The sequence below is a fragment of the Anomaloglossus baeobatrachus genome, chromosome 4 (assembly GCF_048569485.1).
Source record: "Anomaloglossus baeobatrachus isolate aAnoBae1 chromosome 4, aAnoBae1.hap1, whole genome shotgun sequence".
In the NCBI taxonomy this organism is placed as follows: domain Eukaryota; kingdom Metazoa; phylum Chordata; class Amphibia; order Anura; family Aromobatidae; genus Anomaloglossus; species Anomaloglossus baeobatrachus.
This window is the reverse complement of record NC_134356.1, coordinates 654,031,993-654,176,171: the sequence shown is the minus strand read 5'-3', so window position 1 is coordinate 654,176,171 and position 144,179 is coordinate 654,031,993. Positions and strand designations below refer to the sequence as shown.

Sequence of the window (144,179 nt, the reverse complement as noted above, 5' to 3'; positions counted from 1 at the left end):
GACTGCGCTATTCTCCATAGTGACGGAATGCGCTGAACGCAAGTGTGAAACTAGCCTTATTGGTATATTAATTTGAATGTTGAGGAGAGAATGTAACCTTTGACCTATGATGTAATTTCAGTTTTCTTTGCCTTCTCAATAACCTTTAGCCTATGATGTCATTTCAACTTCTTGTTCCTGCCATTTTTTCGTCTGTTAACTGCTTATTTGGTTGTAGACTGGCGCGAGGAAGGCATCAGACAGATCCTGAAAGGCGTTTCCCTGTGCACACTTTTTATGTCCTAATAAAAGTGTTTGACGATATTGTGGACTCCTGCCTTTTTTAACTATGTTATTATTTTCCCATTATTATTTTTTTATTTTGGAATTTCGTACAATGGAGGTGCATAGGCCTATCCGGATTAATAGGATATAGCAGCAGCTGATATTCTATTCACAGCCTTTAAAAAAAAAAGTAGTGCTTGACTGTAGCACATCCCTATAGGTGAGCGTCCTGCCTTGAAACCCTGTCACTGACTGTTCCCCACTTTCTAACACGATTCTACTCCATAGAACACCCTGTATTTTTTTCCTTTTTTTGTATTTACAGTGCCTTGTTAAGTATTTGTATCGCCCCTGAAGTCATCAGGGGGCTACAAGGTTCTGCATCCTCACCAGGATGTAGTGCCGACCCCGTAGGGACATGGAAACCCACTGCTGGTAACACACAAACACTACACAATCCCAGTTTTCCCCAACAATCCCCCATATAGTGGTACCCAGCTAGGATAGCTGCCTAGAGGTGGAGCCAGTCCACTTCACTAGTTGATCAGGTGGGAGAGGCGGACTGTGGACAGAAAATAGACAGGAGTAAGACGGTGTGTGAGCTTGACTGTGAAAGTGTGGAGACGGACTGTCTTGTAGTGAGCAGTAACCTGGTGCTCAGGAGGGTAGTTGCCGGTGGAGCACGGTGGAGTACTTCCGGAACTACGCACCGACGGGGTACAGGACCCTAGGACAAGCAGAAGCTCCAGGCAGGCTTGTTAACACCTGCACAGCAAGGGGACCATCAAGGACCTTGCTGACCCTAAGAATCCAAAGACTCAGTAGCAACGGGAGAACCAGGGACAGGACCAGAGACTCCAACCTCACAGAATTCACGCTACCATCAGGCGGACAGCAGTGGAACAACACCACCAGACGGGGACCCCCAGTTGCTCTACATCACGGGAACCCACTAACCAGAGACAGGTGCAGGGGAAGAAGGCACCAGATTATTAACTGGCACTGGGTACAAGGGAACCTGTAGGTGAAACCAGCCGGCCTCGGGTAACCAGTTACCACCAGCAAACAGTGAGTAAAAACCAGTTGCACTGAACTCTTGTGTGGACTACCTTCTTCCGAAACTTGTCACATCACCTACCCTCTGGGGCCCGGCCCTGCTTGCGGAGGGCCTAACATCCAGGCTGCCATTAACATCAGCCCCAGTAGTGGACATTGGGCAGCGGTGGCTCCATCCCCATAGCCGCAACACCGCAAGTGGCGTCACGAGTGAACATTATTCTAATCCCCTATAAATATCCCCCTTTACAAAAAAGGGCCCAGGGCACGGAACCGGGCAACGGCCAACAGAGTGACATTTCCCAGATTTACATTGCCCGGGACCAAGTACTCCATAACCCGGGGCGACACATGTTCACCCTTTTTAGCATTTTTTGTGTTTTGATTCTGCACAACCTGGAATTTCACAGGTTTTTTTTGAGGGTTTGCATCAGTTTATGTAAAGAACAAGCCTACACCTGTGAACTACCCAGGTCAATAAGCGCTTCCATTCTCCTTTAACTGAATAATTTACAGTGCTTTGAAAAAGTATTCATACCTTGTGAACTTTTCCATATTTTTCAAGTTACACCTACAAACTTAAATGTATTCTTCTGGGATTTTACATGACATACCGACACAAAGTAACAAGTAATTGTGAAGTGCAAAGGAAATAATAGTTTTCTAAGTGTTTAACATAAATCTGAAAACTGTGACATATGTTTGTATTCAGTCCCATGATTTGATCTAAAGCATCCTTTTTACCTCTGGCAGGATGTTTAGGTTCATTGTCCTGCTGGAAGGTGAACCTACGCCCCAGTCTCGTCTTTTGCAGCTTCTAACAGGTTTTCCTTCAGGATAGCCCTGTATTTAGCTCCATTCATCTTCACATCAACTCTGACCAGCTTCCCTGCCCCTGCTGAAGAAAAGCCTCCCCACAGCAGGATGCTGCCACCACCATATGTGACAGTGGGGATGGTGTTTTCAGGGTGATGTGCAGTGCTATTATTCCGCCACACATGGTATGTTCATTTAACCCAAAAAGGTCTACTTTGGTCTCATCTGACCAGAGCTCCCTTTTCCATATGCCATGTAGGGATACAAAGCTAGAATGAGATTTGGCACTGGTTCCACGACCAAATCAATGTAATGCCGAGTTGTAAGTGTATTGGGAATGAAGACTAGAGGGGTCAAGCTACATGGTATTCTACCACACATCATAATCCTTTAAATGCCTGAACTGTTTCCTCTTCATCTTCCCTCAGATCACTGGTTTCTGTTGATAGCGGGGAAATCACTTCCGCTTTCCTCTCTAGTGTTCAAATACCTGCGGATGGGGTGAGAACAGGCCACAGGAGTCAACAGCTGCTGAGAAGGCCATCAGTCTCAATTTCATAAGTGATGAACATTCTTGGGCTCTTACACATCCTCAGAAGGGTGAAGATTATAGAACAACAACTTTTCTTATTTTTATATACATAGGTTCTGGACAGGAAGCTGTTAATTTATCTACACACCAAGAAGGATTTACAATGGTGGTTAGCCCTCAACAGATTTGGTAAGTCTCTTAAAAGTAGTCTTGACCAACCCCACCCTGGCCTTCCATCTAACCAAATTTGTCAACGAGCTTACAATCTTCAATGAGGTGGGGGGGACAAGGTTCAGGTGCTTATTTACAACGACGGTCCAGCCATTTCAAAGAAATGGGGGATAGATAAAGGCTGCCTCAGCTGGTCACCAGCCAATCTTTGAGATGCTTTTGGGTGCAGTGGAGTTTGACGGAGAGTTATGTTCTGAGAAGTGGTGGAGAGACTATGTGAATTGAATTCGATTTTGGAATGTGATAGGCCAACCTAAAAAGATGTGTTTTTCGGGATAGTCTGAAGTTGAGTAAGTTGTGGTTCATCCTAGTTTCTTGGGGTAGAGCATTCCAGAGAATTAGTGCAGCTCGGAAGAAGTCTTGAAGTCAGGAGTGGGAGGTTCGGACTGGTGTGGATGTTAGTCACACTGGTGGTGAGTTATCAACGTGAGAGATTGAGCAGAGGTGGATGAAGACCAGGTCAAAGGTGTTACCACCTCAGAGTGTCTCAGAGGATGAGAGCTGTGAGATGCTAAGGGAGGTGGTTAAAAATATGTTTTTTTGAAGGGGAAAAAGTGGGACATTTCCTCTCATTAATAACATCTGCCAATAGAGACTCCTGTCACAAATATATGTTAAAAACAAGTGCAGGTGTTGTGGTGAGCCCTAGAGAGTAAATTCTGAAGGTTTTATTATCCTTCCATGAAACACTATATTCCTCGCATGTGTGACCGCAGAATGTAATATTTTGGACTTTCTAAACTTGACAAATTTACCCTCGCTTACTGAGGAAGACAACACCTACCAGGTAGGCCCTTAGCTCTGGAAGAGCTAGAAGAGGTTCTTTCATTAAAGATGAGTGCTCCAGTGGAAATTTGGTCCGGAGGGATCAGCTGAACTTTACATTAGGTTTAGATTGGGACCTGACCCCAATGGAAGTCACTAGAGATGAGCGAACCCCAGGTTCAGTATTTGGACTTTTATAAAAAAAAAAGTTTGGGTTCGGAGTTCGGGTGCTTTACGTATAAACTTCACTTGCGCGAGTATCGCTGTGCTCAGGTACGCTCGGTGCTCAGCCCAGTGAGAGTGGCTTGCAGTGTTTGAACGGCTCACACTGGGGGTAACAACAGCATGATCAGATGTAGTGTGTACAAAAAAAAATCCTTGCCCACCCGTCCCCCGGAAGTGATCTGTTTATAGCTGGCTGCATGTGGGTGGAGACCGAAATTGCCCAATTAGTGACTTCCAGTTAAAATTTGGCTGAACCCACCAAACCAAATTTCCACGAGTTTGCTCATCTCTGGAAGACAGTAATTGGGCAGTTCGAGTCTCTGCCCACATGCAGTCAGCCATAAACAGATCACATCCGGTGATGCGTGGTTTGTTTACTTTTTTGGTGCACACTACATCCGATCCTATTGTTGTTACCCTCAGTGTAAGCTGATCAAATACTGCAAATGGCTCACACTGGGTTGTGAACTGAGCGTTCCTGAGCACAGCTATGCTTGCACGAGCTCCGAAACTCCAAACCTGAGCTCTGTTTTTATATTAAAGAATGTCTTAATGTCTTGTGTCATGATCCAGGCCGGCTTTTCCCTGCTGCTGGTTACACCCAGCTCTGGCCTGGTCATGTCAGGGGTTAACTTCCCTTGCCTCGTTCTGGATCCCAGGACGCTATATCTTGCCTCTCTACCTATAGTTCAGTGCCAGTGATATTTCGGCCTTGCAGCTTGTATTTTGGCTCTGGTGAGTGATCCCGATCTGTCCTGCCTCCCTGCTACTGTGTCCTGACTTGTACCCTCCCCCGTTCATCTGCCTGTCCCGATCCCTGACTTCCCGCTCCTGTCTGTTGTTTGTGTTTCCCTCGCTTACCTGATCTCCCGACTTCCGACTCGGTTCTGTTTTCTGACTTTGATATTGATCCTCCCTTTGCAGTGACTTGACTTTCCTGGCTAGACCCTGACTGTTTGACTACTCTATTGCCCCCTGGTGCTTCGCCTATTAACTGCCTGCTGAAGTTAATCTGCTGTACTTCCGCTGCCTTTCCGTTACAGTGTTTCTTTGTCTCTCCTTCACTACTCTGCTGCCACCTAGTGGGGATTACGCTGTACTACGTCTTACTAGCCTTTGTACAGCGTGACACTGTGCCTTTATTACACAATATTATTCATATATCCAAAGAATATAATACTCTTGATGAGACACTATGTATGTTTATAGAGGTATGGATGGGTGGCTGGGAAGGGTGAGGTTGTGAAATTTTCATGTTTCCAATATATGTCTTTAAAAGTGTAAGTTCATAATGTTAAAAGCTCAATAAAAATCATTTGATTTAAAAATTTGTCAATGATTGCAGCTCAATAACAGTGTGCCATCCATCATGACGTAAATTAGACTCGCCTTGCTTTAATTTCAGCTTCTCTTTCGGAACAAGTTTATTGGCTTAGTTAAGGCATGATTTCAACTAACCTTTATATCAACAAACACGGAGAAATGTGACGCCCTGGCCGGGCCCGGTAGTCACAGATAGGGGACTGGTGTAGTGCGGGGCCCTAACAAGGTGACAGCAGCCAAACACTTAAAAAACCTAGTCACCAACCTCAGTGCTTAATGGACACATCAGGGGGCGGAGCCAGGCAGTTGACACGCCCACCGAGGAGCTCGGAGGGCCTGGGACGGGAAAAGTCAGGCAGTTCTGTTAGGAGTCTGTTAGTGGAGGTGAAGTAAAGTGGAGGCAGGCCTGTGTGTCAGGTTTGCAACTAACTGACAGGTGCCAGGGAAGGAGCCCGGGCATCTCTGGCTAGGAGGCATACGGAGGCCTCTGTCTGCAGGAGCCGGGAAGACGGGTCGGTGGAACCGTGGTGGACTGGGACAGGGTAGTGGCCCGCCGGTACCGACCCGGGGAACCGACTCGAAAACCGGAGTACTCAGACCCTGAAGCTAGGTCCAGAAGCTACTGGGGGCTAGCTAATTAACTGATTGCGGCCAGGAATATAGGTGCTGTCCCACCCAAAGTCCTGACTGAAAACAACAGCCCAACGAGGGGTATAGAAAGCCACCGCCACGGCAGAGAGATCCCACGGGCCAGCGTCTGCGGGCAAATGGCTCTTCCGGCAACCACAAGCCTGGGAGCGGACTCCTGAAGTTGCAAGCGCAGGTAGTCCACCATCACACAAAAGGTGCAGGAGAAAGACAGAGACCACCAACCGGGTGGGGGACCAGACTGCAGCCGGCTGCGGTCACCGACCACCATCACCTTGGTTTACCAGAGACTCGTGTGTTTACTAATAGTGAGTACATCAGTGCCTTCCGGCCGCCCATCTCCCTGCATCGCCCAACTACTCCCCCACGGGTCCCGGGGCCACCATCTCTATCCAAGGAGGGATTAACAACTTGCTGCGCCACATCTCCCCCGGGTGCCCCGTAACTGCAGCGGTGGTGTCCACCTTCACCACATCCCGTGGGTGGCGTCACGAACTTAAACACGGCTCTGGCCGTACACCTACGTCCCCAAAACACCAACCCATTTTTGATCAGAGTGACCACAGGACCCCCGGGTCCGGAGACCCTCGAGCCACCCACTGAAGGTCCGGACCCGAGTGGCTCGGCTACCACCGAGCACGGGGCAGCACAGAAACAGTCAGCCATTTAGAGAATATACATACGGTATATGAGGCTTTGGGCAGGGAAATATGTTGCGGGCATCTGAGCAGTCAATCAGATAAGATTGGTTGACTCATTCGAAATTTCCTAAGTTCAGCGTATGAAGTCTCAATCTAGATTTGATGACTTAACGAGAGAACTTCAACATGAACAGATTTTTCTTTGTCTGCTTGGTTTTCGATCTGAAAAAGATAAATTATCTGTTTTTCTGTTGGTGCAACGAGATGGTTTATGAGTTTTTCCCCATTTTCTTTGTCCTTTAAAAAAATTGATGAAGAGAACGCAGAGACAATAGCAGTTGTTTTCTTAAAGCTTTGAAGACCTGATTTCCTCTTCTGTTAGAGCATTTGAAAGATACATGACGCACCCTAGGGATTTGGGGTACTCAGTCCCGGGCAGTATATTTACTGGGACAGTTCACTGGGTGGCCATTGCCCGGTTCCGTGACCCTAAGGTCCAATTGAAAGGGGTTATGTACAGGGGAGTAATAATATAGGTATTGTCGTGACGCCACTTGCGGCTATGTAGATGGAGCCGCCGCTGCACAGTCTTTCACCGCTGGGGCAGAGGTTAATGGCAGCCTGGATGTTGGGCCCTCAACAGGTAGGGCTAGGCCCCAGGGAGTAGGTGATGGAGTTAGGCACAGAAAGAAGGTAGGCCACACAAGGGATTGCAGTGTAAATGGTTCCTTTACTCACAACGTTGGAATGGCTTGCTACCCGAAGAAGGCTGGTCCTTACCACTGGTCCCCTTAGTCCCAGTGCCGGTGTGGTAACCTGGTGGCTTCTTTCCCCTGCACCTGTCTCTAGTTGATGGGTTCCCGTGGCTTTGAGCGTCTGGGGGTCCCCTCCCAGTAGTCTTTCAGTCTTTAGTCCGTACAGCGGGAAGTTTGAACCCTGTAGGGTCGGTGCTCTGTTACGGTCCCTGGTTCTCCCGTCACTGCTGGTGCCCCGGACTTTACAGTCGTGAGGGCCTGAATGGTCCCCACACCATGCAGATTTTATCAGGTCTGCCTGGAGCATTTTCCTGACCTAGGGCTCTGCACCCCGTCGGAGCTATGGTTCCGAGAGTACTCCACCGTACTCCTTCGGCAACCACACACCTGTGTGACGCCCCTGGACTATCAGGTCATCACAGGGTACTGCACGCTCTTTCTCTTTAGTGCAGTATTCAAATCCCTCATGGTTCTGGGTCCCCATCTTATAGTGCTGCCTCCAACAGCAAATCAAATCCTAGAAACACCCTGCACCACACCCTCCAGTGGGCGGCTTAAGCGGAATAGGGTCGCACACCTAGGGGTCAGGAAAAGGGGAGGTGAAGAGTGTAGAGGAGTAAGCGAGAGGAGTCATGTAAAGGAGCACAGTGGAGGAGGCAGGGAGTAGTGGCTCCCAGGAGAAGCTGGTTGCAGATGGTCGTCTGGACCTAGAGGATTCGGACCCCCGGTGGCAGGGGATTAAGGCAAGGTGCCTGGACCTGTTAAAGAGAACAGTCAGCAGCCTTCTCCTATCACCGGTCCGGGACCGAAGGCACGGCGGGGTATACAGACCCTAGGTCAGGGAGAAGCTTCAGGCAACCAGGCAATAAACCTGCGGAGAGTGGAGCCTTTATGGTCTGTTCCCACTAGCTCCAGAATCGGGGCACTAGTGCAACGAAGGGGATAGGGCCTTCCATACAAGCAGTCCACTGAAATCCCAAGCGTGAGCCCTGAGAGCAGGCTTCCACACTTAGCCACAGTGAGGAGCGGGGCCCAGCAAGTTCCAGACTACTGGGCCACTACGGCGAATTTAAATTTTGTGCCAGGATGCAGGTCACGGATCACCAGGCAGCACTGCAAGGGACGACACCCAGACGAGCTCCCCTTGAGAGGCAGCAGCACCCAGAGACTTGGTTTACCCTGTTGTCAGCGTCTGCTTATTCACTGAGTGAGTACCTGAGTGATTTCCCCTTCACGGCACCTAATAACATTATCCAGAGTCCTGGGGCCTACCCCTACCTGTGGAGGGCAACGACACCTTGCTGCCCCACTCCATCACCCCGGGTACTCCCAACGGCAGCGGAGGTACTCCCAATTACCGCACACCACTTGTGGCATCATGAACTATAACTCCCCTGTAAATATCCCCCTTTTACTTTAGAGTGTGGCCCTTAAGCCCCCGGGTACAGAGACCCTCGAACCACGAACGGACACTACCCCCGGATCCGAGCGGTTCGATCCGCTGCTGGGGCGGCACACCTGCGCCTGACAGATCACTATTACACACTCCCGTCAGTACGGTTACGTCCGTCTCCTTTCACTTTCCCTCGCTGACTGTCTGACCCCTCCTCCCTGGTTGTCGTCTAGTGGACTGGATTGGTTCCACCCCTAGGTGGACATCCATTGGGTCCAACCCTAGCCTGTCACCAGTCCTTGGGGAAGGGAAAAATAGGGATTATATATGTGTTTTGATGTTACCAGCACTGGTCTTCTGGGTCCCTGGGGGTATGCCCTGCATCTTTGACTGGATGCAGTACCTTGTAGCTCCTGATGGCTTGAGCGGCACTACATATATGTCGGAAGCTCCAAACCAACCAGACCTAAGTGCTTAGAAAGCTCTGTTGCATTCATATACATCAAGATTTCAACTCACGGACCTGGAGATTGACAGGTTCAACCTAAACCCTGAAGGCCTCCTGAGCAAGGTTGTGCATTGAGCTTTCTCTTCCTGGTGGCCATTACCAAACCAAGCATGGTGGACCAGTAAACTTCATCCACTTTCATCCTAGAAATGTTACGTCAATGTTGTCCTCAAATGATTTCTTACTTTATTACTTAACAAGTCCTCCTAGCTTCGGAAAGCATCTCAATTTGTAGCACACAGCCGAACCATACACTGAAGTTAGGCTTGTTGGCCTATTTAAAAAGACACTGTCCCTCAATACACTGCTTCACGTTCATTTTCCACTCTGTGAATTAGTACTGTCTTCATTCTGGCCTCGACCTTGTTCCTGACCTCTTTTCCTGGTTTATCTGGTACTTGTACTTCTACTTGTAGCTTTGGATTATCACTTTTGGAGTGATCTCACAGTGACGACCCTGGACTTTATTCCTAAACATGCCTTTGCTATAACAGCAATACCATTGTAAGGCTAGGTTCGCACACTGCGTCTTTTTGACGCTGCGTTTTTGTGCGTTTTTGGCCGCTAAAAATGCACAAAAACGCACCTGCGCCGAAAAAACGCATCAAAAAACGCATGCGTTTTTGCCGCGATTTGGTGCGTTTTTGGCTGCGTTTTGCTGCGTTTTTGATCTCTGCGTTTTGCTGCGTTTTTCAAATGCATTGCATGGGCGGAAAACGCAGAAAAACGCACTGTGCGCACATAGCCTTAACCTGTGACTATTCTTGAGGTCGTCTTCTCGCAATCCATCTTCAGCAAAGTCTACACCTCCTTACTGAAGTATAGTGTGTAGAATAAAGGATTCATTAAACTCTGTAACTCCACTTTAGCACACATCACTTGGTTTCACCTTACAGAAACACCTTTTTTTTATATATATAATATTTTAAAAAAATATCATTACCTATTTTTCTAATCTTCCTACATAAAGAGGCCTATCATAGGAAAAAAAGATGAATAAGGTTTTACCAGCATTGAAAGCTACACTTAGGGGTACTTTGCACGCTGCGACATCGCAGGCCGATGCTGCGATGCCGAGCGCGATAGTCCCCGCCCCCGCCGCAGCTGCGATATCCTTGTGATAACTGCCGTAGCGAACATTATCGCTACGGCAGCTTCACATGGACTCACCCGTCCTGCGACCGTCGCTCTGGCCGGCGACCCGCCTCCTTATTAAGGGGGCGGGTCGTATGGCGTCACTGCGACGTCACACGGCAGGCGGCCAATAGGAGCGGAGGGGCGGAGATGAGCGGGATGTAAACATCCCGCCCACCTCCTTCCTTCCGCATATCCTACGGAAGCCGCAGTGACGCCGGTAGGAGATGTTCCTCGCTCCTGCGGCTTCACACACAGCGATGTGTGCTGCCGAGGAGCGAGGAACAACATCGGACCGTCGCGTCAGCGTAATTATGGATTACGCCGACGCTGCACCGATGATACGATTACGACACTTTTGCGCTCGTTAATCGTATCATCGAGCCTTTACACACTACGATGTCGCATGCGATGCCGGATGTGCGTCACTTTCAATTTGACCCCACCGACATCGCACCTGCGATGTCGTAGTGTGCAAAGCCCGCCTAAGTGAAAATGTTGTATTGCTTTGTCTGGGATTCCTACATATAGTGCATTACAGTAGTCCAGCCGGGAGGTGATGAGGGTATGTGTGACGCCCCTGGACTATCAGGTCGTCACAGGGTACTGCACGCTCTTTCTCTTCAGTGCAGTATTCAAGTCCCTCATGGTTCTGGGTCCCTATCATGCAGTGTTGTCTCCAACAGAAAATCAAATCCTAGATACACCCTGCACCACACCCACCAGACACACTAGTGGGCGGCTTAAGCGGAATAGGGTCGCCCACCTAGGGAGTCAGGATGGGAGGGTCAGAAGAGTGTGGAGTGAAGGAGAGTGACGTGGAGGAAGCAGGGAGCGGTGGCTCCCTGAGTAGCTGTCTAGGTTGCAGACAGTGATCTGGACCTAGAGGAGTCGGACCCCCGATCGCAGGGGATTGAGGTTAGGTGTCCGGACCTGTCAAAGAGAACAGTCAGCAGCCTGGTCCTATCACCGGTCCGGGACGAAGGCACGGCGGGGTACACGGACCCTAGGTCGGGGAAAATCTTCAGGCAACCCGGCAATTAACCTACGGAGAAAGGAGCCTTTATGGACTGTTCCCACTAGCTCCAGAAACGGGGCACTAGCGCAACGAAGGGGATACGGCCTTCCATATATGCAGCCCACTAAAATCCCAAGTGTGAGCCCTAAGAGCAGGCTCCCAAACTTAGCCACAGTGGGGAGCGGGGCCCGGCAAGTTCCAGACTACCGGGCCACTAAACTGAATCTAAACTTTGTGCCAGGAGGCAGGTCATGGATCACCAGGCAGCACTGCAGGGGACGGGACCCGGACGAGCTCCCCTTGAGAGGCAGCGGCATCCAGAGACTTAGTTTACCCTGTTGTCAATGTCTGCTTATTGGCTGAGTGAGTACATGAGTGATCTCCCCGCCACGGCACCCAGTATCATCATCCAGAGTCCCGGGGCCTTCCCCTACCCGTGGAGGGTAATGACACCTTGCTGCCCCATTCCATCACCCTGGGTACGCCCAACAACGGCATCGGCTGCACTCCCAGTTACCGCACACCACGGGTGGCGTCACGAACTATCATCTCCCTGTAAATATCCCCTTTTACTTTAGAGTGTAGCCCCAAGCCCCCGTGTCCGGAGACCCTCAAGCCATGAATGTACACTAGCCCCAGATCTAAGCGGTTCGATCCGCTGCTGGGACGGCACATATGTATCGGTGATGAAAAGTCTTCAGGTGGAACAAGACGTTTATTTTTGGAAATGTTCCTCAGATGAAAAATGAAGGCTTAAAGGGGTGGTTCACCCATTTTTTTTATTTTCTGTATGAGCTCTACTTACCTTTCTAGGCATTTTCTCCTTTGGCTTCTGTTTCCATTTCTGGCACTGAGCGGCGCTATCCTGCACGCTCAGTGCCGGTCACATGACCCCCTGGAGCTGTGGCGCCGGCATCCTCTGACGTCCCGGCATTTCCGGGCTCTCAAACAAGACGGGTATGTCACAGGATGCCGGCGCCACTCAGATTGAGTGACAGGGCTGTGGGCGGTGACTACCGCACGTCACAGCTCAGCATCGAGGGGAGGATCCGGAGGACGTTTGTGTGGAGCCGGCGTCCTACAGATGGTGACGGCACGGGGCGCCAGTGTGCAGTACAGGGGGGGGGGGGGGTTCTTCAGCTGACACTGTCCACCCGCCCGCTCTGCTGCGATGTCAGGAGAGCGGCCGGTGTCGGGCAGTGTGATCGTGTGCTCCTCCCAGCAGCAAGACACTGACAGGCATGTCACCGCTGTGCTCTGCCATCTGTCCTGCTGCATGGGACCAACTGTCTGCACTCTGTCACCTGCACCACAAGTCACAGAGTGGAGACAGTTGGTGACAGAGCACCTCTGCCCCCCCCCGTTCTTTCCCTACTCTCTTCTCTCCCCCCACTCTTCTCCCCCTCCCCTCTTCCCCCTCTTCTCTGCCCCCCTCTTATCCCTCTCTCCTCTCCCCTCTCTTTTCCCTCGCTCTCTTCCCCCCTCGCTCTCTTTTCCTCCCCCCCTCGCTCTCTTTTCCTCCCCCCACGCTCTCTTTTCCTCCCCCTGCGCTCTCTTTTCCTCCCCCCTGCGCTCTCTTTTCCTCCCCCCGCGCTCTCTTTTCCTCCCCCCGCGCTCTCTTTTCCTCCCCCCGCGCTCTCTTTTCCTCCCACCGCGCTCTCTTTTCCTCCCCCCTGCGCTTTCTTTTCCTCCCCCCTGCGCTTTCTTTTCCTCCCCCCTGCGCTTTCTTTTCCTCCCCCCTCGCTCTCTTTTCCTCCCCCTTCGCTCTCTTTTCCTCCCCCCTCGCTCTCTTTTCCTCCCCCCCTCGCTTTCTTTTCCTCCCCCCCCCTCGCTCTCTCTCTTTTCCCTCGTTCTCTTTTCCTCCCCCCCTCGCTCTCTTTTCCTCCCCCCCTCGCTCTCTTTTCCTCCCCCCCTCGCTCTCTTTTCCTCCCCCCCTCGCTCTCTCTCTTTTCCCTCGCTCTCTCCTGGCATGGTCAGTACAGAAATCTCTCCATCGTGGAGGGGTGAGAGGGAGTAATAAACATGGAGTCCCTACTGTGTCTGTGTATTTATTTCTAACAAAGTATTTTTCTCTGTGTGGTCTTTTTTTTAAAACCCTTTATTGGAGATTCTTAATGGCCAGGTCAAACTTGGACTGACATTAAGAATCTCGGGCTTTATACCAGTGGGTAAAACATAGCTGGTATTAACCCCTTATTACCCAGCGTGCCACCTGCCACCAGGGCCACTGGAAGAGTTGGATACAGCGCCAGAAGATGGCGCTTCTATGAAAGCGCCATTTTCTGGGGCGGCTGTGGACTGCAATGCCCAGAAAGTTTGGGCACCCTTCACTGCGGATTCCAATCCCCAGCTGCCTAGTTGTACCTGGCTGGACTCAAAAATTCGGCGAAGCCCATGTCATTTTTTTTTTTAATTATTTCATGAAATTCATGAAATAAAAAAAAAAAAGGGCTTCTCTATATTTTTGGTTCCCAGCCGGGTACAACTAAGCAGCTGGGGGTTGGGGGCAGCCCGTAGCTGCCTGCTGTACCTGGCTAGCATACAAAAATATGGCGAAGCCCACGTCATTTTCTTAAAAACGTTTTCAGGGAAAAACCTTTATAAAAAAAAAAATGCTTCCCTGCATTTCTATTGCCAGTGAAAGTAACACCAAGCAGCGGGGGTTAGCAGCCAGTAGCTGCTTTGGTTACCTTTAGCAATAGAAAATGCAGCGGGAGCCCACAAACAATGTGATTTTTTTGTTTTTTTATTTTTAATGAATTTTTTTTAAAAAAAATCGGCATGGGCTTCGCCCATCGAGCACCAGAGCATTTTACTGCTCAATTCATCCCAAGTAATCAGATGACTCCAGTGTCGGCCGATTACTTGTTCTGTGTCCCCCTGCATCCATCGCAGCGTGTACGGGCTGTGAGGTCAGCGGAGTGGAGACAGTGACATGCTCTGCTCTGACACATAGTGTGCTGCATGTCACTATCTTTCTCCACTCTGACACTTGTTGTGCAGGTGACCGGATGCTACATGTCACTAACTGTCTCCACTATGGGACTTGTTGTGCAGGTGAGAGTGTATACAGTTGGTACTATGAGAAACCAAGGAAAAAAAAAAAATTGTGAAAACATACCCTGCTGTAACTAAATAAAAGCATAGTGCATATAAACATAGGGTACTTAGTAAACACTGTTTTTGATCAAAAAAAGCATAAAGCTATCCCACCAAACGTCAAGGTGTACCCAGTTGGGATAGTACCTACACTCTCTAATATTAAAACCTTACCATGGGTCTAAAATAGGCCTCAATGTGGCTAAGGGCTGAGAGCGACCGGGTCCCAACAGGACACACACAGTCAGGGGGATTCACAGAATGAAATGTCACTGTTGTGCAGGTGACCGGATGCTACATGTCACTAACTGTCTCCACTATGGGACTTGTTGTGCAGGTGAGAGTGTATACAGTTGGTACTATGCAGCAGAAATCACAGAGTGGGGCAGTTAGTGACATGTATCATCCGGTCACCTGCACAACAAGTCCCAGAATGGAGACAGTGACATGTTCTGCTCTGACACATAGTGTGCTGCATGTCACTATCTTTCACCACTCTGGGACTTGTTGTGCAGGTGACCGGATGCTACATGTCACTAACAGCCCCACTCTGAGACTTGTTCAGGTGAGAGTGTATACAGTTGGAACAATGCAGCAGAAGTCACAGAGTGGAGCAAGTTAGTGACATGTATCATCCGGTCACCTGCACAACAAGTCCCAGAGTGGATACAGTGACATGCAGCACACTATGTGTCAGAGCAGAGCATGTCACCAACTTGCTCTGCTCTGTCACCTGCGGTGCTGCATGTCACGTTTTTGCCGCGATTTGGTGCCTTTTTTGCTGCGTTTTTGCTCACTGCGTTTTTAATCAGTGCACAATGCCATTAAAGATTGTTGATGAAAAAAATAAAAAAGGTCTGATCTCATTTCCTTATTCAAAATGTTCATTGTATGCAGGAGAGCAGACAGCAGCTGCAGAACTACAAGGCTCAGCATCCTCCATCCAGGACTGTATGCAGTTTTTTACCCAAAAAGAAAAAAAAAATGACGTGGGCTTCGCCATATTTTTGTATGCTAGCCGGGTACAGCAGGCAGGTACGGGCTGCCCCCAACCCCCAGCTGCCTATTTGTACCCGGCTGGGAACCAAAAATATAGAGAAGCACTTTTTTTTTTAAATTATTTCATGAATTTCATGAAATAATTTAAAAAAAAAATGACGTAAGCTTCGCCTAATTTTAGTGTCCAGCCAGGTACAACTAGGCAGCTGGGGATTGGAATCCACAGTGAAGGTTGCCCAAGCTTTCTGGGCACCCCCACTGCGAATTGCAGTCCGCAGCCACCCCGGAAAATGGCGCTTTCATAGAAGCGCCATCTTCTGGCGCTGTAACCAACTCTTCCAGCTGCCCTGATGCTGGGTGGCTAGCTAGGTAATAATGGAGTTAGGGCTAGCTGTATATTATCAGCTAGCCCTAAGCCCGAAATTCATGGTGTCACGCCAATATTAGACATGGCCACCATGAATTTCTAGTAATGATAAAAAAAAACACACAACACACAGAAAAATATTTTTATTAGAAATAAAACACAACACAATTAGTGACTCCATCTTTATTGAAATAAACCCCCCTCCGCAGTAATCCTGGGTCAGGGTCCCGCGCCGTCCAATCAGGATCCAATATCATCTGATCGGTTTGCTGGAAGGCAGAGCGATCAGATGATGTGTCAGGTTAAACTACGTGAATCACATGACACATCAGCTGATTGTATAAAAGCCGATTATACAATCAGCTGAAGCATCAGTGCAAAAAAAATAAATAAAATACTCACGTCTGTGCTGATTTCCTGCAGCGGAGTCTGATCCTGGCCCATCACTGCAGGAGCGGCCGGTAATCAGCTGATGAAGTCCCCTGACGGCAGGATCAGCTGATAGCCGGCCGGGCGCGAAAAAGCCGGCGACACCACGAGAATCGATCAGCTGATGCGTCAGGTGACTGCATCAGGTGATCCACCGCCAGGTCCTGCAAGCTTCGTGCGTGCCCCGGGGAGACTGCACACAGCCGAAGCGGCGGGACCGAGACAGGGGCTGGAAGCAGGCATGGCACCGGGACCCTGCAGACAGGTGAGTATGACATACACACACACACATACACACTCACACACACACACACACATACACACACACACATACACACTGTATATACACACACACACTGTATATACGCACACACACTGTATATACACACACACATACACTGTATATACGCGCACACACACTTTCTTCCCCTGGCTGTGTAGAGCTGCTGCTGTCTCTGTATGATTGATCTCAGTGCATCCACTGGGAAGAGGCAGGGAGGAGGGTTTGGGTGGGAGCAGAGTGGGTGTATTAGACACAATGGGTGTGTTAGATAAGCCAGACACCGCCCTAGAGCCACAAAGAATTCTGGGACTTGTAGGAACTGAACAAAGGAAGTCAGAGGAGAGATTAACCCCATCAGAGCTGGAGCCAGCAATGACCGTGTGCTGCTAGTGCACAATAAAAGGTAATTTTGCTGAAAAAACATAATAGATGTGTTGAGGGGCACATATTAGCAAGATTTATCAGAAAAAAAAAAATCAGTTTTGGTAACTGGACAACTTCTTTAATAAAGGCCTATATTTGACTTCTGAGTGACATTTCCTCATCAATAATTACATCCACTTTGTGTACGTGGTTTGAGTTTTGAAGGGTTGTGTTCCCCCTAAATTAGAGTTGTTTGGGCTGTGGTTGCAATTTTGCTATTAGGCACTAACCTCCGACCAAAAAAACTCAGTTTTATCTAGGTTTATCTGCCCTGCTCAGGGCAGATCAAAGTGCGCCTGCGCAGGACCTCAATGCTGGTGAGTGTGTATGACGTAGGATGCCTCACGCACCACGGCTTCAGAAGAAGGAGGACAAAGATGGCCAAAAGAGGAGGCGCCGGTCCCGGAGAACAGAGACACCCATCCGACCAGTCTGCACCGCCCCTTAGGTGAGTATTATAAAGTGATTTTTTATGTTCTACACAGCGGCCTGGACTCTTATGCACAGCATGTTAGAATGTGGTATATAAAAGCCCGGTGGTGGTGGCCGCAGCTTATAGGCCCCAAATCTGGTGACAGGTTCCCTTTAAGTAATGGAAAAAAAATTGGAAATTAGTAAGAAAAAAAATGTTGCTTTTGTCGCCATTTCCTGAGACCGGTAGCGTTCTCATTTTTGGTGATCTGGGGCTCAGTGACGGCTTATTTTTTATGTCTTGAGTAGAGTTGAGCGCGGATCGTGGTTCGTGGTTCTCCAGTTCTAGGCTCGAGTGATTTTGGGGCATGTTCTAGATCGAACTAGAACTCGAGCTTTTTGCAAAAGCTCGATAGTTCTAGAAACGTTCGACAACGGTTCTAGCAGCAAAAAAACAGCTAAATCATAGCTTGGTTTCTGCTGTAATAGTGTAAGTCACTCTGTGAATCACACTATTATGACATTTCAGTGTATAGTGTGCGTGAACAGCGCCTTCAGATCACTGCTGTTTCTATAATGGCGATCGCCATTTTTTTTTTTTTTTCTTGTCTTCCTTCCCTAAGCGCGCGCGTCTTGTGGGGCGGGCCAGCATGTCAGCCAATCACAGACACACACACAGCTAAGTGGACTTTGAGCCAGAGAAGCAACGGCATGTGTGATAGGATGTCCATGTCACATGTCCCTGCATTATAAAACCGGACATTTTCTTCCAGGACGCCATTATCTGCCTTCTGCGTCTTTGGTGTCAGACATCACTGTCGCAGCTCCGTCCTCCTGAGTCCTATAGCCGATACAGCTGTATGCGCTGCATACACAGCGTTAGACAGCATAGGGAGAGCACTTTATAGCAGTCCTTTTAAGGGCTCAAACCGGCAGGGTCAGAGTTAAGGTGACAGGTCCTGAAAACAGCGCCAGCGTCTGTGTAGCAAAGGTCAGGGATTTCCTCCCTGCATTTCACCATTAGGAGGGAATAGAAAGGCAGGCTTCCATTCCTCTACCCAGAGCCCCACAATCCTGCCACTGTACCCTCCTGTCCTCTGCACACTCCAACTAATTATAACTAAGCCATTATACTAGCAAACACTCAGTGTACCTAGTGGCATCCTATACGTGGCTATTGGACTTTGCTATAGTCCCACTAGTGCCAAGACATTTGCAGAGCGCATCTGCCTGCGTTGCACACTCCAACTCATTATAACTAAGCCATTATACTAGCAAACACTCAGTGTACCTAGTGGCATCCTATACGTGGCTATTGGACTTTGCTATAGTCCCACTAGTGCCAAGACATTTGCAGAGCGCATCTGCCTGCGTTGCACACTCCAACTCATTATAACTAAGCCATTATACTAGCAAACACTCAGTGTACCTAGTGGCATCCTATACGTGGCTATTGGACTTTGCTATAGTCCCACTAGTGCCAAGACATTTGCAGAGCGCATCTGCCTGCGTTGCACACTCCAACTCATTATAACTAAGCCATTATACTAGCAAACACTCAGTGTACCTAGTGGCATCCTATACGTGGCTATTGGACTTTGCTATAGTCCCACTAGTGCCAAGACATTTGCAGAGCGCATCTGCCTGCGTTGCACACTCCAACTAATTATAACTAAGCCATTATACTAGCAAACACTCAGTGTACCTAGTGGCATCCTATACGTGGCTATTGGACTTTGCTATAGTCCCACTAGTGCCAAGACATTTGCAGAGCGCATCTGCCTGCGTTGCACACTCCAACTAATTATAACTAAGCCATTATACTAGCAAACACTCAGTGTACCTAGTGGCATCCTATACGTGGCTATTGGACTTTGCTATAGTCCCACTAGTGCCAAGACATTTGCAGAGCGCATCTGCCTGCGTTGCACACTCCAACTCATTATAACTAAGCCATTATACTAGCAAACACTCAGTGTACCTAGTGGCATCCTATACGTGGCTATTGGACTTTGCTATAGTCCCACTAGTGCCAAGACATTTGCAGAGCGCATCTGCCTGCGTTGCACACTCCAACTAATTATAACTAAGCCATTATACTAGCAAACACTCAGTGTACCTAGTGGCATCCTATACGTGGCTATTGGACTTTGCTATAGTCCCACTAGTGCCAAGACATTTGCAGAGCGCATCTGCCTGCGTTGCACACTCCAACTAATTATAACTAAGCCATTATACTAGTATCAAAGTTTACTAGCTCTAGGCCCTGGGGATTCCTATAGTCTATTTGTACAACCAATAATCCCCACTTTTGTGAAAAATATCTTAATTTTTATTCAATATAGAAAAATAACACATCACACCATTTGTGCATTATTACATAGATAATAAAGAACAATTGTCTTATGCCACCAGTTGGCAACCCCTGATCTTGAATATCAAGACCAGGGTTTACAATACAGTATTAAAGACAAATTGATACAATTTAAAAACATGTATCCAATAACTGGTTCACAGACGGACACAAATTCTACCCAGTGACTAGTTCACACAAGGACACAGATTGCAAGGTCCAAACTTAACTTGGTGACTCCCCAGATGGCTGTATTGGCACTTTCGTGCTGACACTGCGGTCATAATCATGTATGTTCATCCAGGGGCATCCACACAGGGTATAAATAGGTCCTTTAATCAGAGTCGTGAACCATCAGATATTTCCTATCAATAAGACGTCTCCACCTCGACGCGTTTCCCCACACAGGACGTGTGGTTCATCAGGAGGCTGTAAGGTAAGTATAGTCTTATCAGCTTCTCATAAAGCATATACTACCAACACACATAACAATACAATAGGTGCGCAAAATTCATCAAACAATAACATAACACACAGATAACTCACTTGTCAGATAGAAAAGTTAGGGGATATGCAGGTCCATGGCGCCACACGAACAGATCAGCAGCACTCCAGTCAATACTGTTTAGATATCATGCTCCCGTCCTCCAGGCGTCATGGAGCTGCATAATCCCCACTGCCCTAAATAGCCCATGCTTGATGAGACAGCTGGGGAGAAACCACTTCCTCCCCCAGACAGCGTCATCTTGATTGCTACTGCGCATGCGCCGCCGATTGCGATCAGTACGCATGCCCAATCTACATAATGCGGAGGGAAACCCTTCATCGTACTAGGTAACGCCCTCCTTGTTGTGAACTAGAGTCACATGAACAAGGATGGGCGTGTATATGAGAATACATATGCGTCATCACAGGAGCTACTGCGCACGCTCCGCCAGATACAATCAATGCGCATGCCCCATCTACGTAATGCAAGGGAGAAACCTTCCACAGTGCTAGGTAACGCCCTCCTTGTTGTGAGCTCACAAAGTCACATGAACAAGGATGGGCGTATATATGAAGATAGAAACTACAGATATAACCGCACTGTTAAAACCGGAGATACCCGCAGCATGTAGATTAGGACAAACCCACTGTAATGCGGCCATATTCAAAACTTAGATAATCCGCAGCCTTTAAAATAATGCACGGGCCTTCAAAAGGCATATAAACCCCAATATTAGAAACAGGAGATCTCAGCTGCATAGATGCTTGTGCAGTCATACCAGAGTTATAACGTTCATAATGACATAAGGACTATGCATAAACCCTATATACCATAGATGAGAGCAGCATAGATATAAAGCTGCTACATACACATATAAAGGTGGTCATCCCAGATATAACCCATATATACCACCCCCATATATAGCATGAATACACAGCAAATAAGCATCTAGAGATCACATGCATACACATATACGATTTTTCACATATATACAAGAGATCCCCTGTACACTATAAATCGATGGTCACTAGACCTGATACGAATACTTCACATACAATAAACAGCACAAGCAAAATCATCATATCTCAAAACCAACATCGTTTTTCGATCTCTCCATCAATTCATTGACCCAGAAGGTTCATTTCCATAATTTCCTCCGACAAGCGAGCATGATATTTCAAATAGCCCCCCATAATAAGGGTAATCCCCCCTTTTTTCCCGGGGATCAGGTCTCCCTGACATGAAAGTTCCCAACACCTTATGGACCTATCCAACACTAAGTGGGAAGGAAGCAATTATAGGAGAGCTGCTCATTGAGCCCCCCCGGGGCCAGTGACCCCATCCTAAATATCCAGCATGATTCTCTTTGTAGCAGAACCCTGTCAAAATCGCCACCTCTCGGACTACGTCTGACAAGCTCCAGTGCTGAAAAACGTATGAAACTAGGGTTCCCTTGATGCATCTCATTCATATGTCGGGCTATGGGGGTGTCGCGCTTATTCCGAATATCCGACAGGTGTTCACCCACGCGTCTCCGCAACTCACGCAGGGTTTTACCCACGTAGTCACGGGGACACGTGCATGTCGCCCTGTATACCACCCCCATTGACTTACAGTTAAAAAAGTCCCGCAAGAAAAATTTGTTCCCGTTCGCTGAACCAATAACCATTTTACATTGGTCCATTGACTCACAAAAGCTGCAGCTTAGGGGCTTGAGGATAAATCTGCTCCCATCCCCAAGAACATCATCAGAACAGTTCCTCGGCCTCTGGCGGAAGGAATCTATTGCTTCCTCCTTGAGGCTGATGAACTTATTATTAGAGGAGGAGAAAAAACTTTTTTCAGAGTCTACGGTGGTCCTGAATTCAGGCATAGATAAGATTTTGAGGTTGAAAGGAGATCCGGATTTCTCCAGACGTGAGAATTTGCTTCAAACGTCTATTGAGCGCTTTCAAAGTAATCTGAAGGAAAGGAAGCACTCACAATTTATACGAGATCTTGCAGAATTCAAAGAGGACAAGGCCTTTCCATCTCAACCCACGGGTAGACAGCGACCTGTGGTGTCGTCCTCGGATATTGACACCTCTGACTCAGAAAGGCCCGCGACGTCCGGGAGTACTCCTACTGAGGCGGCTGGGCGAGGACCATCTACATGGATCCCCCCAAAAAAACAGCGAAAGAGGAGAGGGGGGCATTTTGGCTATCATGGATCCCCACATTTTTCATCTTCGGGGCCCTCTGGGTCTTTTTTGGAACAGAGACAGACAGGGGGGTTCTATCCACATACAAGGGCACATCAGGCCAGGGGCGGATATTAAATTTATCTGACTACCCACTTACGAATCTTGACTATGCAGTTCTGTCCAAAGGACTTAATTTTATACCTTCGAATCAATTTGATTGTTTTGGTTGGATCAGAGACTTGGAAATGTTTGGGAGAAGGCTAAGATGGAAGTTGTTTTTTGAACATAATAACCAGGAACAACGTAAGGCCTTGGGTATTGCAGAGGAGGACTACGAGTGTTTCCAGACCCTTACGGATTTGTTGAAGGATGGTACCAAAAAGAGAGGGGAGGGACCCTTTACTACTCTAAAGAGACCAAGTAAAAGATCACCCCCAGTACAGAATTGTACGAGTGTGGATATCTTTTTGAAATTAGTACAGGAAGATCTTATGAAGATTCCACGGGAGCATAGAGGTCATGATGAGTATAATCATAATTTAACCAGGGGAGAATTGAAAGCTCTTGACTCCCTGTCAAAAAATGATAATTTGGTAATCAAGAAATCCGATAAGGGTGGGAACCTCGTGGTCATGAATCATTCCCGATATTTGAATATGTGTCAGTCTCTTTTGGGGGATCATAACACCTATGAAAGGATACCCTCTGATCCAACCAAGATTTTTACTGAGATTTTATTGTCTATTCTGGATTGTGCCAAGCAAAATAATCTAATATCATCTAATGAATATGAATTTTTGACTCCCCATTTTCCTGTGGTACCTGTATTTTATGCCTTGCCAAAGGTTCATAAGGGCCTAGACCCTTTAAAGGGCAGGCCAATTGTGGCAGGGATCGATTCACTGTCCCAGAATGTCGGGATTTATTTAGATAGGGTACTTAGACCATTTGTAACATCTTTACCCTCATATGTACGGGATACCCCACATCTTCTTCAGATCCTGGAAGACATCAATGTAGGCCCGGATACTATCCTGGCCTCCATTGATGTTGAGGCACTTTATAGTTCAATCCCCCATGATCTAGGGATTCAGGCAGTTAATTTTTTCTTGAAAACAAGAGCCATTGAGTGTATGAGGCATAATGCTCTTATCATGGAGCTTTTGTCTTTTACCCTCCATCATAATTATTTTTTGTTTAACACCAAGTACTTCCACCAGCTCAGGGGTACTGCAATGGGGAGCCCTTGTGCCCCCAGTTATGCAAATTTATTCCTGGGCTGGTGGGAGGAAACGGTGGTTTTTGGAGGGGAGGATGGGGAATCTCATCAATGTATCGGACTTTGGGTCCGATACATTGATGACATCCTCATCCTCTGGAATGGTTCTATATATGATTTTGAATTGTTTGTGGGATCTCTCAATAACAATACCTTGGGATTGAGATTCACCCATGTGTGTGATCAGAAAAGTATTACCTTCCTCGATCTGACTATATCAAAGGATGAAAATGGCAAAATACAGACGGCAACTTACAGGAAGCCTACGGCAACAAATTCCCTGTTAAAATGGGAGAGTCATCATCCCCTTCCCCTTAGGAAAGGGATTCCTAAAGGGCAATTTCTACGAATACGTAGGAATTGCTCAAGGGAATCAGACTTTAAGGTCCAGGCGTCAGATATGTTTGGGAGATTTCTGGATAGAGGTTATCCTAAGCATGTCCTGCAGCAATCCTATGCTTTTGCGAGGGATACCAATAGACACTCTCTGATGACGTCAAAAAAGAGGAAGGATGATGAAAATGTTTTGCGGATTATTGGCACCTTCGACCTTCAGTCCGAACGTGTGTTTGGTATAATTAAAAAACACTGGAATATTCTAAGGGCGGACCCGGGTCTGGCCAAGTTTATCTCGAAAGCCCCATGTATTACATACAGGAGGGGTCGGTCTATAGGGGATAAACTTGTACACAGCATGTACCAGGGACCACGTCCAGAGGGTACATGGCTGGACAGAAAAGTAGTGGGTATGTTTCGGTGCGGCAGCTGCAGCTTTTGTGAGTCAATGGACCAATGTAAAATGGTTATTGGTTCAGCGAACGGGAACAAATTTTTCTTGCGGGACTTTTTTAACTGTAAGTCAATGGGGGTGGTATACAGGGCGACATGCACGTGTCCCCGTGACTACGTGGGTAAAACCCTGCGTGAGTTGCGGAGACGCGTGGGTGAACACCTGTCGGATATTCGGAATAAGCGCGACACCCCCATAGCCCGACATATGAATGAGATGCATCAAGGGAACCCTAGTTTCATACGTTTTTCAGCACTGGAGCTTGTCAGACGTAGTCCGAGAGGTGGCGATTTTGACAGGGTTCTGCTACAAAGAGAATCATGCTGGATATTTAGGATGGGGTCACTGGCCCCGGGGGGGCTCAATGAGCAGCTCTCCTATAATTGCTTCCTTCCCACTTAGTGTTGGATAGGTCCATAAGGTGTTGGGAACTTTCATGTCAGGGAGACCTGATCCCCGGGAAAAAAGGGGGGATTACCCATATTATGGGGGGCTATTTGAAATATCATGCTCGCTTGTCGGAGGAAATTATGGAAATGAACCTTCTGGGTCAATGAATTGATGGAGAGATCGAAAAACGATGTTGGTTTTGAGATATGATGATTTTGCTTGTGCTGTTTATTGTATGTGAAGTATTCGTATCAGGTCTAGTGACCATCGATTTATAGTGTACAGGGGATCTCTTGTATATATGTGAAAAATCGTATATGTGTATGCATGTGATCTCTAGATGCTTATTTGCTGTGTATTCATGCTATATATGGGGGTGGTATATATGGGTTATATCTGGGATGACCACCTTTATATGTGTATGTAGCAGCTTTATATCTATGCTGCTCTCATCTATGGTATATAGGGTTTATGCATAGTCCTTATGTCATTATGAACGTTATAACTCTGGTATGACTGCACAAGCATCTATGCAGCTGAGATCTCCTGTTTCTAATATTGGGGTTTATATGCCTTTTGAAGGCCCGTGCATTATTTTAAAGGCTGCGGATTATCTAAGTTTTGAATATGGCCGCATTACAGTGGGTTTGTCCTAATCTACATGCTGCGGGTATCTCCGGTTTTAACAGTGCGGTTATATCTGTAGTTTCTATCTTCATATATACGCCCATCCTTGTTCATGTGACTTTGTGAGCTCACAACAAGGAGGGCGTTACCTAGCACTGTGGAAGGTTTCTCCCTTGCATTACGTAGATGGGGCATGCGCATTGATTGTATCTGGCGGAGCGTGCGCAGTAGCTCCTGTGATGACGCATATGTATTCTCATATACACGCCCATCCTTGTTCATGTGACTCTAGTTCACAACAAGGAGGGCGTTACCTAGTACGATGAAGGGTTTCCCTCCGCATTATGTAGATTGGGCATGCGTACTGATCGCAATCGGCGGCGCATGCGCAGTAGCAATCAAGATGACGCTGTCTGGGGGAGGAAGTGGTTTCTCCCCAGCTGTCTCATCAAGCATGGGCTATTTAGGGCAGTGGGGATTATGCAGCTCCATGACGCCTGGAGGACGGGAGCATGATATCTAAACAGTATTGACTGGAGTGCTGCTGATCTGTTCGTGTGGCGCCATGGACCTGCATATCCCCTAACTTTTCTATCTGACAAGTGAGTTATCTGTGTGTTATGTTATTGTTTGATGAATTTTGCGCACCTATTGTATTGTTATGTGTGTTGGTAGTATATGCTTTATGAGAAGCTGATAAGACTATACTTACCTTACAGCCTCCTGATGAACCACACGTCCTGTGTGGGGAAACGCGTCGAGGTGGAGACGTCTTATTGATAGGAAATATCTGATGGTTCACGACTCTGATTAAAGGACCTATTTATACCCTGTGTGGATGCCCCTGGATGAACATACATGATTATGACCGCAGTGTCAGCACGAAAGTGCCAATACAGCCATCTGGGGAGTCACCAAGTTAAGTTTGGACCTTGCAATCTGTGTCCTTGTGTGAACTAGTCACTGGGTAGAATTTGTGTCCGTCTGTGAACCAGTTATTGGATACATGTTTTTAAATTGTATCAATTTGTCTTTAATACTGTATTGTAAACCCTGGTCTTGATATTCAAGATCAGGGGTTGCCAACTGGTGGCATAAGACAATTGTTCTTTATTATCTATGTAATAATGCACAAATGGTGTGATGTGTTATTTTTCTATATTGAATAAAAATTAAGATATTTTTCACAAAAGTGGGGATTATTGGTTGTACAAATAAGCCATTATACTAGCAAACACTCAGTGTACCTAGTGGCATCCTATACGTGGCTATTGGACTTTGCTATAGTCCCACTAGTGCCAAGACATTTGCAGAGCGCATCTGCCTGCGTTGCACACTCCAACTCATTATAACTAAGCCATTATACTAGCAAACACTCAGTGTACCTAGTGGCATCCTATACGTGGCTATTGGACTTTGCTATAGTCCCACTAGTGCCAAGACATTTGCAGAGCGCATCTGCCTGCGTTGCACACTCCAACTAATTATAACTAAGCCATTATACTAGCAAACACTCAGTGTACCTAGTGGCATCCTATACGTGGCTATTGGACTTTGCTATAGTCCCACTAGTGCCAAGACATTTGCAGAGCGCATCTGCCTGCGTTGCACACTCCAACTCATTATAACTAAGCCATTATACTAGCAAACACTGCTGCCAGTTTAAGGGCCGTAGTTGCATTGTCAGGGATATTTATTCTTTATTATTCTGCTGTTAATAAAGCTAGACCACCACTGCAATCTTCACCACCTCTCAATTTTTACTACCACATTTTCAGTCCACAATCTTGTCGCAATCAACATGAGTGGCAAAATGACAGATGCTGGTGGAAAGGGGAAGAGGCGTGGTGGAAAAGGCAAAAAAGGTTTTGTCCGTGGGGAAGGTGGCAAAGCTCCATTATCATCTGCTGAAGATAGACCATCTACCAGCAAAAGTAAGATGTCTACTACTTACCGTGGACAATCCGATGTGCTCCCTTTTTTACGGACACGAACAACAGGAAGAAAGGTAGATGATGGGCAAAAAAGGAAAATGCTTGAATGGATCTCAAGTGGTCCAACAAGTGCCCTCTCAGCCACTTCAAGTACCGCATCCAAAAAACACCAGTCCTCTGAGTTGTCATCCCAATCACACTTGATTTCTCCCAGCTCTGAAGTCTCCATCAGCCCTGCACAGTATGGTGGAACTGAGATGGCTGAGTCTGCAGAGCTGTTCAGTCACACTATAGCCTGGGAATCAGAGGTCTGCTCCCAAGCTACAGTGAGTACAGAACAGGAAATGGTCTGCAGTGATGCCCAGAACCTTTGTGACTCTGATTCAGGCCGTGAGGACCAAGTTTCTGAGCATAATGTTGACCCTTTGTCACAAACTGTAACACCTGTGGTTATAGACAATGAGGAACATACTGATGACGATGAGACGCAGATACCAGATTGGGATGACAACTTAAATATTCGGTCAGGGCAAGAAGAGGCTCGGTCTGAGGGGGAGGGGAGTGCAAACACAACAATTGATGATGACGTTCTAGATCCCACCTACTGTCAACCCCCAGTCAGGCACTCGAGGAGGTCAACAGAGGCGGTGGAGGAGGATGCAACCGACGACGAAGTTACCTTGCGCCTTCCTGGACAGAGTCGGAGCACTGGTAGCATGTCTACAACTGCATCCTCAGCCACCACTCTGCCTATGAGCATTATTCGGGGTGGATCAACAGGTCGCATGGCCTCTAAGCCTTGCCTAGCCTGGTCCTTTTTTGACATAGAAAAAGATCGCCCAAATCATGTGATATGTAACATTTGTCATGATTCTCTTAGTAGAGGTCAAAACCTCAGCAGTTTGACAACTTCTTCCATGAATCGTCACATGAATAAATATCATAGGTCCCGGTGGGAAGCTCACCGTGCTGCAATGCGGCCTAGCGGAGCGAACCATCCACCGCCCGCCCCTTCCAGTGCATCCGCGCGCTCTTCATCTTCTAGGACTGTGGGGACAGCTGTCACACCTGTTTTTCCACGCAAAACTTCCACCACTGTAACCGCAACAGGCAGTTTGCTTGTAAGGTCGTCAGTTGGTTTGGAAGGGGAAACAAGTGAGTGTGTACAGCTCTCTCAGACATCGATAGCACCAACGTTGGATGAAGGCAACATCATGTCTCCGCCTGCACTTTCCTCACAAACCTGCATTTTTCCAGGGACACCCTACTCAACACCGTCTACACACAGCAGCCAGATCTCTGTCCCTCAGATGTGGTCAAATAAAAGGCCACTTCCTCCGACCCATGACAAAGCTAAGAGGTTGACTCTATCCCTCTGTAAGCTGTTGGCTACCGAAATGCTGCCTTTCCGCCTAGTGGACACACAGGATTTTAGAGACCTTATGTCTGTCGCTGTGCCCCAGTACCAGATGCCTAGTCGCCACTACTTCTCTAAGAAAGGTGTGCCCGCGCTACACCAGCATGTCGCACACAACATCACCGCTTCCTTGAGAAACTCTGTGTGTGAACGGGTGCATTTCACCACCGATACTTGGACCAGTAAGCATGGACAGGGACGTTACATGTCGCTGACTGGGCACTGGGTAACTATGGTGATAGATGGTGAAGGGTCTGCTGCACAAGTCTTGCCGTCCCTACGACTTGTGTGTCAATCCTCTGTCTGTCCAAGTTCCGCCACAGCTTCTGCATCCTCCACCTCATCTGGGTCCTCCACCTCCGCCCCAAGCCTGCCTGGTCAGGCCACCAGCGTTCTCACTGCGCAGAAGGAATCACGCACCCCTCATTACTATGCTGGCAGCAGAGCGCAACGGCATCAGGCGGTCTTTAGCTTGACATGTCTTGGGAATAAGAGTCACACAGCTGAGGAGTTGTGGTCAGCTCTGCGGTCCGAGTTTAATAAATGGTTGTCTCCACTCAACCTGCAGCCTGGTATGGCCGTGTGCGACAATGCTGCAAACCTGGGTGCGGCCCTTCGCCTGGGCAAGGTGACACACGTACCTTGTATGGCTCACATGTTGAACCTTGTCGTCCAGCAATTTTTAACACACTATCCCGGCCTAGATGGCCTTCTGAACAGGGCACGAAAACTGTCAGCTCACTTCCGCCGTTCAAGCGCCGCAGCAGAGCGACTTGCATCGCTCCAGAAGTCTTTCGGCCTGCCGGTTCATCGCCTGAAATGCGATGTGGCGACACGCTGGAATTCAACTCTCCACATGTTACAGCGACTGTGGCAGCACCGCAGAGCCCTGGTGCAATACGTCATGACGTATAGCCTGGGCCAACGAGATGCAGAGGTGGGGCAGATCACCCTGATGGAGTGGTCTCAGATCAAGGACCTATGCACCCTTCTGCACAGTTTCGACATGGCGACGAATATGTTTAGCGCTGACAATGCCATTATCAGCATGACGATTCCAGTCATTTACATGCTGGAGCACACGCTAAACACTATTCGGAGTCAGGGGGTGGGACAACATGAAGGGGAGGAACTACAGGAGGATTCATATGCGCAAGGGACAACAACATCACCAAGGTTCAGACGTTCATCATCACCAACGCAGCAGGCATGGGACCATGGGGGACAGGGATCGACAAGGGCGCATAGTAGCAGGAGAAATGTTGAGCAAGGTGCAGGAGAACATGAAGAAATGGAGGACGAACTGTCCATGGACATGGAAGACTCAGCGGATGAGGGAGACCTTGGTCAAATTTCAGTTGAAAGAGGTTGGGGGGAGATGTCAGAGGAAGAAAGAACGGTTAGCACCTCTATGCCACAAACACAGCGTGGACTTGGTCCGCATGGCTGCGCAAGACACATGAGTGCCTTCTTGTTGCACTACCTCCAACATGACCCTCGTATTGTCAAAATTAGAAGTGATGATGACTACTGGCTTGCCACACTATTAGATCCCCGGTACAAGTCCAAATTTTGTGACATAATTCCAGCCATAGAAAGGGACGCACGTATGCAGGAGTATCAGCAGAAGCTGTTACTCGATCTTAGCTCGGCTTTTCCACCAAACAACCGTGCAGGTGCAGGGAGTGAATCTCCCAGGAGTATCTCCAAATGAACATCGATGCCATGACTGTGCAACTGGAGCCTTGCTCCTTTTGGGCTTCAAACCTAGAAAAATGGCCAGAGCTCTCCACTTACGCCTTGGAGATTTTGTCGTGTCCAGCTGCCAGCGTTGTCTCTGAACGTGTATTCAGTGCTGCTGGGTGTGTGCTGACAGATAAGCGCACGCGTCTGTCCAGTGACAATGTGGACAGACTGACGTTCATCAAAATGAACAAGTCATGGATCCAGAAGGAATTTACTACCCCTGTGTCATCCTGGGGAGAGTAAATGCTTGTGGATTTGGAATGTGCTTGATGCAAATCAAAACATCCTGTTTGCAACTAGGGCCCAAGTCCTGCCACTGATGGGGTGGGTGTCTGTGTGGCCCAATTTTTGGAAAAAAGGGAGGCTCCGCTTGGAGTAACCCTTGCTTGCTGTGTTTTTAAAAGAAGCCAAGATGAACAGAGCTGTGATCAGGAAAGACTTTGCTACCTACCCCGGTGTCATCCTGGGGACGGATAAGAATGGCGTATTTTGGAATGTGCTTGATGCAAATCTAGCTGTGAAGTGTACAACTGGGGCACAACTGCTGCCACTGAATGGGTGGGTGTGTGTGGGGCCCAATTTTTGGAAAAAAGGGAGACTCCGCTTGGAGTAACCCTTGCTTACATTGTTTTTAAAAGAAGCCAAGATGAACAAGTCATGGGTCAGGAAAGACTTTATCTACCTACCCCGGTGTCATCCTGGGGACGGTTAATTATGGCGTATTTTTGAATGTGCTTGATGCAAATCTAGCAGTGAAGTGTACAACTAGGGCCCAACTGCTGCCACTGAAGGGGTGGGTGTGTGTGTGGCCCAATTTTTGGAAAAAAGGGAGGCTCCGCTTGGAGTAACCCTTGCTTGCTGTGTTTTTAAAAGAAGCCAAGATGAACAGAGCTGGGATCAGGAAAGACTTTGCTACCTACCCCGGTGTCATCCTGGGGACGGATAAGAATGGCGTATTTTTGAATGTGCTTGATGCAAATCAAAACATCCTGTTTGCAACTAGGGCACAACTGCTGCCACTGAATGGGTGGGTGTGTGTGGGGCCCAATTTTTGGAAAAAAAGGGAGACTACGCTTGGAGTCACCTTGCGGTGTTTTACATGATTTTAGAAGGGCGTGCCATGCCTATATCTGTGTGTCCTCCTCTTTTTCCTTGTCCAGCTGTTTTGTTTTCGCATGAGTATATGTCCTTGTCACTTTCCCATGTGTTTGAGTTGTTTGTCACCTTTTGGACACCTTTGAGGGTGTTTTCTAGGTGTTTTACTGTGTTTGTGATTGCCTGCCATTGTTTCCTATTGGCTCGAGTTTGGCTCGTCGAACGTTCGACGAGCCGAACTCGAACGGGACCTCCGTTCGGCGAACCGACCTCGAGCCGAACCGGGACCGGTTCGCTCATCTCTAGTCTTGAGCTGTCGGTTTTCATTATACCATTGTTGCGTAGATGTGATGTTTTGATCGCCTGTTATTACATTTTAATGCAATGTTGAGGCAACCAAAAACCTTAATTTTGGGGTTTGGATTGTTTTTCTCTCCACGACATGCACTGATCAGATTGATTGATTGTATACTTTGATAGATCGGGAATTTCTGAGCGCGGCCATACCAAATAAGTGTATTTTTATTTAATATTTTTTTTATAATATATAAATACGTATATATATTTATTTTTAGTTTTAATGTTGCATAAGGGGGTGATTTGAACTTTTTCATGTTTTTTTTTACATTTTTTCTTATTTTTTTATCACTGTATTGAATAATGACCTTCTTGTCCGATCGCTTGAGCATTGAACCCTGAAAAAAACCTTTTAATTAGACTTTAGCTAACTGAGGTATAAAAACTCCATTATCATCAAGCTGGATGGTAACAGCACCTTTTCTAGACAGAGGAGTAAATAAAATAACGCAGAGGATATAAAAGCGCAGTGAGCACAGAGCCCGATAATCCGCGCCTCCCTCCCGCCTCCGACCTCTAGTGTGCTCTCAGCCGCGCCAGAATCCAGCACCATGGCAACCCCGCCCTCCGTGACGTCATCGCAGCGCCCTTCTGAGCCAGCCAACCAGTTGTCGGCAACTAATCCAGCACTGCGCACGCGCACTCTTCCCGCCACGTTGACCTTTAAACCTTGACGTCACGGCCGGGTTTCGCGCGTAAACACAAAGCGCGGGAGAGACAGAGTGTGTGCGCGCCAAAAGGAGGCGGAGTCACGTGATCCCGGGGCCATTTGAAAAGCTGAAGAGCTCGCGTGCTGCCGGGTGTCTCTTGTGTTCCGGTGGTCGGTCCGTGCCCGGTAGAAAGTGTCGGTGGGCCGCAGCGCTGCTCCTGCCCTTATACGTCTTGCACGGCTCCTGTGTTGGCGGGAAAGGCGGCTTTTCCCGCGTTATTTTTTACCCGCAGCTGTATTTTGGCTCCTTCTCTCCGCGTTTTGCCCGTGTGCGCCCCGGATGATGCCAGCCCAGGCCTGTCCTCCCGCCGCGCTGCCTGCTGACGTCAGGGAGCGGTAAGTGGCGCAGACGTCACCCGGCCGTGTATGACGTCACCGGGGGCTTATTAAAGAGGGGCGAGCCTTCTGCGAGTACTACAAGGCTCAGCGTGTCCCTGCATCTCTGGGAGCCTTGTAAAGATACTACTTTTAGCTTGTAGCCTGCTGGGAGTTGTAGTAGTCTCACTCCTTCCATAGCTGGGCATGGCTGGTGCACTACAACTACCTGCATGTGCTGTGCATACAGCTAACCGCATCCCTGACTACAAGCCCCAGCATGTGTCCTGACAGCCTGTAATGTGGGGAACTACATGCCCCAGCAGGTGTCCTGACAACCTGTAATGTGGGGAACTACAAGCCCCAGCAGGTGTTCTGACAGCCTGTAATGTGGGGAACTACAAGCCCCAGCATGTGTTCTGACAGCCTGTAATGTGGGGAACTACAAGCCCCAGCATGTGTTCTGACAACCTGTAATGTGGGGAACTACAAGCCCCAGCATGTGTTCTGACAACCTGTAATGTGGGGAACTACAAGCCCCAGCATGTGTTCTGACAACCTGTAATGTGGGGAACTACAAGCCCCAGCATGTGTTCTGACAACCTGTAATGTGGGGAACTACAAGCCCCAGCATGTGTTCTGACAACCTGTAATGTGGGGAACTACAAGCCCCAGCATGTGTTCTGACAACCTGTAATGTGGGGAACTACAAGCCCCAGCATGTGTTCTGACAACCTGTAATGTGGGGAACTACAAGCCCCAGCATGTGTTCTGACAACCTGTAATGTGGGGAACTACAAGCCCCAGCATGTGTTCTGACAACCTGTAATGTGGGGAACTACAAGCCCCAGCATGTGTTCTGACAACCTGTAATGTGGGGAACTACAAGCCCCAGCATGTGTTCTGACAACCTGTAATGTGGGGAACTACAAGCCCCAGCATGTGTTCTGACAACCTGTAATGTGGGGAACTACAAGCCCCAGCATGTGTTCTGACAACCTGTAATGTGGGGAACTACAAGCCCCAGCATGTGTTCTGACAACCTGTAATGTGGGGAACTACAAGCCCCAGCATGTGTTCTGACAACCTGTAATGTGGGGAACTACAAGCCCCAGCATGTGTTCTGACAACCTGTAATGTGGGGAACTACAAGCCCCAGCATGTGTTCTGACAACCTGTAATGTGGGGAACTACAAGCCCCAGCATGTGTTCTGACAACCTGTAATGTGGGGAACTACAAGCCCCAGCATGTGTTCTGACAACCTGTAATGTGGGGAACTACAAGCCCCAGCATGTGTTCTGACAACCTGTAATGTGGGGAACTACAAGCCCCAGCATGTGTTCTGACAACCTGTAATGTGGGGAACTACAAGCCCCAGCATGTGTTCTGACAACCTGTAATGTGGGGAACTACAAGCCCCAGCATGTGTTCTGACAACCTGTAATGTGGGGAACTACAAGCCCCAGCATGTGTTCTGACAACCTGTAATGTGGGGAACTACAAGCCCCAGCATGTGTTCTGACAACCTGTAATGTGGGGAACTACAAGCCCCAGCATGTGTTCTGACAACCTGTAATGTGGGGAACTACAAGCCCCAGCATGTGTTCTGACAACCTGTAATGTGGGGAACTACAAGCCCCAGCATGTGTTCTGACAACCTGTAATGTGGGGAACTACAAGCCCCAGCATGTGTTCTGACAACCTGTAATGTGGGGAACTACAAGCCCCAGCATGTGTTCTGACAACCTGTAATGTGGGGAACTACAAGCCCCAGCATGTGTTCTGACAACCTGTAATGTGGGGAACTACAAGCCCCAGCATGTGTTCTGACAACCTGTAATGTGGGGAACTACAAGCCCCAGCATGTGTTCTGACAACCTGTAATGTGGGGAACTACAAGCCCCAGCATGTGTTCTGACAACCTGTAATGTGGGGAACTACAAGCCCCAGCATGTGTTCTGACAACCTGTAATGTGGGGAACTACAAGCCCCAGCATGTGTTCTGACAACCTGTAATGTGGGGAACTACAAGCCCCAGCATGTGTTCTGACAACCTGTAATGTGGGGAACTACAAGCCCCAGCATGTGTTCTGACAACCTGTAATGTGGGGAACTACAAGCCCCAGCATGTGTTCTGACAACCTGTAATGTGGGGAACTACAAGCCCCAGCATGTGTTCTGACAACCTGTAATGTGGGGAACTACAAGCCCCAGCATGTGTTCTGACAACCTGTAATGTGGGGAACTACAAGCCCCAGCATGTGTTCTGACAACCTGTAATGTGGGGAACTACAAGCCCCAGCATGTGTTCTGACAACCTGTAATGTGGGGAACTACAAGCCCCAGCATGTGTTCTGACAACCTGTAATGTGGGGAACTACAAGCCCCAGCATGTGTTCTGACAACCTGTAATGTGGGGAACTACAAGCCCCAGCATGTGTTCTGACAACCTGTAATGTGGGGAACTACAAGCCCCAGCATGTGTTCTGACAACCTGTAATGTGGGGAACTACAAGCCCCAGCATGTGTTCTGACAACCTGTAATGTGGGGAACTACAAGCCCCAGCATGTGTTCTGACAACCTGTAATGTGGGGAACTACAAGCCCCAGCATGTGTTCTGACAACCTGTAATGTGGGGAACTACAAGCCCCAGCATGTGTTCTGACAACCTGTAATGTGGGGAACTACAAGCCCCAGCATGTGTTCTGACAACCTGTAATGTGGGGAACTACAAGCCCCAGCATGTGTTCTGACAACCTGTAATGTGGGGAACTACAAGCCCCAGCATGTGTTCTGACAACCTGTAATGTGGGGAACTACAAGCCCCAGCATGTGTTCTGACAACCTGTAATGTGGGGAACTACAAGCCCCAGCATGTGTTCTGACAACCTGTAATGTGGGGAACTACAAGCCCCAGCATGTGTTCTGACAACCTGTAATGTGGGGAACTACAAGCCCCAGCATGTGTTCTGACAACCTGTAATGTGGGGAACTACAAGCCCCAGCATGTGTTCTGACAACCTGTAATGTGGGGAACTACAAGCCCCAGCATGTGTTCTGACAACCTGTAATGTGGGGAACTACAAGCCCCAGCATGTGTTCTGACAACCTGTAATGTGGGGAACTACAAGCCCCAGCATGTGTTCTGACAACCTGTAATGTGGGGAACTACAAGCCCCAGCATGTGTTCTGACAACCTGTAATGTGGGGAACTACAAGCCCCAGCATGTGTTCTGACAACCTGTAATGTGGGGAACTACAAGCCCCAGCATGTGTTCTGACAACCTGTAATGTGGGGAACTACAAGCCCCAGCATGTGTTCTGACAACCTGTAATGTGGGGAACTACAAGCCCCAGCATGTGTTCTGACAACCTGTAATGTGGGGAACTACAAGCCCCAGCATGTGTTCTGACAACCTGTAATGTGGGGAACTACAAGCCCCAGCATGTGTTCTGACAACCTGTAATGTGGGGAACTACAAGCCCCAGCATGTGTTCTGACAACCTGTAATGTGGGGAACTACAAGCCCCAGCATGTGTTCTGACAACCTGTAATGTGGGGAACTACAAGCCCCAGCATGTGTTCTGACAACCTGTAATGTGGGGAACTACAAGCCCCAGCATGTGTTCTGACAACCTGTAATGTGGGGAACTACAAGCCCCAGCATGTGTTCTGACAACCTGTAATGTGGGGAACTACAAGCCCCAGCATGTGTTCTGACAACCTGTAATGTGGGGAACTACAAGCCCCAGCATGTGTTCTGACAACCTGTAATGTGGGGAACTACAAGCCCCAGCATGTGTTCTGACAACCTGTAATGTGGGGAACTACAAGCCCCAGCATGTGTTCTGACAACCTGTAATGTGGGGAACTACAAGCCCCAGCATGTGTTCTGACAACCTGTAATGTGGGGAACTACAAGCCCCAGCATGTGTTCTGACAACCTGTAATGTGGGGAACTACAAGCCCCAGCATGTGTTCTGACAACCTGTAATGTGGGGAACTACAAGCCCCAGCATGTGTTCTGACAACCTGTAATGTGGGGAACTACAAGCCCCAGCATGTGTTCTGACAACCTGTAATGTGGGGAACTACAAGCCCCAGCATGTGTTCTGACAACCTGTAATGTGGGGAACTACAAGCCCCAGCATGTGTTCTGACAACCTGTAATGTGGGGAACTACAAGCCCCAGCATGTGTTCTGACAACCTGTAATGTGGGGAACTACAAGCCCCAGCATGTGTTCTGACAACCTGTAATGTGGGGAACTACAAGCCCCAGCATGTGTTCTGACAACCTGTAATGTGGGGAACTACAAGCCCCAGCATGTGTTCTGACAACCTGTAATGTGGGGAACTACAAGCCCCAGCATGTGTTCTGACAACCTGTAATGTGGGGAACTACAAGCCCCAGCATGTGTTCTGACAACCTGTAATGTGGGGAACTACAAGCCCCAGCATGTGTTCTGACAACCTGTAATGTGGGGAACTACAAGCCCCAGCATGTGTTCTGACAACCTGTAATGTGGGGAACTACAAGCCCCAGCATGTGTTCTGACAACCTGTAATGTGGGGAACTACAAGCCCCAGCATGTGTTCTGACAACCTGTAATGTGGGGAACTACAAGCCCCAGCATGTGTTCTGACAACCTGTAATGTGGGGAACTACAAGCCCCAGCATGTGTTCTGACAACCTGTAATGTGGGGAACTACAAGCCCCAGCATGTGTTCTGACAACCTGTAATGTGGGGAACTACAAGCCCCAGCATGTGTTCTGACAACCTGTAATGTGGGGAACTACAAGCCCCAGCATGTGTTCTGACAACCTGTAATGTGGGGAACTACAAGCCCCAGCATGTGTTCTGACAACCTGTAATGTGGGGAACTACAAGCCCCAGCATGTGTTCTGACAACCTGTAATGTGGGGAACTACAAGCCCCAGCATGTGTTCTGACAACCTGTAATGTGGGGAACTACAAGCCCCAGCATGTGTTCTGACAACCTGTAATGTGGGGAACTACAAGCCCCAGCATGTGTTCTGACAACCTGTAATGTGGGGAACTACAAGCCCCAGCATGTGTTCTGACAACCTGTAATGTGGGGAACTACAAGCCCCAGCATGTGTTCTGACAACCTGTAATGTGGGGAACTACAAGCCCCAGCATGTGTTCTGACAACCTGTAATGTGGGGAACTACAAGCCCCAGCATGTGTTCTGACAACCTGTAATGTGGGGAACTACAAGCCCCAGCATGTGTTCTGACAACCTGTAATGTGGGGAACTACAAGCCCCAGCATGTGTTCTGACAACCTGTAATGTGGGGAACTACAAGCCCCAGCATGTGTTCTGACAACCTGTAATGTGGGGAACTACAAGCCCCAGCATGTGTTCTGACAACCTGTAATGTGGGGAACTACAAGCCCCAGCAGGTGTTCTGACAACCTGTAATGTGGGGAACTACAAGCCCCAGCAGGTGTTCTGACAACCTGTAATGTGGGGAACTACAAGCCCCAGCAGGTGTTCTGACAACCTGTAATGTGGGGAACTACAAGCCCCAGCAGGTGTTCTGACAACCTGTAATGTGGGGAACTACAAGCCCCAGCAGGTGTTCTGACAACCTGTAATGTGGGGAACTACAAGCCCCAGCAGGTGTTCTGACAACCTGTAATGTGGGGAACTACAAGCCCCAGCAGGTGTTCTGACAACCTGTAATGTGGGGAACTACAAGCCCCAGCAGGTGTTCTGACAACCTGTAATGTGGGGAACTACAAGCCCCAGCAGGTGTTCTGACAACCTGTAATGTGGGGAACTACAAGCCCCAGCAGGTGTTCTGACAACCTGTAATGTGGGGAACTACAAGCCCCAGCAGGTGTTCTGACAACCTGTAATGTGGGGAACTACAAGCCCCAGCAGGTGTTCTGACAACCTGTAATGTGGGGAACTACAAGCCCCAGCAGGTGTTCTGACAACCTGTAATGTGGGGAACTACAAGCCCCAGCAGGTGTTCTGACAACCTGTAATGTGGGGAACTACAAGCCCCAGCAGGTGTTCTGACAACCTGTAATGTGGGGAACTACAAGCCCCAGCAGGTGTTCTGACAACCTGTAATGTGGGGAACTACAAGCCCCAGCAGGTGTTCTGACAACCTGTAATGTGGGGAACTACAAGCCCCAGCAGGTGTTCTGACAACCTGTAATGTGGGGAACTACAAGCCCCAGCAGGTGTTCTGACAACCTGTAATGTGGGGAACTACAAGCCCCAGCAGGTGTTCTGACAACCTGTAATGTGGGGAACTACAAGCCCCAGCAGGTGTTCTGACAACCTGTAATGTGGGGAACTACAAGCCCCAGCAGGTGTTCTGACAACCTGTAATGTGGGGAACTACAAGCCCCAGCAGGTGTTCTGACAACCTGTAATGTGGGGAACTACAAGCCCCAGCAGGTGTTCTGACAACCTGTAATGTGGGGAACTACAAGCCCCAGCAGGTGTTCTGACAACCTGTAATGTGGGGAACTACAAGCCCCAGCAGGTGTTCTGACAACCTGTAATGTGGGGAACTACAAGCCCCAGCAGGTGTTCTGACAACCTGTAATGTGGGGAACTACAAGCCCCAGCAGGTGTTCTGACAACCTGTAATGTGGGGAACTACAAGCCCCAGCAGGTGTTCTGACAACCTGTAATGTGGGGAACTACAAGCCCCAGCAGGTGTTCTGACAACCTGTAATGTGGGGAACTACAAGCCCCAGCAGGTGTTCTGACAACCTGTAATGTGGGGAACTACAAGCCCCAGCAGGTGTTCTGACAACCTGTAATGTGGGGAACTACAAGCCCCAGCAGGTGTTCTGACAACCTGTAATGTGGGGAACTACAAGCCCCAGCAGGTGTTCTGACAACCTGTAATGTGGGGAACTACAAGCCCCAGCAGGTGTTCTGACAACCTGTAATGTGGGGAACTACAAGCCCCAGCAGGTGTTCTGACAACCTGTAATGTGGGGAACTACAAGCCCCAGCAGGTGTTCTGACAACCTGTAATGTGGGGAACTACAAGCCCCAGCAGGTGTTCTGACAACCTGTAATGTGGGGAACTACAAGCCCCAGCAGGTGTTCTGACAACCTGTAATGTGGGGAACTACAAGCCCCAGCAGGTGTTCTGACAACCTGTAATGTGGGGAACTACAAGCCCCAGCAGGTGTTCTGACAACCTGTAATGTGGGGAACTACAAGCCCCAGCAGGTGTTCTGACAACCTGTAATGTGGGGAACTACAAGCCCCAGCAGGTGTTCTGACAACCTGTAATGTGGGGAACTACAAGCCCCAGCAGGTGTTCTGACAACCTGTAATGTGGGGAACTACAAGCCCCAGCAGGTGTTCTGACAACCTGTAATGTGGGGAACTACAAGCCCCAGCAGGTGTTCTGACAACCTGTAATGTGGGGAACTACAAGCCCCAGCAGGTGTTCTGACAACCTGTAATGTGGGGAACTACAAGCCCCAGCAGGTGTTCTGACAACCTGTAATGTGGGGAACTACAAGCCCCAGCAGGTGTTCTGACAACCTGTAATGTGGGGAACTACAAGCCCCAGCAGGTGTTCTGACAACCTGTAATGTGGGGAACTACAAGCCCCAGCAGGTGTTCTGACAACCTGTAATGTGGGGAACTACAAGCCCCAGCAGGTGTTCTGACAACCTGTAATGTGGGGAACTACAAGCCCCAGCAGGTGTTCTGACAACCTGTAATGTGGGGAACTACAAGCCCCAGCAGGTGTTCTGACAACCTGTAATGTGGGGAACTACAAGCCCCAGCAGGTGTTCTGACAACCTGTAATGTGGGGAACTACAAGCCCCAGCAGGTGTTCTGACAACCTGTAATGTGGGGAACTACAAGCCCCAGCAGGTGTTCTGACAACCTGTAATGTGGGGAACTACAAGCCCCAGCAGGTGTTCTGACAACCTGTAATGTGGGGAACTACAAGCCCCAGCAGGTGTTCTGACAACCTGTAATGTGGGGAACTACAAGCCCCAGCAGGTGTTCTGACAACCTGTAATGTGGGGAACTACAAGCCCCAGCAGGTGTTCTGACAACCTGTAATGTGGGGAACTACAAGCCCCAGCAGGTGTTCTGACAACCTGTAATGTGGGGAACTACAAGCCCCAGCAGGTGTTCTGACAACCTGTAATGTGGGGAACTACAAGCCCCAGCAGGTGTTCTGACAACCTGTAATGTGGGGAACTACAAGCCCCAGCAGGTGTTCTGACAACCTGTAATGTGGGGAACTACAAGCCCCAGCAGGTGTTCTGACAACCTGTAATGTGGGGAACTACAAGCCCCAGCAGGTGTTCTGACAACCTGTAATGTGGGGAACTACAAGCCCCAGCAGGTGTTCTGACAACCTGTAATGTGGGGAACTACAAGCCCCAGCAGGTGTTCTGACAACCTGTAATGTGGGGAACTACAAGCCCCAGCAGGTGTTCTGACAACCTGTAATGTGGGGAACTACAAGCCCCAGCAGGTGTTCTGACAACCTGTAATGTGGGGAACTACAAGCCCCAGCAGGTGTTCTGACAACCTGTAATGTGGGGAACTACAAGCCCCAGCAGGTGTTCTGACAACCTGTAATGTGGGGAACTACAAGCCCCAGCAGGTGTTCTGACAACCTGTAATGTGGGGAACTACAAGCCCCAGCAGGTGTTCTGACAACCTGTAATGTGGGGAACTACAAGCCCCAGCAGGTGTTCTGACAACCTGTAATGTGGGGAACTACAAGCCCCAGCAGGTGTTCTGACAACCTGTAATGTGGGGAACTACAAGCCCCAGCAGGTGTTCTGACAACCTGTAATGTGGGGAACTACAAGCCCCAGCAGGTGTTCTGACAACCTGTAATGTGGGGAACTACAAGCCCCAGCAGGTGTTCTGACAACCTGTAATGTGGGGAACTACAAGCCCCAGCAGGTGTTCTGACAACCTGTAATGTGGGGAACTACAAGCCCCAGCAGGTGTTCTGACAACCTGTAATGTGGGGAACTACAAGCCCCAGCAGGTGTTCTGACAACCTGTAATGTGGGGAACTACAAGCCCCAGCAGGTGTTCTGACAACCTGTAATGTGGGGAACTACAAGCCCCAGCAGGTGTTCTGACAACCTGTAATGTGGGGAACTACAAGCCCCAGCAGGTGTTCTGACAACCTGTAATGTGGGGAACTACAAGCCCCAGCAGGTGTTCTGACAACCTGTAATGTGGGGAACTACAAGCCCCAGCAGGTGTTCTGACAACCTGTAATGTGGGGAACTACAAGCCCCAGCAGGTGTTCTGACAACCTGTAATGTGGGGAACTACAAGCCCCAGCAGGTGTTCTGACAACCTGTAATGTGGGGAACTACAAGCCCCAGCAGGTGTTCTGACAACCTGTAATGTGGGGAACTACAAGCCCCAGCAGGTGTTCTGACAACCTGTAATGTGGGGAACTACAAGCCCCAGCAGGTGTTCTGACAACCTGTAATGTGGGGAACTACAAGCCCCAGCAGGTGTCCTGACAACCTGTAATGTGGGGAACTACAAGCCCCAGCAGGTGTTCCTGACAACCTGTAATGTGGGGAACTACAAGCCCCAGCAGGTGTCCTGACAACCTGTAATGTGGGGAACTACAAGCCCCAGCAGGTGTCCTGACAACCTGTAATGTGGGGAACTACAAGCCCCAGCAGGTGTCCTGACAACCTGTAATGTGGGGAACTACAAGCCCCAGCAGGTGTCCTGACAACCTGTAATGTGGGGAACTACAAGCCCCAGCAGGTGTCCTGACAACCTGTAATGTGGGGAACTACAAGCCCCAGCAGGTGTCCTGACAACCTGTAATGTGGGGAACTACAAGCCCCAGCAGGTGTCCTGACAACCTGTAATGTGGGGAACTACAAGCCCCAGCAGGTGTCCTGACAACCTGTAATGTGGGGAACTACAAGCCCCAGCAGGTGTCCTGACAACCTGTAATGTGGGGAACTACAAGCCCCAGCAGGTGTCCTGACAACCTGTAATGTGGGGAACTACAAGCCCCAGCAGGTGTCCTGACAACCTGTAATGTGGGGAACTACAAGCCCCAGCAGGTGTCCTGACAACCTGTAATGTGGGGAACTACAAGCCCCAGCAGGTGTCCTGACAACCTGTAATGTGGGGAACTACAAGCCCCAGCAGGTGTCCTGACAACCTGTAATGTGGGGAACTACAAGCCCCAGCAGGTGTCCTGACAACCTGTAATGTGGGGAACTACAAGCCCCAGCAGGTGTCCTGACAACCTGTAATGTGGGGAACTACAAGCCCCAGCAGGTGTCCTGACAACCTGTAATGTGGGGAACTACAAGCCCCAGCAGGTGTCCTGACAACCTGTAATGTGGGGAACTACAAGCCCCAGCAGGTGTCCTGACAACCTGTAATGTGGGGAACTACAAGCCCCAGCAGGTGTCCTGACAACCTGTAATGTGGGGAACTACAAGCCCCAGCAGGTGTCCTGACAACCTGTAATGTGGGGAACTACAAGCCCCAGCAGGTGTCCTGACAACCTGTAATGTGGGGAACTACAAGCCCCAGCAGGTGTCCTGACAACCTGTAATGTGGGGAACTACAAGCCCCAGCAGGTGTCCTGACAACCTGTAATGTGGGGAACTACAAGCCCCAGCAGGTGTCCTGACAACCTGTAATGTGGGGAACTACAAGCCCCAGCAGGTGTCCTGACAACCTGTAATGTGGGGAACTACAAGCCCCAGCAGGTGTCCTGACAACCTGTAATGTGGGGAACTACAAGCCCCAGCAGGTGTCCTGACAACCTGTAATGTGGGGAACTACAAGCCCCAGCAGGTGTCCTGACAACCTGTAATGTGGGGAACTACAAGCCCCAGCAGGTGTCCTGACAACCTGTAATGTGGGGAACTACAAGCCCCAGCAGGTGTCCTGACAACCTGTAATGTGGGGAACTACAAGCCCCAGCAGGTGTCCTGACAACCTGTAATGTGGGGAACTACAAGCCCCAGCAGGTGTCCTGACAACCTGTAATGTGGGGAACTACAAGCCCCAGCAGGTGTCCTGACAACCTGTAATGTGGGGAACTACAAGCCCCAGCAGGTGTCCTGACAACCTGTAATGTGGGGAACTACAAGCCCCAGCAGGTGTCCTGACAACCTGTAATGTGGGGAACTACAAGCCCCAGCAGGTGTCCTGACAACCTGTAATGTGGGGAACTACAAGCCCCAGCAGGTGTCCTGACAACCTGTAATGTGGGGAACTACAAGCCCCAGCAGGTGTCCTGACAACCTGTAATGTGGGGAACTACAAGCCCCAGCAGGTGTCCTGACAACCTGTAATGTGGGGAACTACAAGCCCCAGCAGGTGTCCTGACAACCTGTAATGTGGGGAACTACAAGCCCCAGCAGGTGTCCTGACAACCTGTAATGTGGGGAACTACAAGCCCCAGCAGGTGTCCTGACAACCTGTAATGTGGGGAACTACAAGCCCCAGCAGGTGTCCTGACAACCTGTAATGTGGGGAACTACAAGCCCCAGCAGGTGTCCTGACAACCTGTAATGTGGGGAACTACAAGCCCCAGCAGGTGTCCTGACAACCTGTAATGTGGGGAACTACAAGCCCCAGCAGGTGTCCTGACAACCTGTAATGTGGGGAACTACAAGCCCCAGCAGGTGTCCTGACAACCTGTAATGTGGGGAACTACAAGCCCCAGCAGGTGTCCTGACAACCTGTAATGTGGGGAACTACAAGCCCCAGCAGGTGTCCTGACAACCTGTAATGTGGGGAACTACAAGCCCCAGCAGGTGTCCTGACAACCTGTAATGTGGGGAACTACAAGCCCCAGCAGGTGTCCTGACAACCTGTAATGTGGGGAACTACAAGCCCCAGCAGGTGTCCTGACAACCTGTAATGTGGGGAACTACAAGCCCCAGCAGGTGTCCTGACAACCTGTAATGTGGGGAACTACAAGCCCCAGCAGGTGTCCTGACAACCTGTAATGTGGGGAACTACAAGCCCCAGCAGGTGTCCTGACAACCTGTAATGTGGGGAACTACAAGCCCCAGCAGGTGTCCTGACAACCTGTAATGTGGGGAACTACAAGCCCCAGCAGGTGTCCTGACAACCTGTAATGTGGGGAACTACAAGCCCCAGCAGGTGTCCTGACAACCTGTAATGTGGGGAACTACAAGCCCCAGCAGGTGTCCTGACAACCTGTAATGTGGGGAACTACAAGCCCCAGCAGGTGTCCTGACAACCTGTAATGTGGGGAACTACAAGCCCCAGCAGGTGTCCTGACAACCTGTAATGTGGGGAACTACAAGCCCCAGCAGGTGTCCTGACAACCTGTAATGTGGGGAACTACAAGCCCCAGCAGGTGTCCTGACAACCTGTAATGTGGGGAACTACAAGCCCCAGCAGGTGTCCTGACAACCTGTAATGTGGGGAACTACAAGCCCCAGCAGGTGTCCTGACAACCTGTAATGTGGGGAACTACAAGCCCCAGCAGGTGTCCTGACAACCTGTAATGTGGGGAACTACAAGCCCCAGCAGGTGTCCTGACAACCTGTAATGTGGGGAACTACAAGCCCCAGCAGGTGTCCTGACAACCTGTAATGTGGGGAACTACAAGCCCCAGCAGGTGTCCTGACAACCTGTAATGTGGGGAACTACAAGCCCCAGCAGGTGTCCTGACAACCTGTAATGTGGGGAACTACAAGCCCCAGCAGGTGTCCTGACAACCTGTAATGTGGGGAACTACAAGCCCCAGCAGGTGTCCTGACAACCTGTAATGTGGGGAACTACAAGCCCCAGCAGGTGTCCTGACAACCTGTAATGTGGGGAACTACAAGCCCCAGCAGGTGTCCTGACAACCTGTAATGTGGGGAACTACAAGCCCCAGCAGGTGTCCTGACAACCTGTAATGTGGGGAACTACAAGCCCCAGCAGGTGTCCTGACAACCTGTAATGTGGGGAACTACAAGCCCCAGCAGGTGTCCTGACAACCTGTAATGTGGGGAACTACAAGCCCCAGCAGGTGTCCTGACAACCTGTAATGTGGGGAACTACAAGCCCCAGCAGGTGTCCTGACAACCTGTAATGTGGGGAACTACAAGCCCCAGCAGGTGTCCTGACAACCTGTAATGTGGGGAACTACAAGCCCCAGCAGGTGTCCTGACAACCTGTAATGTGGGGAACTACAAGCCCCAGCAGGTGTCCTGACAACCTGTAATGTGGGGAACTACAAGCCCCAGCAGGTGTCCTGACAACCTGTAATGTGGGGAACTACAAGCCCCAGCAGGTGTCCTGACAACCTGTAATGTGGGGAACTACAAGCCCCAGCAGGTGTCCTGACAACCTGTAATGTGGGGAACTACAAGCCCCAGCAGGTGTCCTGACAACCTGTAATGTGGGGAACTACAAGCCCCAGCAGGTGTCCTGACAACCTGTAATGTGGGGAACTACAAGCCCCAGCAGGTGTCCTGACAACCTGTAATGTGGGGAACTACAAGCCCCAGCAGGTGTCCTGACAACCTGTAATGTGGGGAACTACAAGCCCCAGCAGGTGTCCTGACAACCTGTAATGTGGGGAACTACAAGCCCCAGCAGGTGTCCTGACAACCTGTAATGTGGGGAACTACAAGCCCCAGCAGGTGTCCTGACAACCTGTAATGTGGGGAACTACAAGCCCCAGCAGGTGTCCTGACAACCTGTAATGTGGGGAACTACAAGCCCCAGCAGGTGTCCTGACAACCTGTAATGTGGGGAACTACAAGCCCCAGCAGGTGTCCTGACAACCTGTAATGTGGGGAACTACAAGCCCCAGCAGGTGTCCTGACAACCTGTAATGTGGGGAACTACAAGCCCCAGCAGGTGTCCTGACAACCTGTAATGTGGGGAACTACAAGCCCCAGCAGGTGTCCTGACAACCTGTAATGTGGGGAACTACAAGCCCCAGCAGGTGTCCTGACAACCTGTAATGTGGGGAACTACAAGCCCCAGCAGGTGTCCTGACAACCTGTAATGTGGGGAACTACAAGCCCCAGCAGGTGTCCTGACAACCTGTAATGTGGGGAACTACAAGCCCCAGCAGGTGTCCTGACAACCTGTAATGTGGGGAACTACAAGCCCCAGCAGGTGTCCTGACAACCTGTAATGTGGGGAACTACAAGCCCCAGCAGGTGTCCTGACAACCTGTAATGTGGGGAACTACAAGCCCCAGCAGGTGTCCTGACAACCTGTAATGTGGGGAACTACAAGCCCCAGCAGGTGTACTGATCAACTGTACTGTGTACTACAAGCCCCAGTGTGTACTGATCAACTGTACTGTTTGTGTGTGTCCTGACAACCTGTAGTGTGTGTGTGTGTGTGTGTGTGTGTGTGTATGGAACTACAAGCCCCAGCATGTGTCCTGTCAGCCTGTACTGTGTGTGGACTACAAGCCCCAGTGTGTGTCCTGATCACCTGTACTGTGTGTGTGTGTGTGTGTGTGTGTGTGGACTACAAGCCCCAGCAGGTGTCCTGAAAACCTGCAATGTGTGTGTGTGTGCGCAGTGTCCCCCCCCCCCCATGTCCTGCAGGTGGTGCAGTGATCAGCTGCAGTGTTCCCCCCCCCCCCCATGTCCTGCAGGTGGTGCAGTGATCAGCTGCAGTGTTCCCCCCCCCCCCCATGTCCTGCAGGTGGTGCAGTGATCAGCTGCAGTGTTCCTCCCCCCCCCCCCCAATGTCCTGCAGGTGGTGCAGTGATCAGCTGCAGTGTTCCCCCCCCCCCTCCCAATGTCCTGCAGGTGGTGCAGTGATCAGCTGCAGTGTCCCCCCCCCCAATGTCCTGCAGGTGGTGCAGTGATCAGCTGCAGTGTTCCCCCCCCCCCAATGTCCTGCAGGTGGTGCAGTGATCAGCTGCAGTGTTCCCCCCCCCCAATGTCCTGCAGGTGGTGCAGTGATCAGCTGCAGTGTTCCCCCCCCCATGTCCTGCGGGTGGTGCCTTGTCCCCTGTTGTCAGTGATCAGATGGGGGGTGGGGGGCTCTGGGCACTTTGGTTTCTAATTTTGGTGTCTGTTTACACAGAGCAGCACAATTGGCCGCTGACAGTCGCTCCATGTTCTGTTCCCATGGACAGGGCAAAGTAGATGATGCGATGGGTAATAGCTCCATGCACCGGCTGCCGTATTTCTTGGCAGCACGAGTCATGTGTATGCTGCGCAAAAAACTTCACCTGGTGGTGCCTGTGCTCTCATTTTGTGGTTGGCCCCTGCTTACTCCGGGCCGTCCCCGGCTGCCATTCTCTCTTCCTGTCTCAGTAAAAGCAGTTCCTTCTCTTCCGCTCTGCTCGGTCGCTGGGATGTGACTGCTGACGTGTTGATTGACAGCTGGCTCTCTGCTGAGTAAAAGGGACTGTCAGCACAGGATGACTGCTCAAACAAAGCACAGGCACTCGGGGTGGGGCTAATCACATATGCACCTTCCCACCTGCTTCTTTTCACTGTTCTTTGACAGCTTTGACTTCATAGAACCAGAAAACAAAAATAAGGGAAAACAGGTGGGAAGGTGTACTTAAATGATTAGCCCCGCCCTGATGCACTGAGTGCCTGTGCTTGGTTTGAGCAGTCATCCTGTGCTTGGTTTGAGCAGTCATCCTGTGCTGAGTGCCTTTACACTGCAGAATGATGGTTTCATGGTTCTGTGTCAGAGGCAATCAGGTGAAACGGGCATAAGTGTCATTCTGGTCAGTGCCTGTAGTGTGCTGCTGGTGGAAACGGGCCATTAAGCAGCTACTGGTCAGTAACGTTTACTGATCGGCCGGGGTATGTGCTGCACCTGAACGGACCTTAACTTTAACAGTTGGGCAGCCGGCTGTCAATCAACAGCGGAAGAGAAGAAACTGCGGCAGATTGTGGTATGTCCGGGCATTGGAGTCGTGATCGGGAGTGAGGGGAACTGAACGTGATGGACTGGGAGCCGGCATCTGACAGCTGCAGACGCTGGTAACCAAGGTAAAAATCGGTAACTTGCTTGGGTACCCGATATTTACCTTGGTTACGAGCATCCGCAGCTGCTAGGAGCCGGGCTGCCTGCTCCCTGCACACGTAAACATCGGGTAACTAAGAGAAGCGCTTTGCTTGGTTACCCGATATTTATCTTGGTTACGAGTGTCAGCAGCTCTCAGCAGCTCTCAGGAGGGACCACACAATACATTTTTGATCTATCCTACCTAAGGGGCAGTTGGGTCCGATTTGCGCTGCTGGTCTCGGTCCAGCACCTTCTCTGCTCTCTGTGGATGATGCGTCCTACTTTGACAAAGAGCTGCCCGAGGAACAGTATGTGAACATACAATGGAAAAGGCCAAATAATACTTTGTGTGTGTGTTGCATAAACTACAGCAAAGCCTGTAACTGACTTTCACTAGAAGCTTTGGCTTATCATGAGGGTTTGTGTCGAACCATCTAATCAGCCTCATCAGGAACCTTTATATCCCCCACAAGCAGCAGCCCGGACAGAACACGGTGACACGGCATGGATCAAAGTAGAGCGAGGCGTCAGACAAGGCGGCGTCCTGCAACATTTCTCCCCAATTTATATACAGAAGCTATTACCAGGGAGGCTGGACTTGCCAAAAAAGAAGTAATCAAAATTGCTGGAAAAATCATCAACAATCTTAAATACGCAGAAGATACAACATTGATGGCAACAAGTGTAGATGGAATGAAGGAGCTATTGAGTGTCAAGATGGAAAGCTCAAACATGGGGCTCCTACTCAATACGACAGATATTTCCTTCTGCCAGGTATGACAAGGACACATTTGAGATGGATGGCGACAAGCAAAGTTGTAGAGGACTTCAGCCTACTTGGATCAATGACAGATGCAGCGTCGACACCGGAAGTCATTGATGATTTGCCCATCGCTAGTCTATTGAAGTCACTGTATAAGGTCCGGTGACTAAGACACGGCTCGTACATAGTCTGGTCTGTTGTGTAGTCACTTATGGATGCGAAACCTGGCCGCTAAAAACGGGAGAATCAACGCCTTTTACTTGTGGTGCTGGAGGTTATCAACACCATTGATGGAAAGAACAAATCAAGCCAGACATGTCACTCAAAGTAAAGATCACCAAGATACGACTTTCCTACTTTGGACACCTCATACAAAGAGCAATCACTGGAGAAGAACATCGTGGCCAGAAGCAAGAGGGTGGAGAGGAAGACTGATGGCTTGATACTATCAAGAAAACGGCAAAGACCCTGGTGGACCTATCCACACTTTTACAAGATTGAACTTCTCCTGACATCCTCAGCGCCCCCCCCTTCCCGTACCTTCAATGTTCCCTATAATCTGTACAAATCCACTGAGACACACACTGAAATATTTTATAACTTAAGGGAATCTGTCACCAGATTTTTGCCACCTAATCGGAGAGCAACATAATGTAGGGGCAGAGACCTGGATTCCAGTAATGTCACTTACTGGGCTGCTTGGTGTAGTTTTGATGCTCTACAGCTGATTAAAGTGATTTATCATTACAGGACTACTTGGTGTACTGCAGGGTAGTCCAGTATATTCATGGGCTATGTAGAACTGCTAGATCTGCAGCAGAGAAAACAGTGATTTTATCAAAATGACAGCAAACAGGTCAGTAAGTGACACATTGCAGGAATCGGGGTCTGTCTCTACACTTTGCTGCTCTCAGATGGAGTGAGGAGAAAAACCTGGTGACAGATTCCCTTTGTTGTAGTTGCATAAGTGAGAACACCCAATCGCATTTACTTGTAATGTTGTAGTCGGTGCACGACTGCCATAATTTACAGGAATTCTGAGTTGACCCCCATATAAAGTTTCGCAGTTTTATGGGAAAAGCCATGGTCCATAAACAGCTGACGACACAGCAAAGGGATCTCATTGTTGAAATTGATTAGTCAGAAAGGTACAACAAAAATGTCCAAGGTATTAGATATCATTGTACACTGAACTGTCATCAAGAAGTGGCTTACATTTGGCACATGTGACATGACTGAGAACTAAATGTGCCTCAAATTGATGGACAAGAAAAAAAATTGTCTGAATAGGCTGCCAAGAGGTCTACAGCTACATTAAAGGAGCTGCAGGAATTTTTATCACACACAGTACTTGCAAATTCCCTGTATTCATATGTCTGGCCTTTGGGATAGGGTGGTAAGATAGGAGCCTCTTATAAAGTTCCAAGCCCAGCTATCTTTTGACAACCTTAAGCCTGCTTAGTTTTCAAAAATTGCAAGTGACAACTGTGCCTAGAAGTGATCGTAGATCCCATTATGCATATATGATCGTTCCCCTGAGGGCATAAAGGACATGAGCAGGGTCACTGTCGGCTGTCTGCATATCTCTGACAATGTGCAATAATCTGGATTTATCGGCTCCCAGGAGGGGGGCAGCACTTTATGCCATCTTGATACATGGCTCCTGACACTCTCTGTAGTGTCTGCACTTGCTGATTTGTCCTTTTACCATATTACTTTATTTTCTTTTCTCTTCTAGGTTGAAAGCTTTGGAGAAGGACCATGATGGACTATCTGAGAAGGTATGAGTATTGCACTGTTATGTCTGATATGGGTGGCTTTTAGTATTGGCCATGGATTTGCATCTAGGCCCAACTCGCTGTCTGCAGAATACAGATCTGTTTCTGTACAGTCGCTGACCACCATGGTTGAGGCGCTCAATGGAAGGTGCAGCACTGGAGCCTTATCTCTACCATCCTCCACCATTACACTCAGACTGAAGCGGGTAGATCCCAGCCTAGGCTGTGCTACTCCGCACTGGCCTAACTGCTTCAGGTGGTACCCAGCACCCCCCACAACCCCCCCTAATTTTCCAGTCTCCTAAAATAGTAAATGGTGACTACATGGTCCTTGCATCATGGGTACATCCCCCCCCCCCCCCCTTCCCTCAGAAATGGTGCAACTCCTCCTGTGCCAGGGATGTAATATCGGCTACAGCTTGTGCACTAGAGGGGCGATGTTCTCGAATACTAACTGTGTTTTTCCTCTTATAAGGTGCACCCCAAAGTTAGATGGGGAGGGGGGTTGAAAATAAATAGGGTCTCTTTTATACTCCAGTGGTGTCTTAGTGTTGGCCTGCAGCGGCCGTGTTGGCCTGCAGCGGCCGTGTTGGCCTGCAGCGGCCGTGTTGGCCTGCAGCGGAAGGACAGTGCAGCGGAGGTCCCAGATACTGTCAGTGGTATGAGCTTCAAGCAAATGGTGCCTGGAGTTGGCACATGTGCAGATTGAGCTATTGGCACAGTGATAAGCCGAGATCTTTTATGCACACGCATCATTTTCCTTAGGTCCACTGTTTGCAGATCATTGGCCTGGAGGTGGTGCGTGCACAAATAATGCTCTTGGCTCAAGATCTCATCTGCACACGCGCCATTATTTGAAGCCCTCACTGCTGATAGCTTCTGGGACACCGGCCACAGTGCCTGTAGCAAGCACAGCACCCATTAACCACCCCCTGGTAAGCTACAGTCAGATAAGACGCACCCCTTATTTTCCTCCTAAATTTTTGGGAGAAAAAGTGCGTCTTACACATAAAATACAGTATTTGACACCAGGAAATAGTCATGGCATAGTATGTCCATACAGGTGTCTAACACTTTATTGTATCCTGGTCTCATATGAAGTGGGATTTTTGTTCTAATTTTTCAAAACTGTCCACAAAGCCCATAGAACAAACTCTAAAAGGTGAAAGTCCCCAGACCTGTTTATTTACCTCCTGGTCCCCTCTGTAGGAATGTGTGGAGCAGAAGCTGAGTCTGGTGCTGGAGTACCTGGAGGTGGATGTGAAGGAGAAGCTGACCGACCTGGAAACCAAGCTGAACAGCGAGGAGCTCTCTGAGGTACGGCCGTCCGTGTGGAGTATTGATGGTCCATTAGTGGCCAGGACCACATCGCAGTTCTTCTGTATGCGGCCTCCGTCTTTCAGAGGCTTACTCTATGCTGTGGCTTTGTATTTGTGCCATTTCCGATGCTTTCCTTCTTGGAGAATGTCTTGGTAAATAGTGGGTGAAGTAAATATTTTAGATTGTCATTTCTCATGTACTACCCAACCTAATTTTTGGACATGTATGGTTTGATTTCTTTGCCAAATTGGATTGGTTATCAACAGCTGGTGAGAATTTCATGTCAACCTCTTCAGAAATAGTTAAAAAATTGGTGACTGGTTCAATACTTAGTTCAGTCATTTTAAAGACGTGCTTGCGTGTGTAACTTAGGAAATGTGGTGGGGGAAGCCTCCTGATAAAGTGCAATCTTCAGCTCCACCGTTGTACTAAAGTGTCCAATATGGGGGGAAAAATCCTTTAACTTGTATGATATATCCTCAGTTATATGGACAGGTTTGTCACCTTGGGGCTCCTTTCTTCCATGTAATTGGGGTGGAATCGCTTTTGTAATAGTTCCATTAAATGCTGTACAATTTGCATTTTGGATATACTTGATTTCCATGCACATTTTTAGCTTTGATGTGCTCCTAAATTGACTAAGAGGATCTCGAAACTGTCCAAACAGGATGAGCTGTATGACACTGTTTATTCCTAGCTTTCTGTATTGATGGCTAATCTGTGTAGAGCAGTAGGACCGCCCACTGGACTATAGACATAAGCACCAGGGGTTTCTTTGTCGCTCCATTGGGAGACCCAGACAATTGGGTGTATAGCTTCTGCCTCCGGAGGCCACACAAAGTATTACACTTTAAAAAGTGTAACCCCTCCCCTCTGCTATACACCCTCCCGTGCATCACGGGCTCATCAGTTTTATGCTTTGTGTTGAAGGAGGCACACATGCACACAATGCTCCACATTTTAGTCAGCAGCAGCTGCTGATTATATCGGATGGAAGAAAAGAGGGCCCCTAACAGGGCTCCCGGCATGCTCCCTTCTCACCCCACTGAGTCGGCGTTGTTAAGGTTGAGGTACCCATTGCGGGTACACAGGCAGGAGCCACATGCCGTTTTCCTTCCCCATCCCTTAGGGGCTCTGGGGAAGTGGGATCCTAACCGGTCATCCAGCCACTGGGACCGGCCTCCCTCCGCAGCCCCTGGGGGAATCTGCCGGACAGGAGACGGAGTATCGTCAGGGACATGGCCCTGCATCTACAGGTACTCTGTGTCCCAGTTGGGACGGTGCATGAAGCACCTTGGCCTCAGACGCAGCTGCGACTGCGGTGTGGATTTTTTGTCTGGGACTACCGTGCCTGTTTGCCGGCCGCGGTTTTTACTTTAGTCCCCGGCTTTTGCGGCCTAGTGTGTTAAACTCCCGCCCCTGAGCCTGCCAGTCAGGGAGAAAGGCGGGAAGGTCGGTATGATGCCAACAGTGAGGGCTGGAGCACACTTCGCTGTCCTCCGCCCCCCTCACTGATCACTATGGGCCACCAGGTTCCCGCACTTTTGCGGTTCCGCCCACGGCTCTCTCCTCCCCTCGGAACGCCGGCAGCCATTGTTATAATTCTGCCGGTGGAGGATCTCAGAATCTGCTCCACTGCACTGGGAGAGGGGGATCCTAACCGGTCGCCATGCCTGGGACCGGGCTCCATCCGCAGCCCCTGGGGGATTCTGACGGACAGGAGACTGGACATCATCAGGGACAGAGCCCTGCATCATAAGGTACTCTGTGTCCCCTGAGGGACGGTGCATGCAGCATCTGTTACAAATGCCGCAGCGGTTGCTGAGTGGTTTGTGAGACTGGGACTACCGCGCCGACCGCGCCATGTTTGCCGGCTGCGTTTTTAAATGTAGTCCCCGGCTCTTGCGGCCTAGTTCCATATACTCCCGTTCTCGGGCCTGCCAGTCAGGGGTAACGACGGGACGGCCGACTGGACGTCGGCAGGGAGGGCTGGAGCATACGTTGGTATCCTCCTTCACCCTCACTGAGCACTGTGGGGCACCAGTTTTCAGGTGCTGACCCCCCTTGGTGCCGCAGTGTGTGTGTATATGTATATGTATATGTATATGGTATATGATCTCATTGTTCGGCAGCATTATTTGCTTTTGGCTGTATACCCTCACTGATTACTCTGCGGACGACATGCTATTGTCTGCTCTTAAAGAGTAAGGGTGCCAAGGCACTGGCTTATTTTACAACCTGTACCTCTTGTGCGGCTATATTACAGGCAGGTTCCACATACCCTCATTGTGTACAATGCTGGCCCCGAGGGCACTCACTCAGCCGCAGCATCCGGCACTGGTGGGACCCTTGGCCAGGTGGTACCGCCGGTTTCCACTGCACAGATGACAGGGACAGAGTTTGCATGTTGGAATCAGCAAATCTGAGTAGCTTTCACATTCCAGGACTCAGTCTATGGACAGAGGGTCTGCTAAGATACTGGAAGCCTTGCAGTCCAGACCGATAACACAGGGCCAGGGAGCTGTGAGTTCATCGCTCCCGGGTCCCTCTGGGTCGGTACAACAAGGGTCTCCTGGGGTAACACCCAGATCCCACGGTGAGAACTCCGTCACGGACCGCGGCCTCTGATAGGCTAAGCGGGCCCGCGGGGAACCTTCCCCGACTTCATCAGGAGTGCGTGTTTCGATCACTCTAACTCCAGAGGGGCCGTCCAGAAGCACAGAACTTTACGGACAAGCGCTTACTAAGCGCCTTATTGACACACGTTACCCTTTTCCCCCCTGACGTTGTTAAGGGTTGGGCTCAGTGTCACAGGGTGGATCCTCCAGTCTCTAGGCTGGCGGCTAGATCCGTAGTATTAGTGGCAGATGTCCATCTCTCACGAATGCCACTGACAGGCAAATAAAGCTTATGATGAAATCCATCTATGAAGCCATAGTCGCATCTTTTGCTCCAGCCTTCGCAGCCGTGAGGGCACTCCAAGCTATCTCAGCTTCTCTGGCTGAGATTATTGCGGTTGCACATACCTCTGCCCCGCAGGTTGTGGCCTTCTCTTCTCAGGCGTAGCTTTTTTTCGTTCTACGCCATGAACGCCATTCCTGGACTCTGCGAGCCGTACAGCGGTAGCATCCACCAATTCGGTGGCAGTCTGCAGGGCCATGTGGCTACGTGAATGGAAGGCAGGCTCTGCTTCCAAGAAGTTCTTAACCGGTTTGCCATTTTCTGGCGACCGTTTGTTTGGCAAGCAATTGGATGAAGTTTACTAGACAGTCCAAGGGAAAGGTCTCGTCCTTGCCCCAGTCCAAAGGTTTCGGTCATTTCTGTCCTCAGCAAAGTTCCGTTCCTCCACGTCCAACAGGTCAGAGGAGGGCTACAGGAACTCTTCTGCAGGGCGGGCTAAGTCACAAGGCGGCTTCCTCATGACTTCGGCCTCACCAAGACCGCGTCCTCGGTCGGTGGCAGGCTCTCCCGCTTTTGCGACGCCTGGTCGCCACATGTCCAAGACCGATGGGTGAGACATTCTGTCTCACGGTTACAGGATAGAGCTCTGCTCTCGTCCTCCGACTCGTTTCTTCAAAACATCTCCGCCCCCCGAGCGAGCCGATGCACTTTTTCAGGCGGTGAACACTCTGAAGCCTCGATGTCACAAGGAGGCTTCCTAGCATCAATTGACATCAAGGATGCTTATCTCCATGTGCCGATCGCACCCGAGCTTCAACGCTTTATGCATTTCGCCATCAGGGACGAACACCTTCAGTTCGTGGCACTGCCATTCGGCCTGGCGACAGCCCCACGGGTCTTCGCCGGGGTCGTGGTGGCGGTCCTGCACTCAGGGCCGCTCGGTGGTCGCTTGCCTGGACGATCTTCTGGTCAAGACACTCTCCTGGGTGGCATGTCAACACAAAAACAACCTCCACTCAAAAATATTATGTATTGCAAAGTGTGCACAGTACCAACATTCCAAGCTGTACTATTGAAAAAATGAGATTTTTGGCAAAAAATTGCAATTTCTTTGTCGCTCCTAATTGGGAGACCCAGACAATTGGGTGTATAGCTACTGCCTCCGGAGGCCACACAAAGTATTACACTTAAAAGTGTAAGGCCCCTCCCCTTCTGGCTATACACCCCCCCCCCCCCCCCGTGGGATCACGGGCTCCCCAGTTTTATGCTTTGTGCGAAGGAGGTCAGACATCCACGCATAGCTCCACTGTTTAGTCAGCAGCAGCCCCCAGCATGCTCCCTTCTCACCCCACTTGCGGTCGGCGGTGTTTGTTAAGGTTGAGGTACCCATTGCGGGTACGGAGGCTGGAGCCCACATGCTGATTCCTTCCCCATCCCCATTAGGGCTCTGGGTGAAGTGGGACTTTACCGGTCTCCGGGCACTGAGACCGTGCTCCATCCACAGCCCCTGGAGGACCTGCTGGATACAGAGCGGAGTTTCCTCAGGGACAGGACCCTGCTTCATTAAGGTACTCCGTGTCCCCGTGCTTACCGCACGCACACTGCAGCATTGCTGGGTGTGTTAGTGCGCCGGGGTAAACAGCGCTGCTGCGCTTGTGCCGTTACTCACTACAGCTCTGCTGAGTGAGGAGACTTAGTACGATCGGCCGATCCGGCCGCTGGGGTCAGTGTTTACTGCGTCGCGGCTGGGATTTGTGGTGCGCCGGGGACTTCCGCGCTGGCCGTGCATATATGACGGCCGCGCTAGATTACTACAGTCCCCGGCTTTTGCGGCCTAGTTCGTATCGTTCCCGCCCCCAGACCTGCCAGTCAGGGGGAGGGCGGGACGCTGTACAGACCAGCAGCGCTAAGAGCTGGAGTCTGTTTTACATACTCCAGCCCTTACACTAGGCACAGTGGGACGCAGTTTCCCGCACTTTTGTTTGTGGCACGCCCACGGTCCGCCCCTCTTCACAGGACGCCGGCAGCCATGCCTGCCTGCACGCTGAGCTGCAGAGGGGAGGCTGGGAGACCCAGACAAGGGATTCTACGACCTCACACCCGCTTTTCAGCGGGCGGTAAGCAGCCCTCAAGGGCTCTCTCCCACACTTGTGCCATAGTGTACTTTGTATTTTGTGCTGGCAATACTTTACACTGTACGGTCGCTGGTGATTTCTGATATATACCCTCCTTAGATTTCTCAAGGAGACAACAGCATGTCGTCCGCAAAAAGCAAAAGTGCCAAGGCACGGACTTTATATGCTGCCTGTACCGCATGTGGGGCTGCTCTACCGGCAGGTTCCACTGACCCCCATTGTGTGCAGTGCTCGGCCCCTGTGGCAATTGCTCAGCCGGGGCCTCTGCTAGAGGTGACCCAGGGAGAACCACCATGAGACAGGCTAGGAAGCCATCCTCCGCCAAGATCTACCACAGGACGTGGAGGATATTCCTATCTTGGTGCTCTGCTCAGGGAGTTTCTCCCTGGCCTTTTGCATTGCCTACTTTTCTTTCCTTCCTGCAGTCTGGGTTGGAAAAAGGTTTGTCGCTTGGCTCCCTTAAAGGTCAAGTCTCCGCGCTATCCGTAGTTTTTCAGAAACGCCTGGCGCGACTTCCTCAGGTACGCACGTTCCTGCAAGGGGTTTGTCATATCGTCCCCCCTTACAAGCGGCCGTTGGAGTCCTGGGACCTGAACAAGGTTCTAATTGCTCTCCAGAAGCCGCCTTTCGAGCCTATGAAGGAGGTTTCCCTTTCTCGTCTTTCACAGAAAGTGGCCTTTCTTCGGCGCTCCATTGGGAGACCCAGACGATTGGGTGTATAGCTACTGCCTCCGGAGGCCACACAAATCACTACACCAAAAAGTGTAAGGCCCCTCCCCTTCTGGCTATACACCCCCAGTGGGATCACTGGCTCACCAGTTTTCTGCTTTGTGCGAAGGAGGTCAGACATCCACGCATAGCTCCACTGTTTAGTCAGCAGTAGCTGCTGACTATGTCGGATGGAAGAAAAGAGGGCCCATATGGGGCCCCCAGCATGCTCCCTTCTTACCCCACTTGTGGTTTGTAAGGTTGAGGTACCCATTGCGGGTACAGAGGCTGGAGCCCACATGCTGTTTTCCTTCCCCATCCCCCTGAGGGGCTCTGAGGAAGTGGGATCTTACCGGCCCCCAAGCCCTGAGGCCGGGCTCCATCCACAGACCCAGTGAACCTGCTGGATACGGAGCTGGGTACCGTTCAGGGACAAGGCCCTGCAACTTTCAGGTACTCTGTGTCCCCGTACAGACAGGCACGCACACGCCAGACTTGCTGGGTGTGTTAGTGCGCCGGGGACAGTAACGCTGCACGCTGGGGTTTGAGTCACAGCAGCTTAGCTGTGTGACCATGTGCTGGGAACTACCGCGCCGGCCACTCTCGGAGCGGCGGCGCGGCTGGGACTTGTAGTGCGCCGGGGACTTAGCGCCGACCGCGCTTTTACGGCGGCGGCGCTTATAAATTTAGTCCCCGGCTTTTGCGGCCTAGCTCCGCTTCGTTCCCGCCCCCTCCCTGTCAATCGTCAGCGCCGAGGGCTGGAGCCTTATTTACATGCTCCAGCCCTCTCACTAGGCACAGTGGGACGCAGGTTTCCCGCTTTTGGTCTGAGCACGCCCAGGGCCCGCCCCCCCCTCCACAGGACGCCGGCAGCCATTCCTGCATGCAGTCTGGCTGGAGGACGGACACAGGCTCTGGGAGACCCAGACTAGGGATTTCTGGCGACCACACACCCGCGTTTACTGGGCGGTAAGCAGCACATTAGTGCTGGCCCCACTAGTGCCACAGTGTTGTATTGGTGTACTTTTTCCTGTACCAGATATATAATATATATTGCACTGTACGGTCGCTTCTTGGCTGTATACCCTATATTGCTCTGAGGAGACAACAACATGTCATCCACAAAACGCAAGGGTGCCAAAGCACGGGCTGTATACACTGCTTGTACAGCATGTGGGGCTAATCTACCAGCAGGCTCCAACGACTCTCATTGTGTGCAATGTTCAGTCCCAGTGGCACTTCGTCAGCCAGAGCCTATTGTGGTGGTAGCCCAGGCAGAGACGCCTGTGAACCCTGCCCCGGTGACGGGGACAGAATTTGCAGTCTTTGCTGATAAAATGTCTGTGACTATGACAAAAATCCTGGAGACCTTGCAGTCCAGGCCAGTTGCTCAGACCATGGACACTGCTGTGTCTATGTTCCCCGGTCCCCCTCAGTTGGAACTAATCCGTACTTCAAGGGGGTCCCAGGCATCACAGGCTGAGGGCTCTGACTCCGATGACAGTCCCAGGCCGCCTAAGCGAGCTCGCTGGGAGAGACCCTCCACGTCATCACGCGGGTCAGGGTCTCAGCGAGAAGAGTCTCTATATGATGAGACAGAGGTGGGTGATCAGGAGTCTAGTCCTGACACCGCACTCAATTTGGATACGCCAGATGGTGACGCCATGGTAAATGACCTTATAGCGGCCATCAATAGGCTGTTGGATATTTCTCCCCCAGCCCCTTCAGCAGAGGAGGCAGCTGCCCAGCAGGAGAAATTCCATTTCCTGTATCCCAAGCGTAAATTGAGTACTTTTCTGGACCACTCTGACTTCAGAGAATCAATCCAGAAACACCATGCTTATCCGGACAAGCGTTTTTCCAAACGTCTTAAGGATACACGTTATCCCTTTCCCCCTGACGTGGTCAAACGCTGGACCCAGTGTCCAAAAGTGGACCCTCCAATATCCAGGCTTGCAGCTAGATCCATAGTTGCAGTGGAGGATGGGGCTTCACTTAAAGATGCCAATGACAGACAGATGGACCTTTGGTTGAAATCTGTCTATGAAGCTATTGGCGCGTCGTTTGCTCCAGCATTCGCGGCCGTGTGGGCGCTCCAAGCTATTTCAGCTGGTATGGCACAGGTGGACTCTCTCATACGTCCAGCAGTGCCGCAAGTGGCGTCCTTAACTACGCAAATGACTGCGTTTGCGACCTACGCTATCAATGCGGTACTGGACTCTACGAGCCGTACCTCAATGGCATCCGCCAACTCTGTAGTTTTGCGCAGAGCCTTGTGGTTAAAAGAATGGAAAGCAGATTCTGCTTCTAAAAAATGTTTAACCAGCTTGCCATTATCTGGAGACAGACTGTTTGGTGAGCAATTGGCGGAAATCATTAAACAGTCCAAAGGTAAGGACTCCTCCTTACCCCAGCCCAGATCAAGCAAACCTCAACAGAGGAAGTGGCAGTCGAGGTTTCGGTCCTTTCGAGGCTCGGGCAAGCCCCAATTCTCCTCGTCCAAAGGGACTCAGAAAGAGCAAAGGAGCTCTGATTCCTGGCGGGCTCACTCACGCCCCAAGAAAGCAACCGGAGGTACCGCTTCCAAGGTGGCTGCCTCATGACTTTCGGTGGCAGGCTCTCCCGCTTTTGCGACATTTGGCTGCCACAGGTCAAAGACCGGTGGGTAACAGACATTTTGTCTCACGGGTACAGGATAGAGTTCAGTTCTCGTCCTCCGCCTCGGTTCTTCAGAACTTCCCCACATCCCGACCGAGCAGATGCCCTTCTGCAGGCGGTGAATTCTCTAAGAGCAGAAGGAGTGGTGGTCCCTGTTCCTCTTCGGGAACAAGGACAAGGTTTTTACTCCAATCTCTTTGTGGTGCCAAAAAAGGACGGCTCATTCCGTCCTGTTCTGGACCTAAAACTGCTCAACAAGCATGTGAACGCCAGGCGGTTCCGGATGGAATCCCTCCGCTCAGTCATTGCCTCAATGTCTCAAGGAGATTTCCTAGCATCAATAGACATCAAGGATGCTTATCTCCACGTGCCGATTGCTACAGAGCACCAACGCTTTCTACGCTTCGTGATAGGAGACGACCATCTTCAGTTCGTAGCTCTGCCATTTGGTCTGGCGACAGCCCCACGGGTGTTCACCAAGATCATGGCGGCAGTGGTAGCAGTCTTGCACTCTCAGGGACACTCTGTGATCCCTTACTTGGACGATCTACTGGTCAAGGCACCCTCTCAAGAGGCATGCCAACTCAGCTTGACTGTTGCACTGGAGACTCTCCAGACGTTCGGGTGGATCATCAACTTCTCAAAGTCAAACCTGTCACCGACCCAATCACTAACGTATCTTGGCATGGAGTTTCATACTCTCTCAGCGATAGTGAAGCTTCCGCTGGACAAGCAGCGGTCTCTACAGACTGGGGTGCAGGCTCTCCTTCAAAGTCAGTCGCACTCCTTAAGACGCCTCATGCACTTCCTCAGGAAGATGGTGGCGGCAATGGAGGCGGTTCCGTTTGCGCAGATTCATCTGCGCCCACTTCAATGGGACATTCTCCGCCAATGGGACGGGAAGTCAACATCCCTGGACAGGGAAGTCTCCCTTTCCCAGACGGCCAAGGACTCTCTGCAGTGGTGGCTTCTTCCCTCCTCATTATCACAGGGAAGATCCTTCCTACCACCGTCTTGGGCGGTGGTCACGACAGACGCGAGCCTGTCAGGGTGGGGAGCAGTTTTTCTCCACCACAGGGCTCAGGGTACGTGGACTCAGCAGGAGTCCACCCTTCAGATCAATGTTCTGGAAATCAGAGCAGTGTATCTTGCCCTACTAGCCTTCCAGCAGTGGCTGGAAGGAAGGCAGATCCGAATTCAGTCGGACAACTCCACAGCGGTGGCATACATCAACCACCAAGGGGGGACACGCAGTCGGCAAGCCTTCCAGGAAGTCCGGCGGATTCTGATGTGGGTGGAAGCCACGGCCTCCACCATATCCGCAGTTCACATCCCCGGCGTAGAAAACTGGGAAGCAGACTTCCTCAGTCGCCAGGGCATGGACGCAGGGGAATGGTCCCTTCACCCAGACGTGTTTCAGGAAATCTGTCGCCGATGGGGAAGGCCGGACGTCGACCTCATGGCGTCCCGGCACAACAACAAGGTCCCAACCTTCATGGCACGGTCTCGCGATCAAAGAGCGCTGGCGGCAGACGCCCTAGTGCAAGATTGGTCGCAGTTCCGGCTCCCTTATGTGTTTCCACCTCTAGCACTCTTGCCCAGGGTGCTACGCAAGATCAGATCCGATTGCAGCCGCGTCATACTCGTCGCCCCAGACTGGCCGAGGAGGGCGTGGTATCCGGATCTGTGGCATCTCACGGTCGGCCAACCGTGGGCACTACCAGACCGACCAGACTTACTGTCCCAAGGGCCGTTTTTCCATCGGAATTCTGCGGCCCTGAACCTGACTGTGTGGCCATTGAGTCCTGGATCCTAGCGTCTTCAGGATTATCCCAAGGGGTCGTGGCCACCATGAGACAGGCTAGGAAGCCCACGTCCGCTAAGATCTACCACAGAACGTGGAGGATATTCTTATCCTGGTGCTCTGCTCAGGGAGTGTCTCCCTGGCCATTTGCATTGCCTACCTTTCTTTCTTTCCTGCAATCTGGGTTAGAAAAAGGTTTGTCGCTCGGCTCCCTTAAAGGTCAGGTCTCGGCGCTATCCGTCTTTTTTCAGAGGCGTTTGGCACGCCTTCCTAAGGTGCGCACGTTCCTACAGGGGGTTTGCCATATCGTACCCCCGTACAAGCGGCCGTTAGATCCATGGGATCTGAACAGGGTACTAGTTGCCCTCCAGAAGCCGCCCTTCGAGCCTCTGAGGGAGGTTTCACTTTCTAGACTATCACAGAAAGTGGCTTTTCTGGTAGCGATCACATCTCTTCGGAGAGTGTCTGAGCTGGCAGCGCTATCATCCAAGGCTCCCTTCCTGGTCTTCCACCAGGACAAGGTAGTGCTGCGCCCCATTCAGGAGTTTCTCCCGAAGGTGGTATCCTCTTTTCATCTTAATCAGGATATCTCTTTGCCTTCGTTTTGTCCTCATGCAGTTCATCGGTATGAGAAGGATTTACATTTGTTGGATCTGGTGAGAGCACCCAGAATCTACATTTCCCGCACGGCGCCCTTGCGCCGTTCGGATGCACTCTTTGTCCTTGTCGCTGGTAAGCGCAAAGGGTCGCAGGCTTCTAAGGCCACCCTGGCTGGATGGATCAAAGAACCAATTCTTGAAGCCTACCGTTCTGCTGGGCTTCCGGTTCCATCAGGGCTGAAGGCCCATTCTACCAGAGCCGTGGGTGCGTCCTGGGCATTGCGACACCAGGCTACGGCTCAACAGGTGTGCCAGGCAGCTACCTGGTCGAGTCTGCACACTTTCACCAAACATTATCAGGTGCATACCTATGCTTCGGCGGACGCCAGCCTAGGTAGAAGAGTCCTGCAGGCGGCAGTTGCCTCCCTATAGGGGAGGGCTGTCTTGCAGCTCTAACATGAGGTATTCTTTACCCACCCAGGGACAGCTTTTGGACGTCCCAATCGTCTGGGTCTCCCAATGGAGCGCCGAAGAAGGGAATTTTGTTACTTACCGTAAATTCCTTTTCTTCTAGCTCCTATTGGGAGACCCAGCACCCGCCCTGTTGTCCTTCGGGATTTTTGGTTGTTTTTCGGGTACACATGTTGTTCATGTTGAACGGTTTTCAGTTCTCCGATGTTACTCGGAGTGAATTTGTTTAAACCAGTTATTGGCTTTCCTCCTTCTTGCTTTTGCACTAAAACTGGTGAGCCAGTGATCCCACTGGGGGTGTATAGCCAGAAGGGGAGGGGCCTTACACTTTTTAGTGTAATTGCTTTGTGTGGCCTCCGGAGGCAGTGCTATACACCCAATCGTCTGGGTCTCCCAATAGGAGCTAGAAGAAAAGGAATTTACGGTAAGTAACAAAATTCCCTTCTTCTAGTGGCGGTCACGTCTCTTCGGAGAGTGTCCGAGCTGGCGGCGTTATCATGCAGATCTCCATTCCTGGTGTTTCACCAGGACAAGGTAGTTCTGCGTCCAATTCCAGAATTTCTTCCCAAGGTGGTATCTTCCTTTCATCTCAATCAAGATATCACTTTACCGTCTTTGTGTCCGCATCCAGTTCACCAATTTGAAAAGGGTTTGCATTTATTGGATCTGGTGAGAGCACTCAGGATCTACATTTCCCGCACGGCGTCTCTGCGCCGCTCGGATGCACTCTTTGTCCTTGTCGCTGGTCAGCGTAAAGGGTCGCAAGCTTCCAAATCCACCCTTGCGCGGTGGATCAAGGAACCAATTCTTCACACCTACCGTTCTGCTGGGCTTCCGATTCCATCAGGACTGAAGGCCCATTCTACCAGAGCCGTGGGTGCGTCCTGGGCATTACGGCACCAGGCTACGGCTCAGCAGGTGTGCCAGGCGGCTACCTGGTCGAGTCTGCACACTTTCACCAAGCATTATCAGGTGCATACCTACGCTTCGGCGGATGCCGGCCTAGGTAGACAAGTCCTTCAGGCGGCGGTGGCTCACCTGTAGGAAAGGGCTGTTTGACGGCCCTATCACGAGGTATTCTTTTACCCACCCAGGGACTGCTTTTGGACGTCCCAATTGTCTGGGTCTCCCAATTAGGAGCGACAAAGAAGGGAGTTTTGTTTACTTACCGTAAATTCCTTTTCTTCTAGCTCCAATTGGGAGACCCAGCACCCGCCCTGTTTTCTTAGGAAGTTTGTTTTTTTTTTTTTTTCGGGTGCACATGTTGTTCATGTTGAACAGTTCAGTTCTCCGAGGCTGTTTCTCGGGTTGAATTTGTATTTAAAACAGTTATTGGCTTTCCTCCTTCTTGCTTTTGCACTAAAACTGAGGAGCCCGTGATCCCACGGGGGGGTGTATAGCCAGAAGGGGAGGGGCCTTACACTTTTTAGTGTAATACTTTGTGTGGCCTCCGGAGGCAGTAGCTATACACCCAATTGTCTGGGTCTCCCAATTGGAGCTAGAAGAAAAGGAATTTACGGTAAGTAAACAAAATTCCCTTCTTTTCGAGCCACCCCGCCAACGTCACGGCAAATCTCCTGGGGCAGTCCTAACACAACCTGACCATTGCTCTGGAGACTCTCCAGGGGTTCGGGTGGATCATCAAATTTCCAAGGTCAAAACTGACACCGACCCAATCACTGACTTGCCTCGGGATGGAGTTTCATACTCTCTCAGCGATAGTGAAGCTTCCGCTGCATAGTCAGCGTTCACTACAGACAGGGGTGCAATCTCTCCTTCGGGCCCAGTCACCCCTTGAGGCGCCTCATGCACTTTCTAAGGAAGATGGTGGCAGCAAGGGAGGCAGTTCCCTTGCGCAGTTTCGTCTGCGTCCGATTCTATCGGACACCGCAAATGGGACAGGAGGTCGACATCCCTAGACAAGAACGTCTCTTTCCCTTGCAGCAAAACCTCTTCAGTGGTGTCTTTTTTTTTTCCACTTCCTGGGCGAAGGAAAAATCCTTCCGGCCCCCAGCCGGGGCTGTGGTCACGACGGACGCGAGTCTGTCAGGGTGGGAAGCAGTCTTCCTCCACCACTCGGCTCAGGGAACCTGGACTCCGACAGAGTCCTCCCTTCAGATCAATGTTCTGGAGATAAGGGCAGTGGATCTAGCCCTAAAGGTGTTCCAGCGGTGGCTGGAGGGCAGGCAGATCCGAATTCAGTCGGACAACGCCACGGCGGTTGCGTACATCAACCACCAGGGCGGCACACGCAGTCGTCAAGCCTTCCGAGCAGTTCGGCGGATTCGGCTGTGGGCGGAAGCCACAGCCTCCACCATCTCCGCAGTTCACATCCCGGGCGTAAAAAAATTGGGAAGCAGATTTTCTCAGTCGCCAGGGCATGGACGCAGGGGAATGGTCTCTTCACCCGGACGTGTTTCTAGAGATCTGTTGCCGCTGGGGAACGCCGGACGTCGATCTAATGGCGTCTCGGCACAACAACAAAGTCCCGGCATTCATGGCTCGGTCCAAGGATCACAGAGCTCTGGCGGCAGACGCGCTAGTTCACGACTGGTCGCAGTTTCGACTGCCTTATGTATTTCCTCCTCTGGCACTACTGCCCAGAGTGTTACGCAAGATCAGGTCAGACTGTCGCCGCGCCATCCTCGTCGCTCCAGACTGGCCGAGGTGATCGTGGTACCCGAATCTGTGGCACCTCACGGTGGGTCAACCGTGGACACTCCCAGACCGACCAGACTTGCTGCCTCAAGGGCCATATTTCCTTCTGAATTCTGCGGCTCTAAACCTGACTGTGTGGCCATTGAGTCCTGGCTCCTAGCGTCATCAGGGATATCTCCAGATGTCATTGCCACCATGAGACAGGCCAGGAAACCAACGTCCGCCAAAAATCTATCACAGGACTTGGAGGATCTTCTTATCCTGGTGCTCTGATCAGGGATTTACTCCCTGGCCGTTTGCCTTGCCCACTTTTCTTTCTTTCCTTCAATCCGGAATGGACAAGGGCTTGTCTCTCGGCTCTCTCAAGGGACAAGTATCGGCGCTTTCCGGTCCCACCTTTTTACAAGCGTCCGTTAACACCCTCGGATCTTAACAGGGTGCTGACTACTCTTCAGAAGCCACTTTTCGAGCCGATGCGGGATCTCTCTATCTCGCCTTTCGCAAAGGGTGGCCTTCCTAGTGGCAGTCACATCACTCAGAGTGTCTCAGCTAGCAGCGCTGTCATGCAAAGCCCCCTTCCTGGTGTTTCACCAGGATAGGGTGGTTCTACGTCCGGTCCCGGACTTTCTCCCTAAGGTATCCCCGTTTCATCTCAATCAGGATATCGTCTTACCCTCTTTGGGTCCGCATCCAGTTCACCAATGTGAAAAGGATTTGCATTTATTAGATCTGGTGAGAGCACTCCGGCTCTACATTTCTCGCACGGCGCCCCTGCGCCGGTCTGATGCGCTCTTGTCCTTATCGCGGGCCAGAGTAAGGGATTTCAGGTTTTCAAGTCAACCTTGGCTCGGTGGATCAAGGAACCAATTCTTGAAGCCTACCGTTCTTTTAGGCTTCCGATTCCTGCAGGGCTGAAGGCCCATTCTACCAGAGCCGTCGGTGTCCTGGGCATTGCGACACCAGGCTACGGCTCGGCAGGTGTGTCAGGCGGCTACCTGGTCGAGTCTGCACACTTTCACGAAACACTATCAGGTGCATGCCGATGATTCGGCAGATGCCAGCCTAGGTAGGCGACTCCTTCAGGCGGCAGTTGCCCACCTGTAAGAGGGGGCCGTTTTTTCGGCTCTTTTTATCGAGGTATTCTTTTACCCACCCAGGGATTGCTTTTGGACATCCCAATTGTCTGGGTCTCCCAATGGAGCGACAAAGAAGGGAATTTTGTTTACTTACCGTAAATTCCTTTTCTTCTAGCTCCTATTGGGAGACCCAGCACCCGCCCCTGTTCCCTTCGGGCTGTTGTTCTTTTGTGTACACATGTTGTTCATGTTGAATGGTTCTTTTGGTTCATGGTTTCAGTTCTCCGAACAACATCCTTCGGATTGAATTTACCTTAGACCAATTTATAAGTTTCCTCCTTCCTGCTTTGGCACCAAAACTGATGAGCCCGTGATGCACGGGAGGGTGTATAGCAGAGGGGAGGGGTTACACTTTTTAAAGTGTAATGCTTTGTGTGGCCTCCGGAGGCAGAAGCTATACACCCAATTGTCTGGGACTCCCAATAGGAGCTAGAAGAAAAGGAATTTACGGTAAGTAAACAAAATTCCCTTCTTCAAGCCATAAAATGTCATACATGCTGTCCACATCAGGCTGCACATAAATGACTTTAAATAAATGCTCCAAAGGTGAACTTATTCTTTAAAATTGTGTTCTTTCCAGGAGCTATACCTGAAAAAGGTCAAGACTCTGCTCGGGAAGGAACTAAACATTGAAAACGGCACAGTGAATGGCGACGCCAACGGCTGCTCTCCTCCGAACGGCACTTGTGGAAGCGATGAGGAGGAGATGGAGGAAGCTGCTACACCAGCATCTAAAAGTCGTAAGGGGAGGAAGAGCAAGACCAACGGAGAGAACAGAAGTAATTAGACTGATTACGGGGGACAAAGGGCCTGTGGGAGGGTTATGAACTCCTGGGGTGTGTCATGGTGGGGGATCTGGTGCTGAATTGCACGATTCATGCTCATTTTCCCAACCTGTTTGTCACGGGGTCCTTCTCTGTTATCACACAATGAACAGAGCGAGGTAGTTGAATGATCCAAAAAAACGTTTATTCCAAGCAAACCAAAATGTCCATCAAATAATCCATAACAGAGGGTGAAATAGTTCAGTAATTGCATAAATGTCCCAGTGTTCAGTCACAATCATCCAGCAGTTGTTCTCCAAGTAAATCTGGGTTTCTCAGTCTCTCTGGGGTGCTGGCCGCAGCCTCAGAGGGTCAATCCATATCTTGTCCTTCCCATCCAGAATGACAAATTCTTTAGGTGAACAGAGTTTGGGTGGTTTCCAGGCCCCCCTCCCTCCAGACCTAGGGACAGAAGCACTGCAAGGGGATCTAACCTGACAGGGAAAACAATACATCGAATACAGACCACCACGCCCAAGACATGAACCCACACAAAATAGTCCAACCCACAATGTCGCACTGTCCATAGCCTTGCTTTACTGTATAGGCTGTCTTAGGAGAAGTGGGGGTATTTTACTTGTCAAACCTGTTTTTTATAAAATATATTTTTATTTTTTTTTTCTTCTACAGAATCTTCTGGTCGTGGAAGACCTGCAAAAAATGGAAGCAAACAGCCGACCATCCTGTCCATGTTCGCCAAAGGGTTAGTATCTTGGGTGGGATATTGACAGCAGTTGTGGGACTGGCTTATTTCAAGGGTATTACCACTTTTTTGGTTCTGCAAATTGGGATTTTTGAGTATCTATGCTGTAGGACTGGATCATTTTGGGTATTTTACCACTTTCTGGGTTCTAAGAATTGAAACCTGCAGATTTTTACTGATGGCGGGTGAAGCACAAGTCTAAGCCTCGGACACACATGTGGACTCTGCACACTTCTAGTATTGCAGATAGTGCCCGGCTTTCCCCCTGCCCCTAATAATCTTACATTACAACTGCTTGTAGATTCAGCCTATACCCTATCATGTTGCTTTGTATTAAGCTTTCTTTTTTCCCTCTTTAACCGTTTAGTCCCGGCAAGCGAAAGTCTAACGACTTAAACGGAGAAGTAAAAACTGAAACTGAAGTCTCGAAGGAAGAAGACCCTGAAGAGGTACAATATATTGACCTGGGTACTTAAAATAAAAATGGGGTACACTTAACCCTCTTCAGCCCCTGGGCACTTTCCGTTGTTGTGTTTTTTGTTTTGTTTTTTTGTTGTCTCGAGCTGACATTTTTTTAACTGTACCATTTTTGCGCAGATGCTACGTTTTAATCGCCTGTTATTGCATTTTGCGCAAACTTGCGGCGACCAAAAAACGTAATTTCGGTGTTTGGAATTTTTTGCCGCTACGCCATTTACTAAGCAGATTAATTGATTTTATATTTTGATCGGGCATTTCTGAACGCGGCAATACCAAATGTGTGGTGTGTGTGGGTTTTTTTTTTTTTCTCTAGTCTCCCTAGGGGGCTATATGGATCAACAATCCGATTGCTCCTATCGCTCGATCTCGGCTACAGAGCCGAGAGCTGCAGATATGCTGCGTTACACTCAATGCCGGAAGTATGCCGGCATTGAGAGGAAGTGACTCATGTTAGCTACAGGCGTCATCACGTGACCCTGTGCTACCATGGCAACTACCGAAAGTCATGTGATCACGCACGCGACTTCCGGTGGGGGCGGCGGTAAGTGAAAGTAATGGCCGCGCGCATATACATCTCGCTGCCAGACTTTCGCAGCGATACTTAAGGGGTTAAGTTGCGGGTGGAACGCAATCCCACTCGTAACATGCAGGCACACGTCAGCTGTTAAACAGCTAAAATGTGCTCGGATCGTTGCGACCTGCCCACGGCAGGGGGCGGGGATTAACCTCACACGATGTATGATGGATATATCCGTCATGGTTCATGAAGGGGTTAGAGATTTGTCCAGGATTAGAAATGTGGCTGGCAATACCCCCTATGGTTTGTCTGGTATTGCAACCCCACTGACTAGGGCGTAGCTGTAATGCTGCACAGAACCTTCACAACAAGGCTTTTTGGAAGAAGGAAGCTGTGTTTTTAATATGGGACAAACCCCCCCTTAATTTTTGTGGACCTCAATCTCTCTATGCTTTTATTTCTTGTATCGGCCATTTCAGGTTTAGTAGGTGGATTCAGATCTTGTACGGACCTTTCATTCATGGTAGAATTGTGTTTTTTGCCCATGGCTTAGGAGCAAGTAGAGAAGAAGCCAAAAGTGGAACCTAAAGAGGAAGATGGGTAAGGATGACAGCGCCATAGCTTGGCATGTTAAGTTTTGTTTACTAGGCCAGCTCAACCTTGGTTTTGTCACCATCTTTAAACTTTGGGTTATTCCTTCCTTCTAGAACTGTCAAACAAGAAACCCCAAAGGCCACACCTGTTCAAGCACCAAAGGTAAAACCTTTATCACATCTGATGCCAAAGGATATGCAGATTGGGACTTGTACTTTTTTTTTTTTTTTTTTTTTTTTAATTTAACCCCCTCCTTTTCCTTTCAGACTCCACCTCCAAAGTGTCTTGATTGCCGGCAGTATCTAGATGACCCCGATCTCAAGTACTTCCAGGGGGACCCGGACGATGCAGTAAGTCAGATTTTGGAGCTTTTAATGACGGGGATAAATAAGCAGCTGCTTCTCTTGGGAGAAAAAATAAATTTTGGTTTTTTTTTTTTAGCTGGAGGAACCAGAAATGTTAACAGACGAGCGCCTGTCACTGTTTGACGCCAATGAGGACGGCTTTGAGAGCTATGAGGACCTTCCCCAGCACAAGGTCACCTGCTTCAGGTGTGTCTGGTTCTCTGCCCAGCTGCTTCCTTGTCTTCTGTATCCAGTCTTCTAAGTCCTTTCTATACGTTTCTTGATTTCAGTATTTATGACAAGAAGGGCCATCTCTGTCCTTTCGACTCTGGCTTGATTGAGAAGAACGTGGAATTGTACTTTAGCGGCGTCGTGAAGCCAATCTATGACGACAGTCCGGCTCTGGATGGTGAGTGAGCGCTCCAAGTCATGTGGTTTTTATTTATTTATTTTTTTTTTTTGGTAATTTTAGGAAGACTGATTCTTTGGTGCATTGTTCATCTGATGTGTGATCGAGACCATGTAATAGTCAAGAACACTATGAACACGACCAAATTGTAGTAAACGTTTGAAGTCACAATTTCTCTGGTGCTTAAAGAGGACCAACCACCGGGATTTTCACACATAAACCAAAGCTAGTGCTATACTGGCACTATCGCGCTGATTCTATTCATGCCTTTAGTTGTGAGATAGGATATATAATTTCTTTGTCGCTCCATTGGGAGACCCAGACAATTGGGTGTATAGGCTATGCCTCCGGAGGCCGCACAAAGTATTACACCAAAAGTGTAAAGCCCCTCCCCTTCTGCGTATACACCCCCCGTGCTCCCACGGGCTCCTCAGTTTTTTGCTTTGTGCGAAGGAGGCAGACATCCACGCATAGCTCCACAGCTTAGTCAGCAGCAGCTGCTGACTATGTCGGATGGAAGAAAAGAGGGCCCATAACAGGGCCCCCAGCATGCTCCCTTCTCACCCCACTCTTGTCGGCGGTGTTGTTAAGGTTGAGGTATCCATTGCGGGTACGGAGGCTGGAGCCCCAATGCTGTTTTCCTTCCCCATCCCCCTTAGGGCTCTGGGTGAAGTGGGATCCCATCGGTCTCCAGGCACATGAGACCGTGCTCCATCCACAGCTCCTGAGGACTCTGCTGGATAGGAGCCGAGTATCGTTCAGGGACATGGCCCTGCTACTTTGAGGTACTCTGTGTCCCCGTGGGGACCGCGCACAGCAACACTCCAGCATTGCTGGGTGTGCTAGTGCACCGGGGACCGCGGCGCTGACTGCGTTTGTGCCATTACACACTGCAGCGTCGCTGAGTGTGTTAGTGTATGGGGACTGCCGCGTTGACCGCCGCTGCCATTGTTATCACTGCGGCGCGGCTGGGACTGTTAGTGCGCCGGGGACTTCCGCGCCGACCGCGCTTATACGGCGGCCGCGCTGATAACTCGAGTCCCCGGCTTTTGCGGCCTAGTCTTTTTTTCTTCCCGCCCCCAGCCCTGCCAGTCAGGGGAAGGGCGGGACGCTGTACAGGACGGCAGCACTGAGGGCTGGAGCATGCTTTGCATACTCCACCCCCCTCACTCTGCACAGTGGGGCACCAGTTCCCGCACTTTCTGGGTCACGCCCACGGCTCCCTCCTCTCCTCAGGACGCCGGCAGCCATTCCTGTCAGCTCCCCTGACGCTGCAGAGGGGAGACAAGCTCTGGGGGACCCAGGCAGGGATGCTGGTGGCCACACAACCGCTTTAAGCGGTCGGTAATCAGCACCTGAGGTGCTGGCCCCACTTGTGCTGAAGTGTAATTATAGATTATGTTTATAGGCTATACTTTACACTGTATGGTGCACGGTGGATTTCTGGCTATATACCCTATTGTGTTGCTCAGGGGAGACAACAGCATGGCACCCACAAGAGGCAGGGGTGCCAAAACACAGGCTTACTATGCTGCCTGCGCCGCATGTACGGCTATACTGCCGGCAGGTTCCACTGACCCTCATTGTGTGCAATGCTCGGCCCCTGTGGCACTTGCTCAGCCAGAGCCTCTGCTAAGGGGGGCCCAGGGGGAACCACCAGCTAACACTGTCCAGGTGACAGGGACGGAGTTTGCAGTTTTTACTGACAGACTTTCTGAAACTATAGCTAAGATTCTAGAAGCTTTGCAGTTCAGACCAGTATCTCAGACCATGGGCACTGTGGTATCATTGTCCCCTGGTTCCCCTCAGTTGGAACAACAATGTTCCCCCGGGGTGTCTCATGGATCCCAGGGTGAGGTCTCTGACACGGACCGCAGCCCCAGACCGACTAAGCGAGCTCGCTGGGAAATCCCCTCTACCCCATCACATTGTTCAGGGTCTCAGAAGGGGGACTCTCTGTATGATGAAGCGGAGGTAGCTGATCAGGATTCGGATCCTGAGGCCGCTCTCAACCTTGATACTCCTGATGGTGACGCCATAGTGAATGATCTTATCGCGTCCATACATCAAAGGTTGGATATTTCTCCCTCGGCTCCTCCAGTGGAGGAGTCAGCCTCTCAGCAGGAGAAATTCCGTTTCAGGTTCCCCAAGCGTACAACGAGTATGTTTCTGGATCACTCCGACTTCAGAGAGACAGTCCAGAAACACCGAGTTTGTCCAGATAAGCGTTTTTTCCAAGCGCCTTAAGGATACACGTTATCCCTTCCCCCCGGACGTGGTCAAGGGCGGGACTCAGTGTCCCAAGGTGGATCCTCCAATCTCCAGACTGGCGGCTAGATCCATAGTTGCTGTTGAAGATGGGGCTTCACTCAAGGATGCCACTGACAGACAGATGGAGCTCTGGTTGAAATCCATCTATCAAGCTATCGGCGCGTATTTTGCTCCAGCATTCGCAGCCGTATGGGCACTCCAAGCTATTGCAGCGGGTCAAGCGCAAATTGATGCACTCACACGTACGTCTGCGCCGCAAGTGGCGTCCATAACTTCTCAAACGTCGGCATTTGCGTCCTACGCTATTAATGCTGTCCTGGACTCTGCGAGCCTACGGCGGTTGCAGCCGACAATTCGGTGGCAATACGCAGAGCCTTGTGGCTACGGGAATGGAAGGCAGATTCGGCTTCCAAAAACTGCTTAACCGGTTTGCCATTTTCTGGCGACCGTTTGTTTGGTGAGAGGCTGGATGAAATCATCAAACAATCCATGGGAAAGGAAACATCCTTACCCCAAGCCAAACCAAAACTACCCCAACAGAGGAGGGGACAGTCGAGGTTTCGGTCCTTTCGGGGTGCGGGCAGGTCCCAATTCTCCTCGTACAAAAGGCCTCAGAAGGATCAGAGGAACTCCGATCCATGGCGGTCTAAGTCAAAGACATTCTGTCTCACGGTTACAGGATAGAGTTCGGCTCTCGTCCTCCGACTCGATTTTTCAGAACATCTCCGCCTCCCGAGCGAGCCGATGCTCTTCTGCAGGCGCTGGGCACTCTGAAGACAGAAGGAGTGGTGGTCCCTGTTCCTGTTCAGCAACAGGGTCACGGTTTTTACTCCAACCTGTTTGTGGTTCCAAAGAAGGACGGGTCTTTCTGTCCTGTCCTGGACCTAAAACTGCTCAACAAACACGTAAAGACCAGGCGGTTCCGGATGGAATCCCTCCGCTCCGTCATCGCCTCAATGTCCCAAGGAGATTTCCTTGCATTGATCGATATCAAAGATGCTTATCTCCACGTACCGATTGCTCCAGAGCATCAGCGCTTCCTGCGCTTCGCCATAGGAGACGAACACCGGCAGTTCGTGGCACTGCCGTTCGGCCTGGCGACAGCCCCACGGGTTTTCACCAAGGCCATGGCTGCAGTAGTTGCGGTCTTCCACTCTCAGGGTCACTCGGTGATCCCTTACTTAGACGATCTGCTGGTCAAGGCTCCCTCTCAAGAGGCATGCCAGCACAGCCTCACCGCGACTCTGGAGACTCTCTCGAGTTTCGGGTGGATCATCAATTTTCCAAAGTCAAATCTGACACCGGCCCAATCGCTGGCATATCTTGGCATGGAGTTTTCATACCCTCTCAGCGATAGTGAAGCTTCCGCTGAACAAGCAGCGCTCACTGCAGACGGGGGTGCAATCTCTCCTTCAAGGTCAATCACACCCCTTGAGGCGCCTCATGCACTTCCTGGGGAAGATGGTGGCAGCAATGGAGGCAGTCCCGTTCGCGCAGTTTCACCTGCGTCCTCTTCAATGGGACATCCTACGCAAATGGGACAGGAAGCCGACGTCCCTCGACAGGAACGTCTCCCTCTCTCAGGCAACCAAAGCTCCCCTTCAGTGGTGGCTTCATCCCACTTCATTATCGAAGGGGAAATCCTTCCTACCCCCATCCTGGGCGGTGGTCACGACGGACGCGAGTCTGTCAGGGTGGGGAGCAGTTTTTTCTCCACCACAGGGCTCAGGGTACGTGGACTCGGCAAGAGTTCTCACTTCAGATCAATGTTCTGGAGATCAGGGCAGTGTATCTAGCCCTAAAAGCGTTCCAGCAGTGGCTGGAAGGCAAGCAGATCCGAATTCAGTCGGACAATTCCACAGCGGTGGCTTACATCAACCACCAATGAGGAACACGCAGTCGGCAAGCCTTCCAGGAGGTCCGGCGGGTTTTGATGTGGGTGGAAGCCACGGCCTCCACCATCTCCGCAGTTCACATCCCGGGCGTGGAAAACTGGGAAGCAGATTTTCTCAGTCGCCAGGGCATGGACGCAGGGGAATGGTCCCTTTACCCGGACGTGTTTCAGGAGATCTGTTGCCGCTGGGGGATGCCGGACGTCGACCTAATGGCGTCCCGGCACAACAACAAGGTCACGGCATTCATGGCACGTTCTCACGATCACAGAGCTCTGGCGGTAGACGCCTTAGTTCAGGATTGGTCGCAGTTTCAACTCCCTTATGTGTTTCCTCCGCGGGCACTGTTGCCCAGAGTGTTACGCAAGATCAGGACCGACTGCCGCCGCGCCATCCTCGTCGCTCCAGACTGGCCGAGGAGGTCGTGGTACCCGGATCGGTGGCATCTCACGGTCGGCCAACCGTGGGCACTACCAGACCGACCAGACTTGCTGTCTCAAGGGCCGTTTTTCCATCTGAATTCTGCGGCCCTCAACCTGACTGTGTGGCCATTGAGTCCTGGATCTTAGCGTCTTCAGGATTATCTCAAGAGGTCATTGCCACTATGAGACAGGCTAGGAAACCAACGTCCGCCAAGATCTACCACAGGACGTGGAAGATATTCCTGTCATGGTGCTCTGATCAGGGTCTTTCTCCCTGGCCATTTGCCTTGCCCACTTTTCTGTCCTTTCTTCAGTCCGGATTGGAAAAGGGTTTGTCGCTTGGCTCCCTTAAGGGACAAGTCTCTGCGCTCTGTTTTTTTTTTTTTTTCAGAAGCGCTTGGCCAGACTTCCACAGGTACGCACGTTCCTGCAGGGGGTTTGTCACATCGTCCCTCCTTACAAACGTCCGTTGGAACCCTGGGATCTGAACAGGGTGCTGATGGTTCTTCAGAAACCACCGTTCGAGGCAATAAGGGATATTTCTCTCGCACGCCTTTCGCAGAAAGTGGTTTTCCTAGTAGCAGTCACTTCACTTCGGAGAGTGTCTGAGCTAGCAGCATTGTCATGCAAAGCCCCTTTCCTGGTGTTTCACCAGGACAAGGTGGTTCTGCGCCCGGTTCCGGAATTTTACCTAAGGTGGTATCCCCTTTTCATCTCAATCAGGATATCTCCTTACCCTCTTTTTGCCCTCATCCAATTCACCAATGTGAAAAGGATTTGCACTTGTTAGATCTGGTGAGAGCACTCAGACTCTACATTTCTCGTATGGCGCCCCTGCGCCGCTCGGATGCACTCTTTGTCCTTGTCGCTGGCCAGCGTAAAGGGTCACAGGCTTCCAAATCAACCCTGGCTCGGTGGATCAAGGAACCAATTCTCGAAGCTTACCGTTCTGCTGGGCTTCCGGTTCCCTCAGGGCTGAAGGCCCATTCTACCAGAGCCGTGGGTGCGTCCTGGGCTTTGAGGCACCAGGCTACGGCTCAACAGGTGTGTCAGGCAGCTACCTGGTCGAGCCTGCACACTTTCACGAAACACTATCAGGTGCATACCTATGCTTCAGCGGATGCCAGCCTAGGTAGGCGAGGCGGTTGCCCACCTGTAGGACGGAGCCGTTACGGCTCTATTATGAGGTATTATTTACCCACCCAGGGACTGCTTTTGGACGTCCCAATTGTCTGGGTCTCCCAATGGAGCGACAAAGAAGGGAATTTTGTTTACTTACCGTAAATTCCTTTTCTTCTAGCTCCAATTGGGAGACCCAGCACCCGCCCCTGTTTTTTTGTGTACACATGTTGTTCATGTTGAATGGTTTCAGTTCTCCGATATTCCTTCGGATTGAATTTACTTTAAACGAGTTTATAATTTTTTTTTTCCTCCTTCTTGCTTTTGCACCAAAACTGAGGAGCCCGTGGGAGCACGGGGGGTGTATACGCAGAAGGGGAGGGGCTTTACACTTTTGGTGTAGTACTTTGTGCGGCCTCCGGAGGCATAGCCTATACACCCAATTGTCTGGGTCTCCCAATTGGAGCTAGAAGAAAAGGAATTTACGGTAAGTAATCAAAATTCCCTTCTGAAATATGGGCAAGTAAAGCTTGTGACATGCACTGTTTGATAGATGCTGCAGAATAGATGGGTCGGGTTTTGCTAGTTATTCCTGCCCCTAGCTGCCTGCCTGTCTTTCCTCCCCCCCCTAATAGACTGGTGAGGAATGACAGGCAGCAGACGGGTGGGAATAACCAGTAAAACCCAACTCTATATACTGTAGCACCTATCAATCAAATAACAGTGCATTTCACAAACTTTGCTTGTTTATATTTCAGAAACTATACATCCAATCTCATAGCTAAAGGTATTGTAACGACCTGTGCCCTGAATGTATTGGACACACATCTGGCAGCGGGATTGAGGCACACAGGAGCACTCTGTCATTTAAACAGTTTTTGCGGTTTATTCAAGCATGTTATAATCCGCTAACACAATTACAGTAACATGCCACTATCGTGTGTGTGTGTGTGTGTGTGTCTCAATACATACAGCGTCCCCATGCCGGCATCACAGCCTTCATTCGGATACAGCTGAGGGGTCAGTGAGTAAAGACAAATATGGTGGTCTTCACTTGCTGACACCCAGTCAGCTCACAACCCACTTCTTCTGGGGTAAGATACCCATTCAGGAGACTCGGCACACTCCCCACATGGTCTCACTATGTTCTCCAGCAGGGCCATATCCTTCCAGGACCCTGGTAGACTACTGTATGATCACAACCAGACACATGATTTCCTCCCAGTCACACCCCTGGGTGGGAGGTATGTGGATGGTCAGTCCCGCCCATCACTTATGACCATCCCATGAATCTAGCCCTGAAACATGTTGCCAAAAAGACATGTGGAACTAAAAGTCTCGAACACTCCTGGTTCATGGCAGAAGTTCTCTGCGACACATACCAGCCATTTCCAATATTAGAGTGCCATCTTACAATGTATAGAATCAGCATTATAGTGCCAGTATAGCACTGGCTTTAGTTTATATAGGAAAATCCCAGTGGTTGGTCCTCTTTAATGCACTCATGTATCTTCTTGCCTGTTTGCTCAGGTGAGTCTGTAGGGAACCTACCATTAGGCTTGCAATGTGCAAACTGGTTCTCCTCCAGAAGAAAGCTAGCACCATCCCCACCCCAATTTGCCTGGCGTGAGCGTCTCTATGCCAGCATGTAGTATCGGCAAAGAAAAGCTACCCCAACTTATATTAAACCCATTATAGGTAGTCTAACTCCCTACTTCACCATCCACTAGGAGGAGCAGGGGTGAGGTGCTGTAAGGTCATCGAGGGTGGCTGCTGTCAGAGCTGACTATAGTTATGAGGCCTCTGATGCTATTGTCTGGGGGCTCATTTTGACCTAATTTGACAATGTGTATATTCACATTTTTGGCTTACAGGTGGAGTGAGGGCGAAGAAAGCTCGGCCCTATTAATGCTTGGTGGATCACCGGCTTTGATGGAGGAGAAAGGGCTCTGATTGGGTTTACGACCGGTGAGGATTCTAGTGTCTTCCGTTGACTCCGGTCTGTCTCCACTCCCGGCTATCTCTCATCTCCGTCTCGTTCTCTGCTCCAGCATTTGCCGATTATTTCCTGATGGACCCCAGCGAGGAGTACAGTCAGATCTTTGCCTTGATGCAAGAGAAGATCTACATGAGTAAAATAGTGGTGGAGTTTCTCCAGAACAATCCAGACGTTAGCTATGAGGATCTGCTCAACAAGATAGAGGTGAGATGAGACACTAAAGACCTCTTGCTGGTTTTATCTGGACGGCGGTGTGAACTCCTTTCAATCGTCTACTTTTTAGACCACAGTCCCTCCATCAGGGCTGAACTTCAACCGCTTCACTGAAGACTCTCTGCTGAGGCACGCACAGTTTGTGGTGGAGCAGGTGGAGAGCTACGATGACGCCGCCGACAGCGATGAACAGCCGGTCATTATTACCCCTTGTATGAGGGACCTGATCAAACTCGCTGGTGTCACACTGGGAAAGAGGTGGGTGACTCGCCCTAGAGGAAGGAAACCTGCTCATCATAAAGTGATGTCCTATTGTCATGTTACTCTGTGACATGAAAGTAGCCCTTTATCTTATAAAGGAAAGTTGTCAGGTGACTTTTGTAGTACAGTACGAATACCTTTTTTAAATGGGGCTTAATGAGAACTTTCAGGATCAGGAAGCTTTATTGCTCTACCTTATCCTGTTATCTTGCTGTAAGCTCCATAGAATTCAGTGTCTTTGCAGGCTAGTCAAGTGTAATATGAATACAACTTGCATATTCACAGCTCCCCCCCCCCCCCCCCCCATCTAAAAGTTGACTCACTGCTGAGGTGGGAGGGAGTGTGGGAAGGGGCTGCAGTGCAAATTCAGTTTAGATTCGCTTCTCAGTGATGCCAGCCCTGAGTATAGAGCATTGGATGCGCAGTTTGTATTTATATCTGCTTGACTAGCTACTTTGTCAGACTGAATTCTGCAGAGCTTACAACAAGATAACAGGATAGGGTAGAGCAATAAGCCACGGAGTCTAAAAGGTCTCTCTAATCCCTAGTTAAGATAATATTAATATTGTACTAAAAAAATAAACTGACAGATTCCCTTTCACTCAAAGATCATATATAATTTTCTTTTTTTTTTTTTTTTTTGGGTGCACAGAATTGCAATGCTTATTTATGGCCACCTGACGTTTCATTATGTAGTTGCTCCACTTAAAGGGAACCTGTCACGTGTCCCCCCCCCCCCCCCCCCCCCCCCCCCCAACATCCACTATTAAACCAAAATTAGCACCACCTACAGCTCCTGTGCTGCTTTCTATGAAGGTGCACCTTGTTGCTGTACCCCCCCCCCTACCTGAAGACCTCAAAGAATTTATAAAATCTCCAGTTTCCTATGCAAATTAACTTTTGGCCAGATGGGCGGGCTCATTTTCGGCTCGTGTCCTTCCTTCTGGCCTTGCTCACCCGTCCCCCGTGAGCGAGGCCATGTGATTGACATGGATGAACACAACGCCGCCGTCATCATCCACGCTGCTGGTGAAGTCTTGCGCAGGCACAGTACGCTGTGCCCCTATCATGGACCTGAGCGGAAAGCTTCCCTCACTCGTGCTGGTGATGGATTTGCGCAGGCACAATATGGGCGGCACTGTGCATGACCTCACCAGCGTCAGCCTCGTACCCACCCATAATCTTGCACCTGCGCAAATACATCACTGAAGCAAGGGAAGCTTTCTGCTCAGGCCCGCGATGGGGGCACAGCAAACTGCGCCTGCGCAAGACTTCGCCAGCAGCATGGATGACGCCACCCGCCATCAATGTCAATCATGACGGGGATGGTGAGCAAGGCCAGAAGGAAGGACACGAGCTGAAATAGAGCTCGCCCACCTTAACACAGATCATTTGCATATGAAACGGGAACTTTTTATAAAGTTCTTCGGGGTCTGCAAGGGGGGGGGCCAGCAACAAGGTGCACCTTCATAGAATGCAGCCCAGGAGCTGCAGAAGGTGATACTTTTGGTTTAATAAAGGGAACCTGTCACCAGGTTTTTTTTTTTTTCTTTTTCTCCTTAACTGCCTCTTTCGAAAATAGGCAAGGTCAATCAATTTGCTTTTGTTGCTGCTGATAAAGGCAGATACTGGCTGTCCAACACAGCCAGCACCTGCTGTGTAATAGTGACCACATTTCCTGAAGTTGTTCCTTTAAACCCACACATGTCAAAGGTGTTTTAAAACTTCAAAACCTTTGCAATGTGACTTTCTTTTTCGCTCCTAATTGGGAGACCCAGACAGTGGGTGTATAGCTACTGCCTCTGGAGGCCGCACAAAGAACTACACTTAAAAGTGTAAGGCCCCTCCCCTTCTGGCTATACACCCTCCCGTAGGAGTACGGATTCCTCAGTTTTAGCTTTGTGCGCAGGAGGTCAGACACGCACGCATAGCTCCATTGTTTTTAGTCAGCAGCAGCTGCTGACTATGTCGGATGGAAGAAAAGAGGGTCTTTATAGACTCCCAGCATGCTCCCTTCTCACCCCACTTATGTCGGAGGTGTTTGTAAGGTTGAGGTACCCATTGCGGGTACGGCGGCAGGAGCCCACATGCTGATTCCTTCCCCATCCCTTTTTACAGGGCTCTGGGTGAAGTGGGATTTACCGGTCTCCAGGCACTGAGACCGTGCTCCATCTACAGCCCCTGGAGAAGATGCTGGATGGAGCGGAGTACATCAGGGACATGGCCCTGCTTCCTCAAGGTACTCTGTGTCCCCGTGTATTTGGCGCTCACACCGCAGCATGCTGGGTGTTGTAGTGCGCCGGGGGACATCAGCGCTGCGGCGCTTGTGCCATGGCCTCATTCAGCTTCGCTGAAGCAGGCACATTTATGGGAATCGGTCGCGCCGGCCGCAGGGACTGCGGCGCGGCTGGCACTTGTAGTGCGCCGGGGACTTCAGCGCGGCCTGCGCTTTTACGGCGGCCGCGCTGATAACTAGAGTCCCCGGCTTTTGCGGCCTGCTTCCGTTCGTTCCCGCCACCCAGACCTGCCAGTCAGGAGAGGGGCGGGACGCTGCCCACTTCTAAGAATCGGTCGCGCCGGCCGCTGGAACAGCGGCGCGGCTGGCACTTGTGGTGCGCCGGAGACTTCAGCGCGGCCCGCGCTTTTACGGCGGCCGCGCTGATAAATCGAGTCCCCGGCTTTTGCGGCCTGGTTCCGTTCGTTCCCGCCCCCAGCCCTGCCAGTCAGGAGAGGGGCAGGACGCTGGCCAGTGCACAGCGCTGAGGGCTGGAGTCTTTTTTACATACTCCAGCCCTCACAGTCGGCACAGAGGGGACACTGTTTTCCCGCACTTTTGTTTGGGAACTCCCACGGACCGCCCCTCTCCACAGACGCCGGCAGCCATTCCTGCTGACACGCTGAGCTGCAGAGGGGAGCCGGGGAGACCCAGACAAGGAATTCTGCGCCTCTTACCCGCTATTCAGCGGGCGGTAAGCAGCCCTCAGGGCTCACCCCCTCTTGTGCCAGTAGTATTCTTAGTATTTTGTTTTTACAAATACTTGGTATTACATAGCGCTGGTCGCCCTTTGGCTATAGACTCTCTCACATTGCAGAGAGCCAGCAGCATGTCGTCCGTAAAACGCAAGGGTGCCAAAGCACAGACATTATATGCTTCCTGCACCGCATGTGGGACCTTTCTACCGGCAGGCTCCACGGACCCCCCATTGTGTGCAGTGCTCGGCTCCTGCGGCGCTTGCACAGCCGGGACCTCTGCTGGACGTGACCCAGGGTATACCACCTGTGAATGCTGTCCAGGTGACAGGAACTGAGTTTGCAGCTTTTGCTGACAGAATGTCTCTCACTATGTCACAAATTCTTGACACATTGCGAGCTAGGCCTGTACTTCAGGCCACGGACACTGTGCAATCATTGCCCCCTGGTCCCTCTCAGCTCAATTATCTCCAGGCTCCGGGACGGGCATCTACACCTCAGGGTGAAGACTCTGACTCGGACGATGGCCCCGGGCAGCCTAAGCGGGCTCGCTATGACGGGCCTTCACATTCATCTCAATGGTCAGGATCCCAGCGAGATGAATCTATAGGTGATGAGGCGGATGTAACTGATCAGGATTCTGATCCTGGGACCGCTCTCAATCTAGATACACCAGATGGTGACGCCATAGTTAATGATCTTATATTTAACATCAATAAGATGTTAAATATTTCCCCACCAGCTCCTCTTGTAGAGGAGTCAGCTTCGCAGCACGAGAGAATCCATTTCAGATACCCTAAGCGTACATTAAGCACTTTTCTGGACCACGCTGACTTTAGAAACGCAATCCAGAAACCCCACGCTTATCCTGAAAGGCGTTTTCCTAAACGGCTTAAAGATACACGCTACCCTTTTCCCACTGAAGTGGTCAAGGGTTGGACCCAGTGTCCAAAAGTGGATCCTCCAATTTCCAGGCTTGCAGCTAGATCCTTGGTTGCAGTTGAAGATGGAGCGGCACTTAAAGATGCCACTGACAGGCAGATGGAGCTCTGGCTGAAATCCATCTATGAAGCGATTGGAGCGTCATTAGCGCCTTCTTTTGCGGCCGTATGGGCACTCCAAGCTATCACGGCCGGGCTTGCGCGAGTCGACTCAGTCACACGTGCAGTTGCCCCGCAGGTAGCACCATTGACCTCGCAAATGGCGGCATTCGCGTCGTACGCGATTAATGCTGTTCTTGACGCTACAAGCCGCACGGCAGTGGCGTCAGCCAACTCTGTTGTTTTGCGTAGGGCCCTGTGGTTGAGACATTGGAAAGCAGATTCTCATTCCAAGAAGTGCTTAACCAATTTGCCTTTTTCTCGTGACCGATTGTTTGGAGAACGTTTAGATGAAATCATCAAACACTCCAAGGGTAAGGACTCTTCCTTACCGCAACACAGACAAAACAAGCCCCAACAGAGGAGGGGTCAGTCTGGTTATCAGTCTGGTTATCGGTCCTTTCGAGGACCGGGCAGGTCCCAATTCGCCTCGTCAAAAAAGACTCAAAAGGACCAGAGACGCTCAGATTCTTGGAGGTCTCAGTCACGCCCAAAAAGACCAGCCAGAGGAACCGTTGCCAAGACGGCGTCCTCCTGACTTGCGGTCTCCGATTCCCACACCCGCGGTCGGTGGGAGGCTGTCCCATTTTGGCGTCATTTGGCTAGCAAGCGTCAAAGACCGTTGGGTGAGAGATATTCTGTCTCACGGGTACAGGATAGAGTTCAATTCTCGTCCGCCAACTCGTTTCTTCAGAACTTCTCCACCACCAGACCGAGCCGATGCTCTGTTGCAGGCGGTGGCCGCTCTAAAGGCGGAAGGAGTGGTGACCTCCGTCCCTCTTCAGGAACAAGGTCACGGTTTTTACTCCAATCTGTTTGTGGTCCCAAAAAAGGACGGATCGTATCGACCCGTCCTGGATCTAAAGTTGCTCAACAGACACGTAAAAGTCAGGAGGTTCCGGATGGAATCCCTACGCTCCGTCATAGCCTCAATGTCTCAAGGAGATTTTCTAGCATCAATAGACATCAAGGATGCGTATCTCCACGTGCCGATTGCACCAGAGCATCAGCGTTTCCTACGCTTCGTCATACACGACGAACACCTACAGTTCGTAGCGTTACCTTTCGGTCTGGCAACAGCCCCCCGGGTCTTCACCAAAGTCATGGCAGCAGTAGTGGCTGTTCTGCACTCGCAGGGTCACTCGGTCATCCCGTATCTAGACGACCTGCTTATAAAGGCACCCTCTCAAGAGGCATGCCAACTCAGTCTGAATGTGGCGCTAGACACTCTCCAGACTTTCGGGTGGATTATCAACTTTCCAAAGTCTCATCTAACCCCGACCCAATCTCTGACTTATCTTGGCATGGAGTTTCATACTCTATCAGCGATAGTGAGGCTTCCACTGGACAAGCAGTGCTCGCTACGGACTGGAGTGCAATCTCTCCTTCAGAGCCAGTCGCACTCACTGAGGCGCCTCATGCATTTCCTAGGAAAGATGGTAGCAGCAATGGAGGCAGTCCCGTTCGCGCAGTTTCATCTGCGCCCTCTACAATTGGACATTCTGCGCCAATGGGATGGGAAATCGACGTCCCTCGACAGAACTGTCTCCCTCTCTCAGACTGCCAAGGACTCTCTACGTTGGTGGCTTCTCCCCAACTCATTGTCACAGGGAAAGTCGTTCCTTCCCCCGTCCTGGGCAGTGGTCACGACAGATGCGAGCCTATCAGGGTGGGGAGCGGTGTTTCTCCACCACAGGGCTCAGGGCACGTGGACTCAGGAAGAGTCCACCCTGCAGATCAATGTTCTGGAAATCAGAGCAATCTATCTTGCCCTGCGAGCCTTCCAACAATGGCTGGAAGGCAAGCAGATTCGGATTCAGTCGGACAATTCCACGGCGGTGGCGTATATCAACCACCAAGGGGGAACACGCAGTCGCCAAGCTTTTCAAGAAGTCCAGCGGATTTTGACGTGGGTGGAAAGCAGAGCGTCCACCATATCCGCAGTTCACATCCCAGGCGTGGAAAACTGGGAAGCAGACTTTCTCAGTCGCCAGGGCATGGACGCAGGAGAATGGTCCCTTCACCCGGACGTGTTTCAACAGATCTGTTGCCGCTGGGGGACGCCGGACGTCGATCTGATGGCGTCACGGCACAACAACAAGGTCCCAGTTTTCATGGCACGGTCTCACGATCACCGAGCGCTGGCGGCAGACGCCTTGGTTCAGGATTGGTCGCAATTCCGACTCCCCTATGTGTTCCCACCTCTAGCATTGTTACCCAGAGTTCTCCGGAAAATCAAGTCCGACTGCCATCGAGCCATACTCGTCGCTCCAGATTGGCCAAGAAGGTCGTGGTACCCGGATCTGTGGCATCTCACGGTAGGCCAACCGTGGGCACTACCAGACCGTCCAGATTTGCTGTCTCAAGGGCCGTTTTTCCATCTGAATTCTGCGGCCCTGAACCTGACTGTGTGGCCATTGAGTCCTGGATCCTAGCGGCCTCAGGTTTATCTCAGGAAGTTGTTGCCACAATGAGACAAGCTAGAAAACCATCCTCAGCTAAGATCTATCACAGGACGTGGAAGATATTCTTAGCGTGGTGCTTGGCTCAAGGGTTTTCTCCCTGGCCATTTGCATTGCCAATTTTTCTTTCCTTCCTGCAGTCTGGGTTGGAAAAAGGTTTGTCCCTTAGCTCGCTTAAGGGTCAAGTCTCCGCATTATCCGTATTCTTTCAGAAGCGCTTGGCACGGCTTTCTAAAGTACGCACGTTTCTCCAAGGAGTTTGTCATATCGTTCCTCCTTACAGACGACCATTGGAACCCTGGGATCTGAACAAGGTTCTCCTTGCTCTCCAGAAGCCGCCTTTCGAGCCTTTGAAAGAGGTTCCCCTTTCCCGGCTTTCACAAAAGGTAGTTTTTCTTGTGGCGGTCATGTCTCTTCGAAGAGTGTCCGAGCTAGCGGCGTTATCTTGCAAATCTCCCTTCCTGGTGTTTCACCAAGACAAGGTAGTACTGCGTCCAATTCCAGAGTTTTCTCCCAAGGTGGTTTCTTCCTTTCATCTCAATCAGGATATCACTTTGCCATCTTTGTGTCCGCATCCAGTTCACCAATTTGAAAAGGGTTTACATCTGTTGGACCTGGTGAGAGCACTCAGGATTTACATTTCTCGCACGGCGCCTCTACGCCGTTCTGATGCGCTCTTTGTCCTAGTCGCTGGTCAGCATAAGGGATCGCAAGCTTCCAAATCCACCCTGGCGCGGTGGATCAAGGAACCAATTCTTCACACATACCGTTCTGCTGGGCTTCCAATTCCATCTGGACTGAAGGCCCATTCTACCAGAGCCGTTGGTGCGTCCTGGGCGTTGCGGCATCAGGCTACGGCTCAGCAAGTGTGCCAGGCAGCTACCTGGTCGAGTCTGCACACGTTTACCAAACACTATCAGATGCATACCTACGCTTCGGCAGATGCCAGCCTAGGTAGACAAGTCCTTCAGGCGGCGGTGGCCCACCTGTAGGAAGAGGCTGTCTGACAGCCCGTTCATGTGGTATCTTTTTACCCACCCAGGGACTGCTTTTGGACGTCCCACTGTCTGGGTCTCCCAATTAGGAGCGAAAAAGAAGGGAATTTTGTTTACTTACCGTAAATTCCTTTTCTTCTAGCTCCAATTGGGAGACCCAGCACCCGCCCTATCTGTTTTTAGGGTTTCGTTTTTCGGGTGCACATGTTGTTCATGTTGTTTCTTCAGTTCTCCGATCTTGTTATCGGATTGAATTTGTTTTTGAAACTGTTATTGGCTTTCCTCCTTCTTGCTTTGGTACTAAAACTGAGGAATCCGTACTCCTACGGGAGGGTGTATAGCCAGAAGGGGAGGGGCCTTACACTTTTAAGTGTAGTTCTTTGTGCGGCCTCCAGAGGCAGTAGCTATACACCCACTGTCTGGGTCTCCCAATTGGAGCTAGAAGAAAAGGAATTTACGGTAAGTAAACAAAATTCCCTTCTTTTATAGTCTGTGCAAACTATTCATTATCTTCTTCCTTTCTGTACAGACGGGCTGTGAGGAGACAAGCGATAAGACATCCCACAAAGATTGTAAAGGATAAGGGACCCACCAAGGCCACCACAACCAGGCTGGTGTACCAGATCTTTGACACTTTCTTCTCCGACCAGATTGAGAACAATGATGACAAGGAGAACGCTAAGCGCAGGCGTTGTGGAGTTTGTGAGGTAAGAGCCCACTGAAGAGCTTGGTATTCTGATTGCTCGTTATGTAGATGAGACCTTTCGGCGCCTAACTGAGGGGCCTTCTCCACCCAGGTCTGCCAACAGCCAGACTGCGGCAAATGCAAAGCCTGCCAAGACATGGTGAAGTTTGGAGGCACTGGTCGCAACAAGCAGGCCTGTCTGCAGAGGAGGTAACGTCCAACTACATACTTGTCCTTCTTCTGACCCATTGAGACACCACCTGACTATAATCTGACCTGTTATTAGGTGTCCAAACTTGGCTGTAAAGGAGGCCGATGAAGATGAGGAGCTGGACGACAATATTCCAGAGATGCCGTCTCCTAAGAAGATCCTCCAGGGGCGTAAGAAGAAGCAGGAGAAGAAAAACAGAATCTCTTGGCGAGGAGACCCAGTGAAGGTAAGGGGTCCCTAACATCTCGTATCTCCTATATAATTATCTTGATGGAAATATTAATCTGGTTCAATTTTCAGGTTGAAGGAAAGAAGGAATATTATCTGAAGGTGTCTATAGACGATGAAATCCTTGAAGTTGGTGACTGCGTGTCTGTAAGCCCGGATAATCCCACGGAGCCTTTGTATTTGGCAAGGTTGGTACTGCATATTGGGTGTAGACTAACAAGCCTCCTTAGATGCTACCCTGACTCCTAAACTTCACAGCTTCCTATTGACAATGCTTTTAAGGGGTTGGTCAGCAACCTTTTGTATCAGATCAGTTTTGATGGTGCCTGGATGCATGCCAGGATAACAACTCAGAGTGAGCCTGTGTTTATATTCATGAACATCCCCAATTTCTTTGCCCTTCAGGATTACCTCAATGTGGGAGGACTCTACGGGTCCCATGTTTCATGCGCACTGGTTCTGCCTGGGTACAGACACCGTCCTGGGAGCCACATCTGACCCTCTAGAGCTGTTCCTTGTGGATGAATGTGAAGACATGCAGCTGTCCTACATCCACGGCAAGGTTTTGGTGGTCTACAAAGCTCCTGCAGAAGACTGGTTCATGGAGGTGAGCTATGAACCCATTACTATACATGGAAATACTCCTGGCTTCATAACCTCACTGTCTTCTCTTGTGTGTAAACCTAGGGTGGTGTGGACCAAGAAAACAGCGAGGTGGAAGATGATGGGAAGTCCTACTTCTACCAGCTGTGGTACGATCCAGAGTACGCCCGTTTCGAGAGTCCACCGAAGGTGCAACCGGCTGAGGACAATAAGCACAAGTAAGTGATCAAACGGCAGAACTAGAGCCATTACTTACAAAAAAAACTGTTTGCTAATATGATTTCTCCTTCCTTAGGTTCTGTACTAGCTGTTCCAGGCTGGCAGAAATTAGGCAAAGGGAGATGCCCAAGGTGTTCGACATTGCTGATGACTTTGATGCAAAAGTTTGCTACAACATGGCCACGAAGAACGGTGCCCAATACAAGATTGGTGACGGAGTCTTACTCCTCCCTGATGCTTTCAACTTCAGGTATGAGAACCAGCAGACAAGCACTTGTGATACTTGGGTCCAATGTCTACTCCAAACCAAAAGTCACGGCTGATGGCTCTCAATGCTGTTGGACTTCCATATATAGCCAATTTCAGTGGACTCCAGGCAGTATGATCTCCTTAGAGGTAGTGATGTGGGACATACGGTGGCCGTAGACTTCCTTACGAGCTGTCAATGATGTCTCCAGCACAGGATGGCTACTACTTGGTGGTTGCTCAGGCATTGGGTGCAGCTTGTAAGCGGGATCCCATCAGATGTCATCCAAATTGGCACAGTCCATCACACTGAACCATCTTTAAAGGGAACCAGTCACCACCAGTGGGCTCTTTATATACAGCGTTCCAGAATACTGTATACAAGAGCCCAGGCCGCTGTATAGAACATAAAAATCACTTTATAATACTCACCTGCGGGGCAGTGCAGACAGGTCAGATGGGTGTCTCCGTTCTCCGATACCATTTCCTCCGTTCGACCATTTTTGTAATCTTTCTGATGCCTGGGTACATGCGTCCTACATGTCATGTGCCCCATTGAGAATTAGAGGGTTATAAAAATTACACAATTAGTATCGCCGCATTCAGAAATGCCTGATTTATCAACCTATAAAATCTGTTAATCTGATCAGTACAGGGCGTAGCGATAAACTTAAGCATTTAGAATTTATTTTGTCATCGCAACGCTTGCGCAAAAACTGGCGGTCAAAACGTAACATCTGCGCAAAAAAGGTACTATTAAAAACCAGCTCCAGATGCAAAAAATAAACTGTTACTGAGCCCCTTATCCTGAAAAGTGAGAACGCTACGGGTCGTGGAAAATGGTGCAAAAACTGCATCTTTATATACCGTATTTCTTTGTCGCTCCATTGGGAGACCCAGACAATTGGGTGTATAGCTTCTGCCTCCGGAGGCCACACAAAGTATTACACTTTAAAAAGTGTAACCCCTCCCCTCTGCCTATACACCCTCCCGTGCATCACGGGCTCCTAGGGAAGATGGTGGCAGCAATGGAGGCAGTTCCCTTTGCGCAGTTTCATCTGCACTTGTTAGATCTAGTGAGAGCACTCCGGCTCTACATTTCTCGCACGGCGCCGTTCGGATGCGCTCTTTGTCCTTGTCGCTGGCCAGCGTAAGGGGTCGCAGGCTTCCAAGTCAACCTTGGCTCGGTGGATCAAGGAACCGATTCTTGAAGCCTACCGTTCTTCTGGGCTTCCGATTCCTTCAGGGCTGAAGGCCCATTCTACCAGAGCCGTGGGTGCATCCTGGGCATTGCGGCACCAGGCTACGGCTCAGCAGGTGTGTCAGGCGGCTACCTGGTCGAGTCTGCACACTTTCACGAAACACTATCAGGTGCATGCCTATGCTTCGGCAGATGCCAGTCTAGGTAGGCGAGACCTTCAGGCGGCGGTTGCCCACCTGTAAGAGGGGGCCGTTTTTCGGCTCTTTTTATCGAGGTATTCTTTTACCCACCCAGGGACTGCTTTTGGACGTCCCAATTGTCTGGGTCTCCCAATGGAGCGACAAAGAAGGGAATTTTGTTTACTTACCGTAAATTCCTTTTCTTTGTCGCTCTATTGGGAGACCCAGACAATTGGGTGTATAGGCTATGCCTCCGGAGGCAGCACAAAGTATTACACTCAAAAGTGTTAAGCCCCTCCCCTTCTGCCTATACACTCCCCGTGCTCCCACGGGCTGCTCAGTTTTATGCTTTGTGCGAAGGAGGCAGACATGCACAGCACAGCTCCACAGATTGGTCAGCAGCAGCTGCTGACTATGTCGGATGGAAGAAAAGTGGGCCCATATAGGGCCCCCAGCATGCTCCCTTCTCACCCCACTTTTGTCGGCGGTGTTGTTAAGGTTGAGGTATCCATTGCGGGTACGGAGGCTGGAGCCCACATGCTGCTTTCCTTCCCCATCCCCCTCTGGGCTCTGGGTGAAGTGGGATCCTATCGGTCTCCAGGCACAGGAGACCGTGCTTCATCCACAGCTCCTGAGGACCATGCTGGATAGGAGCCGGGTACCGTTCAGGGACATGGCCCTGCATCTTGAAGGTACTCTGTATCCCTGTAGGGACCGTGCACGGCAACACCTCAGCTTTGCTGGGTGTGCTAGTGCACCGGGGACCGCGGCGCTGACCGGGTCTATATGTGCCATTACACACTCAGCGTCGCTGAGTGTGTTTATATGTAGGGGCTACCGCGCTAACCGCCGCTGCCATGTGAAACTGCGGCGCGCCTGGGACTTGTAGTTCGCCGGGGACTTCGGCGTCGGCCGCGCTTTTACGGCGGCGACGCTTATACTCGAGTCCCCGGCTTTCTTGCGGCCTAGCTTCCTTTTTCCCGCCCTCAGCCCTGACAGGCAGGGGGAAGGGCGGGACGCTGCACGGAAGAGAGGGAAAAACGAGCAGCATGAGGGCTGGAGCATGCTTTGCATACTCCACTCCCCTCACTGTGCACTGTGTGAGATGCCCACGGCTCCCTTCTCTCGGCAGGACGCCGCAGCCATTTCCTGTCAGCTCCTCCGACGCTGCAGAGAGGGATTAACCCTGGGAGACCCAGACACGGTCTCTGGTGGCCTCACAACCGCCTTAGGCGGCTGGTAAGCAGCACCTGTGGTGTTAGCCCCATGGTGCTGTAGTGTATTGATACATTCTGTTATTACTATATACTTTACACTGTATGAGCACAGTTCATTATGGCTATTTACCCTTTTGTGTTAATCAGGGAAAACAATAGCATGGCGCCCACAAAGACAGGGGTGCCAAAACACAGGCTTATTATGCTGCCTGCGCCGCTTGTACGACCCAGCTGCCGGCAGGTCCCATTGACCCTCATTGTGTGCAATGTGTGGCCCCTGTGACTCTCTTCTTCAGCCAGAGCATCTGCTAAGAGGGGCCCAGGGGGAGACACCTGTTGACACGGTCCTTAATGACGGGGATGGAGTTTGCAAAACTCTCAGACTATGGCTGAGATACTAGAAGCCTTGCAGTCCAGGCCGGTATCTCAGCAAAGGGACTATGTTGAATCATTGTTCCCTGGCCCCCCTCAATTGGACCAACAATGTCCTCCCGGGACACAATTTCCAGGCTGAGGGTTCTGACTTAGACCCCAGCCCCAGACCGACTAAGCGGGCTCGCTTAGAATTTCCCTCGACATCATGTTGTTCAGGGTCTCAGCGGGGGGAATCTCCGGTTGATGATGCGGAGACAGCTGATCAGGATTCTGATCCTGAGGGCGCTCTCAATCGTAATACTCCAGACGGGGACGCCATAGTGAACGATCTTATTGCGTCCATCAATCAAATGCTGGATATTTCTCCCTCAGCTCCTCCGGCGGAGGAGTCAGATTATCAGCAGGAGTAATTCCGCTTCAGGTTCCCCAAGCGTACACCGAGTATGTTTCTAGACCATTCTGATTCCAGAGAGGCAGTCCAGAATCACCATGCTTGTCCAGATAAGCGTTTTTTCTTAGCGCCTTAAGGATACACGTTGTCCTTTTCCACCTGACGTGGTTAAAGGTCGGACTCAGTGTCTCAGAGTGGACCCTCCAATCTCACAGACTGGGGGCTAGATCATTACTTGCAGTGGAAGATGGAGCCTCGCTCAAAGATGCCACTGACGGGCAGATGGAGCTCTGGTTGAAATCCATCTATGAAGCTATCGGAGCTTCTTTTGCCCCAGCATTCGCAGCCGTAGGGGCGCTACAAGCTATCTCAGCAGGTCAAGCGCAAATTGAAGCAGCCACATACACGGCCGCGCCACAAGTGGCATCCATTACCTCCCAAACCTCGGCAACGCTATTAGTGCTGTCCTGGACTCTGCGAGCTGTACGGCGGTTGCGGCCGCCAATTCGGGGGTACTCCGCAGGGCCTTATGGCTACGGGAATGGAAGGCAGATTCTGCTTCCAAAAAAGCGCTTAACCAGTTTGCCAATTTGTGGCGACAGGTTGTTTGGCGAGCGTCTGGATGAAGTCATCAAACAATCCAAAGGAAAGGATACATACTTACCCCAGTCCCAACCAAACATATCCCAACAGAGGAGAGGGCAGTCGAGGTTTCGCTCCTCTCGGGGCGCGGGCAGGTCCCAATTCTCCTCGTCCACAAGGTCTCAGAAAGACAAAGGAGCTCTGATGCATGGCGGTCTAAGTCACGTCCTAAACAGACCACCGGGGGCGCCGCTAACAAAGCGGCTTCCTCATGACTTTCGGCCTCCGCTAGTAGCATCCTCGGTCGGTGGCAGGCTCTCCCGCTTTTGCGACACCGGGCTGCCACAAATAAAAGACCGCTGGGTGAGAGTTATTCTGTCTCACGGTTACGAGATAGAGTTTACCTCTCGTCCCCCGACTCGATTCTTCAGGTCATCCCCGCCTCCCGAGCGAGCCGAGGCTCCTCTGCAGACGCGGCGCACTCTGACGGCTGAAGGAGTGGTGATCCCTGTTCCTCTTCAGCATCAGAGCCACGGTTTTTACTCCAACTTGTTGGTGGTCTCAAAGAAGGACGGGTCTTTCCGCCCGGTCCTGGACCTGAAACTGCTCAACAGACGGGTAAAAACCAGGCGGTTCCGGATGGAATCCCTCCGCTCCGTCATCGCCTCAATGTCCCAAGGAGATTTCCTTGCATCAATCGATATCAAAAATGCTTATCCCCATGTACCGATTGCTCCAGAGCACCAGCGCTTCTTGCGCTTCGCCATAGGACACGAATACCTGCAATTCGTGGCACTGCCGTTCGGCCTGGCAACAGCCCCACGGGTTTTTACCAAGGTTATGGCTACTGTAGTAGCGCTTCTACACTCCCTGGGTCACTCGGTGATCCAGTATTTGGACGATCTGCTGATCAAGGCACCCTCTATAGGGGCATGCCAACGCAGCCTTGACGCTACCCTGGAAACTCTCCAGGGTTTCGGGTGGATCAGCAATTCTCCAAAGTCAAATCTGACACCGGCCCAATCGCTGACATATCTTGGCACGAAGTTTCATACTCTCAGCGATAGTGAAGCTTCCGCTGATCAAACAGCAGTCACTACGGAAAGGGGTACAATCTCTCCTTCAAGGCCAGTCACATCCCGGGAGGCGCCTCACGCACTTCCTGGGGAAGATGGTGACAGCAATGGAGGCAGTTCCTTTCGCGCAATTTCACCTGCGTCCCCTTCAATGGGACATCCTATGCAAATGGGACAGGAAGCCGACGTCCCTCGTCAGGACCGTCTCCCTCTCTCAGACGACCAAAGCTTCCCTTCGGTGGTGGCTTATTCCCACTTCATTAGCGAAGGGGAAATCTTTCCTACCCTCATCCTGGGAAGTAGTCACGACGGACGCGAGTCTGTCAGGGTGGGGAGCGGTTTTTCTCCACCACAGGGCTCAGGGTACGTGGACCCAGCAAGAGTTCTCGCTTCAGATCAATGTTCTGGAGATCAGAGCAGTGTATCTTGCCCTGAAAGCTTTCCAGCAGTGGCTGGAAGGCAAGCAGATCAGAATTCAGTCGGACAATTCCACAGTGGTGGCATACATCAACCACCAAGGCGGCACACGCAGTCGGCAAGCCTCCCAGGAAGTCCGGCGGATTTTGATGTGGGTGGAAGCCACGGCCTCCACCATCTCTGCAGTTCACATTCCAGGCGTGGAAAACTGGGAAGCGGATTATCTCAGTCGCCAGGGCATGGACGCAGGGGAATGGTCCCTTCACCCGGGCGTGTTTCAGGAGATCTGTTGCCGCTGGGGGATGCCGGACGTCGACTTCATGGCGTCCCGGCACAATCACAAGGTACCGACGTTCATGGCACGGTCTCAAGATCCCAGAGCTCTGGCGGCAGACGCCTTAGTTCAGGATTGGTCGCAGTTTCAGCTCCCTTATGTGTTCCTCCGCTGGCACTGTTGCCCAGTGTGTTACGCAAGATCAGGACCGACTGCCGCCGCGTCATCCTCGTCGCTCCAGACTGGCCGAGGAGGTCGTGGTACCCGGATCTGTGGCTTCTCACGGTCGGCCAACCGTGGGCACTACCAGACCGACCAGACTTGTTATCTCAAGGGCCGTTTTTTCCATCTCAATTCTGTGGCCCTCAACCTGACTGTGTGGCCATTGAGTCCTGGATCCTAGCGTCTTCAGGATTATCTCAAGACGTCATTGCCACTATGAGACAGGCTAGGAAACCAACGTCCGCCAAGATCTACCACAGGACGTGGAAAATTTTCCTGTCGTGGTGCTCTGCTCAGGGTTCTTCTCCCTAGCACTTTGCCTTGCCCATTTTTTCTGTCCTTCCTTCAATCTGGACTGGAAAAGGGTTTGTCGCTCAGCTCCCTTAAGGGACAAGTCTCAGCGCTCTCTGTTTTTTTCCAGAAGCGCCTAGCCAGACTTCCACAGGTACGCACGTTCCTGCAGGGGGTTTGTCACATCGTTCCTTCTTACAAGCTGACGTTAGAACCCTGGGATCTGAACAGGGTGCTGCTGGTTCTTTAGAAATCACCATTCGAGACAATGAGAGATATTTCTCTCACGCCTTTCGCAGAAAGGGTTTTTTTCTAGTAGCAGTCACTTCACTTCGGAGAGTGTCCGAGCTAGCAGCGCTGTCATGCAGAGCCCCTTTCCTGGTTGTTCACCAGGACAAGGTGGTTCTGCGTCCGGTTCCGGACTTTCTCTCTAAGGTGGTATCCCCCTTTCATCTCAATCAGGATATCTCCTTACCTTCTTTTTGTCCTCATCCAGTTCACCAATGTGAACAGGATTTGCACTTGTTAGATCTGGTGAGAGCACTCAGACTCCACATTTCTCGTACGGCGCCCCTGCGCCGCTCGGATGCACTCTTTGTCCTTGTCGCTGGCCAGCGTAAAGGGTCACCGGCTTCCAAATCAACCTTGGCTCGGTGGATCAAGGAGCCAATTCTCGAAGTCCAGCGTTCGGCTGGGCTTCCGGTTCCCTCAGGGCTGAAGGTCCATTCTACCAGAGCCGTGGGTGCGTCCTGGGCTTTGAGACACCAGGATACGGCTCAGCAGGTGTGTCAGGCGGCTACCTGGTCGAGCCTGCACACTTTCACGAAACACTATCAGTTGCATACCTATGCTTCGGCGGATGCCAGCCTAGGTAGACGAGTCCTTCAGGCGGCGATTGCGCACCTGTAGGAAAAGGCCGTTTTACGGCTCTCTTACGAGGTATTATTTTACCCACCCAGGGATTGCTTTTGGACATCCCAATTGTCTGGGTCTCCCAATAGAGCGACAAAGAAGAAGGGAATTTTGTTTACTTACCGTAAATTCCTTTTCTTCTAGCTCTAATTGGGAGACCCAGCACCCGCCCCTGTTTTTTTGTGTACACATGTCATTCATGTTGAATGGTTTCAGTTCTCCGATATTTCTTCGGATCGATGTTACTTTAAACCAGTTGATAATTCTTTTTCTTCGGCGCTCCATTGGGAGACCCAGACGATTGACGATTGGGTGTATAGCTACTGCCTCCGGAGGCCACACAAAGCATTACACTAAAAAGTGTAAGGCCCCTCCCCTTCTGGCTATACACCCCCCGTGGGAACACGGGATGCTCAGTTTTCAAGCTTTGTGCGAAGGAGGTCAGACATCCACGCATAGCTCCACTGTTTAGTCAGCAGTAGCTGCTGACTATATCGGATGGAAGAAAAGAGGGCCCATATAGGGCCCCCAGCATGCTCCCTTCTCACCCCACTTGTGGTTTGTAAGGTTGAGGTACCCATTGCGGGTACGGAGGCTGGAGCCCACATGCTGTTTTCCTTCCCCATCCCCCTGAGGGGCTCTGTGGAAGTGGGATCTTACCGGCCCCCAAACCCTGAGGCCGGGCTCCATCCACAGACCCAGAGAACCTGCTGGAGGAGCTGAGTACCGTCAGGGACAAGGCCCTGCAACATTCAGGTACTCTGTGTCCCCGCACAGACAGGCCACGCACACTCCAGACTTGCTGGGTGTGCTAGTGCGCCGGGGACAGTAGCGCTGCGCGCTGGGGTTACAGTCACTGCAGCTTAGCTGAGTGATTTTATTGTTGGGAACTACCGCACCGGCCGCTCCGGGAGTGGCGGCGCGGCTGGGACTTGTAGTGCGCCGGGGACTCGCGCTGACCGCGCTTTTACGGCGGCAGCGCTCATAAATCTAGTCCCCGGCTTTTGCGGCCTAGCTCCGCTTCGTTCCCGCCCCCACCCTGTCAATCAGGGGAAGGGAGAGACGCTGTTCCATAGTCAGCGCTGAGGGCTGGAGTCTTATTTACATACTCCAGCCCTCTCACTGGGCACAGTGGGGCGCAGGTTTCCCGCTCTTGGTCTCAACACGCCCAGGGCCCGCCCCTCTCCACAGGACGCCGGCAGCCATTCCTGCATGCAGTCTGGCTGGAGAAAGGACACAGGCTCTGGGGGACCCAGACAAGGGACTCTGCTGACCACACACCCGCGTTTCTGCGGGCGGTAAGCTGCACATAAGTGCTGGCCCCACTAGTGCCACAGTGTTTTTTGGTGCATTTTTTCCCTGTACCATATATATTGATATTGCACTGTACGGTCGCTTCTTGGCTTATACCCTATATTGCTCTGAGGAGACAACAACATGTCATCCGCAAAACGCAAGGGTGCCAAGGCACGGGCGGTATGCACTGCTTGTGTCGCATGTGGGGCTAATCTACCGGCAGGCTCCAATGACCCCCATTGTGTGCAATGTTCAATCCCTGTGCCACTTCGGCAGCCAGAGCCTATGGTAGTAGTGGCCCAGGCAGAGACGCCTGTGAACCCTGCCCCGGTGACGGGGACAGAATTTGCAATTTTTGCTGATAAGATGTCTGTGACTATGACAAAAATCCTGGAGACCTTGCAGTCCAGGCCAGTTTCTCAGACCATGGACACTGCTGTGTCTATGCTCCCCGGTCCCCCTCAGTTGGAACTAATCCGTACTTCAAGGGGGTCCCAGGCATCACAGGCTGAAGACTCTGACTCGGATGACAGTCCCAGGCAGCCTAAGCGGGCTCGCTGGGAAAGACCCTCGACGTCATCACACTGGTCAGGGTCTCAACGAGAAGAGTCCCTGTGTGAGGAGACAGAGGTGGGTGATCAGGAGTCTAATCCTGACACCGCTCTCAATCTAGATACCCCTGATGGTGACGCAATGGTAAATGACCTTATAGCGGCCATCAATAGACTGTTGGATATTTCTCCCCCAGCCCCTTCAGCAGAGGAGGCAGCTGCACAGCAGGAGAAGTTCCATTTTCGGTATCCCAAGCGTAAATTGAGTACTTTTCTGGACCACTCTGACTTCAGAGAATCAGTCCAGAAACATCATGCTTATCCAGACAAGCGTTTTTCCAAACGTCTTAAGGATACACGTTATCCCTTTCCCCCTGACGTGGTCAAACGCTGGACCCAGTGTCCAAAGGTGGATCCCCCCAATATCCAGGCTTGCGGCTAGATCCATAGTTGCAGTGGAGGATGGGGCTTCACTTAAAGATGCCAATGACAGACAGATGGACCTGTGGTTGAAATCTGTCTATGAAGCTATCGGCGCGTCGTTTGCTCCAGCATTCGCGGCCGTGTGGGCACTCCAAGCTATTTCCGCTGGTCTGGCACAGGTGGACTCTTTCATACGTCCAGCAGTGCCGCAAGTGGCGTCCTTAACTACGCAAATGTCTGCGTTTGCGACATACGCTATCAATGCGGTACTGGACTCTACGAGCCGTACCTCAATGGCGTCTGCCAACTCTGTGGTTTTGCGCAGAGCCTTGTGGTTAAAGGAATGGAAAGCAGATTCTGCTTCCAAGAAATGTTTAACCAGCTTGCCGCTATCTGGAGACAGACTGTTTGGTGAGCAATTGGCTGAAATCATTAAACAGTCCAAGGGTAAGGACTCCTCCTTACCCCAGCCCAGATCAAGCAAACCTCAGCAGAGGAAGTGGCAGTCGAGGTTTCGGTCCTTTCGAGGCTCGGGCAAGCCCCAATTCTCTTCGTCCAAAGGGACTCAGAAGGTGCAAAGGAGCTCAGATGCCTGGCGGGCTCACTCACGCCCCAAGAAAGCAACCGGAGGAGCCGCTTCCAAGCCGGCTACCTCATGACTTTCGGCCTCCTCTCTCCGCATCCTCGGTCGGTGGCAGGCTCTCCCGCTTTTGCGACATTTGGCTGCCACAGGTCAAGGACCGGTGGGTAACAGACATTTTGTCTCACGGGTACAGGATAGAGTTCAGTTCTCGTCCTCCGCCTCGGTTCTTCAGAACTTCCCCACATCCCGACCGAGCAGATGCCCTTCTGCAGGCGGTGGGCTCTCTAAGAGCAGAAGGAGTGGTGATCCCTGTTCCTCTTCAGGAACAAGGGCAAGGTTTTTACTCCAATCTCTTTGTGGTGCCAAAAAAGGACGGCTCATTCCGTCCTGTTCTGGACCTAAAACTGCTCAACAAGCATGTGAACGCAAGGCGGTTCCGGATGGAATCCCTCCGCTCCGTCATTGCCTCAATGTCTCAAGGAGATTTCCTTGCATCAATAGACATCAAAGATGCTTATCTCCACGTGCCGATTGCTACAAAGCACCAACGCTTTCTACGTTTCGTGATAGGAGACGACCATCTACAATTCGTAGCTCTGCCATTTGGTCTGGCGACAGCCCCACGGGTTTTCACCAAGGTCATGGCGGCAGTGGTAGCAATCTTGCACTCTCAGGGACACTCGGTGATCCCTTACTTAGACGATCTGCTTGTCAAAGCACCCTCTCAAGGGGCATGCCAACTCAGCCTGAATGTTGCGCTGGAGACTCTCCAGACTTTCGGGTGGATCATCAACTTTTCAAAGTCCAATCTGTCACCGACCCAATCACTAACGTATCTTGGCATGGAGTTTCATACTCTCTCAGCGATAGTGAAGCTTCCGCTGGACAAGCAGCGGTCGCTACAGACAGGGGTGCAGTCTCTCCTTCAAGGTCAGTCGCACCCCTTGAGGCGCCTCATGCACTTCCTAGGGAAGATGGTGGCAGCAATGGAGGCAGTCCCGTTTGCGCAGTTTCATCTGCGCCCACTTCAGTGGGACATTCTCCGCCAATGGGACGGGAAGTCAACATCCCTGGACAGGGAAGTCTCCCTGTCCCAGACGACCAAGGACTCTTTGCAGTGGTGGCTTCTTCCCACCTCTTTATCACAGGGAAGATCCTTCCTACCCCCATCCTGGGCAGTAGTCACGACGGACGCGAGTCTGTCAGGGTGGGGAGCAGTTTTTCTCCACCACAGGGCTCAGGGTACGTGGACTCAGCAGGAGTCCACCCTTCAGATCAATGTTCTGGAGATCAGGGCAGTGTATCTGGCCCTACTAGCCTTCCAGCAGTGGCTGGAAGGAAAGCAGATCCGAATTCAGTCGGACAACTCCACAGCGGTGGCATACATCAACCACCAAGGAGGGACACGCAGTCGGCAAGCCTTCCAGGAAGTCCGGCGGATTCTGATGTGGGTGGAGGACAGAGCATCCACCATATCCGCGGTTCACATCCCGGGCGTGGAAAACTGGGAAGCAGACTTCCTCAGTCGCCAGGGTATGGACGCAGGGGAGTGGTCCCTTCACCCAGACGTGTTTCAGGAAATCTGTCACCGCTGGGGGGTGCCGGATGTCGACCTAATGGCGTCTCGGCACAACAACAAGGTTCCGACCTTCATGGCGCGGTCTCGCGATCAAAGAGCTCTGGCGGTAGACGCCTTGGTGCAAGATTGGTCGCAGTTCCGGCTCCCTTATGTGTTTCCACCTCTGGCACTCTTGCCCAGAGTGCTACGCAAGATCAGATCCGATTGCAGCCGCGTCATACTCGTCGCCCCAGACTGGCCGAGGAGGTCGTGGTACCCGGATCTGTGGCATCTCACGGTCGGCCAACCGTGGGCACTACCAGACCGACCAGACTTACTGTCCCAAGGGCCGTTTTTCCATCGGAATTCTGCGGCCCTGAACCTGACTGTGTGGCCATTGAGTCCTGGATCCTAGCGTCTTCAGGATTATCCCAAGGGGTCGTTGCCACCATGAGACAGGCTAGGAAGCCCACGTCTGCTAAGATCTACCACAGAACGTGGAAGATATTCTTATCCTGGTGCTCTGCTCAGGGAGTGTCTCCCTGGCCATTTGCATTGCCTACTTTTCTTTCTTTCCTGCAATCTGGGTTAGAAAAAGGTTTGTCGCTCGGCTCCCTTAAAGGGCAAGTCTCAGCGCTATCCGTCTTTTTTCAGAAGCGTCTAGCACGACTTTCTAAGGTGCGCACGTTCCTGCAGGGGGTTTGTCATATCGTACCCCCGTACAAGCGGCCGTTAGATCCATGGGATCTGAACAGGGTACTTGTTGCCCTCCAGAAGCCGCCCTTCCAGCCTCTGAGGGATGTTTCACTTTCTCGACTATCGCAGAAAGTGGCTTTTCTGGTAGCGATCACATCTCTTCGGAGAGTGTCTGAGCTAGCAGCGCTGTCTTCCAAGGCTCCTTTCCTGGTCTTCCACCAGGACAAGGTAGTGCTGCGCCCCATTCAGGAGTTTCTCCCTAAGGTGGTATCCTCTTTTCATCTAAATCAGGATATCTCTTTGCCTTCCTTTTGTCCTCATGCAGTTCATCGGTATGAGAAGGATTTACATTTGTTAGATCTGGTGAGAGCACTCAGAATCTACATTTCCCGCACGGCGCCCCTGCGCCGCTCCGATGCACTCTTTGTCCTTGTCGCTGGTAAGCGCAAAGGGTCGCAGGCTTCAAAAGCCACCCTGGCTCGATGGATCAAAGAACCAATTCTTGAAGCCTACCGTTCTGCTGGGCTTCCGGTTCCTTCAGGGCTAAAGGCCCACTCAACCAGAGCCGTGGGTGCGTCCTGGGCATTATGACACCAGGCTACGGCTCAACAGGTGTGCCAGGCAGCCACCTGGTCGAGTCTGCACACTTTCACCAAACATTATCAGGTGCATACCTATGCTTCGGCGGACGCCAGCCTAGGTAGAAGAGTCCTGCAGGCGGCGGTTGCCTCCTCGTAGGGAAGGGCTGTTTTTGCAGCTCTAACATGAGGTATTTCTTTACCCACCCAGGGACTGCTTTTGGACGTCCCAATCGTCTGGGTCTCCCAATGGAGCGCCGAAGAAGGGAATTTTGTTACTTACCGTAAATTCCTTTTCTTCTAGCTCCAATTGGGAGACCCAGCACCCGCCCTGTTTCCTTCGGGATTTTTGGTTTTTTCGGGTACACATGTTGTTCATGTTGAACGGTTTTCAGTTCTCCGATGTTCTTCGGATTGAATTTGTTTAAACCAGTTATTGGCTTTCCTCCTTCTTGCTTTGGCACTAAAACTGAGCATCCCGTGTTCCCACGGGGGGTGTATAGCCAGAAGGGGAGGGGCCTTACACTTTTTAGTGTAATGCTTTGTGTGGCCTCCGGAGGCAGTAGCTATACACCCAATCGTCAATCGTCTGGGTCTCCCAATTGGAGCTAGAAGAAAAGGAATTTACGGTAAGTAACAAAATTCCCTTCTTCCTCCTTCTTGCTTTTGCACCAAAACTGAGCAGCCCGTGGGAGCACGGGGAGTGTATAGGCAGAAGGGGAGGGGCTTAACACTTTTGAGTGTAATACTTTGTGCTGCCTCCGGAGGCATAGCCTATACACCCAATTGTCTGGGTCTCCCAATTAGAGCTAGAAGAAAAGGAATTTACGGTAAGTAAACAAAATTCCCTTCTTCTTCTAGCTCCTATTGGGAGACCCAGCACCCGCCCCTGTTCCCTTCGGGCTGTTTGTTCTTTTGTGTACACATGTTGTTCATGTTGAATTGTTCTTTTGGTTCATGGTTTCAGTTCTCCGAACATCCTTCGGATTGAATTTACCTTAGACCAATTTATAAGTTTCCTCCTTCCTGCTTTTGCACCAAAACTGAGGAGCCCGTGATGCACGGGAGGGTGTATAGGCAGAGGGGAGGGGTTACACTTTTTAAAGTGTAATACTTTGTGTGGCCTCCGGAGGCAGAAGCTATACACCCAATTGTCTGGGTCTCCCAATAGGAGCTAGAAGAAAAGGAATTTACGGTAAGTAAACAAAATTCCCTTTCTTCGGCGCTCCATTGGGAGACCCAGACGATTGGGTGTATAGCTATTGCCTCCGGAGGCCACACAAAGCATTACACTAAAAAGTGTAAGGCCCCTCCCCTTCTGGCTATACACCCCCAGTGGGATCACTGGCTCACCAGTTTTCTGCTTTGTGCGAAGGAGGTCAGACATCCACGCATAGCTCCACTGTTTAGTCAGCAGTAGCTGCTGACTATATCGGATGGAAGAAAAGAGGGCCCATATAGGGCCCCCAGCATGCTCCCTTCTCACCCCACTTGCGGTTTGTAAGGTTGAGGTACCTATTGCTGGTACGGAGGCTGGAGCCCACATGCTGTTTTCCTTCCCCATCCCCCTGAGGGGCTCTGAGGAAGTGGGATCTTTCCGGCCACCAAGCCCTGAGGCCGGGCTCCATCCACAGACCCATAGAACCTGCTGGATGACGAGCGAGGTACCGTTCAGGGACAAGGCCCTGCAACATTAAGGTACTCTGTGTCCCCGTATGGCAGGCACGCACACACCAGGCTTGCTGGGTGTGCTAGTGCGCCGGGGACTGAAGCGCTGCGCGCTGGGGTTATAGTCCCTACAGATTACTGGGGGATTTTGTTGTGTTGGGGGACTGCCGCGCCGACCGCCCCTGGAGCGGGGGCGCAGCTGAGACTTGTAGTGCGCCGGGGACGCGCCGACCGCGCTTTTACGGCGGCGGCGTTTCTAACTCTAGTCCCCGGCTTTTGCGGCCTAGCTCCGCTTCGTTCCCGCCCCCACCCTGTCAATCAGGGTAAGGGAGAGACGCTGTACAATCGTCAGCGCCGAGGGCTGGAGCCTTATTTACATGCTCCAGCCCTCTCACTAGGCACAGTGGGACGCAGGCTTCCCGCTCTTTGTCTGTATACGCCCAGGGCCCGCCCCCCCCTCCACAGGACGCCGGCAGCCATTCCTGCATGCAGTCTGGCTGGAGGAAGGACACAGGCTCTGGGAGACTCAGACTAGGGATTTCTGGCGACCACACACCCGCGTTTAGCGGGCGGTAAGCAGCACATTAGTGCTGGCCCCACTAGTGCCACAGTGTTGTATTGGTGTACTTTTTACTGTACCAGATAGATATATAGATATATATATATATATATATATATATATATATATATATATATATATATATATATATATATATATATATATATATATATATATATATATATATATATATATATATATATATATATATATATATATATATATATATATATATATATATATATATATATATATACATATATATATACATATACATACTACACTGGACGGTCGCTTCTTGGCTGTATACCCTGTATTGCTCTGAGGAGACAACGACATGTCATCCACAAAACGCAAGGGTGCCAAGGCACTGGCTGTATACACTGCTTGTACAGCATGTGGGGCTAATCTACCGGCAGGCTCCAACGACTCCCATTGTGTGCAATGTTCAGTCCCAGTGGCACTTCGTCAGCCAGAGCCTATGATGGTAGTAGCCCAGGCAGAGTCGCCTGTGAACCCTGCCCCGGTGACGGGGCAGAATTTGCAGTCTTTGCTGATAAAATGTCTGTGACTATGACAAAAATCCTGGAGACCTTGCAGTCCAGGCCAGTTGCGCAGACCATGCACACTGCTGTGTCTATGCTCCCCGGTCCCCCACAGTTGGAACTAATCCGTACTTCAAGGGGGTCCCAGGCATCACAGGCTGGGGGCTCGGACTCCGATGACAGTCCCATGCCGCCTAAGCGAGCTCGCTGGGAGAGACCCTCCACGTCATCACGCGGGTCAGGGTCTCAGCGAGAAGAGTCTCTATATGATGAGACAGAGGTGGGTGATCAGGAGTCTAGTCCTGACACCGCACTCAATTTGGATACGCCAGATGGTGACGCCATGGTAAATGACCTTATAGCGGCCATCAATAGGCTGTTGGATATTTCTCCCCCAGCCCCTTCAGCAGAGGAGGCAGCTGCCCAGCAGGAGAAATTCCATTTCCTGTATCCCAAGCGTAAATCAAGTACTTTTCTGGACCACTCTGACTTCAGAGAATCAATCCAGAAACACAATACTTATCCGGACAAGCGTTTTTCCAAACGTCTTAAGGATACACGTTATCCCTTTCCCCCTGACGTGGTCAAACGCTGGACCCAGTGTCCAAAAGTGGACCCTCCAATATCCAGGCTTGCAGCTAGATCCATTGTTGCAGTGGAGGATGGGGCTTCACTTAAAGATGCCAATGACAGACAGATGGACCTTTGGTTGAAATCTGTCTATGAAGCTATTGGCGCGTCTTTTGCTCCAGCATTCGCGGCCGTGTGGGCGCTCCAAGCTATTTCAGCTGGTTTGGTGCAGGTGGACTCTCTCATACGTCCAGCAGTGCCGCAAGTGGCGTCCTTAACTACGCAAATGACTGCGTTTGCGACTTACGCTATCAATGCGGTACTGGACTCTACGAGCCGTACCTCAATGGCATCCGCCAATTCTGTAGTTTTGCGCAGAGCCTTGTGGTTAAAAGAATGGAAAGCAGATTCTGCTTTTAAAAAATGTTTAACCAGCTTGCCATTATCTGGAGACAGACTGTTTGGTGAGCAATTGGCAGAAATCATTAAACAGTCCAAAGGTAAGGACTCTTCCTTACCCCAGCCCAGATCAAGCAAACCTCAACAGAGGAAGTGGCAGTCAAAGTTTCGGTCCTTTCGAGGCTCGGGCAAGCCCCAATTCTCCTCGTCCAAAGGGACTCAGAAAAAGCAAAGGAGCTCTGATTCCTGGCGGGCTCACTCACGCCCCAAGAAAGCAACCGGAGGTACCGCTTCCAAGCCGGCTGCCTCATGACTTTCGGCCGCCTCCCTCCGCATCCTCGGTCGGTGGCAGGCTCTCCCGTTTTTGCGACATTTGGCTGCCACAGGTCAAAGACCGGTGGGTAACAGACATTTTGTCTCACGGGTACAGGATAGAGTTCAGTTCTCGTCCTCCGCCTCGGTTCTTCAGAACTTCCCCACATCCCGACCGAGCAGATGCCCTTCTGCAGGCGGTGAATTCTCTAAGAGCAGAAGGAGTGGTGGTTCCTGTTCCTCTTCGGGAACAAGGACAAGGTTTTTACTCCAATCTCTTTGTGGTGCCAAAAAAGGACGGCTCATTCCGTCCTGTTCTGGACCTAAAACTGCTCAACAAGCATGTGAACGCCAGGCGGTTCCGGATGGAATCCCTCCGCTCAGTCGTTGCCTCAATGTCTCAAGGAGATTTCCTAGCATCAATAGACATCAAAGATGCTTATCTCCACGTGCCGATTGCTACAGAGCACCAACGCTTTCTGCGCTTCGCGATAGGAGACGACCATCTTCAGTTCGTAGCTCTGCCATTTGGTCTGGCGACAGCCCCACGGGTGTTCACCAAGGTCATGGCGGCAGTGGTAGCAGTCTTGCACTCTCAGGGACACTCTGTGATCCCTTACTTGGACGATCTACTTGTCAAGGCACCCTCTCAAGAGGCATGCCAACTCAGCCTGAATGTTGCGCTGGAGACTCTCCAGACGTTCGGGTGGATCATCAACTTCTCAAAGTCAAATCTGTCACCGACACAATCACTAACGTATCTTGGCATGGAGTTTCATACTCTCTCAGCGATAGTGAAGCTTCCGCTGGACAAGCAGCGGTCACTACAGACAGGGGTGCAGACTCTCCTTCAAGGTCAGTCGCACTCCTTAAGACGCCTCATGCACTTCCTCGGGAAGATGGTGGCGGCAATGGAGGCGGTTCCGTTTGCGCAGTTTCATCTGCGCCCACTTCAATGGGACATTCTCCGCCAATGGGACGGGAAGTCAACATCCCTGGACAGGGAAGTCTCCCTTTCCCAGACGGCCAAAGACTCTCTGCAGTGGTGGCTTCTTCCCAACTCATTATCACAGGGAAGATCCTTCCTACCACCGTCCTGGGCGGTGGTCACGACAGACGCGAGCCTGTCAGGGTGGGGAGCAGTTTTTCTCCACCACAGGGCTCAGGGTACGTGGACTCAGCAGGAGTCCACCCTTCAGATCAATGTTCTGGAGATCAGGGCAGTGTATCTTGCCCTACTAGCCTTCCAGCAGTGGCTGGAAGGGAGGCAGATCCGAATTCAGTCGGACAACTCCACAGCGGTGGCATACATCAACCACCAAGGGGGGACACGCAGTCGGCAAGCCTTCCAGGAAGTCCGGCGGATTCTGATGTGGGTGGAAGCCACGGCCTCCACCATATCCGCAGTTCACATCCCCGGCGTAGAAAACTGGGAAGCAGACTTCCTCAGTCGCCAGGGCATGGACGCAGGGGAATGGTCCCTTCACCCGGACGTGTTTCAGGAAATCTGTCGCCGCTGGGGAAGGCCGGACGTCGACCTAATGGCGTCCCGGCACAACAACAAGGTCCCAACCTTCATGGCACGGTCTCGCGATCACAGAGCTCTGGCGGCAGACGCCTTAGTGCAAGATTGGTCGCAGTTCCGGCTCCCTTATGTGTTTCCACCTCTGGCACTCTTGCCCAGAGTGCTACGCAAGATCAGATCCGACTGCAGCCGCGTCATACTCGTCGCCCCAGACTGGCCAAGGAGGGCGTGGTATCCGGATCTGTGGCATCTCACGGTCGGCCAACCGTGGGCACTACCAGACCGACCAGACTTACTGTCCCAAGGGCCGTTTTTCCATCGGAATTCTGCGGCCCTGAACCTGACTGTGTGGCCATTGAGTCCTGGATCCTAGCGTCTTCAGGATTATCCCAAGGGGTCGTTGCCACCATGAGACAGGCTAGGAAGCCCACGTCCGCTAAGATCTACCACAGAACGTGGAAGATATTCTTATTCTGGTGCTCTGCTCAGGGAGTGTCTCCCTGGCCATTTGCTTTGCCTACCTTTCTTTCTTTCCTGCAATCTGGGTTAGAAAAAGGTTTGTCGCTCGGTTCCCTTAAAGGGCAAGTCTCGGCGCTATCCGTCTTTTTTCAGAAGCGTCTAGCAAGACTTCCTAAGGTGCGCACGTTCCTGCAGGGGGTTTGTCATATCGTACCCCCGTACAAGCGGCCGTTAGATCCATGGGATCTGAACAGGGTACTAGTTGCCCTCCAGAAGCCGCCCTTCGAGCCTCTGAGGGAGGTTTCACTTTCTAGACTCTCACAGAAAGTGGCTTTTCTGGTAGCGATCACATCTCTTCGGAGAGTGTCTGAGCTAGCAGCGCTGTCATCCAAGGCTCCCTTCCTGGTTTTCCACCAGGACAAGGTAGTGCTGCGCCCCATTCAGGAGTTTCTCCCGAAGGTGGTATCCTCTTTTCATCTTAATCAGGATATCTCTTTGCCTTCTTTTTGTCCTCATGCAGTTCATCGGTATGAGAAAGATTTACATTTGTTAGATCTGGTGAGAGCACTCAGAATCTACATTTCCCGCACGGCGCCCCTGCGCCGTTCGGATGCACTCTTTGTCCTTGTCGCTGGTAAGCGCAAAGGGTCGCAGGCTTCTAAGGCCACCCTGGCTCGATGGATCAAGGAACCAATTCTTGAAGCCTACCGTTCTGCTGGGCTTCCGGTTCCATCAGGGCTGAAGGCCCATTCTACCAGAGCCGTGGGTGCGTCCTGGGCATTACGACACCAGGCTACGGCTCAACAGGTGTGCCAGGCAGCTACCTGGTCGAGTCTGCACACTTTCACCAAGCATTATCAGGTGCATACCTATGCTTCGGCGGACGCCAGCCTAGGTAGAAGAGTCCTGCAGGCGGCAGTTGCCTCCCCGTAGGGGAGGGCTGTCTTCGCAGCTCTAACATGAGGTATTGTTTACCCACCCAGGGACAGCTTTTGGACGTCCCAATCGTCTGGGTCTCCCAATGGAGCGCCGAAGAAGAAGGGAATTTTGTTACTTACCGTAAATTCCTTTTCTTCTAGCTCCTATTGGGAGACCCAGCACCCACCCTGTTGTCCTTCGGGATTTTTGGTTGTTTTTCGGGTACACATGTTGTTCATGTTGAACGGTTTTCAGTTCTCCGACGTTACTTCGGAGTGAATTTGTTTAAACCAGTTCTTGGCTTTCCTCCTTCTTGCTTTTGCACTAAAACTGGTGAGCCAGTGATCCCACTGGGGGTGTATAGCCAGAAGGGGAGGGGCCTTACACTTTTTAGTGTAATGCTTTGTGTGGCCTCCGGAGGCAGTAGCTATACACCCAATCGTCTGGGTCTCCCAATAGGAGCTAGAAGAAAAGGAATTTACGGTAAGTAACAAAATTCCCTTTCGTTTTTATAAGACACACCCCAAATTTAGAGATAAAAAATGAAAATGGGGTCTGTCTTATACTCCGGTGTTGTCTGCCCGGAGGGGGGCAGCAGTGGTGGTGAAGCAGGGTCACAGGAGGCAGAGGTAATGCTGGCAGCTGCGGCAGGTCCATGGCGGCGGCAGCTGCGGCGGGTGAGTGGTGGAGCAGGCCGGTGCAGTGAGTGTCCCAGTCTGTCCGCGGTCCCTGTTCAAATGGTGCCTGGAGCGGCGCATGCGCAGATGGAGCTCTCATCCAAGGGCTCCATCTGCGTATGCGCGGATTTCTGGCACCATCATTTGAAACTGGGACCGCGGACACACTGGACACCAGTCGCTTTCACAGTGGCAGGCCGCATGCACGCACAGAGGCTGTCTGCACGCAGCCACAGGCATTCGGCTGCCGGCATGCACCCGGTCGTTGCACAGATTTTGGGAGGAAAAGTGCGTCTTATAATCCAAAAAATACGGTTTATAACCGTAGATAACAGTAAACCTATGCTTGTTTGGTGTCTACGAACGCGTACTGATCTGAGGCATCACAACACATCAGTTTTACCATATAGTGAATAAAATATCCCAAAAATCTTTTTTTTTTTTATGGGTTTTTCCAGTACACTATATAGTAAAACTTAAGTTGTACTTTTACATAAAATCATATCACAAACTCCTAATCTGGCAAGATTGACCGAAAAATAGTTACGACCCTCTGAAGGAGAGCAAAAAATAAGGAAAATCGCCTGGGGTGAAGGGGTTAATAGTATATTTCTTTCACTTAGTGTCAGACTGGGCAGCCCCGTTAAGAGATCTCATAAGAAAGATGATGTGGATGAGGAGCTGTACCCTGAGTATTACCGCAAGTCCTCGGACTACATCAAGGGCAGCAACCTGGATGCCCCAGAGCCGTACAGACTCGGCCGCATCAAGGAAATCTACTGCAACAAAAGAAGCAACGGGAAACCGAACGAAGCCGATATCAAGCTGCGGGTCTACAAGTTCTACAGGTACCTGCCAAGGGCTTGTCTGGGCTCATTAGGGGTAGCCTCCAGAAAACATCAGTATAAGTTGCCTCACTTGCTATGCGAAGTGAGGCCGGTTTGTGGGCCTGTGATGTTTTGTTTGTTTGCTTTACATGGCAATGCACCTAAAACCTCTATATTGCAGGCCTGAGAATACCCACAAGGGCGTGAAGGCGAGTTACCACGCAGACATCAACTTGTTGTACTGGAGCGACGAGGAGGCAACGGTGGACCTCAAAGACGTTCAGGGTCGTTGCATCATCGAATATGGCGAAGATCTGTCCGAACCAATTCAGGATTACTCAGCCGGGGGATCGGACCGTTTCTACTTTCTGGAGGTAGGTCGATGTTCTGGTGTGGATAAATCAGGCTTTAAAGTACTCTATTTATATGGTCTGAGCTACATATTAAACAAAATGTCAGCGCTACACCATTACATGAAGTATTTATACTACCTAGATTGGTGCCTACTACTTTTGTTTTAGGCTTATAATGCAAAAACTAAGAGCTTTGAGGATCCTCCTAACCATGCCCGCAGTTCTATGAACAAAGGGAAGGGGAAAGGCAAAGGAAAAGGTACGACCACGCCATAACGTGACTCGTGTTACTGGGATCTGAGGGGCTTCAATGGTACTAACCCCTCTCTATTTGCAGGAAAGGGAAAATCGTCTGCCCAGTCTGAGGACGAGAGACGGACGGAGGATCATGTACCCAAACTCCGCACTCTGGATGTGTTTTCTGGCTGTGGTGGTCTCTCTGAAGGCTTCCATCAAGCGGGTGAAGACTATTTCCCCCTCATGTTTAGTCTTAACCATTCTTGTCCTCAAACCTGGAAATATATTTTTTTAACATTGAATTGTCCTCTTCAGGAATATGCGAGACCAAATGGGCCATAGAGATGTGGGACCCGGCCGCACAAGCCTTCAGGCTGAACAATCCGGGTACGACCGTGTTTACAGAAGACTGTAACGTTCTGCTGAAGCTGGTCATGGCTGGGGAGAAGACCAACTCTCTGGGCCAGCGGTTGCCTCAGAAGGGCGACGTGGAGATGTTATGTGGAGGCCCGCCATGCCAAGGCTTCAGTGGGATGAACCGGTTCAACTCCAGAACATACTCAAAGTTCAAGAACTCCTTGGTAGTTTCCTACCTCAGGTGAGAGACTTGTGTGGTCACGGACCATGTTGATGTCTACATGTCGTTTGGAAACTTTTTATGAGCCAATGTTTATATTTCAGTTACTGTGACTATTACCGACCCAAGTACTTCTTGCTGGAAAACGTAAGGAACTTTGTGTCCTTCAAGAGCTCCATGGTGCTGAAGCTGACCCTGCGCTGTCTCGTCCGGATGGGATACCAGTGTACCTTTGGCGTCCTACAGGTAAAGGTCACCTACCTAGGATGTAACTGAGGTGATAACATGAGGGAAAAGTCTTGTTATGTGACTGTGGCCCTGTGTCCCTTCAGGCTGGTCAGTATGGTGTGGCACAGACTCGTAGAAGAGCCATTGTCCTTGCTGCTGCCCCAGGAGAGAAGCTGCCAATGTTCCCTGAGCCTTTGCATGTGTTTGCACCCCGGGCCTGCCAACTGAATGTCGTGGTGGATGAGAAGAAATACGTGAGCAATATTACCAGGTGATTCTAGCAGACAGCATGGTGCCTGGGTGGGGAGAATGTTCCTCATAATCTCCTCATGGAAATTCACCATCAAAACTTGTAATTACACAGGACAAACTCCAGCCTCTTCAGAACAATAACTGTGCGGGATACGATGTCCGACCTGCCGGAGATCCGGAACGGAGCCGCTGCCCTCGAAATCTCCTACAATGGCGAGCCTCAGTCGTGGTTCCAGAGGCAGATTCGAGGCTCGCAGTACCAGCCAATTCTCAGGGATCACATCTGCAAGGTGAATATTGAGGAGAAAAGCCAAACTTTCCAGTCCTTTGCACACTTTGCCTCCTTAGCAGCCTCATTGCCTTTTGGTTATGGCATGGCTAGGCCACTGGCCCGAACTGTGCACTCCGCAGAAGCGGCATTAGTGGAGCAAAGGGGCAGGGAAGCCGCCTACAGAATCTAAAGACAACAGGTTGAAAGTGCATCACTTTTCCTAGGATACTGACTGCTGCAGTGGCCGGTAACCTAGGCAAAAAGTCCACAATTCTCAATTGTTGAATTTTCTAACAATAGGTTTTGGGTTTTTGGTTTTTTTTTTTTGTTTTTTTTTAATATATTAACCATAAAAAAACTAGCTAAAAAGCAGCATGTAAATCAGGCTGCAAGTGCAATGGGGTAGTATCCATGCCCTTGGCCTGCCCCCTTCCCAGTGCAATGGGGTAATATCCATGCCCTTGGCCTGCCACCCTCCCAGTGCAATGGGGTGGTATCCATGCCCTTGGCCTGCCCCTTCCCAGTGCAATGCCATGCCCCATGCACTTACAGCGTAATTTGTATACAGCCTTGATAGATTTCTCATTGGTGCATTTGACCTTGACATGCAAGGTATCCTCTGGAGATGAGCACCTATGGATCTGCGGAGGCTTTATATCTGCAGTGGGGAGAATACCACGCAGTTTGTCTTTTTTGGGAGGACACTTGGTTACAGTATCTGGTCTTTGCAGGATATGAGCGCCCTGGTAGCTGCCCGAATGAGACATATACCTCTTGCACCCGGCTCGGACTGGCGAGACCTACCCAACATTGAGGTTCGCCTTTCTGATGGCACACCCACCCGCAAGCTCCGGTACACTCACAACGACAAAAAGAACGGACGCAGCAGCAACACCGGAGCTCTACGGGGCGTCTGCTCCTGTGCCGAAGGTATTCAAGTGGCTTCTTAATTTGTAACTTTTATTAGAAGGTGCTTTTGACATTTGTATGACAACATATATATTTTACACTTCTTGTACAGGTAAACAATGTGACCCTGCAGATCGTCAGTTCAACACCCTCATTCCCTGGTGCCTGCCACACACAGGGAACAGGCACAACCACTGGGCGGGCTTGTATGGCAGGTTGGAGTGGGACGGCTTCTTCAGCACAACAGTCACTAACCCTGAGCCCATGGGTAAACAGGTATGTGAGAAGATACACATTAAGCAGAGGAGACATGAGGCAATCGGTAAAGGAGCTGCAGTGCTACATTACTACTGCTGCATCTTTTCTGGATTGTTGGGAGGGTCCCCACAGATTCCACCCTTTGATATCTAGCAATATGTATCACTTTATAGCTAAAGACTTGGGTTCTTTTAATGTAACACTATGGGCATACCCTGTCTCCTCATTAGGGTCATCTCTCCTCTCCTCTCCTCTTGATTCCCTCAGGGTCGTGTTCTTCATCCAGAGCAGCACCGTGTGGTGAGCGTCCGAGAATGTGCCCGATCTCAAGGCTTCCCAGACACCTACAGACTGTTCGGAAACGTATTGGACAAACACAGACAGGTACATGTGACGAGATGGATGTAGACAGTGTCAAGGTTGGAAATTTTGGGGAATTGACAAATTGGATTTCTCAGGGTCACAGAGACGGAGTTCAAATCTATCTGCAGAGATATAAATGACTCAGACAATGATACGTGTTCACTGCTTGAGCAGAAGGTAGCTTCTGACCCGTGAATTAAGAATCTTGTGATTATACAATACAACATTTGACCTTGGAGCAAGAACAAGGAGTCAACATCGCACATGGTGTGAACCAACTGATTATGATTTCTTTCAGTATGTTATGAATACCATTGTTCGTTTTGGCTTAATTATCTTTAACACACTGCGAAATACACATCTTAGAATCATATGAAGCTTCTATGCGATTGTCATAGACAGATAATTATGCAACGACCTCTATACTTTGATTATTTACACAGAATCTTATTACATCTGGACAAACTGCCTATAGCTCAGGCCTAACCTCACAATAGGTTAAGTAATCCACCATCTTATGTGTATGTGGGGGTCTTTGTTTTCCACCAGGTGGGTAACGCCGTGCCTCCACCGCTGTCCAAAGCAATTGGCTTGGAGATAAAGGCTTGTGTCGTGGCAAACCTGAAAGAGAAAGAAACAGGTGTGTATCAACTCCCTTCAGTACATCTAAACTGCCTGGGGTCTCTGCTGTATTATTCCTATAGGACAAGGGTGAGTCTGCATCAGCCTTAAAGGGGTTGTCCAGATTAGAAGAAACAATGCCACTTTACTGCTAAACTGCGGCTTTTCTAATCCTGGAGGCTAAGCCAGACCCATTCTCTTGCGAAAGGAACTGGCTTGGCCATTTTAAAATGAGAAGCTAACTTTTGGTTTTCTGAAGGGGGCATATCCTGTGCAACCACTTACATGCCACAGTCTCTATTGACTACAGCATCTAAGGGGTTGAGCTGCAGGAATCGGTGGGCTCACTACTGTAGCTAGACAAGGTTGTATCATGAAGGGGTTCAAGCAATTGTTGTCATTCCTTACAAAAGCATCACTTTATCTCTAGTGTAGCTGGCAGCCACAATTCCTGTATTCTTGCAGACTTCATAGAGCAGTATATAACATATTCCGGGCTGTAAGACCCCCACACCCCCAACCGGATATGGATTACCCGGAGTCATAGGACGCAGGGTCAGTGATACTGAGTCACTCACTGGAGTGGCTCAGAAGGGTTACAGAACAGGGCATTGCAGCAGCGGCAGGTGCTTGATCTCTTTAGGCTCCATGAATCACCCGCAGTTGATGCAATGGACTTCAAGAAAATGGCTGCACAGGCCTTTGTGCGCATACGCCATCTCTGCAGCCATTTTTTTTTTTTTAAGCACATTGCATTAACCGCAGGCAATTCAACAGAGCCCGCCGTCAGATCAAGTGAGCGCTGCACCCTGTCCTATGACACCGTGAGTCGGTCCACTGCAGTGACCCCCGCCCCCACCAGTCCACTAACAGACCCTACAAGCCGCAACACCCACGTCTGAGCCCGCTGCATCGCTGACTCTTCCTCCTGTGACCTTCGTGAGCCGCTTTTCCCCGTAAGCATTAGTATTAAGACTCACTAAGAAAGATGGACCTTCATTTTAACAAACTTATTTTCCTCCTCTAAATTGGGGTGCCTTTATAATTTGAGACATCTTACGAACTGAAACATACAGTAATGTTTGTACTAATTCACCCTCTTGTGTTTATAGATGTTATAAAGCAAGAGAAGATGGAGATGGATTAACCCCGTGTCCGGCCTGCTACCTCTCCCGCACTTCTGTGTCATCATGTATCTTACTTTCTACGTGTTGTGTGCGCACTGCAGACATCGCTCGGTCCGTCGCCTATTGTTGCCTTATCTGGCTTTTAACTGAACCAGATTGTTTTTTTGATAATGTTTTTATTATAGACCATCTTTTATTTGCTGTGTTGCATTTTATTCTTTGTATCTGTGGAAATCTATTAAGTAGGTTTTTATATGTTGTAATATTTCAAATAAAAAACGCAAAAAAACTACTACTGAAATCTTGACCCATTTATTGAGTAGATGCTCCATTCCCCAACCAGACATTTGGGACTTCATAAGTGATATCTTGATGCAGAACTAAAATTCCCCCCCCAGGGAAAACTTCATGAAGTAAAAGGTTTGGGTCTCCTGTCACTCTTCTCTGGTCTTAAGGAAGACAGAAGTCGGCTCTCCACTGTCTGCACATTGAGAGCTGTGTGAGACTTCCCGCTTTTGAGATTTGGGGGATGCTGGTGGGGGGTGTGCAGCTTGAGCACAAGATCTGGGAAATCCTACTGGATGTCATGTAAAGCAATGAAAGATGGTTTCTGGTGTCTCTGAACAGGAGGAAGCTAGAAATGGCAACAGAGGTAAATCTGTGTACGGTATGTGGTGCGACTCGGACTCAGGTAGCAGGTTCTTTCTTCATATTGAACTTTTCATGAATGGTGTGAAGAGAAGGAAAAATAATGCTGACAATATTAACCACCCATGACAGACCCTTGAAGGACAGGAAAGCTATAGACATCTGGAGCTGCCCCAGTTTCCTGGCCTTGGAGGGAACCCACACCCTGAGGTCTCATCATGGGATCACCTAATTACCCAGGACCTCGTCTGGTCACCATTGGAAGCAGTCAGGTACTGCTGCAGCTGATCACATGGAGGCGCTACAGTTCTTCCAGTGGGGAAGAATAGCTGGTGAAATGGTGTAAGGACTTCTATGAAGGCCACTGTACGATTCACTGTGTGCAGAAAAATGAAGGTGCACAGTGACATCAGGAGCCGTGGAAATGGCCGACTTCCTGGTCACGCCGGGGGTGGCGATTGATTTGGAAAAGACCATGCTGCTGTCTTATAGTTGGTGGTACCGCTTGGCAATATTTATTCATATAGAGCCATTAATTCCACAGCACTTTACATACATTGGCAACACTGTCCCCTTGGGGCTCACAATCTAAATTCCCTATCAGTATGTTTTTGGAGTGTGGGAGGAAACCAGAGAACCCGGAGGAAACCCACGCAAACACGGGAAGAACATACAAACTCTTTGCAGATGTTGTCCTTGATGGGATTCGAACCCAGGAGCCCAGCGCTGCAAGACTAAAGTGCTAACCACTGAGCCACCGTGCAGTGGTTAACCCCAGCACATCTTGGCAATTCCAGCCTACAAAGCCAGTCAATATCTGGTGTCCACAATTTGCCAGTCTCCAATCTGCCCTATACAATAAAAATCGGGATTTATCTGTGAAGAGAAACCTCTTCAATCTGCTAGACACCATAGATGTGAGGATTTGCCCACTCAAGTCTTACGATGACCTGCAGTCAGGTTGAGACCCCCCTGATGAGGACTATGCGCAGCAGATGAGCTTTCTTTTACAGTCGGAAAATACTTCCGAGAGACCAGGAGAAATGGTGGGGACCTGAGAGCAGCACAGGCTTAATGTTTGGAGATTACCCATCTGACAGTCTGCACAGTGATGTACACCAGGTAGTGGAAAGTTTAAGTCTTTTCTTTTTACTTTGCTGTGGCAGATTTAATCAAATTGGATCCACTGAATCGGGAATCTGATTTTAGTTTTGGTGACAAATGGCCAAAGTTCTCTTGGGACAGCTTGCTCTAGAAGTAGTTCTGGAGCTAGGTAAAGAAGAGAAAAATCTGGTCCAGATAGAGGTTCCCAAGTCAAGAAGAATGGTTCTCCTCACCCCTTTCTAGAAGAAGAGACTTCCTGAATGATAAAGCTAAACCATTTTTGAGAATCATTGCTTTAAGAAATGGAGTCCATAAGATCAGAAACTAAATATAATTTACTATAACTTCCAAGGCTAAGTTGGCTAACATAGCTCTAACTCTAAAAATATCTATTTATTTTAGTCATTTAAGACCTCCATTAAATATAATCACTTATTTCTTTGTCGCTCCTTATTGGGAGACCCAGACAATTGGGTGTATAGCTATGCCTCCGGAGGCCACACAAAGTATTACACTAAAAGTGTAAAGCCCCTCCCCTTCAGCCTATACACCCCCCGTGCTGCCACGGGCTCATCAGTTTTTATGCTTTGTGCGAAGGAGGTCAGACATGCACGCATAGCTCCACAGCTTAGTCAGCAGCAGCTGCTGACTATGTGGGATGGAAGAAAAGAGGGCCCATAACAGGGCCCCCAGCATGCTCCCTTCTCACCCCACTCTTGGCGGTGTTGTTAAGGTTGAGGTATCCATTGCGGGTACGGAGGCTGGAGCCCACATGCTGCTTTCCTTCCCCATCCCTCAATTAGGGCTCTGGGTGAAGTGGGATCCTTTCGGTCTCCAGGCACAGGAGACCGTGCTCCATCCACAGCTCCTGAGGACCATGCTGGATAGGAGCAGAGTATCGTTCAGGGACATGGCCCTGCTACTTTGAGGTACTGTGTCCCCGTGGGGACCGCGCACAGCAACACTCCAGCATTGCTGGGTGTGCTAGTGCACTGGGGACAGCAGCGCTGACTGCGTTTGTGCCATTACACACTTCAGCGTTGCTGAGTGTGTTCGTGTAGGGGGACTGCCACGCTGACCGCCGCTGCCATGGTTATCACTGCGGCGCGGCTGGGACTGTTAGTGCGCTGGGGACTTCCGCGCCGACCGCGCTTATACGGCGGCCGCGCTTATAACTCGAGTCCCCGGCTTTTGCAGCCTAGTCTCGTTTTCTTCCCGCCCCCAGCCCTGCCAATCGGGGGAAGGGCGGGACGCTGTAAGGACGGCAGCACTGAGGGCTGGAGCATGCTTTGCATACTCCACCCCCCTCACTCTGCACAGTGGGGCACCAGTTCCCGCACTTTTCTGGGTCACGCCCACGGCTCCCTCCTCTCCTCAGGACGCCGGCAGCCATTCCTCTCAGCTCTGCTAACGCTGGAGAGGAGAGACAAGCTCAGGGAGACCCAGGCAGGATTTCTGGTGCCCACACCGCTTTGCGCAGGCGGTAAGCAGCACCTGTGGTGCTGGCCCCACTAGTGCAGAAGTGTACTTATAGGTTATATGATTATAGACTATACTTTACACTGTATGGTGCACTGTTGATTTTTGTCTATATACCCTCCTGTATTGCTCAGAGGAGACAACAGCATGTCGTCCACAAATAGCAAGGGTGCCAAAGCACAGACTTACTATGCTGCCTGTGCAGCATGTACGGCTATACTGCCGGCAGGTTCCACTGACCCTCATTGTGTGCAATGCTCGGCCCCTGTGGCACTTTCTCAGCCGGAGCCTCTGCTAAGGGTGGCCCAGGGAGAACCACCTGTTAACACTGTCCAGGTGACAGGGACGGAGTTTGCAGTTTTTACTGAAAGACTTTCTGAGACTATGGCTAAGATATTAGAAGCCTTGCAGTCCAGGCCGGCATCTCAAGCCAGGGGCACTGTGGAATCATTGCCCCCTGGTCCCCCTCAGTTGGAACAGCAATGTCCTCCCGGGGTGTCTCATGGATCCCAGGGTGAGGTCTCTGACACGGACCGCAGCCCCAGACCGATTAAGCGAGCTCGCTATGATATCCCCTCGACATCATCACAATGTTCAGGGTCTCAGCGAGAGGACTCTCTGTATGATGAAGCGGAGGTAGCTGATCAGGATTCTGATCCTGAAGCCGCTCTCAACCTTGATACTCCTGATGGGGACGCCATAGTGAATGATCTTATTGCGTCCATCAATGAAATGTTGGATATTTCTCCCTCAGCTCCTCCAGTGGAGGAGTCAGCCTCTCAGCAGGAGAAATTCCGTTTCAGGTTTCCCAAGCGTACAAAGAGTATGTTTCTGGACCACTCTGACTTCAGAGAGGCAGTCCAGAAACACCGAGCTTGTCCAGATAAGCGTTTTTCCAAGCGCCTTAAGGATACACGTTACCCTTTCCCCCCTGACGTGGTCAAGGGCTGGACTCAGTGTCCCAAGGTGGATCCTCCAATCTCCAGACTTGCGGCTAGATCCATAGTTGCAGTGGAAGATGGAGCTTCACTCAAGGATGCCACTGACAGACAGATGGAGCTCTGGTTGAAATCCATCTATGAAGCTATCGGCGCGTCTTTTGCTCCAGCATTCGCAGCCGTATGGGCACTCCAAGCTATCTCAGCTGGTCAGGCGCAAATTGACGCACTCACACGTACGTCTGCGCCGCAGGTGGCGTCCATAACCTCTCAAACGTCGGCATTTGCGTCCTACGCTATTAATGCTGTCCTGGACTCTGCGAGCCGTACGGCGGTTGCAGCCGACAATTCGGTGGCAATACGCAGGGCCTTGTGGCTACGGGAATGGAAGGCAGATTCGGCTTCCAAAAAGTGCTTAACTGGATTGCCATTTTCTGGCGACCGTTTGTTTGGTGAGAGATTGGATGAAATCATCAAACAATCCAAGGGAAAGGAAACATCCTTACCCCAGGCCAAACCAAAAACACCCCAACAGAGGAGGGGACAGTCGAGGTTTCGGTCCTTTCGGGGTGCGGGCAGGTCCCAATTCTCCTCGTCCAAAAGGCCGCAGAAGGATCAGAGGAACTCCGACGCATGGCGGTCTAAATCACGCCCTAAAAAGACCGCCGGAGGTGCCGCTACTAAGGCGGCTTCCTCATGACTTACGGCCTCCTCACACCGCATCCTCGGTCGGTGGCAGGCTCTCCCGCTTTTGCGACACCTGGCTGCCACAAGTGAAAGACCGTTGGGTGAGAGACATTTTGTCTCACGGTTACAGGATAGAGTTCAGCTCTCGTCCTCCGACTCGATTCTTCAGAACATCTCCGCCTCCCGAGCGAGCCGAGGCTCTTCTGCAGGCGGTGGGCATTCTGAAGGCAGAAGGAGTGGTGGTCCCGGTTCCTCTTCAGCAACAGGGTCACGGTTTCTACTCCAACCTGTTTGTGGTTCCAAAGAAGGACGGGTCCTTCCGTCCTGTTTTGGACCTAAAACTGCTCAACAAACACGTAAGGACCAGGCGGTTCCGGATGGAATCCCTCCGCTCCGTCATCGCCTCAATGTCCCAAGGAGATTTCCTAGCATCGATCGATATCAAGGATGCTTATCTCCACGTACCAATTGCTCCAGAGCATCAGCGCTTCTTGCGCTTCGCCATAGGAGACGAACACCTTCAGTTCGCGGCACTGCCGTTCGGCCTGGCGACAGCCCCAAGGGTTTTCACCAAGGTCATGGCTACAGTAGTTGCGGTCCTCCACTCTCAGGGTCACTCAGTGATACCTTACTTAGACGATCTGCTGGTCAAGGCACCCTCTCAAGAGGCATGCCAACACAGCCTCAACGTTACTCTGGAGATTCTCCAGAGTTTCGGGTGGATCATCAATTTTCCAAAGTCAAATCTGACACCGGTCCAATCGCTGACATATCTTGGCATGGAGTTTCATACTCTTCCAGCGATAGTGAAGCTTCCGCTGGACAAACAGCGTTCACTACAGACAGGGGTGCAATCTCTCCTTCAAGGTCGGTCACACCCCTTGAGGCGCCTCATGCACTTCCTGGGGAAGATGGTGGCAGCAATGGAAGCAGTCCCTTTCGCGCAGTTTCACCTGCGTCCACTTCAATGGGACATCCTACGCAAGTGGGACAGGATGCCGACGTCCCTAGACAGGAACGTCTCCCTCTCTCAGGCAACCAAAGCTTCCCTTCGGTGGTGGCTTCTTCCCACCTCATTATCGAAGGGGAAATCCTTCCTACCCCCATCCTGGGCGGTGGTCACGACGGACGCGAGTCTGTCAGGGTGGGGAGCAGTTTTTCTCCACCACAGGGCTCAGGGTACGTGGACTCAGCAAGAGTCCTCACTTCAGATCAATGTTCTGGAGATCAGGGCAGTGTATCTTGCCCTAAAAGCGTTCCAGCAGTGGCTGGAAGGCAAGCAGATCCGAATTCAGTCGAACAACTCCACAGCGGTGGCTTACATCAACCACCAAGGTGGGACACGCAGTCGGCAAGCCTTCCAGGAAGTCCGGCGGATTCTGCTGTGGGTGGAAGCCACAGCATCCACCATATCCGCAGTTCACATCCCGGGCGTAGAAAACTGGGAAGCAGACTTTCTCAGTCGCCAGGGCATGGACGCAGGGGAATGGTCCCTTCACCCGGACGTGTTTCAGGAGATCTGTTGCCGCTGGGGGATGCCGGATGTCGACCTAATGGCGTCACGGCACAACAACAAGGTCCCAACATTCATGGCTCGATCTCAAGATCACAGAGCTCTGGCGGCAGACGCCTTAGTTCAGGATTGGTCGCAGTTTCGGCTTCCTTATGTGTTTCCTCCTCTGGCACTGTTGCCCAGAGTGTTACGCAAGATAAGGGCCGACTGCCGCCGCGTCATCCTCGTCGCTCCAGACTGGCCGAGGAGGTCGTGGTACCCGGATCTGTGGCATCTCACGGTCGGCCAACCGTGGGCACTGCCAGACCGACCAGATTTGCCGTCTCAAGGGCCGTTTTTCCATCTGAATTCTGCGGCCCTCAACCTGACTGTGTGGCCATTGAGTCCTGGATCCTAGCGTCTTCAGGATTATCTCAAGAGGTCATTGCCACTATGAGACAGGCTAGGAAACCAACGTCCGCCAAGATCTACCACAGGACGTGGAAAATATTCCTGTCGTGGTGCTCTGCTCAGGGGTTTTCTCCCTGGCCATTTGCCTTGCCCACTTTTCTGTCCTTTCATCTCAATCAGGACATCTCCTTACCCTCGTTTTGTCCTCATCCAGTTCACCAATGTGAAAAGGATTTGCACTTGTTAGATCTGGTGAGAGCAATCAGACTCTACATTTCTCGTACGGCGCCCCTGCGCCGCTCGGATGCACTCTTTGTCCTTGTCGCTGGCCAGCGTAAAGGGACACAAGCTTCCAAGTCAACCCTGGCTCGGTGGATCAAGGAACCAATTCTCGAAGCTTACCGTTCCTCGGGGCTTCCGGTTCCCTCAGGACTGAAGGCCCATTCTACCAGGGCCGTGGGAGCGTCCTGGGCCTTGCGACACCAGGCTACGGCTCAGCAGGTGTGTCAGGCAGCTACCTGGTCGAGCCTGCACACTTTCACGAAACACTATCAGGTGCATACCTATGCTTCGGCAGATGCCAGCCTAGGTAGGCGAGTTCTTCAGGCGGCAGTTGCCCACCTGTAGGACGGAGCCGTTACAGCTCTATTATGAGGTATTATTTACCCACCCAGGGACTGCTTTTGGACGTCCCAATTGTCTGGGTCTCCCAATAAGGAGCGACAAAGAAGAAGGGAATTTTGTTTACTTACCGTAAATTCCTTTTCTTCTAGCTCCAATTGGGAGACCCAGCACCCGCCCCTGTTTTTGTATACACATGTTGTTCATGTTAAATGGTTTCAGTTCTCCGATATTCCTTCGGATTGAATTTACTTTAAACCAGTTTATAATTTTTTCCTCCTTCGGGCTTTTGCACCAAAACTGATGAGCCCGTGGCAGCACGGGGGGTGTATAGGCTGAAGGGGAGGGGCTTTACACTTTTAGTGTAATACTTTGTGTGGCCTCCGGAGGCATAGCTATACACCCAATTGTCTGGGTCTCCCAATTGGAGCTAGAAGAAAAGGAATTTACGGTAAGTAAACAAAATTCCCTTCTTTACAATGCACAGTAGAAGTACAGTCCCTACAATGAACTCCTCCCAAGTGTGCACTACCTGGCAGCGAAGGTCGGCACCCTAGATAGGCGAAATGGCTGCCCCCACTCACCGATGACTGTCCCTACCCTTGCCCTGTAGCAATAAGAGTGCAGTGCTCAACAAAAGTGAGTGCAGTCAGCAGGGCTTGGGGTACCGTCACGCATTAGCGACGCAATAGCGATCCCACCAGCGATCTGACCTGGTCAGGATCGCTGGTGCATCGCTACATGGTCGCTGGTGAGCTGTCAATCAGGCAGATCTCACCAGCCCCCGGCGATGCGTGGAAGCGATGCTGCGCTTTGTAACAAAGGTAAATATCGGGTAACCAAGTGCTTGGTTACCCAATATTTACCTTGGTTACCAGCGCACACCCTGCACTCCTAGCCAGAGTACACATCGGGTTAATAAGCAAACCGCTTTGCTTATTTACCCGATGTGTACTCTGGCTAGGAGTGCAGGGTGTGCGCTGGTAACTAAGGTAAATATTGGGTAACCAAGCAAAGCACTTCGCTTGGTTACCCGATATTTACCTTGATTACAGCTTACCGCAGGCTGCCAGAAGCCTGCTCCCTGCACATTCAGATCGTTGCTCTCTCGCTGTCACACAGCAGGAGAGCAACGTCCAAAAAAATGAACAAGCACTGTGTGTAATGAGCAGCGATTTCACAGCAGGGGCCAGATCGCTGCTCAGTGTCACACACAGCGAGATCGCTAATGAGGTCACTGCTGCGTCACAAAAACCGTGACTCAGCAGTGATCTCGCTATGTGAGAAGTACCCCTTACAATCGACCCCTACTTAATCATAAAGCTTCTACGGAGGTCACAAACCTAATAAATCCATCAAATAGAATACATTCTTAGGTGCCCTTCACACTTCCGTGTCTCCAGTACATATGACGCCCGTTTTCACATGTGTCAGACACTGGTACATGTAGATCCATTAAAATCAATGGGTCTCTGCACATGTTTTTCTCTAGTCCCTTCCACGACAGCATAGGAGGTTGTCTCTCCACGCCCTAATTGGGACAGGAAGCACAAGAGGTTTAAAAGGACCCTCCCACCTCCCATAGCCAGTGTCGTCTTTGTCGCTCCTTATTGGGAGACCCAGACAATTGGGTGTATAGCTATGCCTCCGGAGGCCACACAAAGTATTACACTAAAAGTGTAAAGCCCCTCCCCTTCAGCCTATACACCCCCCGTGCTGCCACGGGCTCATCAGTTTTTATGCTTTGTGCGAAGGAGGTCAGACATGCACGCATAGCTCCACAGCTTAGTCAGCAGCAGCTGCTATGTCGGATGGAAGAAAAGAGGGCCCATAACAGGGCCCCCAGCATGCTCCCTTCTCACCCCACTCTTGTCGGCGGTGTTGTTAAGGTTGAGGTATCCATTGCGGGTACGGAGGCTGGAGCCCACATGCTGCTTTCCTTCCCCATCCCTCAATTAGGGCTCTGGGTGAAGTGGGATCCTTTCGGTCTCCAGGCACAGGAGACCGTGCTCCATCCACAGCTCCTGAGGACCATGCTGGATAGGAGCCGAGTATCGTTCAGGGACATGGCCCTGCTACTTTGAGGTACTCTGTGTCCCCGTGGGGACCGCGCACAGCAACACTCCAGCATTGCTGGGTATGCTAGTGCACCGGGGACAGCAGCGCTGACTGCGTTTGTGCCATTACACACTTCAGCGTCGCTGAGTGTGTTCGTGTAGTGGGACTGCCGCGCTGACCGCCGCTGCCATGGTTATCACTGCGGCGCGGCTGGGACTGTTAGTGCGCCGGGGACTTCCGCGCCGACCGCGCTTATACGGCGGCCGCGCTTATAACTCGAGTCCCCGGCTTTTGCGGCCTAGTCTCGTTTTCTTCCCGCCCCCAGCCCTGCCAATCAGGGGAAGAGCGGGACGCTGTACAGGACGGCAGCACTGAGGGCTGGAGCATGCTTTGCATACTCCACCCCCCTCACTCTGCACAGTGGGGCACCAGTTCCCGCACTTTTCTGGGTCACGCCCACGGCTCCCTCCTCTCCTCAGGACGCCGGCAGCCATTCCTCTCAGCTCTGCTAACGCTGGAGAGGAGAGACAAGCTCAGGGAGACCCAGGCAGGATTTCTGGTGCCCACACAACCGCTTTGTGCAGGCGGTAAGCAGCACCTGTGGTGCTGGCCCCACTAGTGCAGAAGTGTACTTATAGATTATATGATTATAGACTATACTTTACACTGTATGGTGCACTGTTGATTTTTGTCTATATACCCTCCTGTATTGCTCAGAGGAGACAACAGCATGTCGTCCACAAATAGCAAGGGTGCCAAAGCACAGACTTACTATGCTGCCTGTGCAGCATGTACGGCTATACTGCCGGCAGGTTCCACTGACCCTTATTGTGTGCAATGCTCGGCCCCTGTGGCACTTTCTCAGCCGGAGCCTCTGCTAAGGGTGGCCCAGGGAGAACCACCTGTTAACACTGTCCAGGTGACAGGGACGGAGTTTGCAGTTTTTACTGAAAGACTTTCTGAGACTATGGCTAAGATATTAGAAGCCTTGCAGTCCAGGCCGGCATCTCAAGCCAGGGGCACTGTGGAATCATTGCCCCCTGGTCCCCCTCAGTTGGAACAGCAATGTCCTCCTGGGGTGTCTCATGGATCCCAGGGTGAGGTCTCTGACACGGACCGCAGCCCAAGACCGATTAAGCGAGCTCGCTATGATATCCCCTCGACATCATCACAATGTTCAGGGTCTCAGCGAGAGGACTCTCTGTATGATGAAGCGGAGGTAGCTGATCAGGATTCTGATCCTGAAGCCGCTCTCAACCTTGATACTCCTGATGGGGACGCCATAGTGAATGATCTTATTGCGTCCATCAATGAAATGTTGGATATTTCTCCCTCAGCTCCTCCAGTGGAGGAGTCAGCCTCTCAGCAGGAGAAATTCCGTTTCAGGTTTCCCAAGCGTACAAAGAGTATGTTTCTGGACCACTCTGACTTCAGAGAGGCAGTCCAGAAACACCGAGCTTGTCCAGATAAGCGTTTTTCCAAGCGCCTTAAGGATACACGTTACCCTTTCCCCCCTGACGTGGTCAAGGGCTGGACTCAGTGTCCCAAGGTGGATCCTCCAATCTCCAGACTTGCGGCTAGATCCATAGTTGCAGTGGAAGATGGAGCTTCACTCAAGGATGCCACTGACAGACAGATGGAGCTCTGGTTGAAATCCATCTATGAAGCTATCGGCGCGTCTTTTGCTCCAGCATTTGCAGCCGTATGGGCACTCCAAGCTATCTCAGCTGGTCAGGCGCAAATTGACGCACTCACACGTACGTCTGCGCCGCAGGTGGCGTCCATAACCTCTCAAACGTCGGCATTTGCGTCCTACGCTATTAATGCTGTCCTGGACTCTGCGAGCCGTACGGCGGTTGCAGCCGACAATTCGGTGGCAATACGCAGGGCCTTGTGGCTACGGGAATGGAAGGCAGATTCGGCTTCCAAAAAGTGCTTAACTGGATTGCCATTTTCTGGCGACCGTTTGTTTGGTGAGAGATTGGATGAAATCATCAAACAATCCAAGGGAAAGGAAACATCCTTACCCCAGGCCAAACCAAAAACACCCCAACAGAGGAGGGGACAGTCGAGGTTTCGGTCCTTTCGGGGTGCGGGCAGGTCCCAATTCTCCTCGTCCAAAAGGCCGCAGAAGGATCAGAGGAACTCCGACGCATGGCGGTCTAAATCACGCCCTAAAAAGACCGCCGGAGGTGCCGCTACTAAGGCGGCTTCCTCATGACTTACGGCCTCCTCACACCGCATCCTCGGTCGGTGGCAGGCTCTCCCGCTTTTGCGACACCTGGCTGCCACAAGTGAAAGACCGTTGGGTGAGAGACATTTTGTCTCACGGTTACAGGATAGAGTTCAGCTCTCGTCCTCCGACTCGATTCTTCAGAACATCTCCGCCTCCCGAGCGAGCCGAGGCTCTTCTGCAGGCGGTGGGCATTCTGAAGGCAGAAGGAGTGGTGGTCCCGGTTCCTCTTCAGCAACAGGGTCACGGTTTCTACTCCAACCTGTTTGTGGTTCCAAAGAAGGACGGGTCCTTCCGTCCTGTTTTGGACCTAAAACTGCTCAACAAACACGTAAGGACCAGGCGGTTCCGGATGGAATCCCTCCGCTCCGTCATCGCCTCAATGTCCCAAGGAGATTTCCTAGCATCGATCGATATCAAGGATGCTTATCTCCACGTACCAATTGCTCCAGAGCATCAGCGCTTCTTGCGCTTCGCCATAGGAGACGAACACCTTCAGTTCGCGGCACTGCCGTTCGGCCTGGCGACAGCCCCAAGGGTTTTCACCAAGGTCATGGCTACAGTAGTTGCGGTCCTCCACTCTCAGGGTCACTCAGTGATACCTTACTTAGACGATCTGCTGGTCAAGGCACCCTCTCAAGAGGCATGCCAACACAGCCTCAACGTTACTCTGGAGATTCTCCAGAGTTTCGGGTGGATCATCAATTTTCCAAAGTCAAATCTGACACCGGTCCAATCGCTGACATATCTTGGCATGGAGTTTCATACTCTTCCAGCGATAGTGAAGCTTCCGCTGGACAAACAGCGTTCACTACAGACAGGGGTGCAATCTCTCCTTCAAGGTCGGTCACACCCCTTGAGGCGCCTCATGCACTTCCTGGGGAAGATGGTGGCAGCAATGGAAGCAGTCCCTTTCGCGCAGTTTCACCTGCGTCCACTTCAATGGGACATCCTACGCAAGTGGGACAGGATGCCGACGTCCCTAGACAGGAACGTCTCCCTCTCTCAGGCAACCAAAGCTTCCCTTCGGTGGTGGCTTCTTCCCACCTCATTATCGAAGGGGAAATCCTTCCTACCCCCATCCTGTGCGGTGGTCACGACGGACGCGAGTCTGTCAGGGTGGGGAGCAGTTTTTCTCCACCACAGGGCTCAGGGTACGTGGACTCAGCAAGAGTCCTCACTTCAGATCAATGTTCTGGAGATCAGGGCAGTGTATCTTGCCCTAAAAGCGTTCCAGCAGTGGCTGGAAGGCAAGCAGATCCGAATTCAGTCGAACAACTCCACAGCGGTGGCTTACATCAACCACCAAGGTGGGACACGCAGTCGGCAAGCCTTCCAGGAAGTCCGGCGGATTCTGCTGTGGGTGGAAGCCACAGCATCCACCATATCCGCAGTTCACATCCCGGGCGTAGAAAACTGGGAAGCAGACTTTCTCAGTCGCCAGGGCATGGACGCAGGGGAATGGTCCCTTCACCCGGACGTGTTTCAGGAGATCTGTTGCCGCTGGGGGATGCCGGATGTCGACCTAATGGCGTCACGGCACAACAACAAGGTCCCAACATTCATGGCTCGATCTCAAGATCACAGAGCTCTGGCGGCAGACGCCTTAGTTCAGGATTGGTCGCAGTTTCGGCTTCCTTATGTGTTTCCTCCTCTGGCACTGTTGCCCAGAGTGTTACGCAAGATAAGGGCCGACTGCCGCCGCGTCATCCTCGTCGCTCCAGACTGGCCGAGGAGGTCGTGGTACCCGGATCTGTGGCATCTCACGGTCGGCCAACCGTGGGCACTGCCAGACCGACCAGATTTGCCGTCTCAAGGGCCGTTTTTCCATCTGAATTCTGCGGCCCTCAACCTGACTGTGTGGCCATTGAGTCCTGGATCCTAGCGTCTTCAGGATTATCTCAAGAGGTCATTGCCACTATGAGACAGGCTAGGAAACCAACGTCCGCCAAGATCTACCACAGGACGTGGAAAATATTCCTGTCGTGGTGCTCTGCTCAGGGGTTTTCTCCCTGGCCATTTGCCTTGCCCACTTTTCTGTCCTTTCATCTCAATCAGGACATCTCCTTACCCTCGTTTTGTCCTCATCCAGTTCACCAATGTGAAAAGGATTTGCACTTGTTAGATCTGGTGAGAGCAATCAGACTCTACATTTCTCGTACGGCGCCCCTGCGCCGCTCGGATGCACTCTTTGTCCTTGTCGCTGGCCAGCGTAAAGGGACACAAGCTTCCAAGTCAACCCTGGCTCGGTGGATCAAGGAACCAATTCTCGAAGCTTACCGTTCCTCGGGGCTTCCGGTTCCCTCAGGACTGAAGGCCCATTCTACCAGGGCCGTGGGAGCGTCCTGGGCCTTGCGACACCAGGCTACGGCTCAGCAGGTGTGTCAGGCAGCTACCTGGTCGAGCCTGCACACTTTCACGAAACACTATCAGGTGCATACCTATGCTTCGGCAGATGCCAGCCTAGGTAGGCGAGTCCTTCAGGCGGCAGTTGCCCACCTGTAGGACGGAGCCGTTACGGCTCTATTATGAGGTATTATTTACCCACCCAGGGACTGCTTTTGGACGTCCCAATTGTCTGGGTCTCCCAATAAGGAGCGACAAAGAAGAAGGGAATTTTGTTTACTTACCGTAAATTCCTTTTCTTCTAGCTCCAATTGGGAGACCCAGCACCCGCCCCTGTTTTTGTATACACATGTTGTTCATGTTAAATGGTTTCAGTTCTCCGATATTCCTTCGGATTGAATTTACTTTAAACCAGTTTATAATTTTTTCCTCCTTCGGGCTTTTGCACCAAAACTGATGAGCCCGTGGCAGCACGGGGGGTGTATAGGCTGAAGGGGAGGGGCTTTACACTTTTAGTGTAATACTTTGTGTGGCCTCCGGAGGCATAGCTATACACCCAATTGTCTGGGTCTCCCAATTGGAGCTAGAAGAAAAGGAATTTACGGTAAGTAAACAAAATTCCCTTCTTTACAATGCACAGTAGAAGTACAGTCCCTACAATGAACTCCTCCCAAGTGTGCACTACCTGGCAGCGAAGGTCGGCACCCTAGATAGGCGAAATGGCTGCCCCCACTCACCGATGACTGTCCCTACCCTTGCCCTGTAGCAATAAGAGTGCAGTGCTCAACAAAAGTGAGTGCAGTCAGCAGGGCTTGGGGTACCGTCACGCATTAGCGACGCAATAGCGATCCCACCAGCGATCTGACCTGGTCAGGATCGCTGGTGCATCGCTACATGGTCGCTGGTGAGCTGTCAATCAGGCAGATCTCACCAGCCCCCGGCGATGCGTGGAAGCGATGCTGCGCTTTGTAACAAAGGTAAATATCGGGTAACCAAGTGCTTGGTTACCCAATATTTACCTTGGTTACCAGCGCACACCCTGCACTCCTAGCCAGAGTACACATCGGGTTAATAAGCAAACCGCTTTGCTTATTTACCCGATGTGTACTCTGGCTAGGAGTGCAGGGTGTGCGCTGGTAACTAAGGTAAATATTGGGTAACCAAGCAAAGCACTTCGCTTGGTTACCCGATATTTACCTTGATTACAGCTTACCGCAGGCTGCCAGAAGCCTGCTCCCTGCACATTCAGATCGTTGCTCTCTCGCTGTCACACAGCAGGAGAGCAACGTCCAAAAAAATGAACAAGCACTGTGTGTAATGAGCAGCGATTTCACAGCAGGGGCCAGATCGCTGCTCAGTGTCACACACAGCGAGATCGCTAATGAGGTCACTGCTGCGTCACAAAAACCGTGACTCAGCAGTGATCTCGCTATGTGAGAAGTACCCCTTACAATCGACCCCTACTTAATCATAAAGCTTCTACGGAGGTCACAAACCTAATAAATCCATCAAATAGAATACATTCTTAGGTGCCCTTCACACTTCCGTGTCTCCAGTACATATGACGCCCGTTTTCACATGTGTCAGACACTGGTACATGTAGATCCATTAAAATCAATGGGTCTCTGCACATGTTTTTCTCTAGTCCCTTCCACGACAGCATAGGAGGTTGTCTCTCCACGCCCTAATTGGGACAGGAAGCACAAGAGGTTTAAAAGGACCCTCCCACCTCCCATAGCCAGTGTCGTCTTTGTCGCTCCTTATTGGGAGACCCAGACAATTGGGTGTATAGCTATGCCTCCGGAGGCCACACAAAGTATTACACTAAAAGTGTAAAGCCCCTCCCCTTCAGCCTATACACCCCCCGTGCTGCCACGGGCTCATCAGTTTTTATGCTTTGTGCGAAGGAGGTCAGACATGCATGCATAGCTCCACAGCTTAGTCAGCAGCAGCTGCTATGTCGGATGGAAGAAAAGAGGGCCCATAACAGGGCCCCCAGCATGCTCCCTTCTCACCCCACTCTTGTCGGCGGTGTTGTTAAGGTTGAGGTATCCATTGCGGGTACGGAGGCTGGAGCCCACATGCTGCTTTCCTTCCCCATCCCTCAATTAGGGCTCTGGGTGAAGTGGGATCCTTTCGGTCTCCAGGCACAGGAGACCGTGCTCCATCCACAGCTCCTGAGGACCATGCTGGATAGGAGCCGAGTATCGTTCAGGGACATGGCCCTGCTACTTTGAGGTACTCTGTGTCCCCGTGGGGACCGCGCACAGCAACACTCCAGCATTGCTGGGTATGCTAGTGCACCGGGGACAGCAGCGCTGACTGCGTTTGTGCCATTACACACTTCAGCGTCGCTGAGTGTGTTCGTGTAGTGGGACTGCCGCGCTGACCGCCGCTGCCATGGTTATCACTGCGGCGCGGCTGGGACTGTTAGTGCGCCGGGGACTTCCGCGCCGACCGCGCTTATACGGCGGCCGCGCTTATAACTCGAGTCCCCGGCTTTTGCGGCCTAGTCTCGTTTTCTTCCCGCCCCCAGCCCTGCCAATCAGGGGAAGAGCGGGACGCTGTACAGGACGGCAGCACTGAGGGCTGGAGCATGCTTTGCATACTCCACCCCCCTCACTCTGCACAGTGGGGCACCAGTTCCCGCACTTTTCTGGGTCACGCCCACGGCTCCCTCCTCTCCTCAGGACGCCGGCAGCCATTCCTCTCAGCTCTGCTAACGCTGGAGAGGAGAGACAAGCTCAGGGAGACCCAGGCAGGATTTCTGGTGCCCACACAACCGCTTTGTGCAGGCGGTAAGCAGCACCTGTGGTGCTGGCCCCACTAGTGCAGAAGTGTACTTATAGATTATATGATTATAGACTATACTTTACACTGTATGGTGCACTGTTGATTTTTGTCTATATACCCTCCTGTATTGCTCAGAGGAGACAACAGCATGTCGTCCACAAATAGCAAGGGTGCCAAAGCACAGACTTACTATGCTGCCTGTGCAGCATGTACGGCTATACTGCCGGCAGGTTCCACTGACCCTTATTGTGTGCAATGCTCGGCCCCTGTGGCACTTTCTCAGCCGGAGCCTCTGCTAAGGGTGGCCCAGGGAGAACCACCTGTTAACACTGTCCAGGTGACAGGGACGGAGTTTGCAGTTTTTACTGAAAGACTTTCTGAGACTATGGCTAAGATATTAGAAGCCTTGCAGTCCAGGCCGGCATCTCAAGCCAGGGGCACTGTGGAATCATTGCCCCCTGGTCCCCCTCAGTTGGAACAGCAATGTCCTCCTGGGGTGTCTCATGGATCCCAGGGTGAGGTCTCTGACACGGACCGCAGCCCAAGACCGATTAAGCGAGCTCGCTATGATATCCCCTCGACATCATCACAATGTTCAGGGTCTCAGCGAGAGGACTCTCTGTATGATGAAGCGGAGGTAGCTGATCAGGATTCTGATCCTGAAGCCGCTCTCAACCTTGATACTCCTGATGGGGACGCCATAGTGAATGATCTTATTGCGTCCATCAATGAAATGTTGGATATTTCTCCCTCAGCTCCTCCAGTGGAGGAGTCAGCCTCTCAGCAGGAGAAATTCCGTTTCAGGTTTCCCAAGCGTACAAAGAGTATGTTTCTGGACCACTCTGACTTCAGAGAGGCAGTCCAGAAACACCGAGCTTGTCCAGATAAGCGTTTTTCCAAGCGCCTTAAGGATACACGTTACCCTTTCCCCCCTGACGTGGTCAAGGGCTGGACTCAGTGTCCCAAGGTGGATCCTCCAATCTCCAGACTTGCGGCTAGATCCATAGTTGCAGTGGAAGATGGAGCTTCACTCAAGGATGCCACTGACAGACAGATGGAGCTCTGGTTGAAATCCATCTATGAAGCTATCGGCGCGTCTTTTGCTCCAGCATTTGCAGCCGTATGGGCACTCCAAGCTATCTCAGCTGGTCAGGCGCAAATTGACGCACTCACACGTACGTCTGCGCCGCAGGTGGCGTCCATAACCTCTCAAACGTCGGCATTTGCGTCCTACGCTATTAATGCTGTCCTGGACTCTGCGAGCCGTACGGCGGTTGCAGCCGACAATTCGGTGGCAATACGCAGGGCCTTGTGGCTACGGGAATGGAAGGCAGATTCGGCTTCCAAAAAGTGCTTAACTGGATTGCCATTTTCTGGCGACCGTTTGTTTGGTGAGAGATTGGATGAAATCATCAAACAATCCAAGGGAAAGGAAACATCCTTACCCCAGGCCAAACCAAAAACACCCCAACAGAGGAGGGGACAGTCGAGGTTTCGGTCCTTTCGGGGTGCGGGCAGGTCCCAATTCTCCTCGTCCAAAAGGCCGCAGAAGGATCAGAGGAACTCCGACGCATGGCGGTCTAAATCACGCCCTAAAAAGACCGCCGGAGGTGCCGCTACTAAGGCGGCTTCCTCATGACTTACGGCCTCCTCGCACCGCATCCTCGGTCGGTGGCAGGCTCTCCCGCTTTTGCGACACCTGGCTGCCACAAGTGAAAGACCGTTGGGTGAGAGACATTTTGTCTCACGGTTACAGGATAGAGTTCAGCTCTCGTCCTCCGACTCGATTCTTCAGAACATCTCCGCCTCCCGAGCGAGCCGAGGCTCTTCTGCAGGCGGTGGGCATTCTGAAGGCAGAAGGAGTGGTGGTCCCGGTTCCTCTTCAGCAACAGGGTCACGGTTTCTACTCCAACCTGTTTGTGGTTCCAAAGAAGGACGGGTCCTTCCGTCCTGTTTTGGACCTAAAACTGCTCAACAAACACGTAAGGACCAGGCGGTTCCGGATGGAATCCCTCCGCTCCGTCATCGCCTCAATGTCCCAAGGAGATTTCCTAGCATCGATCGATATCAAGGATGCTTATCTCCACGTACCAATTGCTCCAGAGCATCAGCGCTTCTTGCGCTTCGCCATAGGAGACGAACACCTTCAGTTCGCGGCACTGCCGTTCGGCCTGGCGACAGCCCCAAGGGTTTTCACCAAGGTCATGGCTACAGTAGTTGCGGTCCTCCACTCTCAGGGTCACTCAGTGATACCTTACTTAGACGATCTGCTGGTCAAGGCACCCTCTCAAGAGGCATGCCAACACAGCCTCAACGTTACTCTGGAGATTCTCCAGAGTTTCGGGTGGATCATCAATTTTCCAAAGTCAAATCTGACACCGGTCCAATCGCTGACATCTTGGCATGGAGTTTCATACTCTTCCAGCGATAGTGAAGCTTCCGCTGGACAAACAGCGTTCACTACAGACAGGGGTGCAATCTCTCCTTCAAGGTCGGTCACACCCCTTGAGGCGCCTCATGCACTTCTTGGGGAAGATGGTGGCAGCAATGGAAGCAGTCCCTTTCGCGCAGTTTCACCTGCGTCCACTTCAATGGGACATCCTACGCAAGTGGGACAGGATGCCGACGTCCCTAGACAGGAACGTCTCCCTCTCTCAGGCAACCAAAGCTTCCCTTCGGTGGTGGCTTCTTCCCACCTCATTATCGAAGGGGAAATCCTTCCTACCCCCATCCTGGGCGGTGGTCACGACGGACGTGAGTCTGTCAGGGTGGGGAGCAGTTTTTCTCCACCACAGGGCTCAGGGTACGTGGACTCAGCAAGAGTCCTCACTTCAGATCAATGTTCTGGAGATCAGGGCAGTGTATCTTGCCCTAAAAGCGTTCCAGCAGTGGCTGGAAGGCAAGCAGATCCGAATTCAGTCGGACAACTCCACAGCGGTGGCTTACATCAACCACCAAGGTGGGACACGCAGTCGGCAAGCCTTCCAGGAAGTCCGGCGGATTCTGCTGTGGGTGGAAGCCACAGCATCCACCATATCCGCAGTTCACATCCCGGGCGTAGAAAACTGGGAAGCAGACTTTCTCAGTCGCCAGGGCATGGACGCAGGGGAATGGTCCCTTCACCCGGACGTGTTTCAGGAGATCTGTTGCCGCTGGGGGATGCCGGACGTCGACCTAATGGCGTCACGGCACAACAACAAGGTCCCAACATTCATGGCTCGATCTCAAGATCACAGAGCTCTGGCGGCAGACGCCTTAGTTCAGGATTGGTCGCAGTTTCGGCTTCCTTATGTGTTTCCTCCTCTGGCACTGTTGCCCAGAGTGTTACGCAAGATAAGGGCCGACTGCCGCCGCGTCATCCTCGTCGCTCCAGACTGGCCGAGGAGGTCGTGGTACCCGGATCTGTGGCATCTCACGGTCGGCCAACCGTGGGCACTGCCAGACCGACCAGATTTGCCGTCTCAAGGGCCGTTTTTCCATCTGAATTCTGCGGCCCTCAACCTGACTGTGTGGCCATTGAGTCCTGGATCCTAGCGTCTTCAGGATTATCTCAAGAGGTCATTGCCACTATGAGACAGGCTAGGAAACCAACGTCCGCCAAGATCTACCACAGGACGTGGAAAATATTCCTGTCGTGGTGCTCTGCTCAGGGGTTTTCTCCCTGGCCATTTGCCTTGCCCACTTTTCTGTCCTTTCATCTCAATCAGGACATCTCCTTACCCTCGTTTTGTCCTCATCCAGTTCACCAATGTGAAAAGGATTTGCACTTGTTAGATCTGGTGAGAGCAATCAGACTCTACATTTCTCGTACGGCGCCCCTGCGCCGCTCGGATGCACTCTTTGTCCTTGTCGCTGGCCAGCGTAAAGGGACACAAGCTTCCAAGTCAACCCTGGCTCGGTGGATCAAGGAACCAATTCTCGAAGCTTACCGTTCCTCGGGGCTTCCGGTTCCCTCAGGACTGAAGGCCCATTCTACCAGGGCCGTGGGAGCGTCCTGGGCCTTGCGACACCAGGCTACGGCTCAGCAGGTGTGTCAGGCAGCTACCTGGTCGAGCCTGCACACTTTCACGAAACACTATCAGGTGCATACCTATGCTTCGGCAGATGCCAGCCTAGGTAGGCGAGTCCTTCAGGCGGCAGTTGCCCACCTGTAGGACGGAGCCGTTACGGCTCTATTATGAGGTATTATTTACCCACCCAGGGACTCCTTTGGACGTCCAAATTGTCTGGGTCTCCCAATAAGGAGCGACAAAGAAGAAGGGAATTTTGTTTACTTACCGTAAATTCCTTTTCTTCTAGCTCCAATTGGGAGACCCAGCACCCGCCCCTGTTTTTGTATACACATGTTGTTCATGTTAAATGGTTTCAGTTCTCCGATATTCCTTCGGATTGAATTTACTTTAAACCAGTTTATAATTTTTTCCTCCTTCGGGCTTTTGCACCAAAACTGATGAGCCCGTGGCAGCACGGGGGGTGTATAGGCTGAAGGGGAGGGGCTTTACACTTTTAGTGTAATACTTTGTGTGGCCTCCGGAGGCATAGCTATACACCCAATTGTCTGGGTCTCCCAATTGGAGCTAGAAGAAAAGGAATTTACGGTAAGTAAACAAAATTCCCTTCTTTACAATGCACAGTAGAAGTACAGTCCCTACAATGAACTCCTCCCAAGTGTGCACTACCTGGCAGCGAAGGTCGGCACCCTAGATAGGCGAAATGGCTGCCCCCACTCACCGATGACTGTCCCTACCCTTGCCCTGTAGCAATAAGAGTGCAGTGCTCAACAAAAGTGAGTGCAGTCAGCAGGGCTTGGGGTACCGTCACGCATTAGCAACGCAATAGCGATCCCACCAGCGATCTGACCTGGTCAGGATCGCTGGTGCATCGCTACATGGTCGCTGGTGAGCTGTCAATCAGGCAGATCTCACCAGCCCCCGGCGATGCGTGGAAGCGATGCTGCGCTTTGTAACAAAGGTAAATATCGGGTAACCAAGTGCTTGGTTACCCAATATTTACCTTGGTTACCAGCGCACACCCTGCACTCCTAGCCAGAGTACACATCGGGTTAATAAGCAAACCGCTTTGCTTATTTACCCGATGTGTACTCTGGCTAGGAGTGCAGGGTGTGCGCTGGTAACTAAGGTAAATATTGGGTAACCAAGCAAAGCACTTCGCTTGGTTACCCGATATTTACCTTGATTACAGCTTACCGCAGGCTGCCAGAAGCCTGCTCCCTGCACATTCAGATCGTTGCTCTCTCGCTGTCACACAGCAGGAGAGCAACCACGTCCAAAAAAATGAACAAGCACTGTGTGTAATGAGCAGCGATTTCACAGCAGGGGCCAGATCGCTGCTCAGTGTCACACACAGCGAGATCGCTAATGAGGTCACTGCTGCGTCACAAAAACCGTGACTCAGCAGTGATCTCGCTATGTGAGAAGTACCCCTTACAATCGACCCCTACTTAATCATAAAGCTTCTACGGAGGTCACAAACCTAATAAATCCATCAAATAGAATACATTCTTAGGTGCCCTTCACACATCCGTGTCTCCAGTACATATGACGCCCGTTTTCACATGTGTCAGACACTGGTACATGTAGATCCATTAAAATCAATGGGTCTCTGCACATGTTTTTCTCTAGTCCCTTCCACGACAGCATAGGAGGTTGTCTCTCCACGCCCTAATTGGGACAGGAAGCACAAGAGGTTTAAAAGGACCCTCCCACCTCCCATAGCCAGTGTCTTCTTTGTCGCTCCTTATTGGGAGACCCAGACAATTGGGTGTATAGCTATGCCTCCGGAGGCCACACAAAGTATTACACTAAAAGTGTAAAGCCCCTCCCCTTCAGCCTATACACCCCCCGTGCTGCCACGGGCTCATCAGTTTTTATGCTTTGTGCGAAGGAGGTCAGACATGCACGCATAGCTCCACAGCTTAGTCAGCAGCAGCTGCTGACTATGTCGGATGGAAGAAAAGAGGGCCCATAACAGGGCCCCCAGCATGCTCCCTTCTCACCCCACTCTTGTCGGCGGTGTTGTTAAGGTTGAGGTATCCATTGCGGGTACGGAGGCTGGAGCCCACATGCTGCTTTCCTTCCCCATCCCTCAATTAGGGCTCTGGGTGAAGTGGGATCCTTTCGGTCTCCAGGCACAGGAGACCGTGCTCCATCCACAGCTCCTGAGGACCATGCTGGATAGGAGCCGAGTATCGTTCAGGGACATGGCCCTGCTACTTTGAGGTACTCTGTGTCCCCGTGGGGACCGCGCACAGCAACACTCCAGCATTGCTGGGTATGCTAGTGCACCGGGGACAGCAGCGCTGACTGCGTTTGTGCCATTACACACTTCAGCGTCGCTGAGTGTGTTCGTGTAGTGGGACTGCCGCGCTGACCGCCGCTGCCATGGTTATCACTGCGGCGCGGCTGGGACTGTTAGTGCGCCGGGGACTTCCGCGCCGACCGCGCTTATACGGCGGCCGCGCTTATAACTCGAGTCCCCGGCTTTTGCGGCCTAGTCTCGTTTTCTTCCCGCCCCCAGCCCTGCCAATCAGGGGAAGGGCGGGACGCTGTACAGGACGGCAGCACTGAGGGCTGGAGCATGCTTTGCATACTCCACCCCCCTCACTCTGCACAGTGGGGCACCAGTTCCCGCACTTTTCTGGGTCACGCCCACGGCTCCCTCCTCTCCTCAGGACGCCGGCAGCCATTCCTCTCAGCTCTGCTAACGCTGGAGAGGAGAGACAAGCTCAGGGAGACCCAGGCAGGATTTCTGGTGCCCACACAACCGCTTTGTGCAGGCGGTAAGCAGCACCTGTGGTGCTGGCCCCACTAGTGCAGAAGTGTACTTATACAGTTAGGTCCAGAAATATTTGGACAGTGACACAATTTTCGCGAGTTGGGCTCTGCATGCCACCACATTGGATTTGAAATGAAACCTCTACAACAGAATTCAAGTGCAGATTGTAACGTTTAATTTGAAGGTTTGAACAAAAATATCTGATAGAAATTGTAGGAATTGTACACATTTCTTTACAAACACTCCACATTTTTGGAGGTCAAAAGTAATTGGACAAATAAACCAAACCCAAACAAAATATTTTTATTTTCAATATTTTGTTGCGAATCCTTTGGAGGCAATCACTGCCTTAAGTCTGGAACCAATGGACATCACCAAACGCTGGGTTTCCTCCTTCTTAATGCTTTGCCAGGCCTCTACAGCCACAGTCTTCAGGTCTTGCTTGTTTGTGGGTCTTTCCGTCTTAAGTCTGGATTTGAGCAAGTGAAATGCATGCTCAATTGGGTTAAGATCTGGTGATTGACTTGGCCATTGCAGAATGTTCCACTTTTTTGCACTCATGAACTCCTGGGTAGCTTTGGCTGTATGCTTGGGTTCATTGTCCATCTGTACTATGAAGCGCCGTCCGATCAACTTTGCGGCATTTGGCTGAATCTGGGCTGAAAGTATATCCCGGTACACTTCAGAATTCATCTGGCTACTCTTGTCTGCTGTTATGTCATCAATAAACACAAGTGACCCAGTGCCATTGAAAGCCATGCATGCCCATGCCATCACGTTGCCTCCACCATGTTTTACAAAGGATGGGGTGTGCCTTGGATCATGTGCCGTTCCCTTTCTTCTCCAAACTTTTTTCATCCCATCATTCTGGTACAGGTTTATCTTGGTCTCATCTGTCCATAGAATACTTTTCCAGAACTGAGCTGGCTTCATGAGGTGTTTTTCAGCAAATTTAACTCTGGCCTGTCTATTTTTGGAATTGATGAATGGTTTGCATCTAGATGTGAACCCTTTGTATTTACTTTCATGGAGTCTTCTCTTTACTGTTGACTTAGAGACAGATACACCTACTTCACTGAGAGTGTTCTGGACTTCAGTTGATGTTGTGAACGGGTTCTTCTTCACCAAAGAAAGTATGCGGCGATCATCCACCACTGTTGTCATCCGTGGACGCCCAGGCCTTTTTGAGTTCCCAAGCTCACCAGTCAATTCCTTTTTTCTCAGAATGTACCCGACTGTTGATTTTGCTACTCCAAGCATGTCTGCTATCTCTCTGATGGATTTTTTCTTTTTTTTCAGCCTCAGGATGTTCTGCTTCACCTCAATTGAGAGTTCCTTAGACCGCATGTTGTCTGGTCACAGCAACAGCTTTCAAATGCAAAAACACACACCTGTAATCAACCCCAGACCTTTTAACTACTTCATTGATTACAGGTTAATGAGGGAGACGCCTTCAGAGTTAATTGCAGCCCTTAGAGTCCCTTGTCCAATTACTTTTGGTCCCTTGAAAAAGAGGAGGCTATGCATTACAGAGCTATGATTCCTAAACCCTTTCTCCGATTTGGATGTGAAAACTATCATATTCCAGCTGGGAGTGTGCACTTTCAGCCCATATTATATATATAATTGTATTTCTGAACATGTTTTTGTAAACAGCTAAAATAACAAAACTTGTGTCACTGTCCAAATATTTCTGGACCTAACTGTAGATTATATGATTATAGACTATACTTTACACTGTATGGTGCACTGTTGATTTTTGTCTATATACCCTCCTGTATTGCTCAGAGGAGACAACAGCATGTCGTCCACAAATAGCAAGGGTGCCAAAGCACAGACTTACTATGCTGCCTGTGCAGCATGTACGGCTATACTGCCGGCAGGTTCCACTGACCCTTATTGTGTGCAATGCTCGGCCCCTGTGGCACTTTCTCAGCCGGAGCCTCTGCTAAGGGTGGCCCAGGGAGAACCACCTGTTAACACTGTCCAGGTGACAGGGACGGAGTTTGCAGTTTTTACTGAAAGACTTTCTGAGACTATGGCTAAGATATTAGAAGCCTTGCAGTCCAGGCCGGCATCTCAAGCCAGGGGCACTGTGGAATCATTGCCCCCTGGTCCCCCTCAGTTGGAACAGCAATGTCCTCCTGGGGTGTCTCATGGATCCCAGGGTGAGGTCTCTGACACGGACCGCAGCCCAAGACCGATTAAGCGAGCTCGCTATGATATCCCCTCGACATCATCACAATGTTCAGGGTCTCAGCGAGAGGACTCTCTGTATGATGAAGCGGAGGTAGCTGATCAGGATTCTGATCCTGAAGCCGCTCTCAACCTTGATACTCCTGATGGGGACGCCATAGTGAATGATCTTATTGCGTCCATCAATGAAATGTTGGATATTTCTCCCTCAGCTCCTCCAGTGGAGGAGTCAGCCTCTCAGCAGGAGAAATTCCGTTTCAGGTTTCCCAAGCGTACAAAGAGTATGTTTCTGGACCACTCTGACTTCAGAGAGGCAGTCCAGAAACACCGAGCTTGTCCAGATAAGCGTTTTTCCAAGCGCCTTAAGGATACACGTTACTCTTTCCCCCCTGACGTGGTCAAGGGCTGGACTCAGTGTCCCAAGGTGGATCCTCCAATCTCCAGACTTGCGGCTAGATCCATAGTTGCAGTGGAAGATGGAGCTTCACTCAAGGATGCCACTGACAGACAGATGGAGCTCTGGTTGAAATCCATCTATGAAGCTATCGGCGCGTCTTTTGCTCCAGCATTTGCAGCCGTATGGGCACTCCAAGCTATCTCAGCTGGTCAGGCGCAAATTGACGCACTCACACGTACGTCTGCGCCGCAGGTGGCGTCCATAACCTCTCAAACGTCGGCATTTGCGTCCTACGCTATTAATGCTGTCCTGGACTCTGCGAGCCGTACGGCGGTTGCAGCCGACAATTCGGTGGCAATACGCAGGGCCTTGTGGCTACGGGAATGGAAGGCAGATTCGGCTTCCAAAAAGTGCTTAACTGGATTGCCATTTTCTGGCGACCGTTTGTTTGGTGAGAGATTGGATGAAATCATCAAACAATCCAAGGGAAAGGAAACATCCTTACCCCAGGCCAAACCAAAAACACCCCAACAGAGGAGGGGACAGTCGAGGTTTCGGTCCTTTCGGGGTGCGGGCAGGTCCCAATTCTCCTCGTCCAAAAGGCCGCAGAAGGATCAGAGGAACTCCGACGCATGGCGGTCTAAATCACGCCCTAAAAAGACCGCCGGAGGTGCCGCTACTAAGGCGGCTTCCTCATGACTTACGGCCTCCTCACACCGCATCCTCGGTCGGTGGCAGGCTCTCCCGCTTTTGCGACACCTGGCTGCCACAAGTGAAAGACCGTTGGGTGAGAGACATTTTGTCTCACGGTTACAGGATAGAGTTCAGCTCTCGTCCTCCGACTCGATTCTTCAGAACATCTCCGCCTCCCGAGCGAGCCGAGGCTCTTCTGCAGGCGGTGGGCATTCTGAAGGCAGAAGGAGTGGTGGTCCCGGTTCCTCTTCAGCAACAGGGTCACGGTTTCTACTCCAACCTGTTTGTGGTTCCAAAGAAGGACGGGTCCTTCCGTCCTGTTTTGGACCTAAAACTGCTCAACAAACACGTAAGGACCAGGCGGTTCCGGATGGAATCCCTCCGCTCCGTCATCGCCTCAATGTCCCAAGGAGATTTCCTAGCATCGATCGATATCAAGGATGCTTATCTCCACGTACCAATTGCTCCAGAGCATCAGCGCTTCTTGCGCTTCGCCATAGGAGACGAACACCTTCAGTTCGCGGCACTGCCGTTCGGCCTGGCGACAGCCCCAAGGGTTTTCACCAAGGTCATGGCTACAGTAGTTGCGGTCCTCCACTCTCAGGGTCACTCAGTGATACCTTACTTAGACGATCTGCTGGTCAAGGCACCCTCTCAAGAGGCATGCCAACACAGCCTCAACGTTACTCTGGAGATTCTCCAGAGTTTCGGGTGGATCATCAATTTTCCAAAGTCAAATCTGACACCGGTCCAATCGCTGACATATCTTGGCATGGAGTTTCATACTCTTCCAGCGATAGTGAAGCTTCCGCTGGACAAACAGCGTTCACTACAGACAGGGGTGCAATCTCTCCTTCAAGGTCGGTCACACCCCTTGAGGCGCCTCATGCACTTCCTGGGGAAGATGGTGGCAGCAATGGAAGCAGTCCCTTTCGCGCAGTTTCACCTGCGTCCACTTCAATGGGACATCCTATGCAAGTGGGACAGGATGCCGACGTCCCTAGACAGGAACGTCTCCCTCTCTCAGGCAACCAAAGCTTCCCTTCGGTGGTGGCTTCTTCCCACCTCATTATCGAAGGGGAAATCCTTCCTACCC

The 144,179-nt window shown here is 51.0% G+C and overlaps 1 protein-coding gene across 1 annotated transcript; it reads left to right on the top strand.

The window, feature by feature from the left end:
* The first annotated feature begins 32,664 nt into the window (after window positions 1-32,664).
* On the top strand, window positions 32,665-116,484 carry DNMT1 (DNA methyltransferase 1). Its single transcript, XM_075346490.1, has 35 exons — window positions 32,665-33,023; window positions 51,519-51,561; window positions 52,768-52,875; window positions 68,529-68,727; window positions 69,403-69,475; window positions 69,843-69,924; window positions 71,026-71,072; window positions 71,180-71,228; window positions 71,333-71,416; window positions 71,508-71,617; window positions 71,701-71,819; window positions 74,633-74,641; window positions 79,408-79,491; window positions 79,575-79,726; window positions 79,806-79,993; window positions 88,053-88,230; window positions 88,321-88,418; window positions 88,495-88,645; window positions 88,720-88,835; window positions 89,053-89,254; window positions 89,335-89,468; window positions 89,546-89,719; window positions 110,793-111,017; window positions 111,178-111,370; window positions 111,518-111,608; window positions 111,687-111,809; window positions 111,902-112,184; window positions 112,268-112,409; window positions 112,496-112,662; window positions 112,756-112,933; window positions 113,646-113,844; window positions 113,936-114,099; window positions 114,349-114,465; window positions 114,994-115,084; window positions 116,178-116,484. The coding sequence occupies exons 1-35, from the start codon at window positions 32,968-32,970 to the stop codon at window positions 116,210-116,212; spliced, it is 4,464 nt and encodes a 1,487-aa protein (XP_075202605.1). The 5' UTR covers window positions 32,665-32,967; the 3' UTR covers window positions 116,213-116,484.
* Window positions 116,485-144,179: the final 27,695 nt, after the last annotated feature.

What these genes read in the sequence shown, in the direction of transcription:
- DNMT1 (XM_075346490.1), top strand. Translation starts at nt 32,968, where the DNA reads ATGATGCCAGCCCAGGCCTGTCCTCCCGCCGCGCTGCCTGCTGACGTC. An exon ending in CCTGATGCTTTCAACTTCAG is followed by an intron (nt 89,720 to 110,792) that starts GTATGAGAACCA and finishes TCTTTCACTTAG; the next exon opens with TGTCAGACTGGGCAGCCCCG. An exon ending in TATTGGACAAACACAGACAG is followed by an intron (nt 114,466 to 114,993) that starts GTACATGTGACG and finishes GTTTTCCACCAG; the next exon opens with GTGGGTAACGCCGTGCCTCC.